Source organism: Bacillus rossius, chromosome 2, assembly GCF_032445375.1.
Source record: "Bacillus rossius redtenbacheri isolate Brsri chromosome 2, Brsri_v3, whole genome shotgun sequence".
Lineage (NCBI taxonomy): Eukaryota > Metazoa > Arthropoda > Insecta > Phasmatodea > Bacillidae > Bacillus > Bacillus rossius.
This window is the reverse complement of record NC_086331.1, coordinates 118,517,297-118,656,024: the sequence shown is the minus strand read 5'-3', so window position 1 is coordinate 118,656,024 and position 138,728 is coordinate 118,517,297. Positions and strand designations below refer to the sequence as shown.

Sequence of the window (138,728 nt, the reverse complement as noted above, 5' to 3'; positions counted from 1 at the left end):
CTTGCACATAAAAGAAATTATGAAATAAGAAAGAATTATTATTGTAGGTTGAAAAAAAAAATTATTTTTATTCAATTTATGATCATAATTCACTACATGACTATTTTTTTTATGTACAGGATCTTCCGACGTACTGAATTAAAACAGCAAGCATCATGTACCACAGGATCCAGGGATGAACTTCAATATATGAAATGGAATAATTACTGTATTTTAAATTTTAAATTGGCTACAGTTGTGCTAAACAAAGAAATGAACGATAGTGGGTAAACAATGACTGATTGCGGCAGTGTGAAAACACAGGTATTGTAATGTAAGCTTTAAACTGTTATTTTTCATTAACCAGTAGGAATTAAGAACCCATGTTTTCAGGGTAAATTTAGGAACTTTTCTAGTACTTGAAAAACATATCTTCAGTTTTTAGGTATTTACTTTCCATTCCACGAAGCCGCAACGTCCGATGATGGTATAGTAATGTAAGCTATAAACTATTATTTTTTTAAAAACTAATAAGAATTAAGAAACTATCCCTTCAGGGTAAATTCAGGGACATTTATTGTGTGTGAAAACCATGTTTTTTGATTTTTTTCTTTTCCATTCTAATAAGCTGCGACGTCCAATAATTACCTGCTGGACTATTATAAGTGTACAAAGTTTGAATAAAATCCATGATCCAAACGTCGTAGCTTCCCCTTGTTAGTAGCAAAAGTGACCTGTTATGAGCCCTGCACTCCAGGTATCAATTTCGCTCAATTATAATTTGTTATGTGAAATAAAGGTTATCATTTTTCCCCCTCATCTTACAAACCTAGTCTCTGTTTGACCTTTTAACTCTTTTAACGCCCTTGTATGTTATGGCAGGTGGCTGCTCTAATTGCAGGTGGTCACTCTAATTGTGGGGGCAAGATGTTCTCAGGTCAAGCAGGTCATGATTTCGATGCTATCCTCTCAAAGAAGAGCATTGAGAGCTGGTCATCTACTGGTTGTTTTGGTGCAATCATCTACTTCTGCGTTGTTTTTAATGTTTAATGCATTGTAATTTTTTATACAATTGATAGCTTATTTATCATGTAGCAATAACCAATGAATATTGTGTATTTATATTTGATAATTGTTGAATAAAGCATTTTCATTTGTATATTTTCTTACAGGTTATGTGAAGAATTTCCTTATTTTTGATCTTTTATTTAAACACATACAACCATATTTTATTAAGATTTCATGTTTTGTGGTATATATTAAGTACCACTGCCAAAGCAGTATCTTAATTCGTAATTGTATTTTTCAAGACGTCTGTTTTTGTGTAGGGTTAAAAAAAAAGGTGCTCTTTAAGCTCAATTGATGGTTACCAACTCTTTCTGATCTACTAGGTTCATTAGACTCTTAAAACTCCTAGAGAGCATAAAAAAAAAAACAGCACGTAAAACAAATCTTATAGTACATCCCTGCGATGCCGGTAGAAAAAAGTGGATAGTACTGAAAACAGCACGCGTCAATAAAAATTACACCAGTATTGTTAAATGAACAATACGACTGAAAAGGAGAGCTGCTGAAAGATTCTTTGATAAATAACATATATTACCGAATAACCCAAATACAAGTTTAAAAAGTTCTCCTTAATTTATAAAGAAACATGCACACCTGACTTATATGCAGGCTGCAAGATAACCATATATGCCTTATAAAAAAATGTCCATTTTATCCTGCATGTAGGAGATTTACACAATTTTACCACTGGGCAAAGTTTTTTTTTTCTTTTCCTGTATTTCGTTTAAATTTGCGTACCATAGATGAACAGTCGTAGAAGACCAAAATAACACGATATATTGATATATATAAATTTTTTTTTCGGAATGAACTAAATGTTGGTCATAAAATGTGAAAACTGCAGGCCATATGCAGAGCTTACCCTTTATTTTTTATGCTCCCTAAAATGAAAACGGAGCCTTAACTACTTGCAAGAAAATTCCATCAAACTCCATTCTTAGAGGCGTTTTTAATTTGTAGTAGCCTTTAGGCATCCAGATCCAAACTTTAAAGCTGAGATTACGATTGATATCCTTAAGAATTATAACTTAACATTGAGCACACGATTAAGTCAAAACTACATTTTCCAGTTGATGATTGACATAGAAGTCGTTAATTCTAACCAATCACAGCACAAAACACATGGTTGGCCATTGTTCGAAATGGAGAAGCAGGTTTGAAATAGGTTATTGACAAATGGAATATCTATTTTTCAAAATGGATGATGATTACAAATGACAAATATACGAATTCTAACCCAAAATACTGCCTCGCTCGGTCCAATAATAAGACATAAACTTCCGGTTGAAAGGTTCCGGTTTGTTGTGATTGGTCGCTTCCCTTAAAGGTGGGTTTACGATTGAAAATTAAGAATTAAGAATTAAGACTTAGTCGTGTACTTACCATAAATGAGACTATGTAAACTAGTGGAATGGTTTATGATTGTCATGTGTGAATTATGACAGGTCGTGTGCGAACTATATGATGACTTAATACTTAACAGAAATGGTTATATTTTACATTTTTCGTTAAGACTTAAGGGAAGTGACCAATCACAACAAACCGGAACCTTTCAGCCGGAAGTTTATGTCTTGGTATTGGACCGAGCGAGGCAGTATTTTTGGTTAGAAATTCGTATATTTGTAATTAACAATTAATTTAGACATGAGTGAACATTCTTATGCAACAGAATTTGATAGTTATCGCATTTGTCAATAACCTATTTCAAACCTGCTTCTCCATATCGAACAATGGCCGATCATGTGTTTTGTGCAGTGATTGGTTGGAATTAACGACTTCTATGTCAATCATAAACTGCAAAATGTAGTTTTGACTTAATCATGTGCTCGATGTTAAGTTATAATACTTAAGGAAATCAATCGTAAACCCACCTTAAGTCTTAACGAAAAATATAAAATATAGCCATTTCTGTTAAGTCTTAAGTCATCGTATGGTTCGCACACGACCCGTCAAAATTCACACACGACAATCATAAACCATTCCACTAGTTTACATAGAGTCATATGGTAAGTACACGACTAAGTCTTAAGTCATAAATTCTTAATTTTCAATCGTAAACCCACCTTAAGGCTTCCTAAATCAAGATGACAGACAATATTTACAAAAATAAAGTTGGTTAATTTAGAGGTATTTGACATGTGTTATCTTTAAAAGATTTGTGCAATGGGAGTGCATGACTTGATGTAAGTTTTTGGACATACGCCATTGCTAAGAACTTTTTCTGTTGAAGAAAAACTAATAAATAAAATAACTAAATAAAAATAAAAATAAAAATACTCAAAAAAAGATACAAAAAACACACAAAATTAAGCAAACAATTGCTGTTGTCAACAAGGATATGAACACCACAAAATATTCCGAAACAGGAATATGGTCAGCAAACAAAGAAAAAACAAAGAAAAATGTACTAAGAGAACGAAAAAATCCCCACAAATGATGACAACACAAAAATATTGAAACCCAAAATAATTCAGCACAACAGTTGAAGCGAGACAAAAAACATGACAAAACGAAAAAACAAACAAATACAATAGTTTTACCTAAACAGAAACAAGCGACGTTTCGGGAACTGCTATCTGCTCCCGTCCTCAGGCAGAGACGCACATGGTACGGAAACACAGGTGCGACTCTTCTGAGTTGGTGGTGCCGGAGGTGGTGCGTTGGATCCGCAGTGGCGCTGCGTGTGATTGGCCACCTGGTGGTCTGTCGGACTGGGTCGCGATGTGGCTGTTTTGAGATGCACAGTCGCGACAGTCCCTCTCTCAGTGGCTGGGGTCGACGTCATCTGTGGTGCCGGGGGTGGTGCATTTGATCCCCAGTGGCGCTGCGTGTGATCCGTGATGTGGTGGCCCGCCAGGCTGCATCTCCCTGTGACTTTCTCTGTTAGATCGATTGCCACCTGTGTGGCAACAGGGGGCGGCGTCGGGGGCGGCGTGTCTGGGTCGGCCCGACTTGTCCACCCGGTCCTTTCGTTACAATTGTACCACAGGGGCTGGACGGGTGTGGCTTCCTCCGTCTGCGGCCATGTCTGTCTGCTTGGCGTCTCCACCCCATAGGGGTCGTCCATTAATCATGTGATGTTTTTTTTTAGCAAATTTTTAAGACCCCCTCCCCCCTAGTGATTTGTGGCGAGGTTTCAGACTAACCCCCCCCCCCCTAATAAATCACGTGTAATTTTTTTGTACAAAATATTTTTAAAAATTTCAGATTGTTATCTTTAAATATGGGTATAATATAATTTAATTCTGAAAAATTAAGCACAGTGATAAAAATGTCCAGACACACATTAAGGTTGCAGGTTTAATCTCACTGGCATAGAAATAATAAAGGAAAGGCTTATATGTGATTTAAGCATGTATTCGGCGCCAAAATCACAGTCTTACTGGCGACTGGCAAGCCGAGCCGGGTGGTTCATGTTGCGGCGGGCGGGGATATTGTTGCCTGGCTACGGCGAGTCAAGGTCACGTGTCGCTTTTCGGTTTAGTAGAAATCGGGCGAAAAAATAAATACACGTGATATCTCTCTACACCCCCTCCCCCCTTGTGATATTTCGTGATTTTTCCCGACCCCCTCCCCCCCTACCGAGCCTCACATGATTAATGGACAATCCCATATGGTGGGGTCGGTGTCGGAGGCAGCATCGGCAGTACTGGTGGTGTTGTAGGTGGCGTGTCGGTGAAGCGTGTCAACTTCGTCCAGTTCACATATCGGCCCACTTTGCTGTGCAATTCTGTGTTGTTGTTGGTCTCTGTTGGCTAGATTGGCACCTGCGCGGCTACTGGGGTCGGCGTCGGAGGCGGCGTTTTTGCGCCGGCCTGATGTGTCCACCCGGTTCCAGTGTGCCAATTGTACCACAGGGGCTGGACGGGCATGGCTTCCTGCGTCTGCGGTGATGTCTCTCAGCCTGGTGTCTCCACTCCATATAGCGGGGGCGGCATCGCGCCGATGGTGGCAGACGAGTGGCTGCCAATGATTGGCGGTGGCGGTGTCTGCGTCCGTGGCGGCGCGCCGGTCCAAGACTGCGTCACTAACTCGTCAGTGATCGTACGCCAAATTCCGTCAGCAGCTTCCTCATCTAATGGGGGCTGCGACTGCGTCGGGGGAGACGACGAGTTGCGGACGGGCATCTCGATTGTTCGTGACGCGAGCGGCATCATGGCAGTGACAGCGGCGTGGTGGTTGGCCGAATGTGGCAGCGGCGATGCGTGCTGTGTCATGTGGTACAGTCGTAGCGGCATCTGGATTACTTCCGTCCCCTCTGTGTACGCTGTCGTGTCGTCATCCTCCCACTCGTCATGTTCTTCGTACTCCCAGTTGTACCCTGGGCATGGGTAGCCCTCGCTTGCCCATGCCTCATAGGCCTCCTGGAAGTCGTTCATCATCAGAGACTCGTGGTGACTTATTACCTTTTTGCTTCACTGTGCTTGGCTCGCGGCTGTCCGACCCGAGCGGCGGGTGGGGTTGTCGATGGCAGGGCGCGAGCAGGTAGGGGGGGTCGCCTCCCCTCACCAACAGAGTTCATTGCCATGCTCGCTCGCTTCCTGCCTCGTGGGAGCCCGTGGTGGCATGGCTGCATGACGTGTCTGTTGACAGCTGACGCGGGGGTGAGAGCGGGGGTGGAGAGCGAGGGTGGTGAGTGGGGGGGGGGAGAGCGGAGGGACGGGGGTTGGATTGGTCTCGGCCCAGCTAATCTTGCCGGCATGGCGCCGCTCCGTCGCGCGGTGTTGCCAAGTTGCAGGGTGTTGCCAAGTTGCGCACTGTTGCACCGTATCTTACTCGAGCCCTTTGTCTGCTAATTTCTACTTTTTTTTTTTCGTGGTTTGTTTGTCGAAATAGTCTGTTGAGTTTTTGGCCACACAAGTTGGGCGACAATCTGACGCTGTCCCCGCTGCCTGTCTTAAAATTATTACATTTAAATTACGTGAACAAGGATTTCGACTCGAGGGCAGGGTACTTTGCCTCGTGGCTGCAGGCAGGGATGCATCGACAAAGGACTTCCTGGGCTGTTTAGGCCTCCCAGAACGCAGTAACTATTAAAAACACACGTAAACAGAACTGGTTTTATTGACACGTCACACGATACAGTACTTCACCTCGTACAGTACATCTTCATGTAACTGACAAACACGGCCCTCGAATGGCGGTACTGAATTATGGTTAGCGGAATTCCTTAGAGATACCCCACCGAGGGTCGCAGGCTAACCTGAGATGGCTAGTGGTGGCGATGAAGGCGCGTGGCGTACCTAGCGACTACGGAAAGTGAAAGTCAGGACGTTGAAACAGAAGAATAATTATTTAATCACTTAATAAATGCCCTAGATGTAACACTGAAATTATATACTAAACATGGCTGATGGCTGGAACTATTACTAACATTGAAACGATAGAAATTACGTAGTACTCCAATGACTCGTAGTCGAGTCACACACATTTTATTAAGAGCCGCGCGACACGTTGTACGGTTGATTTAGGGCCAGCCGGGGAGCGGATGAAAAACGATTTAGAAAGTTATATATTGAAGCTACATGCTGCAATTGGCGCGAAGATTGCAGGCTTCCCGTGCGCGGAGCAGCCGGCCCTGGTGAGTGCTGGATGGTGACTGACGACTCTCCCTGGCAACCCGGCCAGGGATTGCTCGAATTCCCGCGGAAAGTGACAGAGCGCGGGAAGATGATGCCGGCCAGTTTTGTGAACCAAAAGCATTTACATTTACTTTAATTAATTATTAAAGAATATTTGATACATCAAAAATTTAGTTAATTATTTTAATTATAAATGCATGTGCACTATGTCTCAGCTGCGCATTGCCACACCCAGCCGGGCGCTTCGTACAACATAACCGGCCGTGATTTACGTCACACCATTCGATGCACTGCCCTCCCTACTCTACTCTGCACGCGCGGGCGTGTTCGTAGCACCGGCCCTAATTCAGGTGTTGAGGACACATTGTCGTGGTCTGGTCGACTAGTTCCTGACAATGCTGCTGTACTGCCGGCTACTCAGGGTTCGGTAGAGAGGGGGTTCAGGCCGCGTGGCCGAGGAACTTAGTCTCCAGGGATTAAATGAAAATAATTCTAATAAAGTTTGATGGTCTTTTATGCACAAGACTCCGAACACTTTACATGGGGCTGCCACGTTTCCACCTGTGACTAATTCGAGGTGGGTCGAAACCCGGTTCCGCACACTGATCCAGTTAAGAAAATTACGGGACATCCCGCCCGTGATGACTATCACTCCCACGGTAAAGAATATACTCCTGAAGACCCGCGCATGATAGGATGTCTGTCTGACTGTAATCTGCACAGGCCAGAAAGAAATTAAAAGAAAAATAACACAGAACCTAAGACTGCGAATGACCAGGATGAAACAAAGAATCGCGACTCGCCCGAATTGACAACAGAGCACGTGTGTGCGAAAAGTAAAACGAAAACTCGCGACCGTAACTACTCAACGACAAGCTCGACTGCAAAGTATATGAAAACGTCTTCGCACGGCAAAAGTCTAGTGGCTCTGCAAATACCGCGCCCGCTTGCCTCACCGTCCCGGAGCGACGTCCTCAAGACGTCCGTCGCCTCACGTGCCGCGTCCACGACTCTCTCCCGCTAGCACGGAGCGATGACACTCGCGTGACCGCTGTCTGCCGAGTCCTGGCGACGACTGCCCTCCCACTCTCCTGCCGCGCCTGAGCGCCCGCGTCTCCCCCCTTCTCCGCGAGCCCGCGGAACACGCTGATTGGTCACAGGCGGAAGCCGCAGCCTTGGCGCCCGGTGAACAATTAAAACTTATAAAATACAAAACCCTTCAATACAAAATTAATTATAATAAAAATATACAAAAACGTAAAGCAAAATAATATTTATAATAAAATAATAAGTCATATCCTGTATAGGAAACATATGTCGCACGTCACCGACACTTGCGTTGCACAACACACTCAAGAGATGGCGCTGGTGAGGCATAACGGCCTGAAGGAGCCGGGGAGACACTTGGGTCGACGTCAAATGCCCCCCCTCCGACGAGGCCGTTATGTCCGGCAGCGCCACTCATTTATCCGCATGGACGTGATGCATTGGGTCGCTGTACTGGAGCACTGACCTGGTGTGTCCGGCGTCGTCGTGGTGTCCGCGCTGACCATACCTGCTGCCATGGGGGCGGCCGAGGAGGGCGGCGGCGGCGGTGTGGCGGTGCCTTCCGCGTCAGGCGGCGGCATGCCCCAGGTGGTGCGTGTGGCAGGCGGCATCGTGACCCAGGTGGTGCGTGTGGCAGGCGGCGTCGTGGCCCAGGTGGTGCGCGTGCCAGGTGGCGGTGGTGTGTCTGCGCCTTCTGCATAAGGCGGCGGCATGCCCCAGGTGGTGCGTGTGGCAGGCGGCGTCGTGGCCCAGGTGGTGCGCGTGGCAGGTGGCGGTGGTGTGTCGGCGCCTTCTGCATCAGGCGGCGTCATGCCCCAGGTGGTGCGTGTGGCAGGCAGCGTCGTGGCCCAGGTGGTGCGCGTGGCAGGTGGCGGTGGTGTGTCGGCGCCTTCTGCGTCAGGCGGCGGCATGCCCCAGGTGGTGCGTGTGGCAGGCGGCATCGTGGCCCAGGTGGTGCGCGTAGCAGGTGGCGGTGGTGTGTCGGCGCCTTCTGCGTCAGGCGGCAGCATGCCCCAGGTGGTGCGTGTGGCAGGCGGCATCGTGCCCCAGGTGGTGCGCGTGCCAGGTGGCCGTGGTGTGTCGGCGCCTTCTGCATCAGGCGGCGGCATGCCCCAGGTGGTGCGTGTGGCAGGCGGCGTCGTGGCCCATGTGGTGCGCGTGGCAGGTGGCGGTGGTGTGTCGGCGCCTTCTGCGTCAGGCGGCGGCATGCCCCAGGTGGTGCGTGTAGCAGGCGGCATCGTGCCCCAGGTGCTGCGTGTGGCAGGTGGTGGTGGTATGTCGGCGCCTTCTGCATCAGGCAGCGGCATGCCTCAGGTGGTGCGTGTGGCAGGCGGCGTCGTGCCCCAGGTGGTGCACGTGGCAGGCGGCGTCGTGCCCCAGGTGGTGGGCGTGGCAGCTGGCGGTGGTGTGTCGGCGCCTTCTGCGTCAGGCGGCGGCGTGCCCCAGGTGGTGCGCGTGGCGGGCCGCGGCGGTGTGGCAGGGCCTTCAGCGGCACGTGTGGCGGGTGTAGGTGGCGCCGGGTTGACTGTGAATGGCTCGACAGGTGGCTGATTCCCTTGAGATTGTTGCAAAATCGTTTTGCGATGCCGTTCCGTGCCAGCAGCTTTCTCAGCGCCCGTGGGCGGCGCCGTCGGGGTAGTTCCTCCAGGTGATCTTGTGTTGTTTTGTCCTCTGGTGGACGTGGCAGCACGGCCGGTTCGCACCGCGTCAGCCCACTATGAGCCTTCACGGCAGTTGGGGGCGGCGGCGTCGGTGGTGGTGGTGTGATGACCACGGCATGGTATGGCGTTGACTCGGCAGTCTCGCAGTGTGTTGTCTCGCTGACGATGTTGCCCGATGTCGCACCAGCAATCCACTGGTCAGCTGGGGGCGGCGACGTCGGAGGCGGCGTCTGGAGTGGTAGCGTCGGTTGCGGCTGCGTGGGTTGCAGCGGCATCGGGAGTGTTGTTGTCTCAAGCCTTGACATTGTGAGCAACATGTCGGCGTCCGCACAGTAGGTCCACTCGGCTTTCGTGGTCGTCTGGTCCCAAGAAGTTGTGGATGGGTGAACTTCCGGAGGCGGCGTCGGCGGCGGCATCTGGAGTGGCAGCATCTGTTGTGGCGGCTGTTGCGGCGGCGTCTGTTGCGGCGGCGTCTGGTGCGGTTGCGTCGTCTGGCGCGGTTGCGGCGTCTGTTGAACTGTCGTCTCACACAATGGCCACGTGTCGGCGTCCGCACAGTACAGCTTAATTCGGCACGGTTCACATGTAAAGCCAAACATCCACGCCTCTTCACGAGCGGTCGGATGTAAACATTCCTCGTGCCTCAGATTCCCACACTCCTCGCAGAACCACCCATCAGGTGTCCCGCCGGGGCATGAATGCGCACAGCATTTCGTCATGCCGTACATCCGGTATTCGAAACAAAATCCACATTCATAATTGGTAAAGTGCTCGCAACTCTCGTCTGACTCTGGAAAGTCTGCGTCGGCCCACGACTCATATGCCTCCTGGAAGTCGTTCATGATTGTCACGACGTGTAGCCTCTGTGTCGTAGTCGCGATCGCTCAATCTCAGTCACGTCTCGGGGTGTCTCGCTCAGTCGCCAGCAGGTTCCCATTCCACTCTCGACTCGTGCACGTCTTGTCTCGTTATCCACACCACTTGCCCCGCTCGTAGTTATCTCCCCTTATCCGTTACTCATCTTCCCGGCTTATTCAATCTCCACCTTATCTCGTATCTTCCCGCGACTTTATCTCCCCCAGGTCGGCGATCTCTTCCCGTCGGGAGATACCTGATCCACGCGGCCAGCGATAAGCTGCGCTGCTCCGCCGCGCGAAATACGATGCCGGCGTGAGACGCCCCGCGTTATCTCGCTCCCGCGCCGCTGTGTCGCGCCCGTTTCCTGCGCAGCTGCTCCCACGTCTCACGACTGTCTCCGCGTCTCGTCTCGCCCCGCACACAATGTCCGAAAAACTATGTCCAATGTCCCGGGCACTACGACTTTTGCCACTGTTCAATGTTCCGTATGCGTAGTCTTTTAACATAGACAAAATTCGAAAACGTATTTTGGCTAGGCCACACTAGTTAGGGCGCCACATGTCGTGGTCTGGTCGACTAGTTCCTGACAATGCTGCTGTACTGCCGGCTACTCAGGGTTCGGTAGAGAGGGGGTTCAGTCCGCGTGGCCGAGGAACTTAGTCTCCAGAGATTAAATGAAAATAATTCTAATAAAGTTTGATGGTCCTTTATGCACAAGACTCCGAACACTTTACATGGGGCTGCCACGTTTCCGCCTGTGACTAATTCGAGGTGGGTCGAAACCCGGTTCCGCGCACTGATCCAGTTAAGAAAATTACGGGACGTCCCGCCCGTGATGACTATCACTCCCACGGTAAAGAATATACTCCTGAAGACCCGCGCGTGATAGGATGTCTGTCTGACTGTAATCTGCACAGGCCAGAAAGAAATTAAAAGAAAAATAACACAGAACCTAAGACTGCGAATGACCAGGATGAAACAAAGAATCGCGACTCGCCTGAATTGACAACAGAGCACGCGTGTGCGAAAAGTAAAACGAAAACTCGCGACCGTAACTACTCAACGACAAGCTCGACTGCAAAGTATATGAAAACGTCTTCGCACGGTAAAAGTCTAGTGGCTCTGCAAATACCGCGCCCGCTTGCCTCACCGTCCCGGAGCGACGTCCTCAAGACGTCCGTCGCCTCATGTGCCACGTCCACGACTCTCTCCCGCTAGCGCGGAGCGATGACACTCGCGTGACCGCTGTCTGCCGAGTCCTGGCGACGACTGCCCTCCCACTCTCCTGCCGCGCCTGAGCGCCCGCGTCTCCCCCCTTCTCCGCGAGCCCGCGGAACACGCTGATTGGTCACAGGCGGAAGCCGCGGCCTTGGCGCCCGGTGAACAATTAAAACTTATAAAATACAAAACCCTTCAATACAAAATTAATTATAATAAAAATATACAAAAACGTAAAGCAAAAATATATTTATAATAAAATAATAAGTCATATCCTGTATAGGAAACATATGTCGCACGTCACCGACACTTGCGTCGCACAACACACTCAAGAGATGGTGCTGGCGAGGCATAACGGCCTGAAGGAGCCGGGGAGACACTTGGGTCGACGTCAACATAACGGCCTGTGCTCTCAGAGGGAGCACCGACGGCGGCGTCATACCAATGTTGCCAGACGTACGAGAATTCTCGTACTTGTACGAGAATTTAGAACCTGTGTACGTTGTACGAGGTAAAGTTGGATCTCGTACGCTTTTGTACGAGAATTTTAAAGATCACTTTTAATGTTGGGTTTTATTTTACCCGGGTTCTAGTAAGCTATATTAGTTTTATTGTATCGTTTTATCAAAACAAGTGTAAAACATTTATTTTGTAATTTAATACCATTAAGTGAAGTTCCTGCCCGACAGCGTTGACTTGTGCCAACCTCTATTTGTCTAGCACAGGAAATGACCCAGAGCAGCGGCGGATTCATGGGGGGGGGGGGCGCAGGGGGCGCGCGCCCCCCTCCCCCTTGACAAGGGCAGCCCAGTACCAAGCATGGTTCTTGGCAAGGGGAGGGCGTGCACCCTGCCGCCGATGTTATACAATACACATTCATACACTTACCTTTAATATTCGGGCGAGACGTAAATGAAACGAATAGAGCTTGGAAAAAGATCTCTGGCTGCATCCAAGCAACCAAGGTGACGTAACAAGGGAGTGTGTGGAAGAGGTAGACCTGCACCCCCCCCCCTCCCCCGAGATTTTTCTGTATCCGCCACTGACCCAGAGTCAGAATAATGTTAAATGCACAACCCCTAACTCACAATTTAGAGAATTTTTGTATGTTAAATTAACGAAAATTAAAAAAAACCTGGATATTTTTTACGAAAAAAATTATTCAAAAAGATGGAATGGCAGGAATAATTGTATTGTTGTGAAAATTGTTGGTAATAATGTTTTACTTATGTAATCATAGGATTGTGAAAATTGTTTAGTTTAGATTTGTTAGGCTTGTAACTCAAATATAAAAATATTGTAGAAACTAATTTAAACTTTTGCTTTTACAATACCATTGTGTACGAGATTTTTTGTGTGTCGTACGAGAATTTTCGCTCCTTGGTACGAGACATTGACATTTACAATCTGGCAACACTGCGTCATACTTTCATTCCGATAGACAGCTTTATATCTATTCTTAAAACACTAGATGCCGCACCCGTTACTCAGTAACGAATACATACGGTTTGCTACAGCTCTAAAGTGAACAATTAAAAACAAGTGGTATTTTTAAAGTAGGCGTGACCGAACATTTAACCATGGAGGTGGATAATAGTAGTTTAACTAAGAGGAAATTGCTAACTGAGGAAGTTACTGAGGTTGATAGACAAGCTAAAGCTCATAAGATTGCAGATCCACAGCAACACAGTTCTCCTAATAACAGGTATGTTCATCGTTCAGAGTGTCGTTACCCCATTAACCATCCTGGCCCATATATTGTCCTGATAGAATCAATGCAACATAATATAGGTAACTTACACCCTTTGACCATTGGCAAAAAACTTCATCCTAACCCTTATATTGTCCAAATTCAGCGCTCGGGGCCTAACAGGCTGAAGATTACCTTCGCTACCCTACAGGCAGCGAACCAATTTGTTACCTCGGATCAAGTCAAGTCGCTTCAGGTTAAATGTCTTATTCCCCAAGGTCTAATCCAGCGGGAGGGATTGATCTATGGCATCCCTTTGGACGTGGCTATCGACGATCTGCTAGAGGGTATCGAGTCCCCTCAACGCGTCATACATCTTGAGCGGTTGACTAAATATATAGCTCCAGATACCCGGGTGCCCATTAAACTAGTTAAAGTGATGTTTGAGGGACAAACTCTTCCCGAATATATTGCCATCTTTAAAGAGCGTTTCATCGTCAAACCTCGTGTTCAGTCAGTCCTTCAATGCCATCGATGTCATCGTTTTGGTCACTCGATCAAGTTATGTCGATCTAAGGCTCTATCATGTGCAATTTGCTCTCAGGAGCACTCCTTGGATACATGTCCCCATAACGATTCTCCATTATGTGTCAACTGCCGGGGTAACCACCCCTCCACGGACAAGGTTAAGTGCCCTGCTTGGGAATTTGAGAGGGAGATAAAACGGGTCATGGCCTACAATAATCTCTCATATTCGGATGCGAGACAGCAGGTACAGCACGCTACTGGTCGGATATACCCATTACCTAAAGATCGTATGGATCCCCACCACTTGCCGAGACTCACCAGCTTCCCCCCTCTGACGCAGCCTTCACCTATCGGTCCACAACACATTTCCATTTCTGATCACTCTTACGCACAGGCTATTCACTCCGACTCCCCGCATCCACCCCTTCGACCGGATGGGTACAGGGTTTGCTATAAAGCAGTACCACCGATCACGGATGTCACAAGTCAGAATTCTTCCAATCTTCAACATTATTATTCTCAGTTTCGGCCCTACACGCCTGACATCACCAATGGTGTGGCACTGCCGGGGCCTCCCGACGGAGGACTGTCCTCTTCTCCCCCTATGATGCATACGCGTCATCCTTCACAGGATGCCCTACAGGACACTTCCTCTTCTGACATAGCTCCACCTCCACACTCCACACGATTAAGGCTTAACATGGAAAAACTTAAGTCATTGGTCGATACCATTGAAATTATGATAGCTACAGCTAAAAAGGAAACTGATTACGCCTTCGACAAAGAAAGCCTCATCGCGGCTTTTGTCCAGGTGCTCGTTTAACAATGCTTCTCAGACACCCCTTCTTGCTTCTTCAGTGGAATGTGCAATCTCTTTCGGCTAATAGGTTCCCCCTGCTCCATTTTCTCTCTACAGCCTCAGGTAAATATGTATTGTACGGATTAGCGCCAAAAAAAATCTTACAAATATGAATTAACTTTCATTATATGCTATATTACGTCCTCTTTTCAGAACCGCCTGCGGAGATAAAAAATTCCAAATACTTTTGGAGATATGGCCGTTCTTATTTTGCTATACCAGACGTGTGTAATAATTTGACCGTCGCCATTTTATATTTTGCCGTGTGCGCGTGAATGTCTAAATAACATAAATTTTCCATTAGGTAAGGTTAGTTACATTATAAATACTTCAAAATAAACCGAAATTAAAAATAATATCAATTTATTTTACATGTTGTATAGTTTTAAGTATTTATAATGTAACTGACCTGACCTAACAAAATGGGACAAAGGTAGATTAGGTCAGGTCAGCTACATTATAAATACTTTGAAACTGAACAGACATTAAAAATAATAAAATTAATTTTATTGGTTGTTTAGTTTTAAAGTATTTATAATGTAGCTGACCTGACCTAACAAACCGGGAAAAAGGATGAACAGAATAAACTCACTTTTTTTTTCTTTGTACATGATGTATTCGTTTACGTGAGAGTCCTTAAGATCCTCATAAAGTTCTGCCATTCCCGATTACACCCGAATATTCACCTTCGGCCAACCTCGGGATTTATTTATTTTTACGCAGGAAAAATGAATTGAAATATTAAAAGTGGTCGGATAGGTTAGCTACATTAAAACACTTTAAAACCATTTGGATGGTTAGTTAGGTTAGTATAGCTACATTAAAATAAACAGAGAAATATTAATAAATAAACCCGAGGTTGGCCGAAGGTGAATTGTTCGGGTGTAATCGGGAATGGCAGAACTCTATGTGCATCTTAGGTTTCTTCGTTCGGGAACATCGCAAAAAAAAAAAAAATGATACTTGTAAACAAGCAACTGTTCTCGCCGCACGAGTGCACAGGATGAAAATTAAAAAATTCGATATCTCCAAAAGTATTTGGAATTTCTTATCTCAGCCGGGTTTAATGAAAAGAGGAAGTTTAAGAGCACAGAATAAAGGTATTTTCGGATTTTTAAATTTTTTTTAAAAAAAAATCGCCAAAAAATGAAGATTAAAAAATTCGATATCTCCTAAAGTAATTGGAATTTTTTATCTCCGCAGGCGGTTCTGAAGAGAGTACGTAAGATAGCATATAATGAAAGTTATTTCATATTTGTACGATTTTTTTTGGCGCTAATCCGTTTAATACATATTTACCCAGTCTCATGTGATGCAGTTCTTCTTACAGAAACTCTCTTAACTTCAGGACATTATGTTACTTTTCCCGGCTATAACTTATACCTCTCGAAAAAGCTGGATAGGGGTACGGCAATTCTGGACTCTCGAAGACATCCCAGCACGGAAATTAACGTGTCCTACCCTCCCTCTATGCAATGCGTAGATGCTATCGCTATCAGGCTCCTCCTTGATGATGTTCCACTCACCATTGTCTCGATTTATGTCCACCCCCGATCTTCGTATACATCTCAAGATTGGGAAGACTTTTTTCAACAATTCGATGGTGCTGTGTTCATTGGGGGTGATTTTAATGCCCATCATATCTACTGGGGCAACAAATCTAATGATGCAGCTGGGATCAATCTTCTTGACTATTTACATACGTCTCCTTATATTCTATTAAATGGTACACAACACACCTGGATGGGTCCTCCTACTGCGTCATCTACTGCAATCGATCTCTCTTTCATAACGTCTAATCTGGCTGGCAACTTTAAATGGGAGGTTCTTTCGGACAACTGGGGCAGTGACCACTTCCCTATTCTTATCACCACGTCACAGCCCACTACCTCAAGGCACTCAGAAGCACACTGGTATTATACTTTTCTTACATCACGGGCCGATTGGACTTTGTTTTCTTCGTGGCTGGAATCTCGGACCGCAGCTACGTTCTGCTCTTCCAATGATGACCTCCTTCGCTTATACTCTAGCTTCTATAATAACCTCTTCCAAGCAGCTCGTGCATCTATGCCATTCCGGTTAAAGGGTCCTGTACATAATCAAAGTAAGGCTCCCTGGTGGGATGAACACTGTGCCAGTGCCAATCGGCAGCGCTTAAACGCCCTACGAACGTACAAAACACGGTCTACTTTGGATAACTTTATACTTCTTAAGAAATCTCAAGCATTTGCTAAATTAACCTGGAAAAAGCGTAAACAAGCTCACTGGCAATCTTACTGTGAATCTTTTTCACGTTCTACCTCTCTGAAAACGTTATGGCGACAATTCAATACTTTTAGACATAGTCTCACATCCACGGCCTGGGCATCTCTGCCTCCCCATTTACTCCATGACTTCATGTCACTGGTCGCTCCTCCTACAGTTTCCCCTCCGCCTTTCCTCGCTGACGTTCCTCCGGTTCGCCCCGCTTCAAAGGATAAGGTCTGTACCTCGCTCCTACAAGACTTTTCTTTTTCAGAATTCTCTCAATGTGTCCAGACAACACCTGATTCTGCACCCGGACCGGACTTGGTTACTTATAGTATGATCCGTCATCTTCCTGTCAATGCGCAGTCCTTCTTATTGCACATTTTTAACCTCATTCTACGGCTTGGCATTATTCCACCTAGCTGGCACGAATTCTACATCCTTCCGATACTTAAACCAGGCAAGTCTCCTCTTGAGGCCACCTCCTATCGACCTATCGCTCTCCGTTCGTGCTTGGCTAAATTGTTTGAGAAGTTACTCAAAAATAGGTTGGTGTGGTGGTTCGAATATTATAACCTCCTTCGTCCAGAACAATTTGGCTTTCGTTCTGGTATGGGCACTGAAGATGCAATCTGCTCCCTTTACTCCCAAATTCGTTTAGCCTTTCAACGTAAAGAGATATTCTCTGCCATATTTATGGACATATCTGCGGCTTTTGATAATGTCCAACTTCCTATCCTGTATTCGAAACTATACAAATTAGGACTTCCTCGTCAGATTATCAGGATCCTTTCTGCCTTACTCTCTTCTCGTACTTATACACCGCGGATGGTACGGCCTGCACCTTACACCCGACAGGTGTCCCAAGGATTAGTGCAAGGAAGCTCTCTTAGCCCTCTTCTCTTCCTTCTCTATACTCAGGACCTTATGTTTCACATTGGAACTTCGGCTCAATTAACTGCGTACGCCGATGATGTGGTGTTGTGGTATCGTGGTTCTACTATTCTTGACACTAGTACTACTCTTTCAGCTGCCCTCACTCAGGCTCAAAGTTGGTTGGGAACGCATGGATTCAGTCTGTCCTTATCGAAAACGAAGATAATACACTTCACACGAAAACGGGTTACGACGCCTGCTCATGCTATTTCATTGGATGGTGTTCCCTTACCTATAGTCACGTGCATCAAATACCTTGGTGTTTTCTTAGATAAACGGATGCTCGGTATCGCTCACATTAATTATGTCATTGATAAATGCTCTCGTCGGTTACACCTCCTTAAGGCTCTAGCTGGGAAAACTTGGGGGGCTGATGTCCGTAGTCTTCGCTCGTTTTACATTTCTACTATCCGACCGAACCTTCTCTACGGTAGCCAGGTATTAATGTACGCGTCCACTTCTCAGTTGCAAAGGTTGGAAACACTTCAGAATACTGCTATGCGAATCATCCTAGGTGCGTTTAAATCCACACCTATCATGTATATGTACATTGAACTAGGCCTTATTCCATTATCCTTCTATCGCCGTATGCTATATGCCCGCCATTGGGTTCACCTTCGTATCGTAAGGCTGCCAGGTTTACGACGGGCTATGGACGTCCTATATGACATCCCCACTCCAGTTCTTACAGCTGCTCGATCCATTGATCCTGGACCGTATGGCTATAAATACTGCTACTCGTTTGATGTTCTTACTTATGTCCCCTTGGTTCGTATAGAGGGTCGTAAAGACAAACCCCCCGCGGTGCTTCGGCAAATATACTTGGACCTTCTAGCTTCCTACCCCTCTGCCTCTCGCATATATACGGACGGCTCTAAACGTCAGGATGGTGTGGGTGCAGCATGGTTTGACTCCTCGCACGGTCGATCTGGACTTTACAGGCTTCCTGAATACACTTCCATCTACTATGCCGAAGCGTATGCAATACTTATGGCCTTACAATATATTCTGTCGCACGTGGTTCCCATTCCCTTGATTGTTTCCGATTCTGCCAGCGTTCTCACGTCCCTCTGCTCATCTCATCAGACCTCCGACTTGCTTCTCTTACGTATTAAACACCTCTGCCTTCAAATTGAACCACATTCGGGCCCTGTTACATTCCTTTGGGTTCCCAGCCATGTGGGCTTGGGGGGAAATGAAACTGTAGATAAGATGGCTAATTTAGCCATATCCACCGGTCACCTAGTACAACCCGCCTCGTACCAGCCTCTGCTCCCTCTCGTGAAGAGATACTTCAAGGAGATTATGTTCCAGGATTGGATTGCTTATGCCCACACGCATTCATCACTCTACCCTTCTCTCCATCCCTCTACGGTTCCAGTTTACAAAACTCTTCCCCCATATGCTTCTCGCCGTCAGGCGGTCATGTCCTTCCGTCTTCGGTCCGAACATCTTCTGACTCCAGAGCACCTCTGTCGACTGGACATGACACCCCATCCGACCTGCCCTTGTGGGGCTCCTGTTGCGGATGTTCAGCATCTTTTATTGGAATGTCCCCGTTTGAGTGCGAGAACACACCTCCTACGTACTTTTCAAGAACTGGAATTGCCGTCCCCACTTTCATACCCTAATATGGTATACACCTCCACCCACGCTGCATATTTGGCAATCATCGCTTACTTTTTGTCCAATGGTATCCCTTTTTAACCCTGGGGTTGCTCTTGTAACTTCCTTGGTGACCGGCCCTCCCCAACTCCTTGTTCCATGCTCCACGGCCTACTCCACCCTTGGTAGACGGGCCTCTACCAAGAAGATGTAGTTTATTCTCTAGCCTCCTCTTCTGATTAACATGCTCCCGACACTCTGAACTATGGCCGTGGGCTTCATGCTGTAGGCCACTATCCAATTAAAAAAAAAAATTAAAAAAAAAAAAAAACTATTCTTAAAACTGCTATACTGGCTGTCGGAATCAATATTGTCGGGTTGATAAAAAGTCTCTATCGAAAAGTGACAATTACAATGAGGGTAGGACAATTTAAAATGAAAGTATATTAATTTTTTTCATTATGTTAATATTTTTTCTCTAGTTGAAGTATGTGTAAAAATACATAATTAATAACAAAAACTGTGTTGTAAAGTTATGCCCGAAAAATGCAAAATTCTAGTAGTTGGTCAGGGTAATAAAAATATATATAAACAATTGGCAGAAATTAGAATAATAAATGGTGGCCGCCTGAATTCACAGGTATTGTGATGAAAATCTAAAAATTCGATATCTCCTAAAGTATTTGGAATTTCTTATCTCCGCCGGTTTTAATGTAAAGAGGAAGTGAAAGAGCATATAATAAAAGTAATTTCAGATTTTTAGAATTATTTTTCGCAAATACCGCTACTCTACATGTTCAAAATTTAAAAATTCCATATCTCCTAAAGTATTTGGAATTTCTTATCTCCGCCGGTTGATTTGAAAAGAGGAAGTGAAAGAGCATAGAATAAAAGTATTTTCGGATTTTTAGCATTTTTTTTGGCATCTACCGCAATTGTAAATATTTACCGAACGGTTGGATGTTACTGACCTAATCTAACCAACCAATATACATTTTACAGTGATTTTTTAGGTTATTATCTCACGTTGCTGCTTTTTGTATGCAAAATAAACTTTGGACACTTTTTTTTTTAAACTTTAAATATGTACCTGTATTTACTCTGAAAAAGGTTTTTCTAAATTCAGACTGTTTTTTGAGAAATCACTGTTTATAGGTTACAACACATTACCTGTGCAGTAAAGGGCCTGTCACCATGTTGTTCTTTAATTGAGTTGCAGATCCTGTTGTTTTTCATACACAAATTGTATATTTTTTATTTGGATATCGCAATGCAGTAACGTAAATTATAACATTAAAAAAGTTATGTGACTTCTTATTGTGCATTCCAAACCCAAAGCATCAGTCCTTGAGAGCGATATTTTTTAGCAGTTTATAGGTGCAAGATTCTGATTTTTTACGTGAGACAACACATAACCTGACATAAAATAAATTTTCACTTTGTAACAAATGATTCCTTTTATACATCAGGTTACGTGCTATTGCAGGTAACTAATCTGCGCTTTGCGCCTAAATACTGCTATAAAAAATCCCTGTCAAGGGTTGACGTTTTGGTTTGGATACACATTAGGGACTCGTAACTTTTTTAAAACTATTATTTACGTTTCATTGGGTTATAATATGCAAATAAAAAATATATATATTCTTATATATATGGAAAACCACAGGATCTGCAATGATAAGAGGAAAAAATGGCAACAGCTGCTTCACTGCATAGGCTACCTATCTAGTGTGACCTGCAAAATGTGATTTCTTGAAAACCAGTAGGAATTAAGAAAAGCTGTTTACAGTTTTAATAGAGGAAGGTTTTTAGTATCTGAAAAGGTATTTTCAGAATTTTATAATTAAATTAATGGATAAGCAGCAACAAAAGAAAATTACCTTTTTTTAAATTTAGCTAACCAACCATTCACATGATTTTACAAATTTTGTATTGTTTATACTTACCTGCTTGAACATTAAAATACTGTTAAACCATATAATTATTTTTTTTAAAATATCTTTTGGAATTAGCACAGTATAATCGAAGACGTTTACTGTATTGATGATTGATTTACTTTATTGATGCACAACGAAGTTGTATAATTGTTGGATTGGTTAAGCAAATTCAAGCATCAAGGGTACTGATCAGTGGTTTTTAACATTATATTTACTTAATGAGTCCATTGGTAAAATATTAAAAAGGTAACTTCTTCATAACTACTGTAAAATGGTGTAAGCAATTATTTAGGTAAGTTTACCTAGACTTTAAAAATAATTTATTTGGCGAAGTATGTAGTACTAAGAATTACTATTTATCAAATTTGATTTGTGTGGAAAAGTTGTTACTCTAGGAAATTTCTGAATCCATCTTTGTAGGAATATAAACTAATATTATTAGAAACAAAAAATACAATGTGTGGTATATTTTAATTTTCTAACACCCTCTGAACACTGCAGTTATGCGATTACCGATAATAATTGTAAATCATTGCAATATACATCCGACACATTTTGTAGTGATTTCACAACTGTACTATGAAGTAATGCCATCGACTGCTGCAAAATAACATGCTGACATCTATTCTTGTGTAGGCATTTTGTTGATACGACTAAAATATGAGTACATAGGATACATATAGAATCTTACAAATTTTGGTAACCTACCTACCTACTAATACCTACTCTCCCTGAAGATTTTGATTAAATACTTAAAAAAAAAAAAAAGAACTGCTTATGTGACATGCATTACATGAAATGAATTCAACTTGTAAACATTTTGCTTGAATCAAAGCCTAGATTTGCTTAAGCTAATAACAAGCAAATACATCACTTGAGGCCCTGAGAAACATACTTCTAAAATTGTGTAGTTACTTGGATTGTTAAATACCTAGTTTTTCTGCAATAATGGGCACAAGAGCTTAATTTTACAACTCAATCTTGCTGAAGCATCAAATATAATTATGTTTTGCATATCATTTTTTTTCACATACGGTAAATGAGTTTTTGTCAAAAAGTACCTATTTGGAAAAAAATATCTGTTTGAAAGGACAAAGAAAAATGTTAATTGTAGTACATAAATGAGAATTTACCAAAAGTATTTGTGAATGTATCAAAATTCTAACTAAAATGGTTTTGAAAGTACAGTAAGTCCTCGGTTTACGTCGGGGTTACGTTCCTGAAAACCGCGACGTAAATAGAACGACGCAAAATGAGCCATGTTTCATGCCACCGGCCGGCCACGGCCCAAGGTCGGCCGGAAGCGCTGGCATACAGACGTGACAACGGGCAATTTTATCAGCAAATGACAACCGACAGCGTGGGAAACAAGTCCAACTAGTGCTTCTCAGCTTTATAGAATGGTTATTTAACCAGCTTCTTTATTACCTTTATTGATTGAAATATAAAAACAGATATATAGTACATACTGTACGTAAGAGCAGTAAGCGTCCCTCATGATGTATGATAAGATAAGGCGGTGAACGTGTAGCTTACGCTACATAGCATAAATTAACTACCGAAGGAAACAAAGAATTATAAACGAATTATATACAGTGTTTTGGTTAAAATAAAGATTTACGGTCATTGTAAACGACGTTATTGTGAATCGGCGACAACTTAAATTGAAACATGAGTACTCAAACATTAGCGACGTTAATCCGAAACGACGTAAATCGGTACGACGTAAATAGAGGACTTACTGTAATTTATCATTCTGGTACACTTAACTTTTTTCTTTGATACATTTATTTATCAGTTTCATTTCTCTTTAGTACAATATAAATCATTTAACTTGGATTTCTTTTTTGTTTCAGGCTTGTGGAGAACAGCTTTTTTTTATCTACTTTTGGCTGGCCAATGTAAATAAGCAATGATTTCATGAACGCAGCGAGAGAGTTTATTTGATGTATTTTTAAATCACTGATAATATTTATTGATGTATTTTAAAATCACTAATAATATTTATTGATGTATTTTAAAATCACTGATAATATTTGTTTTGTGGCTGGAAGATGTTAACCATGGTGACTTGTGAATTTTTATGAAGGATTAATAAGAAGCAGTAAAAATTATTAATGGTTGTCAGAAGGAATTTTTTTTTTTCCAATAATCAATCAATCATCTACACTCTACAGTAAGAATTTTCCTTAACTCAAATAATATTTCAATACATATCTTATAAAGTATTCATATATGTACAATATAGACCAATTTTGAGCTAGTCTGATATCAGCATATTAGTTATTATGAACATATACTATCAGAACTACCATTTGCATATAGTGCACATACATACATACATAACACTAGCCAACACACATTAAAAAAACACTACTATATACACTTACATAAAAAAAAACAAATCATAGACAAGTACAGATTATTCACTATTATATTCTAAAGCCAATTCCAATTGACGTCCCTCGGCTTCTGGTCCCTATTTCCCTGTTTGCTTGTAATGTCCGTTATGCCCGTGCTGCTCTCGTCGGAGAGGTGTGGGTCCAGGCCGACGTGGCCGGGACCTGGAGGGATGGTGAGGTAGAGTGACAGGTAGATCGAAAGGACCACTCGCTGTTAATCGGTTCACGAGCTCTTTTATTGCGTTCAGAGAGCTTGCCGCGGCCTGGCGGATCCGTCGCGGGTTGCGCGCCTCTCCCACGATGACCCGGACTCCCGGTGACCGTCTCGTACGGCCCACTCGTCCTGACGCGTACCGGCTTTTATCCACGTAACTAAGTTCCTGATAGTCAACTATGTTGTAATGGCACGTGACGTGTGCGCGGCCCCTACGTACTGACTCGTAACGTCGGCGATGGTTCGGCAAAGGTTAATTACGCCCCACACTAAGACACGTGAGGCGTACGCGGTCCTTACGTACTGACTCGTAACGTCTGCGAAAGTTCTGCGACGCGTAACGAAGCTTACGCGTCCCGTAATGCGTGATGCGTGACGTAACTTACGTACTCGCAACTCAGGCACCCACTCGCGTGGGCGGCTCGTCGTGGGCAGCACGGCTGCTGCGAATGATGCTCGTCCTACGGCTGAGTCGCCGGACCGTGAGCTCGACACCCGTCTCGCGATCAGCGCGGAGCGGAGCGCAGCGCACGTCCGCCGCAGCTCGAGTCCTGAGTTCAACTACTGCTCTCCCCCGCTCGTCCGCGGACCGTCGCGCGCGGGCGGCGGGGGAGTGGAGGGGAAATCGGCCGGCGTGGGAGAGCGCCACCCCTCGCGACGCGGATGAGCGCCAGGCCGCGCTTACATACAGACACTGCGATACGTTTACAAGAACTACACAATTACTACACGATAGTTGATACAAGACAATTACATTACTTACGCACTTAAAACAAAGTCACTGTCATTTGGAAAGAAATATATACACATAGAAATATTTACATATTGACCCTGGCTCACTGGCGTGCTAGGGCACACGCGGGTGCGTCCCTAGCCGATGCACACACTGGGGGCACTGGGGGGGAAAAGGGAGGACGTTGACGAGGCATAACGGCCTGAAGGAGCCGAGGAGACACTTGGGTCGACGTCACAATAAGTGTATTATCAACAAAAGAAAATATTTTTTTTTAAATAACAATATTTCGATATGGAGGAAAATCTGTATTCTGAAGTTCTTGTATATGTTTGGTATCAATCGATGTAAATTAATCAATCTTTGATAAAAAAATATCCCGAAAATGATTAATAAATTTAAAAAAAAATTATTGTCAACCAGCTCTGGGTTTTGCATGAGGGTTCAACTTATCTGACTTCTGAGATTACAGACAAGATTTTAATTAATAATACTATTGGCTTCATTACTAGATTATCTTTCAACCTATAATTTATTATTTGAATCAGTTCATTGAACTGAATTATTTGCAGCAATTTCTTTAAATGTTCATGAACTTGGATTATTTAACATACAAATGTAGGTAGGATTACTAGACCTTTAATGCTAGAAGATTGTAATCACATAGGCCTAATTTCACATTTACAACTAAGTCTTGGAGCTGATTTACATTAATATTTGTGCTAGACTTTGTAATTCTTAAAATTTTATTTTCTGCAATGTTCCAAAGAGCATTGCTCTATTTTGGAACAAAACAATTTAATCTGACAGTTTGTTACAACCACAGAAAAGAGAGGGAGGGAGTTACAACACTATTCTTCATAAAACAATGCACATTAGCCTTTATAAAATGAATTAGAGCTAACATAAGAACTACAAACTGCACATTTGCACTTAAAATATTCATCAAACAATTAGGGAAAGAGATTAAACATAACATTTAATTCTTAAATCGTCATACTACATTTTAGTTATCACACTTAATCACTTATGCTTGTATGTGAACGGGATCAGATATTAGCACTGCAAATGCACATTTAACACTAATTATATCAAACACAAATGATATCAGTAACATCATACTTCATTTTTGGTGTTACAGTAAGCTTCCATAAATGTTTCTTTTTCTCAGAACATACATCAGTAAACTTTTCTTGAATTTAAACATTACAATAAATTTTTAAATAATGATTTGTTACATAGCAAACCTTTAATATATGATTTACTTCCAATTTTTGGATAAATGCCATTGAAGTTTTGCATTGTTTGCCATGGAAAACTATGGAAATAAATAAACAAATAAATAATTAAAAATATAAAGACAACAGAATCAGCTGTAGTTGTACATACAGAACCAGCGAGGAGAATAAAAATATAATAAAATATAATATGTTAATATGTTCACTAAAGGTATGCAATGGATGGAGGATGCCCTACATTAATAATAATTAGTAACAGAACAAAGCAAATTTGTAGAGAAGAGACTTAACAGTAGTAGAATAATAAAATTCCGAAAAGGGCTGTTTCAAAAATTGCAAACATTCCTGCACATAAGAAGACCTTAATCTCAAAGACTTCATTCAGTATACTGGTCATTACCTGCTGCTCACGATCTGTAAAGGTAAGGTATGTAATTAAATTAATGGGGGAAAAGGTAAAAACCATTTGGTTTGTGGTCTTATAAATGTGGTAATTAGAGGCAAACATTAGGTCTCTGTGTTTAAGTGCTCACTGTTCTGTCACCAAAGTGATCTGGGTTTGATTCTCAGCAGGGTCATTAATGGATCTTTTGATAGTGGGGAACATAGCAAACATTGCAGTGGTTAGTTGGTTTTCTCAGAGTTCTTACGTTACTCCACCCATCTGTTCTGTCATTAGGTATATCATTAGCATTTTATAGCCCATTTTTTTGTAATGATCCAGAGGTCACCAAGCTGAAAGCTCAATTCATTTCCTTCATTGACAGATATAAGGGTTGAGGATTTGAACCAAGCAAGATAAACATTTTAATGTTGCCTGCTTCGTTTTCTATAGAAAATTAAAAATAAAAAAAATAAAAAAATTGCACTTTTTAAGGCATCAAAGAAATTGTTATAACCGGTTTCACTGTCTACATATCCCGGAATAGTGTTATCTTTATCACTTTTGGTACAATTTTGCAAAATATCTCTTGCTAGATCAAAAAAACGATTTCATTGTTCACGTTCAAAAGCTGTAGCTATAGCATTTAAAGGTTTTTATTTATTTTTTTTTTTCCTAACCTAACTTAAACTAAGTGTATTTTGGAGGGGTCCGGGTTAGGGAGGGACCTAGGTGCGTCTCAGGCCGAAGCCTATACGCCTAGTCATGCTGGGATTAGCCATGTAGCTATAGCCCACACTTTTCTGCTACCGAAGTTACCCGATCGAGCGACGTACTTCGGAAGTGCTCGGGCATGTCGATCTATCGGGGTGAATCTTAGGCTGTCCCTGCTCCCACTCCATGGGAAGCCTACGTTTCACAAAGGGTTGAGGACCAACCCGAACATGCCCGAAGACTTCACCTTCGGCCAACTTCGTGACTTTGTTTTTATTTTCATAACAGCAGACCTCTGGGTTCACTGCCTGTTGTGTTAGGGCTGACTCCCTATGCACGATGGGCATGGCCCGCCTGGCAGGCTTCACCTCCAGTGCCGGTTGTGTTTCTGAAATACATGGGATTTTGAATTACAAGCTTGCAACAAATGCCAGAATGCGAATAGGTCTTGACTTAATTCACCTGTAACTTTATACACCGACAGTTCCTCTATATTTAACTAGTAGTATAGTAGTAGATATTAGAGATTTGTAAATTAGCAATAAGTCCTAGATACTTAGTAATAGTCATCAAAAATATATATTACTAAATTAATAATAAAAAATCTAAAAAAAAAATTAAAAAAAAATTAAAAAAAATATATTTTTAGTTCTTATTTTAGTTTTATCTTAAGCACTGCACGTCCATCCCTGAGTTGGGTGTTTGCATATTTCGTAACGAAATGCCTAGTTTGTAAGTCATTTATCTTTTTTCTGTTTTAGTTTCTTAGTTTTTTAGGTGCTGACTGGCGGCGGAGTGAGTGGTCAGTGCAACCACTCACCACCAGGGGCGCTTGTGTCCCTGGTCACTAAATCCAGTACTGGACAACTGGAAAACTGGAAAAGCGGACCACGAGTCCAAGTGCCCAACCCCCGCATGGTAGACTCTTTTCTACTCTGTCTAACACTTCATCCAGACCATCCTCTGTCTCCTGTAAATTCCTACACGTAATGCATGCCAATTTGCATCCCGCATGAATGTGCCCAGGGTTTTCCCTGTGTCTATGCAGGTTTTACCTGGGCCCAACCTATCTCTAGTTATAGTCTAGATTTAAGAGTGAGGGGAGTTAGTCATGTCGCCAATCGCTGCCATGGCTGGCCAATCCCCTCCTAGCACATGATGCATGCGACTCTCTCCTTGCATGGCTAATCCCAGCATGACTAGGCGTATAGGCTTCGGCCTGAGACGCACCTAGGTCCCTCCCTAACCCGGACCCCTCCAAAATACACTTAGTTTTAGTTAGGTTAGGAAAAAAAAAAAAAAAAAAATCATAACAGCAGGGCCATGTTGGTGGATATCAAAAACACTTATTAATAATAATTGTGAGGTTAAGTGTTTAATTCATAGAAAGAAAGTGCATATTTAGTAATAATCTTAAGATTATTATTCACTGTTATATTACAAGTATTCGTTATGTTCAGGATCTTTCAACGCACTAAATTAAAACAGCAAGCATCATGTACCTCGGGATCAAGTGAAAAACTTGGATATGCGATACTGAACTTTAACTAACTTTCAGATTTGCGTGTAAATTAAGAGATATGTATCATCATTTAGTTCATATTTTCTCTCTACAGGTTTTAAAGTTTAGCCTAGGTTGACGTAATTTTATCGTATCACGTGTCCAAATTGATCCCTTGGTTTTGTGGTACAAGATGCTTGCTGTTTTAATTTGTTACGTCGAAAGAGTATGGACATAACAAATACTAGAACATCACAAGACAAACAAATTATCTCAGGTGTTGTGAAATAATTTCTTTTGTAACTGTTTTACATTCATATATAAATTGTAATAACACAAGTTAGTATGCCCATGTTCTTTCAATGTACCAAATCAAAACATCAAGCAAAATGTACCACAGGAACAATGTATACAAGATCATGCCTTCTGGATCAAGGGATGAATTTGAATATGTTATACGGAACTTTTACCAATTTCACTTTCGGGACAAGTATGTATCACAATATCATTATCACATAAATGATGACATTAACATGGCACATTTATGTCATTACCATATCTGCATTATTATATGACTAGCATGATTATATGGGGGTTTTAGTTGGGGAGTATTCTAATGCTTGTTTTGCACAAAATATGTTTGTGTATTAAACTAGCTTTCTGGTAACGTATTTTATGCTATGGCCATGCTTATTCTAGATTTAGAACATACCTACTACAGTATATATTTTACCTGTGGTATCATATTCTATACTTAAGAACAAGCCCTACCTGTACTAGTATAATAGAACACCATACTGAAGATATATTACATTTCATTATTATTTCTCAAGATATATATCTGATGTAACAGAAGCATATGAATGTCCTCCGTCCAAAAGTTTTTTTTCCAGTGTTTGTACTTTAAGAACGTACAGGTATGTGTGAATGCACAGGTATTATAATGTAAGCTTTAAACTTTGATTACTTGCTAACCTGTAGAAATTTAAAGTCTGTTTTCAGGATAAATTCAGGGCTATGACTAGTGTCAAAAAAAGTTTTTGTCTAATTTTTTTTTAGTTTGTGGAAAAGCCACAACGTAAGATTATTACCCACCTCTCTCCTAACAGCAAATAAAATGCACAGAGTAATTGTATTGTTTTGCGGCTTTTAAATGAATAAAGAAAAAAATTCTGAAAAACTTTTTTTCACATCCTGACATGTATCGAAATATTTGCCAAGAGAATGTTGAGGTACTTTAAGTTGTTTATCGTTTTTAAAACTGCACAAGATTTTATTAAGTTTGTTTTAAGGGGTCGTCCATTATTCACGTGATGTTTTTTTAGCAAATTTTTAACCCCCCCTTCCCCCCTAGTGATTTGTGGTGATGTTTCAGACTACTCCCCCCCCCCCCCCCCCCCCCTTCCGCAATAAATCACGTGTATTTTTTTGGTACAAAATATTTTTAAAAATTTCAGAATATTAACTTTAAATATAGTTATAATCTAATTTAATTCTGGAAAATTAAGCACAGTGATAAAAATGACAAGACACACATTAAGGTTGCAGGTTTATTCTCACTGGCATACAAATAATAAAGGAAAGACTTATAAGTACAAATAGCGCGAAAAAATAAATACACGTGATATCTCTCTACAGCCCCCCTCCCCCCTTGTGATATTTCGTGATTTTTCTCGACCACCCCCCCCCCCCCCTTCCTTTTCAAGCCTCACGTGATTAATGGACGGTCCTTAATCAACAAAAGTAAGAAGAGTAAAAATTATAACTTTTTTTTTTTTTTTTACTTCCTGATATGTTTTTCAGTCATTACCCAAGAGAGCAATACTTGCAGCAAGAAACACATAACTCCATATGTGACAAAATCTGATTATGAGGCCCTTGTTTTTATTGAAGCAAGCTTTTTGCAAGCACAGCAGGGACTCGCACATGGCGGCGCTTGCGATATCGCAATCATGAATGTTAAAACTATAAAACTATTGGTAGACTGCTTGATGTAACACAGTGCTGTCTTACAAAATGATTCCAAAGCATTTCAGGAAGCAAAAGGTATTTTGTAATTTTTATTTTCTTGTTTGCAAAAAATCTGATAAACTATAAAATTACAATGAACACAAAACACTACTACTTAATTACTATAACATTTTATAAAATCATAAAAATAAACCACCTACTTTTCTGGCTGCTTGTCTTAAGTTTACACAAAAAATATTTACTGTTCTGCCATTAATCTCACTTAGTGTTGCAGCATACAGTATCGCAAAATGCAGTCACTACTACAATCACCACACGTTTATATTCTATACATCTACCTGAGAAACATTAAGAGCTAAGTGCTGTTAACTATTGTTACCACTTGTATTTATAAGCAGTAGTAGTTTTTTTTTTTTAATTAATGTGTGTAGGTGCTAATTTTGCCATTGCATTAAATCACCAAACACTCTTTGTGATGTAGTGACGTCGTCCGGGCCTGCGGCCCCTTTGAGCCCGATACGACACCGCCCAACCACCATCTATATTCAAACCTCCCGCTCGTGCGTGCGTGTGTGCGTGTGTGTCTAGCCCGGCAAGAGGGCGCTTAGCTGCAGTGCGCCGCACCCCTAATTTGCTACGTTTTAATATTATTTGTAAACCCTTTTTGTTTTCATTCGTCTTTGCCCCAGTGTTGTGCAATTTACTTGTGTTTTCTGTAATTTAAATAGGTTACCTTAAATAACTATAGACGTTGCCCGGGCGGACCCGAACAGGCACGGACTTGGACGAGAATAGGAATGCTTTTATATGAATTATCATTAAATAAGTAAATAGTAACAAACTTTCCATTGTCAGTAATTTTTATATATTTTTAATGTTTATCTGTAATTTACTCAACTTTCGCCGGGGCACGGAGTCGTAGAATACAGTAACGGTAATTGTGTTGGCGCGAAGGGCGCCATGTTGCCACCTGCGAGCGATGAGCTCAGCCCAGTCCATCTTCATCACTGACCGAGAGCAGACGCGCCAGCACCCCGGGGACCTCAACCTTTGTTCATCACTGACCAAGTAATTTCTGTATCGTTAATTCTTTTTAAATCGCTTTCGTTCGTCATCCTCGGGGCAGCTCTCGGTCAGCGGGCTGTTTAATTGATTAATTGTCTCAGTCGAGTTTTTTTCATCACCGTGTAATAAGTATACTTTGCAGCATGGCCACGTGTGTGGACCATGCCCTCACCTAAACCGATTCGTGCCTCAGGCTTTTTAACCGTGTAATGTGTAACGTGTAACGGGCGTGTAGAGAGACGTGTTAGTGAAATTAAATCTGGAGAATAAATATAAAGTGAGTACTTATTTAATCACGTGGTGAGTGAGTCTAGGAGTGTGGCGTGCCCGACGCCTAGAGCGGGCCAGGTCTGGGTAGCTAGGATAGAAAGGGCTGGTAACTCGTCCCCACTTGGGCTACGTCACGCCCTGAGTGAGAGACTCCGCCGGGTCCACGTGCCCTTCCACGTGGTGGCGCCCATAGTTAACATCTCGAAATCACCGGCAATGCGCGATCAGCCCTCAAATGGCGCCCAAGAGCGTGGGGCGAGTTACATCTTCCGCGAAAACCAGACCTGTACGAGCGTGTGAGATAGGCGGTCGTTACGCGGAGCGCGCGGAACTAAAGTTCGCGCTGGAACTATTGTTCGCGCGGAGCGCATAGCGGGACTCTGGCGCGCCAGCCACGTGATCAGCCAAGCGCACGCTTCCAGGAATCCGCGCACAAACAACGGACTCCGAGCGCAGTAAGTAACACAGTGCTGATGTGTTCGTGAGGACTGTTCGTGTGCAGAGTACCACGTGCGTAGACATGTATCCGTATCCGGACGAGTGTATCGGGTGTTACTTTCCCCGCCCGAGTTGGGACTTGCATGGCAGGACCGCCGCCGGATACGAGTGTGGCTACTGTACGGAGTACCGCATACACGGCGTGACGAAATGTGGAGCTAGGTCGTGTCCCGGAGGTAGTAGCGAGGGATACCGCTGCCAGGAATGTGCCGGCCTGTGGCATCGTGGCTGTATCGGCGAACGTGAATGGACCGTACTGCGCAAGTTTTTTACCTTCACGTGCGCACGGTGCACTGCCTACCTAGCCACCCAGGCGCAGTACGAGGCAGAGACGCTGGAAAATCCTCCACGACACGCCTCGACGCTTCCCGAAACGCCGACGCCGCTCACGCCGACACCGACTCCGATCACGCCGACACCACTCACGCCGAAAAAGACGCCGCTCACGCCGACGCCAACCACGCCGAAAACGACTCCGCTCACGCCGACGCCAACCACGCCGGAAAAGACGCTGCTCGACTCGCCGACGCAGCCCGTGCCAAGGACGCCGCCCGTTGCCGGAACGTCACCGCCGCACCAAGCCGACTCCTCACGCACGACGCCGACCCCAGCACCACGAAGGTACGTCCTGACGTCACCCGCACCGCCACGTGTTACGTTACCGACGCCTACCGCTCTGACAAAGACGCCCGTCGTCCTGACGCCCACGCCCGTCGTCCCGACGCCGATGGCCGCCGTCCCGACGCCCGCCGTGCCGACGCTCATCGACTTGACGTCTCCCGACACAAGTCCGATCCCGCCGCCGCCTGCCACACTGCGTTTCGTCGACCCGACGCCACTTATCCCGACGCCGACGCTCGCCGTCCCGACGCCGACAATTCCGCTTCCGCCACCTCCTGTCCTGGAGCCGCCAACCTCGGCACCTCTCGTCGACCTGACGTCTCCCGACGCTGGTCCTAACGCATCATCGCCAGCAAGACCTCGTTTCGCCGACCTGACGCCACTCATCCCGACTATGATGACGCCTGACTCGCCGAAGCCAACCGAGCGACGCCCGACAACGACCGTCCCGCCGCAGTCTGATACGCCGTCCAGCACCCGCCTCGTGTCGGAGACACCTCCCGACGCCGGAATGACCTCGCCACCGCACCGAACCGCCGTCCCGACGCCACCAAGGTCATTTCCGGCGAAACCCGCATCGTCTCCGCCACACGACTCGCCACGGACGCCACCAGACTCGACGCCGACGCTTCGTGTCACCTTGTCGCCACCACCTGGCTTCGACGTCATCCGGCCGTCGTCACCGCTACCAGAGTGCGCAGTCGCAAACAGGACGCTTTGCGACACGATGTCCAGGGCCATGACGCCGAGACGCCTGAGCGCCACCCCGCCGCCTGGATTTGCTCCTCTGTGCCCGCCTGGCTTCGAGGCACAGACGGATGAACCGGACCGAAAGAGACGGACGCGCGCGACGCCGACGCTGACGCCGCCTACATGCCCACCTGACACGACGCCAGAATCGACCGAGGCGCCACGACGCCCGATTCCGACGCCGATCGCCGCAGTACCGGAACACCGGTCAAGTGCCCTGCCGCACGAGACGCCACCCAAATGTCGCAAGTTGGCAACATTGGGACGCCGCACCGTGAAGAGTCGCCTGAGCTCCCTACATCCGCCTGTCGCGATGCAGGTCGACGCCACGACGCCGGGACGCCCGACCGTCCCACCGCCGAACGTGACCGTCACCCGGACTTCGACACCTGTCACCCGTCTGTCACGACGGGCCGCGAAGCGCCCGCCTGTCGGCGAGGCTGAGCCGGGTCGTGCCGAGCGCCGCCCGCGCTTGCTGCCCGCCTGCCACGAGCCGCCTGACCTTGGCCGCCGCCGCCCCTGCCGGCCGGCGCCCTGGCCACCGCCGCGCTGTCACACGCAGCAGCCGCAGCTGACGCAGATTTGGGGCTCGGGACAACTGGTGGGTCACCACCCACAAGGTTAGTTAGCCAGCGCCCATTCTGTCCGTGTGTATCGTCCCCCATAGTGTAAACATTGCTCAACTGTCATTTTGTAAACATTGCTCGCCGCCGTCATGTAAACATTGCTCGCCCTTCCATCGTGTAAACATTGCTTGTCCGTCCGCCATGTCAACATTGCCACCTGTCCGCACAAATGTAAACATCAACATTGCCACGTGGGAGTGCGCGACGTAAACAGTACAGGCAACGCCCCCCAACCATCTGTCAAACGGCGCTGTCATATCGGCCTACTTTCGGAGGGGGCAATTGACGTCGTCCGGGCCTGCGGCCCCTTTGAGCCCGATACGACACCGCCCAACCACCATCTATATTCAAACCTCCCGCTCGTGCGTGCGTGTGTGCGTGTGTGTCTAGCCCGGCAAGAGGGCGCTTAGCTGCAGTGCGCCGCACCCCTAATTTGCTACGTTTTAATATTATTTGTAAACCCTTTTTGTTTTCATTCGTCTTTGCCCCAGTGTTGTGCAATTTACTTGTGTTTTCTGTAATTTAAATAGGTTACCTTAAATAACTATAGACGTTGCCCGGGCGGACCCGAACAGGCACGGACTTGGACGAGGATAGGAATGCTTTTATATGAATTATCATTAAATAAGTAAATAGTAACAAACTTTCCATTGTCAGTAATTTTTATATATTTTTAATGTTTATCTGTAATTTACTCAACTTTCGCCGGGGCACGGAGTCGTAGAATACAGTAACGGTAATTGTGTTGGCGCGAAGGGCGCCATGTTGCCACCTGCGAGCGATGAGCTCAGCCCAGTCCATCTTCATCACTGACCGAGAGCAGACGCGCCAGCACCCCGGGGACCTCAACCTTTGTTCATCACTGACCAAGTAATTTCTGTATCGTTAATTCTTTTTAAATCGCTTTCGTTCGTCATCCTCGGGGCAGCTCTCGGTCAGCGGGCTGTTTAATTGATTAATTGTCTCAGTCGAGTTTTTTTCATCACCGTGTAATAAGTATACTTTGCAGCATGGCCACGTGTGTGGACCATGCCCTCACCTAAACCGATTCGTGCCTCAGGCTTTTTAACCGTGTAATGTGTAACGTGTAACGGGCGTGTAGAGAGACGTGTTAGTGAAATTAAATCTGGAGAATAAATATAAAGTGAGTACTTATTTAATCACGTGGTGAGTGAGTCTAGGAGTGTGGCGTGCCCGACGCCTAGAGCGGGCCAGGTCTGGGTAGCTAGGATAGAAAGGGCTGGTAACTCGTCCCCACTTGGGCTACGTCACGCCCTGAGTGAGAGACTCCGCCGGGTCCACGTGCCCTTCCACGTGGTGGCGCCCATAGTTAACATCTCGAAATCACCGGCAATGCGCGATCAGCCCTCAGTAGGTATACGATATTTCCAATTTTTTATGTAACTGTTTGACAAATATTAAAAACAAAAAAAAAAAAATATTGAAAGCTGTGAATACATGAAGAACAGTATACATTTAAATAAGATAGGCCTACCAAAACTATTGAGCTTATCAAATTATACATATACTTACCAAATGAAATGTGTTGACCATCTGGTGTGTATCATGTTGCCATGAATATTATTTTTCTGCTATATAGTTTCTGTTAAATACTATGTATTACTTTATTGCTCTACAGTTTCTGTTATGGACTTTGTCTCCAGATTGCCATTTATATGACTTATTCTCTACATTCTCAGTACTTGTAATTGTTTCTGTTTGTTGCAGGTATGTAAGGAAATTAGAAAATGAGCTGAAACATTAAACTCCTTGGACACTCCATAGAAAGGAAGAATTATTTTCTGTTTAATGGTGGCATGTGAAGACATTAGAACATTTTCTTGTAGATTAAATTCTTTGGACATTCAATGAAAATGAATTATTTTGTGAATTTTTGTTATAATAGTGCTTTTTTATTTCACTTAGAATTTTATTTCATTGCCAGTTAATTGATAGTAACTAAGAAAGTGAAATAATTTTTTTTTTTTTGGAGAAATAAAGAGTATTTTTTACAACCTTATATTTCATGATTGTCTATCTTCAAAACTTACCAAACTTGGGTGATTCATATGGAAAAAATAATAATGTCATTTAAAGGAAAGAAAAGTGTAAAGATTTTTGCTGAACGTTCATAATAAATAATTTTACCTTTTGACATGTCAGTTATCTTTAAAACACATTGTAGTTATTAGTATGTACAAGAAAGAAAGTGCAAGATTTTATGCCTTTAAAATATTAGTGTTTAAATATTCAATGTGTCTTCGTTTTTTTCATTCCACAGCACATAAATGAATTTTTTTTATAAAGTGAACATATAAATTTAAATGTAACATGTAACCTTTTATGTGGTATCGCTTTCAAGATACATTCACCCACTGTGTTGGTACATATCAAGTAAACCAACGAATAAGTGTTGGTACATATCAAGTAAACCAACGAATAAGTGTTGGTACATATCAAGTAAACCAACGAACAATTAGGAAAGCTACAATGATAGGATTTTTTATACAGGAATGTTACGGATAAAATAATACAATGGAAAGAGATTACTGTGGACATAAAAAAATTTAATATTTATGTTTTTTTTTTTCATAAAAAAAAAATTCTTTAGTGACAATCTAGGCTGCAAATGTCTCATACATTACTGAATTTCTATACTGAGCATTACCAACACAGAGCTTACACAGTAATATTTTCTCTTTACATTATACCATCAGGTGACACTACAAAGTCTCATAACATGCTATTGTTTTAAACAACCTCAGTATGTACCTTTATGGACAATTACTTTTATGGTGAGAAACATAATGTAGTAATTTGTGCATAAAATAATTGTTTATATAATTTACTTAATAGTCATGCAGTATAGCTGCACAGTATGAACCTCACAAATATAATGAAACCAGTTTTTAGTGAATGACCACAATATTAACTCAGCATTTTCACACACATGTCTTGAAATATTGTGGTAAATGTTTTATAGACTTTCTCACCTCTAAATCTTTTTTCTCTCGTTACCCACACATCCCTGGGTCATCTTTGCGGAGCCGGGCTTATCCCAACCGCCTTAGATTTAACCCTGCCACGTGACCACGCCGCAGGGTCGACAATTATGGAACTCGCTGACTCTAGAGGTAAGCATTTTAATTTAATGTAGCCGTGCATATGTCTGCTGGCCCAAACAAAGACATTAAAGCACTTGTAGATTCACGGCTCGTAGAGCCTGTTCGAGTCGTAATTCAAAAACTTAATGGTATGGCCGACTCCATGCAAATCCCCAATAAGACTGCTGTTAGATGTAACGTAAGCACATAACGAAACAATCAGAAACTTTTGTCAGGGTAAAGTATAAGGTATAACGCATAGTGTAACACCGCAATGCATAGCATGCCAATAAATGTGAGAACAAATTGACAGTGATATCCAGTGCCCCCTTACCTAAGTTAGGCATCAGCCAACCATGCTGCCTGAGGAGTGTGATACGACTTCTCTAGTTAGTAATCCAACCACCGCCACGATCCTAGTGAACAAAGCTGGGGCCGACGACCCACCAAACAGCTGCATAAGTTAGCCTGGCACCCTCCCGGAAAGAAAATAAAATTTTAAGCTGTAAATATATAAAGATGATTTTGAATTTTCCATGAAAAAAAATTTAAACATGCTATAGATACAACACTAAATATAATTATCCTGAAACATGTTGAATTCAGTTAAGTTCTGTTACATAGTTGAACAGTGACGAGATTCTGCAAGATAGGAATAGCCTCTGTCCTTAAGTATGTGCGGTGGGCCTTCACTAATCAAAATTCCCGCGCGTCTTGTTAAAAGAAAAACAAAGTCCCGAAGTTGACCGAAGGTTAAGTCTTCGGGCATGTTCGGGTTGGTCCTCAACCCTTTGTGAAACGTAGGCTTCCCCCACTCCATAGACTATTACCTCCATAGTCGCCAACTTGACGTCAAGTTAGCGATCAACCTACTATATGCTATAACGTTTTACATAATGCAGCACAAATTCTGTTTTCTACGGCACAAATTAGCACAAATTAGCACAAATTGAGCACTAATTTTTGACAAATTTTGACCTTGAAATTCCATTGTGTGGTCGTCAACTTGACATACGTAGTTTTCAGACCGAATTATGTGACTTTACTCTCGTCACTGTGTAGTCTATGTTTCAAATAGCGCCATCTTTTGATATTTGAAACCGGTGAGCTGTCAGCTTTGTTCTGTCATGAACGTCGAGGACATTCTTTGAAGCTGTTGAAGTTTGCTGGTATGTTTTGAAGTGTTTGTGTAATAATTTTGACTCTACAATGTGCATTGAATCTTATAGGTTAAATTTGCAGTTCTTTCGTTTTCAAAATAATTGTAGGGCTGTAGTATTGTGGCCAAATACTTTGTTTTTTTAAATCATTTTAAGTAGTGGTTAGTATTAAGAGTTATATTATTTGGATTTGTATACTTAAATGCAATATTTATATTGTATGTTATTTGTACACTGTGATGAATCTCAAGTTAACTATTATGTAGATAGTTAAAAATTCATTTTGTGACATTGCTCATAAAAAAAAGTACGATAAAAAGCTCGAGGTTTTTCCGAACGACAAAAATATTGAAATGCTTTTGGTAAAGTTTGCATGTCCCAGCTTTTCCGTAAATGAAATAATAAAAAGTTTCGAAAATTGGGTTTTCGAGTACTACAAACTTTCTTCTATTTACCTTTGAAACAGCGTTTGCAAATTGTAACAGTTTACAGAGAAAAACCCTTTATAGGTTTCATTAGATAGCATGTGCAGACACACAGCCACTATCATTTTACTTTAGTGTAGCAACTTTAGAAACCCAGATTCACACCACTCCATTCCGAGGCCTGAACAGTTCTGAAATTCAAGGAAGTTCGCTGCTTGCTCATGCAATGTCAGTATCACATAATATAGGGCTACATTAAAAATACTTCAAGATAAGAGTTGACAGTTGATTCGGTTAGGTTAGCTACAATAAAAATACTGGGAAATCGATTGAATGCTTGATTAGGTTAGCTACATTACAAATACTATAAAATAGTGTATAATACTAACCTAATCAACCATCCACTTTTTTAAAAAAATTTTGAATGTAGCTGACGTAACTAAACCAACTATTCTCACGATATCAATATTTTGTCATATTAATACCAAACCTTGAAATGATAAACTAATATTTTGAAATTTTAATTTTTTTTGTTGTAATTTTTAGACATGTGGCTTTTCTTCAAAATTACCAGTGTTTTAACTAATCAGCATAAGACTTCTAATCAAATACCCTGTAAATAGAATTTAAAATAAAAATCCTCAATGTGTTTATTTGAGGTAAACAGAGAGAAATAACCATAATAAAAAGAACTGAACATGCACGGATATGGCCTCACAAGGAACTGTTGTCAATCTTAGGTTTCCTTTGTGGGTCTGAGTGTATGTGTGGGAATACTTTGTTAATATAAAGTGCTGTTGCAGAAATGTTTACTCCGTACATCCATACTGATAAAAAACATTTCTGTCAAGAGTTGACGCTTGGGTTTGGATGCGCAGTATGGACTAAGGATATTTTAAATTTTTAGCTATCTGCCACTGCGTCATAAAATCCAAATACAAAATATACAAGTTATTATATATGGAGAAAGCAGGATCAGCAATGCAGTTAAAGCAAAAAATTATGGCGACAGCATCAATGCACAGGTATTGTAATGTAACCTATAAATGGAAGTATCCCAGAAAACAGTGGGAATTTATAAATGCTGTTTTCAGGGACAAATAAGGAACATATGTAGTATTCTAAAACACCATTTTCGAAATTTTATTATATTTACGGAAAAACCAGATTCAAGAAAATTACAGTTCTGAGATACTACTACAGTTTATAGGTTACATACAATACTGTGCAGTGACCCGTATGCTGCCATATTTTGCTTTGACTGCATTGCAGATCCTGTGATTCTTCATATATAACATGTATATTTTGTATTTGGATTTTGTGACTCAGTAGAAGGTAAATAAAAGTTAAAAAAAAAAATCATTTATCCGTACTTCACATCCAAACCCAAGCATCAACTCTTAACAGGGATGTTTTTTAGCAGTATGAAGGTAAGATAGCACTTAATACGATTTTCATTATTAATATAATACCTCTATTGACTAAATTACTCCAAATTTTACGCACAAACACACACACACACCTTGCAGGAAACCTAAGATTCACAACAATTCATTTTGAGGCTGTGTTCATGTACCTATGTTTGGTGTTTTCTCTCAATTTTTCTTTTTGTTAAATCTAAAATCAAAATGTTAAGGATTTGAACTTTAAGTTCCATTTACAGGGTATTTTGTTAAAAGTTTTATGTTTATTACTTAATACATTGGTAATTTTGAAGCTAAGCCACATTTCTAAAAATTAAAAATCACAAAATGTTAGTAGTTTTCCATCTTAAGGATAGGTGTAATTATCACAGAATTGTGATACCTTAATAATGGTTTGTTAGGTTAGCTACATTAAAAATACTTAAAATTATAAACTGTTGGTTAGGTTGGGTATATTTAAAAAAGTTAAAAATTTTGTATGATTGCAGGAGCAAATTAGCAGATACACCTATACCTCACTTAGCACGTCTTCAGATTGCGCTGATTCATTTAGCGCAATGTGAATTTTACTGCCCCAGTCTTGAATAGCACGTGTGTAAATTTCAGTTAGCACGAAATTAAGGCAGGTAAAAAAAATGACGAGCACGACGCCACAAAGTCTATTTCAACTTCTGTAAACAACAGATGTGCCATGGGATACAGTTAGCCAAACAAGGGGGGAAGAGATGCATGCGCAGGTCTGACTACGCTATCGGCTGTTGTACAAACATTAGCTATGGCAAGTTAAATTGCGGCTATGGAGTGTAAAGGACCAAATGTTTTTACGTTAGCTCGTATGCTGCCGTGCCGTACCGTTATCGCCTGACCACAAACTGGGCCGTGAAGTCAGTCTAGCCAGTGGCAGGGAATTCGCTCAAACAAAATCAACGTCTGCCCATTCAGCTGCCGGTAACTGTATGTGCTTGATCACTCATAAGGCATAGTGTTCAAGTATTTGAGACGAAACTAGAAGTATTACGGCGCGCAGATTGTTATGAAGGCCACGCTTATGTTGGTCGCACTTTAGTTTTAAGCAAGTCAACTGTGCGCACAATCGTACGAAATAAGGACTTACCAAAAGTTTATATAAGTCTGTTGCTGTTGGTTGTACTAGCGGGAGTATATTTGACATTAGATACCGGAACAGAAATGAACAGATGATTCATGTGGAAAAGGATGTTAAATGAATGTTTCAATGAAAAAAATAATCATTGGTCTGACAGGATTGGTGTGAACCAGGTGGTGATACTTGAATAACACATTAATTTTTGAAAAATTAAAATGTAATTATCCGGACAGTAATATCGGTTTCACTGTCAGTAAAGGATTGTTTGGAAAGGTACGCGACGTGAGTTGAAGATCACGCCCGGGCGGGCAAGTCAGCCAGCCGACTGACGATAAAGTACATAATCACGTATCTTCCTTTACACTGTGTCGTATTTGTGATACAAAGTGCGATGGGAGGCATTTAAAAATAAATGGTGTGACATATTTATAGTTAAGTGTTATTAAACACATTTATATTAGCTACATAAAGTATATTTTCCTACACAATTTTGGAACACAATAAATTTAGCCTTGCTATTTATGGAAACTAACGCTTCAGAATACGTGATTTCGAATAACACGAGCATTTTTAGGAACGAATTAGTCGTGCTAAGTGAGGGATATGGTTGATCATTTAACATCTACAATGAATGATGTTTTAAAATATTATGTACCTACATGTTAACTGTGAAAACTACTAAGTACCCTCACTGGTATTCAAAAGAACTCATCAAATCCCTAAAACTGAAAGAAAAAATTATCAAAAATGATTTAATTGCTACATGAATCTATACTAATAGTCGTTATTTTTTCAATCTCGTAAAGATTCTAAGTTACTTATTTCCAGAGATAAAAAAATATTGGCTTCAATATATTAATAATAAAATCAAATGAATCCCAAAAAAATTAAGGAATTATGCCCAAATTATTAGGAAGGGCTACGAACAACAACTATCTCATAAGGTCAATGATTCTGTTACAAATAACCTTTTACATAACCTTTTGCTGAATATTTCCCTAGTTTCTATTTACCTCCAACCTGTAAAAGTAATCCACCAACTTCTAATTCTAATATTTGTTCTATCCCTATGGCTAATATTACTGAGTCTTGTTCTCTCCAGTAGTAAAACCTTAAAATCCACTTTGTCAACAGGTCCAGATGGCATTCCTAATTTTATTATAAAAGCTGCTCTTCTTCAACATATCTTTACTAATAATAAAACTGTTTGAGGCAAAAAGTCTGTACATTGGATGAAATGAAGTAAAAACTATTGGAAGTTCCTAATTACATTATTGAGAATTCAAATTTTGGTCTATTTGTCTGTGCGAGTGTCAATTGAAAACTACTTAATGGATTATGATGAAAAATTTTTAATTAGAAATTCTTTGGCCAACTTAAAAACTAGGCTGTATATAATTACAGATCCACCCCTAAGGGAGTGAAAAAGGGGTAAATATGATTTTAAGATAGTTAATGATATCTCTGAAACTAATCAAGCTATGAAAAAAATTGCTACCAATAATTAATTTTGTATGAAACAACCCCTAATAGTAGGGGCCGTTAGGGTATTTCGAATGCTCCTTCGTGAAGAAAGCAAGAGACAAATTTTATTGTGTTCCTATATGTCCCAGGATACCGAAATGCCTTGGTGCCACTTTCACAGTGACGTCATTATAAATTGGCAGCCATTTCAAAATGGCCGCCAATCACATTCATAAAACAAGCTGTATCTCGGCTTTCCTTCATCCGATTTTCATTTTGTTTTTTTTATTAGACAGATCTTTTAACGGTGATTAAATTAGTTGCCTACTACATTTTTCATAGGTCTAACCATTTTCAAAACAATTAGGAAAAACTGAATATTTAAGAATTTTTATTTTAAATATTTTGTTACTGTGAAACAAAAAAGCAGTAAACGATAATTAGTGTTTTATGAAAGTTAAAGATAATTTGTTAAGCTTTAATTTGATATATTACACAAGATTCTGTTCTTCAGTATAGCAACATAGTAAACGAATTAATCTGGGAAAGTGTATTTTTTTAATTGACAAATGCTCCTTATTAAACTTTATTTATTTTATATGATGATTTGTTTGATACTCATGTAGTTTGTTTTCAATGTATGCATAATATTTACACTACAAGTGAATATATCTGTATTATTTTATTATTGTGTTAAGGAGAACATGTTGATAACAAAAAAAGAAAACACAAATATGAATAGTCTTATCAAACCAATGAAATTTTTTTATTTTTATATTTCTTGGTGCGAAATTAAACTTTTAAACAAACCATGTACTCATTTTTGGCGTTCTTATGTTTAACATAAAAAAAATTAAAATTAAATTAACTGAAATTATTGCTCAAATAGCATCTCATGTCGCATTGTCTCATAAATAGATTTATAATTAGGTACATAATAATTGCATTATGTAGACATAATAATACAGCTGTCATGAATATTTTTAATAATTTTGATTTCACATGAAATGAACACCATTTTCATCTTCGTCACTTTCGAATGTGAATGTTTCACTGTTCAAATTGTTTCCACACAAGTCAGCATCTCCACCACAATTACACATTTCTGTGCAGGGGAGGTTACTTTTTGAACACTTACAGCGAACAGTTTGACATTTTGTTTTGACACAGTTGCACTTAACAAGCTCAAGTATTGCTTGAGGGGCTGGAATATTGTTGCAAGTAACAGGGACTAAGTGTCTATCTTCATATTTCCAGCCAAACTCTGTGGGATTTGCTGAACTTGGATGTCGTTTGTCGCACTGATGCCATTCCATTGCCTGCAAATGTGCCCTCAATATAGCCAATCTAAGTGAAGACCTCGTTGGAGGGAGATTTTCACCCACCACTTGCTTTTGTGTAAAAAAAACCATCTCAATTCTCCAATTGTAGTAATAGTTGTATTGGGCACACACACACTTTGCATAGGAACCTCTCAATTTCCAGCATTACATCATCAGACACTACTTCAGTTTTACCAAGGTTTGCCAGTGCATGCAGAACATTATTGTCTGCAGTCATGAAGGGCTTCCAGAAACTTAATTTCCCTTTTTTGTGAAACGAGCCAGTGATATCAGCTCCTCATATTAGCTCCTGATATTGAGTGTAAACCCACAAGTGCTTCAGCTTTTAGATTTCCCAATTTACTGTACAGTGGTTGAAGTGGTATAGTTCTGTTCCTGTCTCTACTTCCAGTGATGAAATTTGTGTTTTGTGGGAGTGATGGATACTTGCTCAAAGCAAGAACAAGAACATCAGTGTCAGGAGAGATGATGTCTAAATGTGTTGCTCCAGCCTTTTTTGATTCTATGGCATGCAAAATGATATTTGCATCTGCCGCTTCATGAGAACTGCTCAGAAAAGATGCACATTCATTTGTGCCCTTAGCAATCTGACGCCAAGCAACTACCACATCCCGACCTGTGCGTGCTGCATATTTTAGAAACTGCTCAGCTAAAAGGTTGGACAATTCGTCCTTTGTCTTTTCATGGGAAAGGAGCTTCTGTTTTGAAATTGTATAAATAGTAGTTTCAGATTGAATTCAGTAATGAGTTGGCTCAACATTAACACGGCGCCTTTCCCTAGTGAACTGCTTTAAGGAATCTTCTATGTATGAGTCAAATATCAAGTGGATGCATTTGTATGAAGGATATTTATTAGTAATGCGGTTTATAAAGTGGTCTGCCAAGTCTGAACAAGTCTTAATGTGAGGTGGTTTGTCTAGCGCCTGTACCTCGGCCATGGCATCAATAATAGCAACACTGCCACTTAAGTTGGGTTGCATTGCTTCGACCATGTCTGAGTGGCTATCTTCATGCTGGAAGTTGTCTAGTAATGACTCGAGTAGTTCCATTAGCTTACTCTTCTGAGAGCAGTGCAACATTGTTCCATCAGGAGCAAACATTGAACGTGGTACAACAGTTAGTTCATAATTACTGATGGTATCGCACACATCCACCAGAGGACGGGATCTGGCCACAATGAGCAATCTCGCAAAGAGGTCCCTGTCTTGTTTCAGTTCCAAAACAGTGTCTTTCATTTTTATTTGTACTGTCTTCACTGAATGTTTGCAGGTTCTAAGATTTAATTTTTTTATGGGATCCCATAGGTTTACTTGACCAGTAATTATGCGCTCTGTTGTGAATTTAATAAACTGTTTTTGTCCTATGGTTGACATGTTACACATATCTTCCTTCGTCTTCTGAGGCATAACACACATTGTTCTAATGTTTATCAATTCATCTCTGCAGTATTTGAATGGGTTTCCGACTCTTTCAAGGGTTTTCAAAAGTGCTGAAACATTTTTGCTTTGCCTTCCTGAAGCAACTTTTGACAGTTCATGATGTTTGGTTTTATCGGATCCCTGAAATCCAGCCATATCCTTAGCTTCTTTTACAAGCCACGTAAGCTCAGGAGAGGTAAGAAAGAAACGGGTTCTTGCATTTTCATTAAGAGTAATTCCTACAATTCCTCCCATAACTTTCATAGCCCTGTTTTCATGCTCCAAGGCTTCATCTGCACCCAAACTACAAAATGGTACTTGTGTTTTGTTAACTACCCAGTTTCCCTTTTCAAACTCTTCCCAAATTTCTGGATCTGTAGTTTTAAGTGTTTCCATTTCAGCCAGGTACCAAGCAATCATGCCAGAGTAGTTGAAGAGGTCCATTGCAAAGAAATATTTTGTGAAGTCATGTAAGGAAGAAAGATGCAAATGCCAATCCCCTGTGCGTACTGAGCTTACAAATGCTAGCATGGACTGTACCATCTTCATGTACTGCCTCATTACTTTGAAAGTAGGGTTCATAACTTCATTTGAAGAGTCGAAACATTCAAACTTATTGATGATATCCTCACAGGTTAAAGTATACATAAGATCTTTGTGAGCCATTTAACATCTCCATCAGTAAAGTCTTTAATAAGGACTTTCAACTTAAAACTTAAAATCTGCTTCACTTCTGGATACTGCTCAAAAAATGCTTCTTGGTAAAGTGAAAAAAGAGATATGAGAATGACTTTATGAGCCTCTAGTGCTCTCCGTACATGCCTACCTTCCAAGATTTGTTTCACAGTTGCAGGGCCATATATGTTGGACTCGACCCAGAATTCTGGGATACCTGTGCCATCTATTTATTTGCCTATAGTTCTTAGTTGAGCCATAATAATATGCAACTCTCCAGGTCGAAGGATCCATTTGTTTTGGTTGTCGGTGTGGTTGAATTCAAGGCGCTTAACTGGTCTATAAAGTCCCATATCCAAAGTGACTACCACCTTCTTTTGGCTACATTGCACCATAGTATTGATTTTCTCTAAGGTCTTCATAAACTTAATTTGAGTTTGACTGTCTGTAGGTGACTCAGCAATGAGTGGCAGTACACACACCCGAGTTCTCTGACGGACTGAACCTATGAGAGAGTTGTATGCAGACCAAGTATATGTGTGGTTAGCTTCAGGTAAGCTGATGTTCACTGAGTTGTCTTCAAAAAAAAATTCATTTGATTCTTTATCAGGGTGCTCAGTCAAGGAAGATACAGATGTTGCCTGTAGTATCAACCAAGCAGTGTTATCTAATTCTGCTCCTTCAAATACATTACTGTACATGTGGGTGTTCAATTCTGCATTGAAAACTGGCATAGATGGTTTCAATTGTTTTGACCTCAGATGTACTGCTTCTTGTTTGCTATAGCTAATTTTTCTCCCAGATTCACTATGTGATTTTCCAGTTAACACCAGGGGTATACTTGTGTCATCTTCTTGCATCTTTTGGTAGACTACCATAACAGTTCCATGCAGGGTTTGCTTCCCATCACGTGTATCTTCTTGAAAGTCAATATTATCCGCAGCACAAAATATGAACCTACCTATTGTCAGGTCAGGAGGAATGTAAACACCATAATTTTTTTCCATCCTATGTAAAACTTCACCCACTATCTGATCTTCTAGTTGTAAAATCCTATGGTAGTCAACACAGCAGCCAAACCCATTTAGAATCTTAATAAGTTTCTTTCTTCTGCTTTCTTTGTGAACAGCTATTCCAACAGCTAATGGAACTGGTACATCATGAATGTGGCGTGATAACTGGGAATCCTTCTTTGCTACTTGGAGTGATGACATGCATTCATACATCAAACTTTGCGAAAGTCGTACAGCTCTGTTATTTACTTCTGACGATTTGCTAGCATTCACATGGGACATATCTACTTGGCCAACAAGGCACCACTTGAAGAAATAGTACATTTCCATTGGCACAATATCATCCACATTGTCTTGTAATAGAGATCCTTCAAAGTTCCAATTTTTTGCTCCCAATGCGAGTTTTCTGATACACTTTGCTGCAGAGTACAAATTCCTCAAGTTTTCTCCAAAATTTTTGTCTTCTGCTTGTGCCATTGCGACATCTTTAACTGCTTTCAATGACACCCTTTCCGATTCATTTTTACGCTTTGGAGAACTGAACAGCACGTCAAACTCCAAAAGTTGTTCTTCAATCAACTTCTTTATCTGCCGTCTACTCTTAACTTCACTTTCAGGGACACCATTTGTTAGACAAATATTTTTGTACACATTTTCCAATTCTGCCATACTAACAACATGTCCTTGTTCCAAAAAATCTCTTAGCGAATTAATAAATTCAATGTCTGATGCCTCAACAAATTTATCTTGCTTTTGATATGGAACATTTACTTGCCGCAACTTGTTGTTCACATTTGTATTCCAACAATTTTTATGATACATTACATCAATGGCGCGAGCATCTGCAGGATTTAAACTTTCATTTACTCGCACACGTAACCTATCGTCATTACTGAGTTCTACAGCTTTCAACAGTTTTTCCCTGGCGATATCAGTTTGCACTAAATGTAGTTTATTGTGGTTGGTTGGACCATTGTCACAAAAAATGCAAACAGATTTCACATAAACACTAGTTTTTGCTCTGGTGTATGGTAAATGTAGAGAAGAGCTACATTCTTGTTGACACACTATTGAACTTCGGGACTGTTCAATGAACATTCTGTGGGCACGTTCCATATGCCCTTTATGTGTGGCATTTTGATAGCAAGAACGATGCCACTTTGCTTTGTTTACTTCAAAGTCTGTTGCTGTCAACTCACCTTGGCACATTTTCAACTCCACAAAGTTCAAGTCATTCCATGTTGCTCGCTCTGTGATACAGTTGTATAACTTCTCATAACTTTCTTTACGTTTTGGTTCCAAAACACTTTCTGCAGTCTCTAACTGGCACAATAAACACAGTGTCCATGTTGTTTCCGAAGTTTGCCTTCTCTTAGCAGAAGGTGGCAGGTTGAACTTAGCAACTGATTTTATGTTCTCCATCATAGCTTACTCAACAGTTCACCTGCAACATAAAATTAAATTATGTTACATTAAAATCACAGGTTAGAGAGAATATAGAATGAGCAGAAATATTTGTGACATTTTTTTATCAATTACAAAAGTACACTTTCCCAGATTAATTCACTAACTATGTTGCTATACTGAAGATCAGTATCATTGTGTAATATATCAAATTGAAGCTTAACAAATTATCTTTAAGTTTCATAAAACACTTATTGTGTACAGCTTTGTTTTTTCACAGTAATAAGATATTTAAAATAAAAATTCTTAAATTTCAATTTTTCCAAAATTTTGGGAAAATGGTTATACCTATGAAAAATCTAATAGGCAACAAATGTAATCACCGTTAAAAGATCTGTCTAATAAAAAAAACAAAATGAAAATCGGATGAAGGAAAGCAGAGATACAGTTTGTTTTATGAATGCAATTGGTGGCCATTTTGAAATGGCCGCCAATTTATAATGACGTCACTGTGAAAGTAACACCAAGGCATTTCGGTATCCTGGGACATATAAGAACACAATAAAATTTGTCTCTTGCTTTCTTCACGAAGGAGCATACGGACTTCAATATTCTATCCTAAGGGACTGGACTATAAGGGGGGGAAAGGGTTTTTAAAGATAAATAATAATCTTTCCGAATTCAATTCAGCATAATAAATGATATTGGGTACCAATAATAAGCATACATATTCAAACAACCACTTTTTTATTTTGTGTAATTCTCAAAGTATTACGCAATCATTGAGTCAGTGATGAGTGTAACTATATATAGGATTGTTATGTTATTAGTGTTTGTTAGTTTTGTGTTGTTGTTTTAGTTTGTAAGACTGTTGTTGTTTTATGTTTTATATTCCTTGTTAGTACCTACCACCAAGGTTTTCACAACCGTTCGTAGACATGTATCAAACGTTAAATAATTAAAACATAATATATCTGACAGAGCATAATAAAACTTCTCTCATTCCTTTCCTCCGCACCCATTCCAGCTTTGTTTGATGTTCTTGTTTAGTGCTATAAGTGATGTGTGCTTGGGTAATTTTTTTAAATAGTATGCCAACTCCAGAAGAGGGGTTGTTGTTCAGTGTCATGTCCCCAATTAAAATTGGAAACCATAATTGTCTTATTTCTTAATCCCAGTGCTCTGTTTTGTTTTTACTGGACATTTCCTTCATTAATGTGTGTTTATTTAGTAATTGGTAGATTCACTAGGACAGATTTAGAATGCACCCCTCGTAGTGGTAATATTTTTGAACCACCAATATTTTTTTTTTAATATTGTAAGATATTTGTGTGCTTTAACAAACAGGGTTACTGTTTTCTAACATAATTGTCATTCTCTGTTACATATAAAGTACAATTATATGATTTAATGGTCATTGGTATAGGCGTGAAGGCACTGACCAGTTACCATATTGTGCTTGTTCTGGCCCACTCGGATTCTAGAAACCCCGGGGATAGGATGCATAAACTTGCTATCACCGACTACTTTTTCTGTTTCTTTAAATTTTATAATCCAAAACCTTTCCTCTTTATCCTCAGGGTCTCTCAGGTTGCAGGCTGTTTTAATAATTTATTCCTCCCAGGTTCTGGGACTTGGAAACTTACTAACGCAACTATTTCTGTTTGCCCATGAGGGTGACACAACCTCAAGTAAATTGATTTGTGCATAGGGTGTTTTATCGCTCAACCAAACAATCTTTGTTACAAGAACATGTAAAGATGCTGTGGGACTAAACATATCATGAGTTAGTGTTTGATTCTGACAGCAACAAATTTGGCAGCAACCTTCAGGTATCTCTAAAGTGGGATGGCTTAATAGCCCACAGGGCATACCAGTAAGTATGTGTGTCCGATGCGCAGAGCGAACCTGGTTTTCAGCAACTAAAAATTTTATTAATGGGGGTATTTTTAGTGTCTGGACCCCACATGGACTATATCACGTCCTGAGAGGGAGTGTCGCTGGGGTCCACATGCCCATTTCATGTGGTGGCGCCCACTTGGAATGACTGCGAGTAAAGATCACCCAGAAGGTGTGCCCCGACCACTGTTGTTCAACACCTCCCTAACAACAGATTATTATAAAATAATATTAAACTTTTAAAAGGTTGTATAACAATATGTTCTCATTTCCACTCAATGTATTTATATTTTAAAAACATAATGTGTGTGTTTTTCCTTTTTTCTCTTTCTATAGTGTAACACATTTTGCATTCTTGTAAAAAATACTTTGTTTTTAGAAATTATGTAGAATAAACACAAAAAACATAAAAAAGTACTTTGCATTTGTCTGTTATAGGTATTTGGTAAACTCTGACTGCATGGAAACAACCTCATCAAAATGTATCATGAACATTGTGAACACTGTTATGATATACGCACGTGTGCTTTGCTAAGAAAAGACAATGGGAGATGCAAGATTGTTTCTTGTGGGCTTAATTGTGGAGCCAAGTTTCACCTGTGTAAACTAGAAGAGCATCAATTGCTGTGCCCTAATGAAAAAGTCCCTTGCATCAATAGAGCCAATGGCTGTAATGCAATAGTGTATCGATGCTATAGATTCCGTCATATGCTTACATGTCCAGCCACCCTTTACATTTGTCCTTTTGAATGGAATCGCAGGCCAATGTCAAAAGATACTACTCATGTTGCTCCATCAGTAAGTGGCGACATTTCACCTCCAGCAGGATGGGTCAGATGCCAGCCAGGTGTGTATTTTATTGATGATTTATTAAATGACAAAAATTACATATGTTTATTATTTTAATTTGCAACAAAACAGGCCTTTTACACACACTGATTTTATACTTTGCAGCCTTTAGTGCCAATTTTCCGTGGTGCTATGGAATTCTAATACACCGTACACTTTTCTGCATTTTGTGTTTCCTTTGTTAAATGTAGAGCCCTTTTTTTTAACCGATGAGTATAAGCAAAAATATTTATCAGGCATTTGGGATTTTTCACCAAATGTGTAAAATATAATTTTTTTGAATTGCCTACTACAAATAAAAAAAAATCAAAATAAAATAGTTTTTAAGATTTTACTTTAAAAAAATTTCCCATGCCAGTCAAATATATTTTCATTATTTTTCTGGGAGACACTTAATTTAGAGAGCCACTTTCTTAAACATGTGACTGAATAAGTAGTTTTGAAAAAAATTAAAACTGATTCTATAGATTTGTCATACACATTTTTCAACTATGAAAAACAAATGATGTACTACTAACAAAGGGAGGGTCTCACTTAGGAAAATCAGTTAGATAGAGCTTGGTATATTAGTAGAGGACCCTAAGGGTTTTCACCCGTACAAATAGTAAAGCGCACCAAACAGACAATTCCGGAAAAATACTTAAGATTTAAACGTAGCTAATATTCGAGTCATTTCCTATTTGTGTGCAGCAGAGCAGCATCTAGACTAGTAGAATACTAGCTTGCCAGCCATTTAGTCAGGTTCAATCCTACTGGCAAGCAAATTTTTTATAGTATTTTTAATTAATTAAAAATATATATATATTTAAAATAAAATTTATAACCACATTTTTTAACATTTTTATTTATAAAATAATTTTAAAATGAAACAAAAATGCACAAATATTAGTTAAATAAACATAAGTAAATTGAATAATTTCCATAAGTAATTTTAATGGTAGTGCATTGAGAATTATTATATTAAAAATCTTAATAATTCAGTTTTTTTATAATTTTTACAAATATATACTTAATTTATTTACATACATAAATCAGGGTGTTGATAATTATAAAAAAACAATAAATACTAAATATATTGGTATCTTGCACAGTTAATAAAAGATACTTGTTTTTGTTTTCAAAAGATCAGTAGGAAAACATATTTCATTAAAATTAAAAAGATATAAATATTTCTTAATCAAAAAGTTTGTAGCATTCCAAGCCAATCTGTTCATATTTTATAAAATTGGTGTGACAGTTGAGGGTGGACTATGGATTGTGTTTTAATAGTATTCTCTGCAATTTATTCCTTCATTATTCTCTATCAAAATAAGTGGAATTCTGTATATACGTTATTAGATTTTTACCTATCTATGTGAATAATTATAGCAAGATTAAACAAGAATATGTTTTGGCAAAATCACTAATTGTATATATCTGTGATTTATTGTTGTGAAAAATTTCATTGTATAATTCAGGCCTAGTTTGTCCACCCCATGAGTCGATAAGTAAGTAAAACTGTTCTTTTTTGCTCAAGACTTACGACTTACAAGAAAGTCTTGTCATTGACTTTTCTAATTTTTATGCCATTAAATGACATTATTATATCTTTGCGTATATTATTAACGGTATATTTAACTCGAGGGTCAAAATTGCTAGTTGCTGCTTTTAAATAGACAAATACTAAAGTAATAAATATCTCAGGCTTTCGTGACCATTGTCTTGAGTTCTTGACTTCTGGGTTGTAGCCGCGTTGAAGGCAAAGATATCACAGACGTTTCGGTCGACGTTGCAGTCACCATCATCAGGGTAGCAGTTACCTACTGAAGTTCTTGAAAGGTCTCCTGCCTTCTAATACTCTCGCCTAAGAGGGGAGTGTTTCCCGATTGGCTGCAGCTGTAGGCCAATTAGAGCCTACCTTTCTTCTGGTTGACTGAATTGGCTAATCGGAGCTAGGCTTCTGTGATTGGCTTGGGGGTGCTGACCAATCAGTGGTGTCTTCTCTTCTGGTTGATTGGGCTGTGTGGACTGTCAGATGCAAACTGTCTTTTGTTGAATGCAGAGAGAGTTTTTTTGAGGCATTCTTTCGAGTGGTTCCCATATTCTGCTTAATTTGGATCCATCTTCTCTGTTTGTTTGAAGGGGGTTTTTAATATTTCTACTGATTCTCGAATGTATCATTTCTTGTATTGTAATATGTTGGCTATGGTGTTGAATTGGTCAAATTCAATGCTGTGGCTGGTTTTCAAGGAGTGTTCTGCTATAGCTGATTTAGGTTTCCATGTTTATAGTTGCTGATATGTTCTTTAATACTTGTGATCATTGTTTCACTAGTTGGTTGATGTATACTTTGCCACATAAACATGGAGGATTGTACACACCAGCTAGATTTTTGGCTGGCGTTTTTTTATCTTTCACCGATATCAGGGATCCCTCAATATTTTTTATAGGTTTGAGAATTGTATATATTTCGTGCTTTCTGAGAATTCTGGCCACTTGGTCTGAAATTCCTTTGATGTAAGGAATTAAGGCCTTGTTAGGAAGACATGTGTTCTTTTGTTCTTGGGGTGGCTTCATGGCTTTCCTAATTTCTAAATGGCCTTAGTGTTTATAAGAAGCGAACACATAAAACCAGGTATCTAAGGCAAGTTCACACCACCAACCATCTCGGAATAGAACATTTATTTCCACTTTGGTCAGCAGAACTACAGCCATTTGCAAAGAAGACCAACTTTGGGAGAGGATGAAACACCTACATTTGATCTTCAAGGAAATGGTTATCAAATTTAGAAATTAGGAAAGTCACGAAGAGCAAAAGAACTAGTGTCTTCCTTACAAAACTTTCATTCCTGACATAAAAGGAATTTCAGACCAAATTGTCAGAATTCTCAGAAAGCTCGAAATATTTAAAATTCTCAATCCTTTACATTGGTGAAAGTTAAAACTCCAGCCATAAATCTACCCGGTGTGTACAAGATTCCATGTCATTGTGGCCAAATATTCGTAGGACAAACTGGCAGACAAATAATCATTAGGGTTAAAGATATGAGCGACTATAAACATGGAATCCTACAATCAGTTATAGCAGACACCCCTTGGAAACCAGCCACAGCATTGAATTCGACTTATATATCACCAAAGCCAACATGTCACAATACAAGATGAGATACATTAAAGAATCAGAAGAAATTTTAAAACCCCTATCAAACATTAATAGCGAAGATTGATACAAATTAAGCAGAATATGGAAACCACTTCAGAAATACCCCAAAACACTAGCTCTGCATCTAACAAAAGACAAATAGTATCTGACTGGCGATCACCCCCAGCCAATTGGAAAAGACTTTCCTCTTAGGCAAGAGTATTAAAAAGCAAGAGAACCACCAAGAACCTATGTACATAACTGAAACCTGATGCAAATGGACTGCAATGTGGACTGAAACATCTCTGATATCTTCGCCTTCGTTACGGCTACAACCCAGAAGCCAAGCAACTGCAAATACTAAAGTACTTGTTTTGACAGTGTAAGAACATACGTGTGTGTTACTTTATTCATATTCTGCCTTATAAAAAATATATATTTTTCTATTTTAGCAAGAATTTTGTAAATAGACTGGTAGTACTGGCTTCCTGTAAAGAGAGAACAGCATAAGATTAGGTCTGGTGTGGTTTGGTTTAATTTGATTTGATTTAATTAGATTATGTTAGCAGATTTATTGAACAGTGAAGAGTAAAAATGGAAAACAATAAAAATTTCAAAATAATTTTGTGATTATGATTTGTCAACACTGACTGGTCTGTGTTAACTAAATAATAATAGTTGAGATTGGATATTAATTTCAACATCTGTTTTCAAAAAGTTTCTGCAGAAGCCAAGGTTTCTTGGATAATACCTGTTTCTTTTTTTTCACACAAATTTAGTCACTTTTCGTTTACAAATTCCATGCGTATTGTTAAATGACGTAATCCATTTTTTAGAAGCTTTGAATTTAAAATCTGTAAATTGTCCTTCTGCTGTTAAAGGCCACAAAATAGTCTTTTGTTAATGACTCTCTCTTCAACGAACAATCATAAGTTTAGGAATCAATTGTTGCATATTTACCAAATTTGTTTCCACCTTTTTTTTTCTTCTTTATACATGTATAAATACTCATTTTTTCCAACCTCCTATATTCTTCTTTTTGTAAAGTTCGGAGATCCTATGTGGGGTGTATTTTTGCAATATTGTATGCATTAAAATTTCTCAATAATGGACAGCAATGGAGAAAGGAAAATTGTCCTCTATTGAGAAGTGCCCTCTATTGAGAAGTTTCTTTTATGAGAAGTATCCTTTATTGAGAAATAGATTGTTTTATCTAACTGCACCAAAAAAAATCTTGTATTTGTTAAGAACACATTTGAAAAAATTTGTTGAATATAATTACACTGTTTACCTTTAAACCTATCCATGTTAACATACACCTCTTGTTTGTTCACTTTGTGTAAATACAATATTTCAAGAAAGAGTTTCAATCTTATTGTTCCTTCCATATCCACTGTTAACCCTTCAGTTATCGGAAATGGATCTTTGCTTGAAATTTGCTCAGATTTTGAAAGTTCGTCTTTATTCTTTACAATAATATGATTTTTGTTTTTTCTACATCAAATCATTTATTAGCACACAAACACTAAGTTCTTTGTGCACATTAATCACATAAATTTCTTCTTGAAGAAATGTTTTTGTTTCTGAGACATTTGTTCATTCCTTCCGAGGTTATGGAAAATAAATCGCAAAATTTAAGATATAATTTTCTAATGTTTGCTTGTCAGGTTAGACAAGTACATAGACAGGAAAACACAAAGAGACTACCCACTTTGTCTGAAGGTTTGTTAGCACTAAGTTAGTAAGTAAATAATCTGCATTATAGGACAAGTTAATTTGTGTCTGTCATGGCTGTGCATCACTGTTGCAAAGCCAAACATTCAGATTGTCTTACAGATGAATAAATTGTGTAGGGGTGTGGTTATTGGCTATATTAACTGTGCATATCAAATTGTAATTAACACACTGTACTGTATTAAAAAAATAGTTGCAGAAGTTAGATTTATAAACCTCAATACTTTTTAATTCTGTAGGTTGGCAGATATGTTATTTGTAAGGGTTTGATTTTTTGGCCCATTAAATATTTTACAATTTTACTTAAGTAGATTTATGACAGATTTTTAAAACATTTGGATTCTTCACCTAGGTTGCTCAAGTCATGTTTGCAAGATCGCATACACAAAAAATTAGTTTCTTTTGGTTAAATGAAATATTTTATTTAATACTGTATATTGATATGTTTTTAGTAGAATGATTATCAAATATGCAGATACAACAATTAAGAGTGAATTTTAACATCATTTACTTGCACTTGTTGGGCACTGGTTTAGTGCTATGTTTTTTAGTCCCAGTATATTTACACTGATTGCAGTGGTTTTCATATTACTGGAGCGAATTGCACAAAATGTAATAATTTCCTCACTGTCTCCATAGTTTGTTGGTTCTCAGTGCAATGTGACAGATTATAAATAAAATATGAAAAATTATTTTAAATGATAAAAATTATTTTAGATTATTTTAAATAGTGAAAAGAGCAAATTAAATGTGTTACTAAAGAAAAAAAATTAAATATATAGCTTTCAAATCAAATATGTATTTTGTAACAATAAAAACAAAAACACGTGTTGTGCAAATGAGAAATGTAAATGTTTACCTCATGCCAGTTGAATTTCTAAGAGTATTATCACTATACACTCGAACAATGTTTAAATTAAGTAATTTTCTCTTAACATAAACATTGAAACTCAGGTCATGTTCCAGTTGCTGGTACGATATTAAATTTGTAAAAGTAATGAAATAATAATATTTTTTAAATATATGCTATCTATTGACTGAATGTTTGATAACTAAAAGCCAGAAATTGAGATGTGTGTACATTATTAATGATTTACTTTGAAATTTCAGATGCTGGACTTGCACTTACGGACAAATTTACTTTTGAACATTGGCTAGAAAATCTCAAGCAGATCTCACCACAGTATAATCATATCACTCCAGCTAAATTTATCAAAGATGGTGAAGTGAGTGATATATTTTGTGGGAAGTTTATCCCAGAAACTGTTTTCATAGACAGTTCCAAACAAGAAAACACTTCAGCAATATTCAGTCAAGCATCAGTACCAGATGGTTATGTTGATAAAGTGATTTATCATTTTAAATGTGGTCAAGTTTTTGGCTTATTTGACTTATTTAGACACATTTTTAATGTGCATCAAGACATTTATGCTAATGCAAATGGTTGGATTGAACACAGGTGTCCACTTTCTTATCTGGGTTGCACATTTTCTCTTAGAAGGCTGTATCCTGGTGATAAAGATTCATACATTGTACAAGATTCATTTGGCAACTTTGGAGTTACCTATCGACATGGTCACTGTGAAAGTGAAGCCCATGCCCCAAGTACGTCAACACAAAATGCAATGGAACACAGTGGTGCACTTTCTTCTCTTGAAAGAGGAGATAAAGCAAGAATTGAGTTATATCGTACGTTTGGATACAAAAGGAGACCATTGTATTCCGTAAAATCTAAACAATCCGTTGAGTCAACGTATTGTACAGGACTTCTTGATCTCCCATTAGAATTACTGAGGTATATTTTGATGTTCCTGGACCCATTCAGGTAAAAAAAAAAAAAATACATTTTATCATCTAATTGTTAGTGCATGTTAAGAAAAACATTTAAATTATTGAACATTTTCTTCTTATCATTTGTAACTTTTATTCACTTGCTTAACATAATGGTTGTTGAGAGCAGGGATTCCAAAATTGGACCACAGGCATTTTTCATGTTAGTATGCGATATAACAAAAAAAATTTGTTCTGTAAGAGAAACCTGGTTTCTGTATATCTATGATTTTTATGTGTAGAGATTTATTTCCATTTGCTTTGTCTTAAATTAACCTATCATAACCTAACAGAGATCGTGCTTTGAAAAACAAGAGTATCGATGAAAACAAGAAAACGGACACGGTTATGCAGAATGCAAAGAAAGTTACATGTCAAAGTAGTTATTTTATTTCATTTTATGTAATTCTGTTGCCAGATAAAGTTTACAACTTTTTTTTTTGTTGCAGCCATCATAATAATGTTTCAGAATTCACAATATCACAAAAAAAAATTTCGTTAGCCAACCTTCTAATTACGAATCGTAAAACACCATTCGTTTTTCAACCAGAGGTTAGCTTAACTGTCAGTTGGCTATACTTCAAAATTAACAGGAGGTTGTAAAACCAGCTGTAAGTCTAGAATGTGGCAAGGCATGACATAAGAATGAAAACATGAGTTACATTATTTTCTAGTTTACTTGTTTACATTATACATGTTGAGTTGTCAACCACAGTAAAAATAACAGCCTGCCAAAGTCAATAAATACTAAAATCTATTTCTTTTTACATCTGTCTATAAAAACCAAGAAAGATATAGAATTAATTTTGATAGCACTTTTTTGTTGCCAATATAACATGAAAACAAATACAATATTATCAAGTGAATAGAAAAATGAACATTATCAATAACTTTTTTTTAGACTGTGGTGGAAACATTTACTGAAGAAGAAATTTGTTTGTGTCTTATAAGGGTTTGAATAGTTACACACAGAATGGTGTTTCCTAACAAGTTAAAGGCATGTAACTTCTGCGTCATTGCAGTATATACATCTGCTATATTCTTACTAAAAATTTTATCACTTACATTGTCGTCCTGCCGATGTTGATGCGTGGTTGGGTGGTGTCTGAGGGCGCCAACTAACCTTTAACAGGGGGTGGTTGCTGTGGGCTAGTTCACAGCACGAGACTCCGTCTCTCGGTGGTCGTGACGTCGCCACGTGGCAGGCAGGAGTGGTAGGACCACACACACGACTAACGTCGGCACGCACACGACTGTCCGGTCCGCACACGAACACCGATCGCCGAACTCCGCGAGTCGCACACGACTGCTCGCGCCGAGGGGTGAAGGCCAACTGGCGCGTCCTGGCAGGTCCCGTTAGGGCTCGAGTCGATCTCCGCTCTCCATGACAATCGACCTCCACCCGTTCGAGACACTACCACCAACCACACACGCTGACCGGTGAGGCACCGAGGTGGCATAACGACCTGTGCGAGCCACGGGAGCACCTGGGACGACGTCAAATGCCCCCTCCTCACCGAGGCCGTTATGCCCCCTCGAAGCCTCCATCACACGCATTGCCTCGGGGCATTTCCTCCGTAGGTACACTGTAAGTTCTCTGGAGTGCACTGTGTCTGAGAGGTGTTGGTAGATGTAGTGGAGTTGGGCTGGGCGATATGCGGTAGCAACCTCATCACTGAGCAGTGGTGTGCATCCGGGGAAAGGTCCTGTCTAGGGCTGGTGCGGCCTCCAGCACGGGCCCTTAGGGGTGGTTGGTACCCCTCATTTATCCCGAACCTGACAGGGGGGACATGAGGCCGGGTCGATCGCCGCACCACCTGAGTTTGTGACGTGGCGTCTGGCTCAGCTTGGTTGGGTACAGGCGGTGCTTTCCCTGTGTCGTCGGCCTCAACGAGAGGGACGATGGTCACTCCTCCATCCTCCTGGCTGGGTTGCCCGTCGCCTCGCTGGTCTGCCCCTGTGGACTCAGGCTCGTCAACCCGCACTGAAAATGTTGATCTCTCCAGACTCGCATCCGCTGGCCATTTAGGGGGGGACATGCCCTGGGTAACGGCAGATGCCGTTAACCCCAGATAGTCCCAGTAACCCAAGCGCCTCATCATGTGCTCCAGCTCGGGCATCGTGGCCCTGCTTGCCTGGGGCTCGGGCATCGTGGCCCTGCTTGCCTGGGGCTCGGGCGACGAGCAAGTATATTGCGCATTCGCCGTCTGCATGGCCTGTGACAGGAGGAATTGACCTGTGGCTGGTGTCATTGGGCTTGGTGATACTATGGTTGCATGATCTGTGTCTAATGTCGCCGCGAGAGGTGATGGGGGGAATTGATGTTTGTCTGATGTCCTTCTTGTCCTCTGTGGACCTTTGTGTAGGTGTCCCGGACCAACCTTAGGGTGGACTAACCGGAGATCATCTCGGTGAACCTTGGCGGCTCTTCCACTCCGTGTTGTGACCGCGTAGGTGGTAGGCCCGAGTCGCTTCACTACCTCACGGGGTTCGGACCATTTAGGGGCCAGGCTTGCGCAAAACTTCTTGCCTCTGGAGGAAAGGTGGTGACATCGGACGTACACCTGTTGCCCCGGCTCCAATGGCAGGGGTGGGTGAGTGGTCTGAGGGGTATGAGTGGCTCCAAACTGTGCCTGATTCCGGCGTGCATCCTCCCGTCTTTCGGCGACAGGCATTTGAAGCACTCGTTCAGCAGCGCCCGCTACCCGGAGTTCCCCTGGGAGGGCGAGATCCCGTCCCTGAAGCAACTCCGCAGGGGAGTAGCCGGTTACCACGTTTCGGCGGCGACGGAGGCAGTACAATATCTTGGGGAGGAGCACATCCCACTGGGTGTGGTCATCCCCCAGACGTAGCCGCAACTGGACTTTGATGTCCTGGTTGCGGCGTTCTGTCGGGTTTGCTCTTGGGTGGTACGTGGGTGTCGTGTGGTGCTCCACCTCCCAGCGCTTACAATCGGCCTTCCAGCGCCGGCCTTTGAATTGTGTGCCATTATCTGTGAGTAGCACTCGGGGAAATCCATATCGTGGGAATACTTCGGCATCGAGGAGAGTGGCGATGGTCTCAGCTCGTACATTGGTGACGGCGAACGCTTCTGCCCAGCGTGTGAAAGTATCCGTGATTACAACCAAGAATCGCTTCCCGCGGGATGTGCGGGGGTATGGGCCCATTACGTCGAGAGCCACGGTGTGAAATGGGTCATGGGGCCTCCTGGGGCACTGTTGCTCTACCCCGTCAGGCCGACGGGCCTTGCGCTGTTGGCATGGTTGGCAGTCTCGCACATAATCGCGGATGTCACCTGCAACGCCCGGCCAGTGGAACCATTGCCGCAGTGCCCGCTGGGTCTGGTCGGCCCCCGGGTGTCCCGCTAGGTCGTGATCATGATAAAAATGCAAGGCAGCCTTCCGTCCGGCCGGCGGCACGTGCGTGCGCCACGAGCTCATGTCTCCGGGCACACGGCTCTGGAGTACCCCGTCAAGACTACGTAGGTGGGGAAGCTCCTGTTCTCTGCATTTTGCGAGGTCTGCTTGACTGACCAAGTCCTGGCTCTGTGCGAGACAGACAATCTCCATGAGGTTGGCTAGGGTAGCTGGCGCAGGGTCGCGGGGCCTCTCGGCCGTAGTGGCGTATAGTGCTGCTGGCGGGGGCTCACTTGTAGACCCCGTCTGGGGGTTGCAGGGGGGAAGTAAGTCGTCCCATCCCTGATCGTCCTTGAACACAGTGTTGGCATCCGGGTGACGGGAGAGCTCGTCCGCCAGCTGGTTCTCCCGCCCAGGGACGTGCTCCACGCGAAAAGCGAAGTTCTGGAGCATCAGTGCCCACCGCGTGAACTTGGATTTGCCTCCCTGGGCGGAGTTCAGCCACTGCAGGCACTGGCTGTCAGTGCGGAGCGTGAAGCGTCTCCCCTCGAGGTGGTGTCGGTATCGCCTGAGTGCCCACACCACCGCGAGACACTCCTGCTCGTTGACGTGGTACCGCCGCTCTGCAGGGCCAAACTTGGCACTGGCGTACTCGATCACCCGCCTCTCTTCTCCTGCTCTTTGTTGGTAGATTACTGCCCCCATACCCTCCTGGCTCGCGTCTGTCTGGACGAATAGGGGAATATCGGGCACTAGCCGTGACAGTGTGTGACACTCCCTGAACTGCTGCTTGACACAGGCGAGGGCCTGCTCTGCCGCGTCCGTCCATCGAAACCTACTCTTGGGTGACAAGAGGTCCGTCATTGGTGCGGTGATGGTGGCGAAGTTCGGGATGAATGACCTGAGCCAGTTTAAAAGTCCCATTAGCTTCTGCAATTGTTTTCTGGTACGGGGAGGCTCTTTCCCCTCTATCAGGGCCAGCTGATCTGGCAGGGGTCGACACCCATCCGCGCTCACTAGGTGCCCCAAGAACTCCAGTTCCTTCGCGCCGACATGGCACTTGCGCGGCGCACACGTCAGTCCGTGCGTGGCTAGCCGTTCGAGGACCAATGCGAGGTGATGTGCATGATCCTCCCACGATCGTGACCATATGATCACGTCGTCGAGGTAGGCCGCAGCAAACTTGCCAATGTAGCCGTCCAAGACGCGGACCATCATGGTCTGGAAGGTCGCAGGGGCATCCATCAGCCCGAACGGCATGGCACAAAACTGAAACCTGCGCCCATCGGGTGCAGTGAAGGCTGTCTTGGGGCGGTCCTCAGGCCGAACTGGCACCTGCCAGTAGCCGGACTTCAGGTCTAGTGACGTAAACACCTGGGCATCGCCCATGCTGGTGAGCGCTTCTGTAAGATTTATGAGTGGGGGTGGTGCCGGGATGGTTAGGTCATTAATTGGCTTAAAATTGATGCAGAAACGCAGGGAGCCGTCTTTCTTACTGGCCATGACTATGCGACAGTTGTATGGTGACGTGCTGGGCTCTATTACCCCATCCCCCAGCATTTCTGTGATTTGTTCCTGGATGGCAGTGAGCTCGCGGGGACCGAAACCCCCTGGCTTGGCGAATGGAGGAACATGGGGTACCATGGGTATACAATGTTCTGTAATATTCGTACGGCGCAGCCGGTCAGCTGACGCGAACACCTGTGGTTGCTGCCTGAGGGCTCTGTCTAGAAGGGCACAATAGTCTGGTGGTACGCCGTGGCGTAGGTCTATCAGCTGGGTAGGATCCGTCCAGGTAGGTGGGCGGCGATGTGACAACCCATACACGGTCCAGCGCCCCTGGGTCACGACATGTATTCTACCTGCCCCGACTTCTATGTTAGCATCCTCCTGGACTAGCCAGGGTAACCCTAGGATGAGCTCATCCCTGAGGTCCTGCACTACGAGTGCGCACGTCCTGGTCACATAGTCCCTTATGCCGACACTCACCTCCACACGCCCAGTCGTGACCGTGCTAGATCCCTTTGTTGCGAGCTGAATGGTGTCTGCCTCAGGTGTCACTTCAGCATCAGGGACAAGGTGGGCCGCAACGTAGGTGTGAGTCGCCGCGGTGTCCACCAACGCCTCCACCGGCCTCCCATCTAGCGAGACAGGGATGCGGATGAGGTTTCCAGCCTTCGGTCCCATTCGCCCAAGGCGCGGTGGTGCTTGGCTGGGGTCCCCAGCTGTGGGTCGGGTCACCGGCGATGCCTGGTGAATGGTGTCGCTCGCTGGCGACGTGGGGCTGTCTGTTGTCGGGTGCTGTGGGCCGCCTCCACTGGCGAGTGGTAGGTGAGACGGTGCGTCTCTCGACCCCCCAGCTGTAGGCCGGGTCACCGGCGACGCCTGGTGAATGGTGTCGCTCGCTGGCGACGTGGGGCTGTCCGTCATCGGGTGCGGTGGGCCGCCTCCACTGGCGAGTGGTAGGTGATACGGTAGGTGAGACGGTGCGTCTCTCGACCCCCCAGCTGTGGGTCGGGTCACCGGCGACGCCTGGTGAATGGTGTCGCTCGCTGGCGACGTGGGGCTGTCCGTCATCGGTTGCGGTGGGCCGCCTCCACTGGCGAGTGGTAGGTGAGACGGTGCGTCTCTCACCCGCCTAGCTGTGGGTCGGGTCACCGGCGACGCCTGGTGAATGGTGTCGCTCGCTGGCGACGTGGGGCTGTCCGTCATCGGGTGCGGTGGGCCACCTCCACTGGCGAGTGGTAGGTGAGACAGTGCGTCTCTCACCCCCCTAGCTGTGGGTCGGGTCACCGGCGACGCCTGGTGAATGGTGTCGCTCGCTGGCGACGTGGGGCTGTCCGTCATCGGGTGCGGTGGGCCGCCTCCACTGGCGAGTGGTAGGTGAGGCGGTGTGTCGGCGGAGGCAGGGCGTGAGGTCCGGGGACGGCGGCCAACTGCGTCGTCGCCCCCTAGTTGCAGTTTCCCGACGGCGCGGGTCCTCCCCTTGACGCCATCCACCGCGCCTCTCTGGTCGGGCACACTCTATGCCAGTGGTGTTCGGGCGTCGGGCAGTATTGGCAGCGTGGCGGATGATCGTCACGTTCACTGGAAGGGCCGCCACGTTGGCTGCCTGCCCGTGCTTGTCGCGCCGCCTGGCCGCCCTGATTCGGACGCGATGCCTCTCCTGTAGCAAGTTGGACTGGGGTTGGGATTCCCTTGGTGGGGGGGGTTGCACATATCGCACCACGGCCAGGGTGTCCTCCAGGCGTCTTGTAGGCCTCGCCTGTGGGACTTGGGGCGTCGTGACGCTCCGGGCGTCTCGTGCTGCCTTGAGGTCCTGTTCTACTTCCCTTGCGAGGGCGAGGAAAGCGTCTAGTCCCTTCTCCACTGCAGTACGCACGAAGGGCCGTACCTCGGGCGTCAAGAGCTCGACTATGTTCGGTAGCACATCCTGTATCCTACCGCGGGGTGTTAGACGTCGGTAGAGCCGCAGCTTCCCGTGCACAAATGCTTCTACTCCTTCCCCGCTAGACTGGGCTCGGCAGAACAACTCGTTCATGCAACAGGCCCGTGCGCGCGAGTCATCAAAGCGTGCCTCCAGGCGTCGTGCAAAATCAGTCCACGCGGTGTCGTAATCGCCTGTCTGAGACCACCAGGTTCGGGCGTCGCCGCGCAACTGGCTGCTGGCGCGTTCTGTCCACTCCTCTGGTGCGATGTGATGGCGTGCTAATTTTTCCTTGCATACCCGCAAGAACATGGCTGGGTCCTCATGGGCGTGACCCGCGAACTCCGGCAGTACGATCGGCCCACTCGCGGCGCGCGGCGCGGGGGTCAGCTGTGCGTGGTACGCTTGCATCATTGTGCTCTCGCAGGTGACGCAGAGGAACAACCCATCACGAAAATGCACGAACTCGCGTACTTCAGCGCACGCGCGGTGTTTTGTGACCCCGCACTGTAGGCATCGGGCCGTCTCGCCTGGCTGCGCGCGGCAGCGCGCGGCTGCGCACAGCGTGTTTGTTGTACCCCTTGCGGCGCTTCCCGGCTGCTCCTCTTTGACGCGGACACGGCCGCATGCACACTGACACTGAGCACTCTCGTTATTTACGAGTGACTCCGGAAAGGGTCTAAAACAGCCCTCACACAATCCCTCCATGTCGATGGCTATGTCCGGATCTCTCTGCATCCTCGTGGAACGTGGCTGGCCGCCCCGGGAGACGGGATGTGTCCGTGGACGCGGTCCGCGGTCGAGTGTGCCGATTCGGCTGCCTTCGGTTCCACTCGGTTAGGCTCGGGTGCCGAACGGCCGGAGTTGGCTTCTTTGGTGCACGTGCGCGCTCGGCGGGCGGAGAGGGGAAAGTGGTGGCCGGTGCTCCTTTCTAGCGCGCGCGTTGCTGGGGTGGGGGTGGGGTGATCTCGTTTGCCCTTGGGTCCCGTTAAGGGCGCTGGTCAGACGCGCCCTTTGTCCTGCGCGCGCGTTTTCCTCCCCTTTGTCCTGGCTCGCCTTTCGACTACTTTGCCGTAGTTTTGACGGGAATTTTGACGGTTTTTCTTTGCCTGAATTGTTTGCAATTTTGATGAGCCACCTAGATGGGCGCCATTTGTCGTCCTGCCGATGTTGATGCGTGGTTGGGTGGTGTCTGAGGGCGCCAACTAACCTTTAACAGGGGGTGGTTGCTGTGGGCTAGTTCACAGCACGAGACTCCGTCTCTCGGTGGTCGTGACGTCGCCACGTGGCAGGCAGGAGTGGTAGGACCACACACACGACTAACGTTGTCGGCACGCACACGACTGTCCGGTCCGCACACGAACACCGATCGCCGAACTCCGCGAGTCGCACACGACTGCTCGCGCCGAGGGGTGAAGGCCAACTGGCGCGTCCTGGCAGGTCCCGTTAGGGCTCGAGTCGATCTCCGCTCTCCATGACAATCGACCTCCACCCGTTCGAGACACTACCACCAACCACACACGCTGACCGGTGAGGCACCGAGGTGGCATAACGACCTGTGCGAGCCACGGGAGCACCTGGGACGACGTCAACATTAAGTAATTATATACTGCATAGATCATCACTGTTTCTTTGTCCATGCGTTAGTTTATCTTTAATAGCAGTATTAACAGTAATGTTTACTCCAATAAATGGAAAATAGCCAAGGACATTCTTATTTATAAGAAAGGCATCAAATTAAATGTTATGAATTACAGGCCCGTATCTATTCTAAATGGGTTTGCGTAAGTTTTCGACAAAATATTTAAGGACTTTGATTTAAACCTTAAAGATGGACCTTCTGATTGCCAACATGGTTTCAGAGTTGGCAAAACAGTTACCTTCTGATTGCCAACATGGTTTCAGAGTTGGCAAAACAGTTACTAATAATTTAATTACTTTAGTTAATTCTATATATTGTGAAGTGATAACACGAGGCCAAGGGGATTCTTGCTGTTTTGATTTAGCAAAAACCTTGGACACATTAAATAATCACATATTACTCAAAAATTATCTAATATAGGATTAAGTGACAAATACCTCAAAGGTTCAGTAGTTATTTGAAAGATTGGCATATCTTGTTTCAATTCCATATGCTGCAAGCTCTGGTGCTCCACAAGGTGGTACCCTCTCCCCTTCAATATTTTTGTTGGTGATATAATTAAAGTAATAAATTATTCTTTTGGCCTTTTTTTATAGATGACCCAAAAAAATAAAAAAAATACTTCATTACATGACTGTATGTAATTTACTAGAGAGGGACATTTTTCTGTTGTTGAGTCAGTGTCGTAGCAAGGATTGAAGCACCCTGGAGCAGAAATGGCTCAAGGCCCCCCCCCCCCCCCCCCCCCCCGCCTCCAGAGCTAGGAAAATTCACTCCCATAGTCCCACCCATTTTTTTACAATATTGTAGTCATCATATTGTGTTTTTATATCGTTGATCATTAGTAAATAGTATACAAGGTATTATATAGTATCCGGCACGAATTCTGAAGCTTGGCACTTTCGTAACTGAAGTTAATGCTTATTTATCTTTATAAACTTCTTTTAAAGGAAATATTAAAATTATTGAGATTGAATGATTATGGACAGATTTGACATCCGTTTAGGGAAATGTTTGTAAAATGATTAATAGCTGCTTAGGACCAAGCTTCAGAATTCGTGCCGCCTACTATATTTGATTAAGTGTAACTGTCGTAAATTTTCATAAATAATACAGTGTAACAAAAGGGAATCTGCTTTTATATGAAGGCATAATATTATAAATTAAGCTATTCTTTTTAAATCGTAGTTTCATACGTAAACAAGGTAGTTCACATTGCATTTAATTGCGAAATCAAAGTAAGATAATTAAATTTTCTCAAGTAATGATTAAAAAAAAGCAAAGCATTTTACATTGTAAAAGAGCTAATCCAAAAGTCAATCATTACTAGAAAAAAAATAAAACATACTTTATATGAGGCTCAGGCTTGCTTAACTAGTCAGTTTAAAGGGTTTTAGTGAAGCTTCTTTCGTGATTTGGCTCTTGCAAACTGTGTTATGGCATCATCTAAGTCAATGGTTCTTGCTCTAGCACGTTCAATAGAGATTGTTGATAAGGAGCTTAACTGCTCTTGCGACATTGTGCTTCTGAGATTGATGATTTTCAGTTTTGAAAATGACCTCTCGGCACTTGCAGTTGTAACAGGTATTGTCAAAAAAATTAAGCATGCATTGACCAGATCAGGAAAGCTGGAACTAACTTGTGCACGCACTATTATAGTACCTGCTAAGTCTCTAACACTTTTAATTTCTTCAATGTGACTTAAAAAACAAGTTTTAATCTAACAGCATGTGAGCCTAGGTTGTAAGAGAGATCATCTGGGTAGTTTTGTACTAAAACTTTGCAAGATTCTAATATTTGTTCATCATTTGAGTCCTTTAAAAACGAGGTCCTCAAGCACTTAAAAGTTGAACAGATTTCACTGACCGCGATAAAACGCTCTGTAACCTGGGTACTTATTATGTTCAAGCGTCTGTTGAATACTTTAACTTGAAAACGCTTCTCTTCATCTATAATTGGGTCATCAACCTGAACTTCATCAAACATTCTTTTCTTCCTTCTTATTCTTGAGACGGGAAAGTGGGGCGGAACATTCAATTTTAAGCAAAGTTCAGTTGCATCATTTTTATGGTTTGCCACTCTTTTCTGAGTTTACTGATTTTTGTTTTGATATTTGATAGCATCTTGCTTGCATATTCTATATCTTCTTCAACACTTTGTAGTTTTTAGGAGATAATGTCAATTGATTCTAGTACAACACTTTCTATCGAAATCAAAATTACTGTAGGAAATTATTCAAAATATTTTAAAAGTGACTTCGCTTGGTCCATTTCTTCTTGACCTTTACCATACAAGCTCAATAGAGTTAGTATTTTCATAATATCAAAATAACCACTACGAAGAGCGTCGATGGCTTGATTTCTCGAAGACCATCTAGTTGGGCACACCTTTTTCAGATTTTTTTCTAACATCACTGATTTTCTCAACAATGTCCATCTTGATATGACTTTGAAAAATACATAGAGATTTTGAACATTGTCGAAAAAGTCTGATCTCAGGAATACTTGTTACACAATCATTCATTACCAGGTTAAATGCATGAGCACAAGAGTGCACGTATTTTGCTGACAGATTTTTTTCTTTGATTCTTGCTTGAAGGCCTGATAAACACCGCTCATATTTGCTGCTCCGTCGTATCCTTGACCTCGAACTTTAGAAACATCCGAGAATAATTAAGTTATACTTTGTACAGTTTTTTCCAAATATTCTGATTTTTGGCTTTCTATTTCAGTAAATCCACAAAAAGCTTCTTCTATTACCAACTTTACTGGCTTTTCTTCATCGTCAGTTTTGATTGTCACATAGCGAAACACTATGCTTAACTGGTCCATTTTTGCAATGTCTTGAGTTGTGTCAAAAATTAAATTTACAAAGGTGCTTTCTTGAATTTTGTCCTTAATTTGTTTTCTTATTTCGTTGGCAATGAGACTGATCAATTCATTTTTAATTTGAGGACTGAGGTAGTTGACGCATTGTTTGGGTTGTTTTATTAAGTCTGCTAGGACTTGGTCATATCTTGCCAACAAGTGAATTATTTGAAGGAAATTTCCGTTGGATACAGTATCGTCAACTGACACCCTATGCTCTCTGTGGCAAGTCATTAGTAGCTTATGTTATAATTACGTCTACAACGCATTTTAGCACTTTCCTCCAATAATCAGTAGCTTTTTTAATCTCTTCTAGATTTTCACAGTCAACAGTCAGACCCATTTGCCAGCGAAAAGTATATTTCACTTGGAATTGCGCGACTGTGTGATTGTTCATGGTTTGTTATGTTTCGTCCTAAATGTGCCCAATCGAACGTACCTTTGGTAAACCCTACTTCACTACAAGACATACAAAAAGCCAGCAAGGTTGACAGTAGCAAACATTTGGGACTTTTGAATAGCATAACCAGCTACGTTTTACTTTTAATTGGTTGTGTTTATTTTTCTGAAAATACCATTTCTCATCAAACCCCCTATTTTTATTTCTACCGTCTTGGTCTTTCGGGAATGGACCTTTCGGCTGGTGAGGACCTAACTTTATTATTAACCTATTTTGTTGAGATGTGAGAGTTTCTTCAAAGTTGGCTTTATCACATGAAATAATCTCTTTGACATCCCGTTTTTCACCAATCTGTTCATCTCTACCTTTTCATTTCCAATCTCAACTGTGCCACTGGGCCCTTGAACAACCACAGACTAGCACTCTGAGCTGGTGCTGGGAACAGGGGGAACGTGTGAAGTAGCCGATGTCTCAGTCTGTGTTACTTCTTCATTATCTCCAGAAAACTTTTGTTTATTTAACGCCTCACTTGTTTTCGAAAAATAACACGATAACTTTATTGTTTTTTTTCAGTTCAATTAGTTCTGCACTTTCTTTCTCTTTCCTTCGTTTGCGGCATTCTGCACCACTACACTTTGTGACATTTTAACATGGAAATATAACGAATTATTACCCACTATCACAATATATAGGTAACTTACCCGTGTAACTGCGGTTTAAAACTAAATTGCACGTACTGTATATATTAGACCAAATAAAAGAACAGCAAAGCAATCGCAAAGATCACAAAATTGTGCGACACTGATGACTCACTAGCCACTCACTCACAAGACTGAGCACTAACATGTAGTTCGTTGAACGAGTGAAAACCCAACAGATGAGATGCGCAGTAGCAATAGTCTAGTGCGCATGCGCCGATACGCCGCCAGATAGCAGCGCGGCGACGTGGCTCAGTTTATATCCAGACCTTGACAAACCTTATGGTGGGGATTCAGCTACAAATATTATACTTTATCACAATTATTTAATTTATAATATTTAGTTTATAAAAGAGAAACCTGATTGACGAAGAGCCAACTTTAATTTTATATATATCCGATATTTGTAATAATTACAATTATTTTCTCCAAGAAGTTCTGCCCCCAGAGCCTTCCGCCTTGGAGCGACTGCTCCACTCGCTCCACTGTCGCTACGCCACTGTGTTGAGTGGTGTAATCTTAACCTTATTGACCATAACTATGGTAAAACCACTACCATAACTTTCTGTTGACAAAATTGTTCCATTGACTTAGAGAATAAACTAGAAAGTCAAGCTATTACAAAATCCCATGATGTCAGAGATTTAGGTATCTTACTTGTTTCTGAATTATTCTTTCATAATATTGAACCACTTAGATCAAGTGGTAATAAAATTATATCTCTGATTAAATATATGCAATGCATATAATTTAGACATATTAATAAAGTCCAAAATAAACTAATCAAAATTATTGGCTTAAATAAGAATTTTAATAAATATGTAGATTTTCTCTCTCGAGGGTATGTATCATCAAGAAGAGAAATATTAAATGCAATATTTGTACATAATTGATACAAAATACATTAAACTGTAATTATCATCTTGATACTACAGTATAGCACCCCTCAACCGTAATTCCCACAAACGGAACTCCCGATATCCGGAACTAATTTTCCAAAAAATATTAAAACATTACAAAACATCACCAAAACATTTCCGCACTGGGACGAGGCGTTTTTGCTTTTGCCTGACTACATGTCTTGTAGGCGCGCGCGCGCATGTCTGTCGGAGAGCTAATTATAGCCAGTCTTTCCCGCGCATTGCGTAAATACACCGCTGGTTTTCGCGTTGGACGTGAATTACTATAAAGATGTTTATGCTATAAGTAATTTTATAGTTTCACTATGTCAAGTAAACGGAAAATTCCGGCCGGCCCGAGAGTATGTACACAGACTCCCACTACACACGCTGACACACGTGATAGCGAGTAACATTTACTTCCAACGTGTGTTGCTTTCAGTTTGTAGACAATAATTTAGTGTACAAATATGTATTATGTACATATTTATACGTTAATATATGGTTAAACAGTCTACATTTACCCCGTATTTCTCTATCTCTGTGTTATTAAACAAGATGCTTGAAGTGTTATTCTTGTGTATGTCGAATGTAAACTGTGCGTGGCAGTGACTTTACACTCTCCGGAAGTGTGAATCACTAGCACTTCAAAACAGAAGTAACGCAACACTGCAGCTGTAGTCCTACCTCCCCCGAACCCTCTTCTTGTCCTCTTTCGCTCACGCACGCACCCACCCACAGAGATAAGAAACACGTGCCTGCCAGCTTGCTTGAATGAAGGTCATTCAACCGGCCCGGAGGCCGGCCCTACCGCAACTCCCCTTACCCGGAATTTTCCCATAACCGGAATAGACCTCCCCCCAATGATTCCGGTTGAGGGGTGCTCTACTGTACGGACATTGGAGTACCTTCAGTCAACGGTCGTTGGCAACCTTTAATATGTGCACTAACCAATAGTAATGATGATATATACAAAATCATTACAAACATCAATAAGTATGAAAGTAATTTTCCGTTACATAATAATAATTAATGTAAAAAAAAAAATTCCTATGGCGTACTTAATTTACAATTACACTAGACTCCAGATTATCTGGGGTAATGACTGGAAATTGGTCCACGGATAACCGAAAAACATAGTTAAAGCAATGTAAAAAGAAAAAAAAACTGAACAAATTTTTTTCATCCTGACTATCTAGAGACTGTAACAGATGCCCCTTGTAGTAAGGCCCTAATTCGTTCCAGTAAAACAGAGCGCTAATGAAAACAGCGCTAGTCAAAGACTTTTTTCCATAAGAGAGTATTTTAATCAAAATAATTTCTTTTCCAATCAGGCAAATGTGCTTGCGACTATCATTTTAAACAAGATACTGCTCCCGTTAAAAATAATTTACAGTACTAATGTACCTGTATCTAAATACATGTAAAGTACATTGAAAGAAATATTGAATAACTTTTTGAGATTAAACAACTGAAAATTAAATTTAAAAATTCATAAACTGCATTCTTTACATGATATAGCTTGGGCATAACATTCTTATGTCGGCACTGCCAACATTTCTGAGTTAACAAAATAATATTTTTGATATACGAGATATATTTCAGGTGTAATAAGATTTAAAAATACCATAAACTTAACAGTTTCTATTATTAGAAAAAATATTTAACCTACTAACATAATTCCCAGCTATGTTGTTTAATAAATGTGTTTCTGCCATGATTTGCCACTATCATATCCTGGTAGGTGCTATGTAAACTAGCCCTGAAAGCTTCTGGCTGTTCTCTCAGAGCTGCTGCTGACATCCCGGATGGCAGAATATAAATGTTGGCTGAACATTTGGGCGTCATGGGAAATAAATATGCAATGAAGGAAGCGAATAGCTATTGAGGAAAGAGCAAAATATTGTTTGTTGATTCGTCACATCATTAGTTCATTGTGTTGTATTTAATGCTACACAAGTGCCATTGCCATTGTGCACAGACGAAAATAAAAAGTAAAAAATTGTTTTTGTGATTATGGTTTATAGATTTATGCCACAGTTAACCTGCAGCCAGATAATCAGGAGTCTACTGTAATTAGAGGGTCAAATAAATGTGTTACATTTTGTTTTCTATGTTATCTAGCTGTTTAGTGTCATAGTGTTATTATGATTTCCTTGTCATGGTTTTTGTAAATGTATTTTTTATGTACCTTTTCTTGTTTTTGTTTTATCTTTGTCTTTATATAGTAGTAGTGCATATCATCTAAGGCTGTCAGCCATAGGTAGGAATGTAAGAACTCTTAAATAAATAAATACATAAATAAATATCTTTTGATAAAATGAAAATGTAGGAGTTTTATTGAGATTATAAAAGCAGTTATAATCTGTAAACAAATGAAAAAAATTATATAAATTGATGTTTCAAACAGGATAGTCTGTACTTTAATAAATACCTGAACAGCTTGTACTAATATGCAGAACCCAGGTTAGATTCCTATGTGAAATATAAGTTTTTTTTTTGTTGGCTATTGTTAAGTAAGTCTTTTGATGTGAAATGTGAAATAATTGTAGAATGAAAATTTTTTTCAGTATCCGCAATGTAGCCCAAGCGTGCAAAGCATTGCACAGTGCGAGTCGTACAATTGTACACAAGAAGGGCTTGATAATAGTGGAATGGAAGAAAGTAATGCATGGGGATAAAGTTCGGTGGATCCAGCCAAAATCGGTAATTGTATTTGCCATTTGGCTTCTTCTAATTATGTTACATTTAGTCTTAAAGTATTATGCAGTAAAATTTAGAAAGTAAGTTATTGCATATCAGCTTTATACACCAATCCCTCACTTAGCACGTCTTCAAATTGCGCGAATTAATTTAGCGCAATGTTAATTTTACTGCCCCAGTCTTGAATAGCACGTCTGTAAATTTCATTTAGCATGAAATAGTCGGCAGGGAAAAAAAGTCGGGCATGACGCCACGAAGTCTACTTGAACTCTGTAAACAACATATTTACTGTGGCATACAGTTAGCTTTATGAGGGAAGAATTGATGCATGCGCAGGTCTGACTACGCTATCGGCTGTTGAAAAAACATTAACTATGGCAAGTTCAGTTTGCGGTTATGCGTGTAAATCACCAAATGTTATTACGTTTGCATGTGTTCCACCAGGCCATACAGTTATCACCCGGCCACACACCAGGCCGTGATGAACTTCTATCTAGCCAGTGGCAGGGAACTCGCATGCACAAACACAAAGCAACGTCTGCCCATTAATCTGCATGCAAGCACCTGAAGTTGGAATATTATTGGTATCGTGGCTTTCAAGAGAGAGCATAATGAATCATGTTCAAGTATTTGAGACAAAACTAGAAGTATTATGGCGTGCAGAATGTCTTGAAGGCCACACTTATGTTGGCCGTGCATTAGTTTTAAGCAAGTCAACTGTGTGCACAATCGTACAAAATAAGAACTCTATCAAATATATATGTCTGATGCTGTTGGTTGTACTAGGGGGAATATATTTGATATTACATATCTATACAGAAGATTGTGAGTACGTTACTCTCCACTCACCACTTATCAAGGGGAACAGAGGAGTAAGATAGCTTGAGATGTAAAAAAAAACTAGGTTCATTTATGACTAATTTAAATGCGGTTTAAAGAAGCAAAATATTATACAACAAATATAATATGTGTCCACAATCATGCAAAGGACTAGACGTATCACAAACTTAACTCGATTACAGTTCATGCAAAATAAGTAACAAAGAGAGCACAACAACAGTTAACATTTAGATCTCTCTGAATAGAATTAAACTTACAATATTTTCTTTACTCATCATCCACAATTTGTGCAACATAAACTTAGGGTAAGGGGCTGGAGAGTGGTATCACAGGCAACACCACTGCCATCAAATCACAGAGGTTTGTCAACATCACCTCAAAAACTAAGTCACTACTAGAGTACACACCCTCCAAGATAAGAATTATGCCAGCATAACTCTCAACACCCAGTACCACAGTTGTTACTTTTTCAAATAACTTCCACAGGTTCATAGTGTAAATTTTATATATATATATATATATTTATATATATATATAAAATCATGCATCATTAATGTTCCTTAAATATATCCCAGAGTGCCCATATTATTTATTGTCTCACTTCCATTTGGTATAAGAAATATATTTGTATTTGATCACTGTACTACTCAATATGTAGGCATTAAGCTGCATTAAACCATTATAGCTGCTTATATCATTAGAGTACTCATAACGAAGGGACTACTATTAATGACCTAACTCTCAATATAGACTTAGTCAGGGCATAAGCAATACAAGGTAATGACTATAGTATATAATTGGCTGAACCCTAGTATGCATTAAAGTAACAGTCTTGCTTTATAAACATCACTTGCTCGTATAAGCCATCAATCAATAAAGGCGTACAGTCATTAACCTCATCAAATCATAAACTGTGCAAGTTCATTTGTCAAAGAAGCCAACCTGTGCAATCTCAAAAGTGCACATTTCTCTACATTACTTCTAAAATGTAATAGACATGCACAAAGTCTAAGCATTTTGGTTGAGTACATTAACTTAATAACATTTCATGTCATTTCAGCCGTGCTCAAAAAAAAAATTAATAAAATAGTTACAGTCTTTCCAACAGTAAAATTTCAGCAACACAATTTAACAAAAAATGCTTCGAGGCTGTCTTCAAGGCATTAAACAGCTCATTGAATATGGGCTCACTTAATGCAATCACTTACTTGCTCGCCCAAGTACACAGGTTTTAAGGAAATTGGCAGCGACCACAACCTGTAAATTCTTCTTTAGCTCTATTCCGCCCTCCAGCACAGCAGCAGGAAACCAAACCATGCACCTCCAACATGGCTGCTCATATTTCAGAGCAACGCGAAACCCAGGAACACAGTAGTAGTATAGGCTGCCTCCTGCACGAAAACTTAACAGTAATCCCACCTCAGAATTACTGGCTTTGAAAGACTATGCTTCCCAAACAACGTATCTTTTGGGACTATTTCACGCAACTGAAATTGCTTGTCGACATTGAAAGTACCAACATCCTGATTAAAGCAGAAGGCAATATTTGTTTGCATACACATTACCTAATGCTGAAGGAAATGTTGTTAGTGTCTGCCAAAAACATTCCGCAGTGTGTTTGCGCTAAGTGCAGAGAGATGTCAGGTTCTGAATAACAATAAAAAGAAGAATGAAAGTGCTACTAATGAATCTAGGGGTAATGGAAATATTCAGAAGAAAGTGAAAAAAGTATTGTTGATCACATAAACTTGATTCCTAAGGATATCAGTCACTACTCTCTTAATACAATTTCTAAGAAATACCTGAGCTCTGATTTTAACTACCACAGGTTATTTCTGGCGTATAAGGAACTGCATCCCAACACTAATGTTTCATACAAATACTTAACCCTACTATACTATCTTTGTTTCCATGCACCACGATCAGACACTTGCCCTACTTTTGATCTACTTACTGCAAGACTAAAAGTGGATCTGTAGAACACAGCTCTGAAAACAAAGCTGGAACTGCACCATGGAAAAAGTGAGAAGACACTAAAATGTATGAAAGAAGATCACCAGATTTTAGTTTTACCTAACAGCAATGTTACAACATGTTCAATGGACTTGCAGCACATAATTTTTCTTCCTTTTCTGTAACATTTCCAAATGTTTTATTTAAGACAGTTGTCAAACTTCAATTTTGTGATTCATGTTGGGAATAATGGTGCGGGTTTCATGCACCTTCGGCATTGAGGGGGTTGCCAGCTGTGGAGGAAATGAAATCGCCTCATGTGACCTAAAAACACTGACTTTGGAAATTAGCAAGAAAAATTTGATTATGTGGAGTGACAACTGCTGTGGGCAAAACAAAAACAAAATGATAGTGTTTCTTTGGATTTATCTAGTGGCAAAGGGTTATTTTAAGAACATTAATCACAAGTTCCTTATGTCCGGTCACTCATTATTGTTCTGCGACCATGATTTTGGGTTGATTGAAAAGCGTAAAAAAAGTCAGTAAAAGTATGGTGCAGAGAGATTTGGTTTAGATGATTTGTCATTCCAGGCCTGCACACCCATATCAATTCACGATTATGAACTGTGTGGATTTCTATGACTTTAAAAAGGCAGCTGGAAACTGCATTAATACTACCAAACTTAAGATATCTACAGTGCAATTGATTCAGGTGTCTGCTGACAACCTTGGACTAATAAAAATATAAACCACATTGAACAGTTTGGAATTGTGGCAAATCTGTAATGTCCTGAAGAAGGGAGTAGCTGTCGAAAAAATAAAATCTATGATGTTACCGCAGCTGAACCAACTAGTCATATTTATGAATAACAGAAGAAAGATCTCGAGCAAATGCTTTCATACTTGGATTCAGATGAACAGCACACCTTTTATTCCAACATCATCAGTGTATGAAACACTTATTATCTTCAGACATTATTTTGACACTGGCACATACAGCCTTATTGAAGAAAACTACATGTGGACTTTCATCTGACAAATTTTTCTAATGTTCTAATATATTTTTCTCATTTTTCTGTTTATTTTTTTTATTTTGAAACCATTCTTTGTTTTCCAGGTACATTAACTACCAATTGTAATGTTTAAAATGCTCTTTTGAAATAAATTTTGTATTCTGCAAGTGTTAAATTGATTTTTCTCAGAATGTTCATTTTGGCACTTAACAGCTTTTTTAATTTCCAGTCTTCAATTGAATACAAAACAATTAGTAATTTTTGTAGCTGAAAAGCTACATATAATAAATGGGTAATTGATTAAAGACATGTAAACAAAATTACTTAGTAGTCAGCCTGTGTTTTTTTCATTTGTTGTTAATGATTTGTTGTGCTACAGTAAATATATTGATTTTCAGAAATCAAAGTGGTGTGAACGTTTGTTTCAGCGATGGATATTCCCACCATCGTTCACCCCAATTGATTTGTGGGGTATGGAAGTAACAACTGGTGCAATGGCTGAGCACTTGAAAAATTGTCCCTACTATGAACGGTAAGTTTTTCAAAAGTTTTACATGTCGTATGCACTGTTAATAGTTAACTTAAGATTAATATATTTAAATTCTTCCCATTAGTGAATTGACTTGTGCAAGTAGGGTGACTCTAAAAGCACTGCTCTTTCTAAACCAAATCATGTAAGCATAGTTGACACTCAGAATGCAGTCCCACTGTTTTTTATACATTGCTTTAGAACTTGCCTGTTAATTAGAGCACAAGGATAAATACCCAAGCTGTCTCACTGCACTGACCCAGTACTGGGACGAGGATTTCCCGTTATTCCTACTCCAGTGTACAGAGCCAAGCACTTACACCACATGCACATCTCTTCTCATTGAACACAAAGGAAACTTCAGCAGTTCTCGTTTCCCATGGCTCTTGTGGTTGTGCCTCCCCAGCTGCACAATTCTGTGTTTCCTTCCAACCACAGCGGGCAATGCGAAAGGGAAGGGGTTGGCTTTCCTAGAAGTTGAGACCATCCCCACATAGGACAAGCCTGTTTCACCTATCAGGTGTTTTTAACCCTTGAGAAAACTTACTCAGATGAAAGTTATAATATATATAATGTAATAACCTTACACCCTCCTACTGGTCAACTGCTTATGTGGACTGCCATTTGGTTATCTCAGATTTCATTGCCTTTGCATCCCATCAAGTTTTCATTATAGGGTTTCACTTGAAGTGACCTTCAAGGGCTGGGGAATGCTCACAAATACTTAGTTCAGAAGTTGGCCAACCTGGGTGAGTCCTTGTCCTGGGGTTCACTCCTCTCATTTATATTATATCTTAAAATGTGTGCTTTTTTTATAAGGGTACCATTATCAATGTTTTTAGATTGGTAGTTAAATATTCTTCCATAATTTCTGATAAAAAATATTGGTAAATGCAGGGTCAGATACAGTATTACAACTCAGATCAGCCAGGCTAAAAGACTACCTGACTGACAACATTCATGAAACACTTTAAAAAGAATATTCTCCGAAAAGAGTTTGTTGAAGTTTTTAATTTGTAGGTTAAGTCCAAAATGTTTATGCAGTTATTACTGAAGAAAAAGTAATAGCAGAACTATTACGTAGATTTAATTTTTAGATTTTAATAAAAACGAAACACAGTCCGCCATTACATGATGTTTACAACAGGTCCTCACAGTTTTCATGCATGCACAAATGAAAATTTCCTGCTCGAAAATGTGAATGTTTAGTAATTTTGAGGTTGTACAAAATGTTCTTAATACTCACTTCCCCATTTCACATCTTGCAGATAATTCCCGAAGTCACTTGGCATAGACGGTACAAGCCAAGGACAAAAGTGTCCTTGGGATGGCTGCAACATATCAATTAAGGCCCGTCTACAATAGCAATGTCCTAAACTGTGTCCGAAGGACACTCGTCGCTGATTGGTCCACGTGACCCTCTGACGTCATGCGTCAAGTGGGCGAAGGTCCGAACCTACCTGGTCCGAAGACATTCTCTTTGAAAGATTTGTGCATTGGGAGTGTGTGACTTGATGCAGGCTTTTGGACATACGCCATTGCTTAGCACATGTATGTCTGTAGAAGAAAACTACAAAAAAACACATATGACAAAAAACACAAATTAAGCAAAAAAAATGCTGTTGTCAGGATTTAACGCCACACAATACTCCACAACAGGAATATGGTCAACAAACAATTTGTGTTTTTTTGTAGTTTTCTTCTACAGACATACATGTGCTAAGCAATGGCGTATGTCCAAAAGCCTACATCAAGCCGAAGACATTCGTCAATTTGAACTTTGTGTCCCAACCTGTGTACTTCGGACACAGAAAAAGAACAGAACATTCACAATATTTGAATTTCCGGTTACCGTTTGAAAACGTGGTGTTTTTGTTATTAAAGGAAATGGAAGGTGATGTTAGTCACTTATAACTTACATAACTTTCATAAGTTCAATCTCAAACTATAAAGCATCAAAACAATAAACAAAAACATTTGGTTTGGCACATTTACTGCGCTCTGGTAACAACTTTAGAAATCAATACATTCGGACATCGGACATCGCAATTGTGAACAGGGCAGTTTTCGGTGAGACAATGTGACGTCACTCACATTCGGATAAGGACACCGACCACGCACAGGTTGGGACTATTGTAGACGGGCTCTTAAGCTCCATCTTGGGCTGAGTACCAACGACTGTGGTCATTGAAAATTCAGAATAATTGTCCGAAACAAGTTTGGTTAAAGTGCAGTCTGTACCACAGCCGTAAAGTTCTTTCCTTAGTACATATTATGTAATTTTGGCTTGAGCCACTGCCAAACGTGACTTATTCAGGCGACGTTGAGCAGAAAACTGCGGGATGACACCACTGCCTCCAGCCAGACCGGGAGAAGGGAGTCACGTGACCACCGTCCAATCACGACACATCTGTTATAAAGCAACCAATCACAACACATTTTTCTACAGAAAACTTCCAGTAGTTCATGCCTTTTTCTAGTCAAATAATAATACTGTGGGAACTGCAAATCAAACTTTCCCATCGTAAGAATACCTACAGAAAGCCTTGGCAGCTGATAAGATGTCTGAAAAAACCATGGTGCCTCTGAGAGATGCACCTCTCTCTCATCCTTTCTTTTACTCAAACAATAGTAAATTATTATAAAAGCTTCTAAATAACTTGGATAGGCATTAAAACACTATTGAAAGTAACATACTTGCCGTCACCTGCGGTCTCGAGCACGAGACCCGGTGGATCCTAATGTGGACTGGTGGCTTAGGGTTCCCGTAGGGTGCCAGGCTAGCTCATCGCTGTGGGTCGCGGGTGCTTCGCCCCCCGCGTGTCCCACTAGGGTCGGCGGTGGTGCACATGTACGGTCCACAACTAGCGGTGAATGGGTGGCCCTGCTTATGTCGGCAGAGAACAATACTCACGAAGCACTGGTTCACTGGAGTCACTGTTCACTACTCGCACGCTCACTAATTGCACATTCACTATTTGCACGTTCACTTACTCGTACGCTCACTCCGTCCCATCTGCGGGTGCCTTTACGGCTAACGACGGCGTGGCCGGAGCTCTCGTGAAGCGCGGGTTTTCGCGGCGAAGGGTAGAGGAGAACTCTCTTCCGACCCTCTCCACATCTCCGTGCGTGGGGGTGGGCTAGGGGTGCGTTCCGTTAGCGGGGTTCAGTACTGGCGGGTGGAGGCCGGGCTGTACGGCCTTCGGCGGGACGACGACATACTGAAAAAATACATTTACACACATAATAACTTCGTAAGAAAAATGAGAACCAGTTAAAAAGGCTTTTCCTAAATAAAACATCCAAGCATAAAACCTATTACCAATAATATTAGTAATAATAAAACAAGTTTAAAAACTAGTTTACTATAACCTTGAACCCATATAATCAGTTGATTCCTCTGAATGATAAAGTATAATATTTATTTCTCATAAATTCTTTTCAAAGCTAGGGGAGGCAGTGTCTTGCAATGTCAAGAGGATTGACTTCCGGGTGAGGCACCGGAATTCTGAATACCTCCTCCTCCGCAGTAATATTGTTGGAACGACAGGTAATTAATACTAATAAGTTAGTCTGGGTATTAGCTCCAGAAAAAGTTATTAATAGTTTGTCGCGGTTCGGGTTTCGTGAGGGTCGTTGCGGTGCTGATAGATAGTGGGCGCCACCACGTGGAAGGACACGTGGACCCGGCTGAGATCCGTCTCAGGGCGTGACGTCGCCCGTGTGAGGCAAGACTGGACCCTCGGTTACCTCCCGTAATATGCTCAGACCTGGCCCGCTCTCAGCGTCGGGCACGCTTATGCTACATTAATAAACAGTGGGCGCTCAAGGCTCACACGCCTGCTCATGAGGTATAGGTCGCCAAGTGGTCGGTGAAAATAAAAGGGGGGGGGGGGGGGTTTGTCGGTAAAGTCGGTTTACGGATGATAATTTTACGTGATGTCATAAGAAAACATTGATGAAAAATTGAATTCTTTTTAATTTTCAAATATTATTTACAGTTTTTCAAATTTAATTTAAATAATTTGTTAAAATATAATCACGAACAATTAGTTATAAAGCCCGCCTTAACCTGTTTGATATTGTAGAAGATTTTCTCGCACGGTGGTTGGCCGGTTCTTGCACCCTCGGCTCAGGCGGTACGTGACAATTTTTCATGCGTGCAGCCGGCGTTCATCGATTTATAAGACGTTATCACGTCAATACAGTTATACTTAAGGTGTTTAATGCGTACACGTGCTCCCATACACAGCTTCACGAGGATACGGTTCCAAGACCCAAGGCACTTAATCGGTTTACGGGAGTAAGGCCCACGCAAGTGGCCGCACAAGCAATTACGTAAGAAGTGTTTAAAAGAGTCTCGTTAAGAGTTTAAAATGATTTAAACAAACAGTCCCTCGACCAAGGCAAGTCCCTGGGATAGTGTGAAAGAGATTTGTAATTAATTAAGATAGAACGGAACTACTGAGAGCGTAGGGTCCCCTCGGAACAAGGCGCCTTCCCGCCTTGCCAGATTACCGTTATGCCCTTCCAATTAGTGCCTTGCAATCTTACATAAGGAAATACAAAAACACTTCTAAAATTAGGGCACTCTCTCCCACGGCTCTACTATTATTAAACACACAGTTATTAATTTATTATATTTAAATAAATGCGGACTTCACATTCGGGTCTGCTCGGCAACGTCTTTATATTACACAATCAAAATTACATACTAAACAAAATAAAAGCCCTCCCGCCCGTCAGTGGCGACACAAATAAACGGGGAAAAAATAAAAGGATTTAAAATATAATTATTATGAATTTAGGGGAACGTCACACTGCCGCTACAGCGCCCTCTTGATGCAGTTCGTGGGGCGCTATTTGAACACACGACTGCGTACTTGTTTCGGTGCGACTGCCAGTTCGTGAAGTGCGGCGGGAGGGGGGGGGGGGGGGGGGGGCTGTACAGGCTTCTGGGGCGCAGGCCCGGTTGACGTCAAGTTATACATCCATCTTTGGTAAGTATTATAAAAATATTCCAAAATTTACCTTAACTCTTTTTATCCTTTGAATAGTTTATTTTTTGGTGGAAGGGTGCACATGTCCTTGTGCTCCCTGTTGAATCTGTCTTCGGTGTAAAAGCCTTAAGGGGGGCTGCTAGCATTTTTTTTTCTGTTTTTCTTTATGACATTTATTCATCCTACACAGAGCATCTCGTGTACCAAATTTTAATCAGACTTTAAAAACTCTGTGGTTAAATCTATGTCAAAATGTGAATATGCACAAAGTGCGTCCGGATTTCATTTTATTTGTGTCTCACAATGTCGGATTGTAATAAAATTGCAGCATGTTTGTTGTATCCATGCAGTGCGCCTGGCATTCTGAGTCTATATCGGAAGCAGCCCGCAACACCCTAGGTGCCACAGTGCCTGTTGTTAACTTCTGTCTTGGGAGCACAAAAGTGGTGCATTTTTCGTGCGATTTCGTCTAAACTCGGCAACTGTCGGGATCAGCTTTCTCCCTCTCCCTCTACCACTCTCTCGCTCTCTTTCTAACAAGTTCGCGTAGTGCACGTGGCGCAAGACTTTCAAACCCTTGCTTTCGAACGACGAACGAATAGAGTTAACAATTAAACTCTAACTTTACCCTATAAAAATATAGCTTAGACAAACAGACGTGATAATATTTGCAGAAGAGGCTTTTGAAAATTTGTTGATGGCAATTACAAATTAATTTTAGAACTAGGTTTTTTGAACACACAACAATATCTTCAATAATGCGCATTTATAGAGAGAGTGATTATCCTGGGAAAAAATTACTGTTGGCCTTGCGTATATTTAATTTATGTCGACATAATTTCTTTATTTTTGAAAAGAAAATCGTTTCGCACTTTGATGAACCAACGAGAATTAAGTTGTTATGATACATTATGTTCAGTATTCGACTACAGATAGTTATGAGTGATAAAAATATTTATTTCAGCCATTAGATTGATAAGTTGCATTTTTGAAAACTATTTAGGTTTGATAAACTATCAGGATAAATCACCATCGCTATAAATCAAATTCAATTCAGTTTTTAATCTTTATCATCATACTTACCAATAATTATTCTCATGAATTGTGTGCACACATTGGAAAAACCTCTTCTTGATGTAACTTTTGCCAGTTACACAAACAAATAATCCTTGTTCATTATTTCTTGAATACATTTTCTAGATATAAATATTATTTAAATAAACGAATATAAAATTCTTTTTCATTGCATATTACTTGTCTATTTCTTCTAGATGTAACTATTATCAACAAACTAAAAAAAAAAGCTTGTACATTATTAGGTGCTTGTCTACTTAAGTAGCAAATTTATAGCAATATTTCGTTGTTCACTAGAACTTGGCTTTGTTATTGTTGATGATATTTTCTTGCGAGATTTTTTGATAGAAAATAGCTTCCTTTGAGGTTCTAATTTTGCTGTTTTTGATGCTGGAGCTGACTGGTGTCGTAATGTTGACTTCATTTTACGAGCCTGAATTGTTGGTAGTATCGGATTAAGCTGATTGTCTATTATTTCAAAATCCTCATCAGATTCTACTTTTTCTAGAATGTGCATAAATTTTTTTAGCATTTGAGCTCTTCTCTCCTCTTTATTTAGATGCTTCTCGGTTGATTTTTTCAATTCTCTGATTATAACATCCTGATTATCCATTCGTTGAGGTTCTACAATTACAAGGTCATTGAGATGGTTATCAGTTGCATCATTAAGCGTTTCTTCTACTGCTGTCATCATATTGGATTTTACTTTAATAGCCAGGTGGATGTGCTTGCTCATATTGAATTTTATACTTGAATCAGGACAAGAGCAACAAAATGAATGAATGCATGTGTTACATTCAATGCATTTGAGGTCACAATGACAGTTTAGTTCCACCAGCATCACATCATAGATTTTGCTGCTGTTTTGGGATGGTACCTTCCATACTCCCTGTTCGCATATAACATTATCCGAGGGAAGTGCAGTGTCTTTGCCGAATTACTGAGAGCTTTGACGTAACTTTTCCTTTGTATATAGTAATTAATCTTTCAAAAAGTTTGTCTCTTACGAAGCGCATTATGGTGTGGATTGCAATGTCAAGCCTCTTCGGTTTCTTCCCCTTCAAATACATGTGCTTGATGATCCCATGCATTCTTTCTATGTGCATGTTCGTGTTTAAACCGGCGTGAAGGTGATAGTAGTAGGCCCAGCTTTCAACACGTGACTTATACTCATGTTCAAAGTACACTCCAAAATTTTCCATATCTGGGTCTTCCTTCAGTTGTTTTATTGCTTCTTGCAGCATTTTTAAAAATGCTCTTTCATCCCTCTCTTCCATTAGCGTTCTCAGAATATTTTAGGCTTCTGTCTGCTTTTTCATGTCCTTTAATCTTTGACAGATTTTTCCTCCACGCTCTGTCCACATGCCATGTACAAAATAAGTGAAAATTTGGGGTAGGCATTATTTTTATCCACGCATTGTAAAATGTAGGCGCTATATCTGACATGAACACTTTGCAATGAATTGATTGTCCTAAAGACTCTCGAATTGTAGTAACAAATATTTATATCACATGAACATCTACCCTACTCGAAAACATCAAAGCACAGGGAAAGTCCTCACAAAGATTGTCCAACACAAGCAAAGTAGTAAGTTAAAATTCATAAGGATTTAGGTCGTGTCCCATCCATACATATGCAGTTGGTGCCAAAGTTTTTCAGGATGTCTTTCTGTGCATCATTCATAATAATGAGTATAAAATCTTCAGATTGAAATTGAGGATGTGTTTTCAGTGTTACAGACTGAGGTTTGTAGAACTGTATAACACCACCTGTTTCTTGCATTTCACTGATCCAGGATTCCACACTTACACAATCATTACTGTGTCTTATAGCTTCAGCATTTAAATTATAATCACGTGCTATATTGTGCAGGTCTTTCCGCGTAAGAAGTTCAGCGCGTTGCGCCTCATTACAGACTGAAACATGAATAGAATCCAGAATGTCATCAAATGGGATTTTCAGTGCGACTTTAGCAGCAATATCATCCCTCTCCCCTCTAGACAGTCTTAAATGACCCAGTTCTCCCTGATGACCTACATGAGCCTTGCAGAATGAAACTTTCACACTTCCTGATGTGTTATAAGTTAGATCCATTTTCGCAGGACAGTGCCCATTTATTTTATTTGTTCCTAATATTTTACAGTGCCGCATTGCTTTGCTTCGTGTTTTGAAAAAGCCATCGCAGTGACACCTGTATATCACTCTGGTTTCTTCACTTATTTTTCTATTATATTTGTTCTTACAAACATATTCACACAATTGTTCGTTTTCAATTCCTTTCTTCCACTTGCGAAATTCATTTTCATTGGGAAATTCGATTTCTTCATTACTAATTGCAATGTCATGCTCGGCGACGTAATGTTGTAAAATATCCATAGTTTTTGATTTATTTTCCCCACAGAGAGAACACTGAACCACGAATGCCACCATTGTTTTGTGTCGATCGGTGTTGAGTGTTCATGTGTCTCACTAGCGCAGACTTTGTTGTAGTTTCTGCGCTGCAAACATCACAAGTTACTTTAAAATTGTCGTGTTTTGTTCGTGTGTGGCTTTTTAGGCTTCGATAAAACTTAAAAGTTTTGCTACACAAATTACAGCTGTACTCGTCCATGTTTATAGTGGTATATTTATATCAGAACTCGCTCCTAACTTTATTATAAAGTTTTGTACCACTGTCTAATTAAAACAGAAACACTCTCTGAAATTGTGATAGTCATTGTTTCAAATATAGATCAACTAACATATTATTTTACATGCTTTTGATTCCTTAATTAAAAATGATGCATAACTCTAGAAAATTAACATCCGTGTTGTGACTAGCCAAACAATAAGTTTTTATTAATCACACAAAAAAATAAACCGGTAGGCTAGAAAAGTCTAAAATAAAAATTAAAACCGCTTAAAATAAAATTTAGGATGATCTAACTGAACAGAAGTTAGATAAAACTGAAAACAAACAAAAAAATTAAAAATGCATTTATTTCCGAGGTAGCCTTTTTTGCAGGGCAAGATCGTAAAAAGCACAAACACAGGAGCACAAAAGAATAACATACTTCTTAAAACGTATTTTTTTACCACTCTAACTTTCTTTCGCGCGCGGTAACAACAGGCGAAAACAAGAGACTGAAATGTAAGAGAGGCATGTCTGCCGCACAATATTCTTTTGCCAGTGCGGCACCACAATCGTAGTGGAGTATCTGCCACATTAATACTCTTTGCGCTAGCGCTTGCACCTCTTTTGTGCTCCCGAGACACAAGTCTGGTACTATCGCGTCTGCAGCCAGCGCGGCTCGACACGGCCCGGTCTGCTCGGGCGCGCTGTTGCCGCGCTGTTGCCACGTTGCCGGCCAGCTGTACGAGCCCAGCTTGTTGCCCCCACATTCCAGCCTAGTCCCGCTGACCCACGTATTACACGCGGTTTACAGGTTCGCGGTTTAAAATCGTAGCACAAACGCGAAATCGTGAAAAGAAAGACAATTCAAAATAAGGAAACGGTACGATGCCAAACAAAGATATTTATTTTCCAACAAATATAAGTATTAAGAGGGTGCATCCCATTTCAAGTCATACTTTTAAAGTAACGTTAACAAAACTTTTAAGCGTGTAGATTTTTAATGGCTTAACTTTCACAAACTGAAAAGTAAATATATTGCATAATGTTTACATAGTCAACTGCCAAAGTAACATGGTTTAAGATTTCGGGTAGTGCAAATAAGAATGAAACGTATCACTGAACTGAAACTTTTTATACATAAAGGTAATGCTACTGGTTACTTCAATGGGTATGTATGGTTTTAATTTCTTTCATAACCAGATAATTTATTTCATTTAGTTGTCAAAATCCTCAAAAATTAAAGAATTTTTTAAAGGCTGAAAATAGTAATCTTTAAAAAAATTCTAAACTCAATTAAAACAATATCATGAAGTAGCTAGTATCATTGCATTTAAACGTTAAAAAGTTTAAGTTCAGTAATCAATTTAAATTCTACTTATTTTTACTGATCAAAATCGTTAAAAATGTTATTTTGGAGCTAATTATAAAAAAATTACTTAATACAGTTATTTTTCAATTTGTGAATATAAACACACTAAAAATTCTGAAGTTTGACAAATTTTAATGCAAATCTATTATTATCACCTGAAAAATGACTCATCCACGTAACATTGCTTCACTGTAGTTAAAATGCTTGCCTTTGCATGTAAACAATATTTCTGATCTGCTATGATTTATATATTTAGGCCAAACAAACGAAATTTTATTCATTACGTGAACAGTGTAGCAAAATGTTCTATAAGCATCTGCCAAGTCATTCTATATGTTAATATGTTTTCTTGCAATAACAAGTTTATTGGCAGCCAATACAAAATACGTTTATCATAGAAACTTATTTTTAAGCTCAAAATAATCACTATTTATTATAAATGCCAAATAACAAAATTATGTTTATAAGTATTTTTTATTGTCGGCATTAGTTGTTTACAGGTATTGAATTTTAACAATTTAGTCATCTGCCATTTTGTTGTGAGTTAATGTTTTTTGTTATTATTATTTTAATTGTTAGCTAATACAAAATATTTACGTTACCGGGGTTAATTCGGATACTTCAAATTGTCGCTTCTTTGAAATAATTTTTTTCCTTCGAATTATTTGTGTTGATATTCGGGTTGTTTTGTGTACATTGTATTGAATTTTAACTTCTTAGCAATCAACAATTCGTTATATAGTTTATTGCTTTTGTAATTATTTAGTTTTTTTGTTGGCAATACAAATAATGTCCCAAATGGAATTCAGGAACCTTTTATTTTTCACTTACATTTTTTTATTTTGTTGGAAACATATTTTGTAATACGCCCATTTCCTTAACTTTATTTTATGTTTTGTTATAATTTTATAATACGAGGGTTATTTTTTTTTTCAACCTCCGATCGGCTGTAATAAAAAAGGGAATGAATTGGGAAATTATTTTAATGTCAAAAGAAACGTACATCTTTACTCTATTTTTCCACATAATCACAGTGCAGATTGAGGCATTTGTCGTACCGATGCACCAGCTTTCCAATACCCTCTGCATAAAATGATGCCTCCTGCCTATTCAGCCACGTTTTAACAGTGCTCTGCAGTTCATCATTGGTGTTGAAGCGTCGTCCTCCAAGCCACTTTTTCAACGTGGGGAAAAGGTGATAGTCACTCGGTGCCAAATCCGGACTGTAAGGAGGGTAATCAAACACTTCCCATCGAAATCTTGCAAGGAGTTGTGTTACAGCAGCACTATGCGGTCGGGCGTCCACATGGTTGGTGGAAGGGGGTAAACACTACGAGCGATTAGGGTATCGATTAATGGGCATGCCATGGAGAAATCAAACTGTTATCACACTGCAGGGCACTGTTAAACGTGGCTGAATAGGCAGGAGGCATCATTTTATGCAGAGGGTATTGGAAAGCTGGTGCATCGGTACGACAAATGCCTCAATTTGCACGGTGATTATGTGGAAAAATAGAGTAAAGATGTACGTTTCTTTTGACATTAAAATAATTTCCCAATTCATTCCCGTTTTTTTATTACAGCCGATCGGAGGTTGAAAAATAATAACCCTCGTATATCAATTGACTAATAAAATAATTTTTAAGATGTTAAATGTAACAATTCAAACTATGCACTATGCGTGGCCTAACGGAACTCCTTTGTCGAGGGATTTCCTGCTGGCCTGCGCTCGGAGACAGTGGAGCCACCCCGCCTAACGGTCAGAAGGGTTGACTGACCGTCTCTTTCTTTGGTTCTGGCCAATAGGGAAACAGTATTCAAGGTCAAAGGAATATTAATTTTAAAACTGTTTCTAAATAATTGACAACATTTTAATCGAATCAGATAAAATTATGTTATAGCGCACCAATGTAAATTATACAAAAATTCAAACTCTGACCACAAAAACACGTAGTTTGGCTGCGGGGGCGGGGCCTAGGATAGTCGAGGAGCGCTGGTTGGTGGACCGCGAGAGCTCCGGGGTTCTCCGCGCTGCCCGGGGTCCACAGCAGGTCGACGAAGGCAAACCTGAGGAGCGCCTCCAAGTGCGTGCAGGCAGGCTCGGCGCTCAACAGTGCGACAGCCGCGAGTTCTCACGGGGGCGAGACAGGAACAGCTGGGGTCACGCGACTCTGGCACTGACCACCACGAGTGCAGTGGCTGTGCACCAGAGCACTGGCCGTGCCAACACATGGCCAGCAGTCTCCTGGAGCCTTGCGGGGGGAGCTCCCGGGGACCGTATTCCTGCTCAGTGGGTCATCTATCCCTGGCCGAACACAGAGCAGGCAGTACGACTGAAACAGCTCACACTGGGATTCAAACCCGTTTTTACAAATCTCACTAATTTAGTTCCTCCCACTTCTTTACTCATCGCACTGGCCCCAGCAGCACGTGGGTTCGAGTCCCTCCCGCGATCCCGCCAAAGAAACAAATTTTAACAACACCTTAGAAGTAACCCAGTATCATCCTTTCCACAGACATCCACACATAACCTCTATTTCGCAACAAGAGGCAGTGGGCGGCATTCCGCGGCCGGGAGCTGTTCGCGGGCCCTTGGTTCGATGCTCGGCTCTGGCACACGGACCACGAGGCCCGCAATAGCTGTGATGACGACACAGTTTGTGTCGCAGTGTTGTCTGACTAAGCAAACAGCCTGAGCGAGGCATCCTCGAGGGACAATGCGCGAAGAGAGAAAAACGGCAGTTTTGATCCAGCCTCGAAGGCAGATTAACGCGACCTAAAAGGGTCCCGGCTTAGGTTGATATTTAAGCGTTCTGGAGCCTGAAGCGTAAACGCCTGTCCCAGGAAATTGTATCTTCTAAGGGCACGGTATAGTCGATTAAAATACAAGCAAGCCAGATATTGAGATAGAACAGCAAACGTATGTAAAACCGAGCCATAGCAACCAAGTTACATGAGAAGCCATTTAAAATACAATTGTTTTATTTCATCTGACCTCGCAACCAGTGTCGTGTCTACCCAGTACTAGCCGGAGCAAAGGACACGCGGAGTTCGTTTAAAATTTATACCTAAATGAAAATAAATATCTCCCATTGCTTTATGTGCAGCAGTGGACAAACAGTTTTACAAATTCCTTGTTACATTAATATTTAATTGAGGAAGAGTCTTGCTGTTCGTGATCGTCAGTTGTAATAAATTTTCAATTGAGATGTCAGTGATTTCTGAACAAAATCATCTGGCTAAATATACAGTATACAAAAATTAAAACTCTCTTTGAAGACTTCAATAGACTGTATTATCAATATTAGGGATTCAATACCAAAATTTCAGTTGACATATGTATATTATGAGAATGTATAATGGCCTAATTTAAATAACTCATATTTGCATTTAAATATGTTTGGCTATTTAAAAAAAAGTGTAATATAACTACAAAACTTTGTAGCAATAGGCAAAGTAAGTAGTCACTAAAAAGGTCTGTATTAAAAAATATACAAATGTACGGAAATTCCACAGCAAAACTGGGATTCCAAACAAGTTGTTGATGAACAGTGCGTTTCTTGATGGGTTTTTTTATTCAAAGATATACTTATTTTTTAGATCGGTTTTGAACACCGTATATGATAATCAACTGTGTGTTCCCTTCCACAGAGTATTTTAATGTTAAGATACTTTATCATTAAAAATTATTACGCATTTCTTACTAAATGTGACATACAACGTTCGAGCCATGCACCATTTCTTATGTAGTAAGTGAACTGTTACGAATGCAATTTAGATCACGTACAATCTCAAAGAGAACCGTTTGCGATATCACTTGAAAATCACGTAATCACGTGTTTTGATTTGATTTTACATAACAGTGGTGCTGTTCAGGGGCGTAGGAACCGGTGGGGGGGGGGGGGGACAGGGGGGACGTGTCCCCCTGAACTTTTTGGGTGGAGGGGACTGTCCCCCCCCCAACTTTCTAGACCGTGATATTTTTATTTCGTAATATTATTCTGCCCAACTTTATTTGTAATTTCTTCACTCATCATATTTTACCTTAAGGAAACAATAATAATTTTAACATCGATGTATCCAATGGTTAGATACAAAAACTGCTTGAAAACTGCTATTTTGCACTTTTAAAATCAAAATTTTCCGGTGGAGGACCCCCGGACCCCCCCGTCTTATTAAGAGGGGAATGGGTTTACATAACATCAAAATCATTATTTGTCCCCCCCAACTTTATGAACACAGCTACGCCAATGGTGCTGGTGCTGAAACATTGAGTCAAAACGAGGTTTGGAATAGAATACACGACCCACGTCGCACGAGAGTGACATCTAAGTGACATCATTTGTTTAGAATATAAATTTTGATTGAACACTATGTTTGTATAAGTGTTTATTAAAAAATCCATTACGTAAATCGTTGCTTTCTATATGGTAGTTTTTAGATTTCCAATTTCATGTAAACTAACTGCATACAAAACATTTGAACACAAAATGCATTATCAGTTCTATGTACGTATATATGTTTATGGGTATACGTGATAAAAACAGATTTGTCGATTTTAACTGTGGTAGGCCATCGGCTTAGATACGGTCGCCACAATCGCTGCAGGAAGCCGGGTATTCATTCTTGGCAAGGGACGTGCGGTCCTTCAAGGTCAGGGCTCGCTGACGTCACCCGCGGCTGGCCAGTAGAGTTGACAACACTGGAAAGCTGATCCCTTCCCGGCGCTCGGCACGGCTCGGCTCGGCACGGCACGGCACGGCACGGCAAGGGTGCGACTGCAGATTGTAACTGCGATAAGTAGACTTGCCATACGTCCCGGTTTCGCCGGGACAGTCCCGGATATACTGGGTTGTCCCGGTGTCCCGCCCGGTTGTTGAAATTGTCCCGGTTTAGATTCAGGGCACAGTTTCTTGGAAATAATTGAGCAAAATTATTAGATCAGAGAATGATTAATCTGCTCTTGTGTGATCAGTAACATTTTGGTAAGTAACACAGTAATACAAATTTACAGAAGTCGGCAGCAGAGAAGTCCGTTGGAGGCGAAGCCTGCAGTCGACGTAACCTTGAATCAACCAATACGCATCCCGCCCCCGCGTGATTGTCATTGTCAATATGTTTCCCCACTCTAGCAGCGCCAAAATATACCTACCACTTACGAAACTGCCCAACTTGTACCGAGCACTAACGGAATCTCGCGGTAATCGCCAAGTGAAAAATACGAGTGGTACAACAAGTAGAAAACTGTTTTGTTTTGTAAAAATATCATGTTTGTGTACCATTATGAATAAAATAACAAAGATTATCTATTCTATATTTTAAGTGTTTTTTACATTACTGTTTTCATAACCCCCCCCCCCCCCCCCCCCGAAACCGACATCCCTAAAACCTAAAGTAAAAAAGACAGAACTGTCCCGGTTGGTCCGTGAAAAAATATGGCAACCCTAGCGATAAGACACTCCTACAGTCACCGGCGCCCGTAGAGCGTGATAAAACAAAATTACCAAATAAATTTGTCGATTTTAACTGTGGTAGGCCATAGGCTAAGACACGGTCACCACAATCGCTGCAGGAAGCCGGGTATTCATTCTTGGCAAGGGACGTGCGGTCCTTCAAGGTCAGGGCTCGCTGACGTCACCCGCGGCTGGCCAGTAGAGTTGACAACACTGGAAAGCTGATCCCTTCCCGGCGCCCAGCTCGGCTCGGCACGGCCCGGGTGCGACTGCAGATTGTAACTGCGATAATACACTCTTACAGTCACCGGCTTTAATACGGGGGGGGGGGGGGGGGGGGGGGGGGAATGCTTCTTGACACCCCCATACACAAATCCTGGCTACGCCACTGAATGGGCTAATAAATAAATAAACAATTGGTTGACTGCCCTAGTTCTTTAGTAAACATAATACTTTATTTAATTAAATTAATTAAGTTGTGTGGAATGACAGCTTAATGCATCACATGAATCTGATAGAACAGTTCACACATTCATGGGATGAACAATACAATTTCTAAGATATGTGTTACTTAAAATATGTAGCCTTGGCAGGATTGAAAAATAAAAGGTGGGCTGATCCTTTCATTGTAAAAAAAAAAAAAACCACTACTGTGCAGCTGAGAGTGATGTCAGTCAGCTACACTGATCTGACTGGAGGGCATACATTGGAAGATTCATCAAAGGAAAAAAAACTTTTTAAATACAAATAGTATGTGAGCTTAGAAACTTAGATTCATTCACAAATGTGCTCTAAAAATGTTTTCATGCTGTGTTTCATGTAAATATTTTTACTTCTAAAATAATATCATGTTCAAAGAAAGTACAACTCCATTACTTGCAGTTATGTTTGTGAAGTATTAATTTTTATGAAGTTCACCCTTCTAACCATTGTTTATTATGTATAAATTTAGATTTTTTGTTAAATAATTTTTTTTTTGATGAGGGGTGTGGGGATTGATGTCTTCATAAACTCATTACAAGTGAAACTTTCTGGCTATTAAAACCTTGACTCGTAAGTATGTGTAAGGGAAAAATGGAGAGGGGGGAGAGAGAGAGAGAGAGAGAGAGAGAGAGAGAGAGAGAGAGAGAGAGAGAGAGAGAGAGAGAGAGAGAGAGCAAGAGCAAGAGCAATATAGAGAAAAAAGACAATTTTCTAAATAAATATTACTCACTGTTGAAACACTTATACCATAAAGAAAAAACTGTGCATGTTACTGTTTCTTAAAACTATTCTGCAATTTGGAACATGCCAAATCTCTGAAAGAAATATGAAATTCATAACAGTTAGCATTATATATGCAGGGACTGTCTCAACAGTGCTCTCTACACTGCTGGTTGAACAAGGAGGAATGTGGGTGTACTAGTGGCAAATATAAAATTCAAAGCATTTACAGCTGACTGTATGGGATACCTAAATCTATTTTCTAAAACAAGCTCATGCACTAACACACTATGTATTATTCTTTTGTTCATCTATCTCTACTGTTATATTTTTTGGGGGGTGGGAGATGAATCCTTGCACCAACACTCGAACGAAAAGAGGCCAGTAATGTATAGAGCATTCTCTTTACATCTATTTGGCCAAGTAACTATTCTCTGTCCCTTTCACACCCAAAGAAGTTTCATTTAAAAAAAACCTTGCGTGTGTAGCATTTTGGAAACAGGTCATATTTTGTCCATTTCCTGTGGCAAAGAATAATGAACCAAAGAACTATGTTATAATTCCTTAAAACTGTATTATACTGCAAACTGGTTTTAATGATTTATGTTGAATTATAGTGGCAAACATATCAATGGTGTAATAGGATATATGTATGTGTGTGTGGGGAGGTGTGGTGTTGGGTGGGGGTGTGTGTTGGTGGGTGTGGTTGGATGTGTGTATTGGTGGGTGTGTGTGTTTAGTCGCCCTTAGCCTTGGCTATTGGGCCTACTAAAGGCGACAGCTCCCCCCCTCCCCGGCCTCAGGTCACTTTCAAAACGCACACCATAATGGGAACTTGCGTCAAAAGCCCTAGCTTCATGTAAAACGCAACCCATGCTCAGGGGGACAGGTAAATGCATAATATTAAATTAAAGAACACTGTTAAACCAAAGCAAGATAGTGTCTTGAAGTAGCAGCATGAATTAATCAAAATACCAAAATAAAAATAAAATATAGATCTTAACATTTTATTTACGCATTTCCAAAAAACACAATAATTGCAAAATGGCAAATAATCATACTGGCATTTTGCATGGCCAATAATCTATCCCAAAAAGTTGCATGAGATAGTAGTACCGTCCTTTTTTTTTCTGTCCTTTATCAAATAGTAGGCCAAAAATACACTCGCTTAAAAATATTTTAAAAACTTTCACAAAAAACTATACTCGTGCCTGCTTTATACTAGAAGAGGCTAACACATTTATCGTTAAAAATAATGACTAAATCTGATATACAATCTTAAATACTGCAATATGAAAAAAATATTAACATAAAATTGGCCATTAAGAAAAGTTAAAAGTCCGGGCAATATTCACAGTATACTCATGTTGATAGTCAAATGCCAGGGGTGACATTAGGAACTGTATCCTGGGTCTTTTAACGGTGTAAATAGTCTGGTCTGCTTCCGTATTTTAAATATTAATCAAAGCAAAATTCTTATTGTTACTAACATAGACATTTCACACATCTTCGCACCATGCAAAATATCCAGTCACCCAAAAATAGTTGTAAGTGGCCACTTACTTGTTTTCTGCAGGGCATCCAAACCTGATTATGACTAGCTTAGTCATATAATGCCAAAGTGTCTCTTCTTATGTCACACCTTAATACACACACGCGCAATGACGTACCGACGAACCGCATATGACAGGCAGTTATGAGGAATGTTGCTTCCTCGTTTTCCATTGCACACACACGTAAATTATAAACACCCAGTGTTACTTTTAACGCTTGTAAAACCATATTTGCTTAAACATAAAGTTCTGCTGCGTTTTCAATTAGGGGCGGGAGCTCGCCCATATACACCATCTCGTTGCCCGCATGGAACTACTCACAGACCATCAGCTGGAATGTCTGAAGTGACACCCCCTCTCTCACTGACATGACCACACTCCCATACTTTAGCGGCACAAAAATGTTTTCTGGCTATATATTCAGTCTTGTGTAGTTTATACATTATATTTAGACCTAAATACCTTAAAACTGATCATCTAACATCGTACACTGAAATAATAACACCATAAATCAGAAATGTTAATTTTCATGCAAATTATGGCCTTCAGCCTGCGATAAACTGCCAGTAACTACCATTTGTTCTGAACCTAATTAAAAAATAATTAACAAATGTAATAAAATTATACTAAACAATTAACAGAAGAATAAGTTAACAAAGGAAAATTTAAATAGAAAATTAAATATAATTCAGGCTAGCTGTAAAATGGCGGAGATTTAACACAAATATTACTATCTCCCAGCACAAACCCCCCCCCCCCCCCCCCTTCAAGCCCTTCACCACAAGAAAACAACTTAATCAACTAAACTTAAACATAATAGCTAAAGTCTTTCAAAAAAAATTAAACTGCTGCAAGTCCTCTAGACATAAATTACACCAAAGCTTACCAATAGCTAAGAACAAGAATGAAAAAGATCATGCAGAAAGAAAAGGTAGAAACTCCTAGGACCTAAGTAAACATATGATGGCACCTACATCTAAAGAAACCTAGAGGCACTTAAAAGTTAGAAAAAAAAGCCAGCCAAAAAAGGATAGCAATAAAAAAATTAAATTAAAAAACCAAAACAAATTTAAAAACCCTATTTAACTTTGACTCACATAATTCTTTAACTGACTGATGTGCACCTTCTTTAACCTCAAAGGTTTTTTCCTATCCTCAAGTAAAGCGGTCACTGGTCCCAAAAATTTCCTTATCACATAAGGTCCAGCATAAGCATATTCCAACTGAATCATTTGGTTCTTAGCTTTGTTACTTTGCACATATTGCCGACAAACGACATCCTGTCCTACTGCAAAAGGGTTTGGGTTTCGTTCCTTATTATATTGGGTGCTAACTCTATTCCTACCTAGCCTGGTCCAAATTTTCAGCCACTCTAATCCAAATCTGTTCCAACACCCATGGGCTATGCACCTGCAACTTTTCGGCATCTATACCCCACTCATTCAACAGGGGGTGCGATATCTCCCTCCCGAGAAAAATCTGAGCAGGGGTATACTTAGTGGCACTGTGCACGCTTATATTGAAACCCAAATTTAAAAAATGGGGTACACACATCCCACATACTATGATCTCGCTGACAATAGACAGTTAAGGCTACCTTGCTTTTATTTAATCTTGGGTTCGGGTAGTAAGGACTTGTGAAAATTTGTTTGATTCCCCAGGACATGCACATATTATGAAAACTAGCAATGGAAAAATAGCTGGTGTTATCTGATACCAACTCAGTCGGACTTCCAAATTGACACCAAACCTTTTCCTCCAAAGATCTGATTACCTGTGTGCTTTTCATATCTCTCAGTGGAAGTAACAAGCTAAAATGACTGAATCCATCCACTACCACTAAAAAAAAAATTGTTGTTTTCCTTTTTTTTTGAGTGAAGGAGGCCAAAAATAGCCATATAAGCTCGTTCCCAGGGGTGCGTAATTTTTTCTACGTCATGCAAGCCCAACTTACTATTTGCTGGTTGTTTGGATTACTGACACAAATGACAACTTTTCACGTAAGCTATTACATCTTCTTTCATTGTTTAGCCAAAAGAATTTCTCAGAGATTTTCTCTAACGTCTTCTCAACTCCGTGATAAGTGCCCACCCAAGAATCGTGAAAGTATTTCATTACCATATCTGTGACATCATCACCCACAAATCACTATCTTTGTCTCATCTTTCACAAAATATAAAACACCCTTGTTTATTTCATATTGTTCGCTCCCATCTTATATACTTTCACCTTCATCCTTACCGTGCCATTCTTGGATACTCTTAAAACATTCCGGCATGGTGGTCAGAACTTCGCATGTTTCACATTCTCCAGACTCTTCCCCTTCATCCAAAATCGACCTACTTTCTTCCTCTGTACTAATTCCTTCTTCACCACGTTCTCCTAGCTGGTACATACGGGATAGGGTGTCAGCTACGACATTTCCACAATCTTTCACATGTTTTATGGTGAACTTAAACCTTGTCAGCCGCATAATCCAGCGATTGATCTTCCCGAGCTGGCGGGGGTGGGTGAAAACCAAGTTAAGGCCTGGTTGGCCGTCCAAAGCTCAAAGGCTTCGTGTTCTAAGAAGTTTTCAAAATGTTCTAAAACAAATAATAATTATTAACAAATGTAATAAAATTATACTAAATAATTAACAGAAGTTAACAAAGGAAAATTTAAATAGAAAAATTAAAATTTAATTCAGGCTAGCTGTAAAATGGCAGAGACATAACACAAATGTTATAGTGTGTTTGTTTGTGCGTGGGTTTGTGTTTGTGTATGTAAACAGGAATATGTATTTGATTAAGGACTTTTTCACCAAGCATTTTTTAGTTCTTTAAGTTCAAATAATCACAGTTAGATCTACATAAGTTCTGTTTCGTGTTTCTACAATGCACTTAAAATTAATTTCCTTATGAAAATATGATTGCTTACAGCTATATTTGCCTAGTTTTTGCCCGAACTCATTCAAATTAGATAACAAATTAGCGTAAGCTGTGAATAAGATTTTTTTTTTCCCAAAGGAATGATATTGTTACAAACTGGTGAGGGGGGAGGGGGAGAGTAAACCGGGTTTCAAAAGAGATACCATAATTAATAAACTGTCCATATTTAAACTACAATAAAATTTACTGTTATCTATTAATTTTCAAAGAGTCTAAATATCATTTGTAAAAATTTTTTTATTGTTACTTGCCTACCGACTTTATTTTTGGTGGGCACAACATATATGGACAATTGCAAGAATATCACTGCAAATGTAAAGACTCCCACCCGTATGAGCATCATAGCAGGAAGGACATCCGCGTATAGCCAACACACAAGTGCAAGACTTCCACACATCAGCAGTGATAACAACAAATACAAACAAGCACTAATACAGTAAAAACTGACAAACATAATATGACATGAATTGACACATATAACATATAAAGTGTTAAAATAACAGACAGAATATAAAAACTTACATGATGTACAAAATAAATACAAATGGTTGAAACTGTAAATGTAAAAACTATTAACTAAACAGTCTAGTTAACTAAGCAACTATATAATAATCAATTTAAACAAAGTATTTGAGATCAAGCTTATTGAAGTTGCAGATAATTATACAAATAAAATTGTTGTTTTTTAGAAGAGTACATAAAGTAGATGTAACCGATTGTGGAACTGGGATTTTCTCAAACTGTTGTTTTCAATGTGATCTTGGCAGTTGGTTTTATAATTATTGTAGCAATTAAGAACAAATAGAGCATCAAGGTAGGTATGACAGTCAGAAAGAGGGATCAAGGTAGTATAAAAAAGTTTCTTAATTTTGATCAGTTTGATAATTTTTTTTAATAGTTTCCAATTTATTGCTATCAGATATTGTGATGTTATTCCAAACTATTGAGCCATAATCTAATTTAGATCTGATCAGAGAGAAATAGAAAGAAAGAATAGAATCTGGGTTGGTTGCATAATTAGTGATATATTTGATTAAAGCAAGTGTTCTACAGGAAGTTGAATATAAGTAATCTACATGCTTGTGAAATAATAGTTTGGAATCTAATAAGATAACAAGATCTTTTATGGACATGGTGGTAGAAATTAAGGTGTTATCTAATGTACAGTCATATTTGATAGGATGATATTTTCTTGTGAAGGGCTTTATGAAGGTTATATTTGTGGTGAGTGTAACTAAATAAGTTTTGCACCATTGCTTGATAGCATTAAAATCTACTTGAATTATTAAGCAGTCATTATGAATAAAAATTTCCGGACATATTTTGAGCTCATAATGCCAACTACACCTATCCCTCACTTAGCACGACTAATTCGTTCCTAAAAATGCTAGTGTTATTCGAAATCGCGTATTCTGAAGCATTAGTTTCCATAAATAGCAAGGCTACTTTATTTAATGTGTAATTGTGTAGGAAAATATATTTTACGTAATATAAATGCGTTGAATAACACTCAACTATAAATGTGTCACACAATTATCTTTATATGCCTCCCATCGCACCTTGTATGACAAATACGACACCGCGTAACGGGAGATACGTGATTATGTACTTTATCGTCAGTCGGCTGGCTGACTTGCCCGCCCGGGCGTGATCTTCAACTCACGTCGAGTACCTTTCCAAACAATCCTTTACTGACAGTGAAACCGATATTACTGTCCGGATAATTACATTTTAATTTTTCAAAGATTTAAGTGCTTATTTGCGTATCACCACCTGGTTCACACCAATCCTGTCAGGCCAACGATAATTTTTGTTTCAATGCAACATTCATTTAACAACCTTTTCCATGGGAATCATCGGTTCATTTCTGTTCTGGTATCTAATGTCAAATATATTCCCGCTAGTACAACCAACAGCATCACACTTATATAAACCTTTGGTAAAAGTCCTTATTTCGTATGATTGTGCGCAAAATTGACTTGCTTAAAACTAAAGTGTGACAAACTTAAGCATTGCCTTCATGACAATCTGCGCGCTGTAATACTTTTAGTTTTGTTTCAAGTACTTGAACGCGATGCATTATGAGTGATCAAGCACGTACAGTTACTGGCATCTGAATGAACAGATATCGCTTTTGTTTGAGTGAATTCCTTGCCACTGGCTAGACTGAGTTCACGGCCCGGTTTGTGGTCAGGCGACAACAGTACGGCACGGCGGCACATTTGGTTCTTTACACTCCACGGCCGTAATTTAACTTGCCATAGCTGATGTTTGTACAACATCCGATAGCATATACAGACCTGGACGCGCATCTCATCCCTCCTTGTTTGGCTAACTGTATCCTACAGCACATCTGTTGTTTACAAAAGTTGAAACAGACTTCGTGGTGTTGTGCTTGACTTTTATTTATTTTTCCTGCCGAGATTTCATGCTAACTGAAATTTACAGACGTGCTATTCGAGACTGGGGCAGTAAAATTCACATTGCGCTAAATGAATCCGCGCAATCTGAAGACATGTTAAGTGAGGAATAGGTGTAATCATTTCTGGCCAGTTTGGTGGCATGGCTGAAATTGTGGGGAATATGATTTGCTTCGGAAAAGTCATAAGCAAGCCCATAGAACAAATTAGAAAATGTCAAAATGGAGTTAATCAATTTTTTTTCATGTTGAGAAAATGTAGGTTTGCTTCCGAGCTAAGCAGGTTATGTGCTCCCGGTTTGCAAATGCAAACGAATCATAGATTCATCATTGCTGAATTCCCTGTTAACTTGACAGCGTGAATGGCATTATAAAGTTCTGTAGTAAAACCTCCCTTGGTTGTGGTCTGGACCCATTTCTTTGGCATCTAAAATGAAGCATAGAGAATAGACTGGGCATATAAGAGATTATAGAAATAAGATACAAAGAACTTAAAGAACAAAAATCCTAAATGAGTCAGCAATTAATTATTCAACTTGTGGGTAGAAAGCAACATATAATCTAAAATAATATCTAAGAGTCTAATAAAGTTCACATAACATATATCAAACTGTAGCAACTCATACTTAAAAAACAAGAATAGTATTTTCTTAGAAAACATTATACTCTTTATTTTATCAACTTGTGCTTCTTCTTATTTAAATTACACCAATTATGTTATTCTTCACAGCCATTAATAGAATATATAACTTTGAAAATTTTCTAACCTGCACAAACAACAGGTGTGATATAATTGATAGCTTTGCCAATGTTAATTATAAATACTACCTGGATGACCGAGCTTTGCTCGGTATTTTTTTTTGTAAATTGTGTTTTTTAGAAATTATATTTAAATACGAATTACATACTAATGAAAAATGAATAATATTTTTTGATCTTACTGCCATAATAATAAAATATGAACTGGTTATTTAAATAAAAAACCACGAGTGCAGTTAGTTTAATATTTTATCAGAAACAAATACTTAATTTTTTACAGTTTATCAATCAACTACGTAAGTATATATATATTTTTAACGTAGTTGGTCGCTTAACTCTAGAAAATGCCACATATAACATACCATGCATGAAGACCGGACTTGACTTTGTCAACCCCAACAGATTCGAAAGTTTGCCCTTGGGATTTGTGGACAGTCATGGCAAATGCAGATCTAACGGGAAATTGGTGATGCTGCTTGGTGCATCCCAGCTGTCCTTTTGATGAGTCAAGGGTTATCCATGGTATATGTACTTCTTTGCCGGATTGTTCACCAGTAACAATTTTTGCCTTTATTATGTGATTGCACAGATGATGTTCTTCAAGGTGATGAGACGAGTTGTGGCTTCGTGAAGTTAGATTGTTTATAAGTGTTTTTTTTTAAGTGAACTTATGAGTTAAAAAGACACAAATAATATAAGTAAACAAGTGATTTTCTTGGTCTAACCTCAAACCAAGCACTCATTGGCTTAGTGTTGCTTAACAACGTCATCTACTGGAGTAGCTTTAGTGTTGTTGTGTCGTTAAAGCAGTTAGTTGCTCCCAATAAAAAAAAATGGTATTATTAATCGCCAATAGATGTCAGGAAGAGTCATTTATGTTTAAGTTGATTATTGAAAACATGGATAAAACGACATTTTATAAAAATGAATCCTAGCTAGATCGATTTATCGCCCCCGAAACCCCCTGCATACTAAATTTCATGAAAATCGTTGGAGCCGTTTCCAAGATTGATTATATATATATATATATTTATATATACATATACATACACACACACACACACACACACACACACACACACACACACACACACACACACACAAGAATTACTCGTTTAAAGATACAAGATTATGAATAGTATAAAGTAGAAGAACTCTCTTGGGGTACACTTGAAAAATCTACTAGTTTGAAATTTTTTTTTTTCCACAGAAACCACCATGAAATAGTTTTGTAAATATTTTTTAAATCATAGCATTGATTTCATATAGACCAACAAGTCTTAAGTGATTAATCAGAATTTAATGGTTTTCAATAGTGATGGCAAACTTCAACTTTGAAGGGGTCAGATATGTTGTTTAAAGTAAGTGGAGGGCCTGTCACAACACTCACAAATTGATATGAATTTATTAAGTTTTACCGTTGTTTTAAAATGCCTGGTAATACTGTTTTAATTAATAATTGTATTTTTGTAGAAAGTTAAATCATTAGTTTATTATTTATACATTATAACTAGTATATAATATTTTGGGGAATAATATTTACCACTTAAAACAAAGTATTTATCGTATTTATTGAAAGAAAAAAAACCTGTTGATGAGCTGGAATATTTGTAAAATTGAGAGTTGAGAAAATTCAATTGCAGTGGGACAAATGTACTACTACTGAAGAGTCTATGTGCACAACACTTTAAGAATTTTGTACCCAAATGTATTTTGTTATTATTGGATCACTTCCTTAGTAATAGTAATAACTAATAACAATAATACCATTTAGGCAGTCTATGTACTTAACGTCACATACAATACACCTATCCCTCACTTAGCACGTCTTCAGATTGCACAAATTCATTTAGCGCGATGTTAATTTTACTGCCTCAGTCTTGAATAGCACGTCTGTAAATTTCAGTTAACGCGAAATATCCTCAGGCAAACAAAAAAGTCTGTTTCAACTTCTGTAAACAACAGATGTGCAGTGGCATACAGTTAGCCAAACAAGGGGGGAAGAGATGCGCGCGCAGGTCTGTCTATGCTATCGGCTGTTGTACAAACATCAGCTATGGCAAGTTAAATTGCGGCTGTGGAGTGTAAAGGACCAAATGTTTTTACGTCTGCGCGTATGCCGCCGTGCCGTACCGTTGTCACATGGCCACAGACCGGGCCGTGAACTCAGTCTAGCCAGTGGCAGGGAATTCACACAAACAAAAGCAACATCTGCCCATTCAGCTGCCGGTAACTGTACGTGCTTGATCACCCATAATGCATCGTGTTCCGGTATTTGAGATAAAACTAGAAGTATTACGGAACGCAGATTGAGTTGAAGGCCACGCTTATGTTGGTCGCACTTTAGTTTTAAGCAAGTCTACTGTGCGCACAATTTTCTTTTAAAGTCTTTTGAAACGTTATAACCTTTATCTGTTAGTCTGCGTTGCCGCGGTGTACAATTTATCAAAATGTAGCCAGCACTAGTTGGCATCATCCATGTTTGGCTATGTTGCTTCCCGTATAGAGCGCGCACATGTAGTCTAATATCGATATTGATATTTCGCCAATTGCATGCAACGCACGCTCTCTGTCTTGTGCCAAGTTTACTTACATTTGATAGCCCTTACTCTTTCGTGGTGTGTACTACGACAATAGTTATCGTTAGTTCAGCCTCTCGTTCAGGTCATAGATTTTGTTTTTCTATTTAAAGTTGAAAAATTTTGTTTTTATGAATAACATTACCTAACATATTTTTTTTCGCATACAAATTGTACCCCTACTTTTGAAACTTGATTTTAGTATAAATTTTGCTACGATAATGCGATAAAACACGGTAAGCACTTTATAATTTTTGTAAAATTAAAATGTAATTATCCGGATAGTAATATCGGTTTCACTCTCAGTAAAGGATGGTTTGGAAAGATACGTGACGTGAGTTGAAGGTCACACCCGGGCGGGCATGTCAGCCTGCCATCTGACGATAAAGTACATAACCAACGTATCTCCCGTTACGCGGTGTCGTATTTGTCATACAAAGTGTGATGGGAGGCATATAAAGATTAATGGTGTGACATATTTATCGTTGAGTGTTATTCTACGCATTTATATTACGTAAGTATATTTTCCTACACAATTTTGGAACACATTAAATAAATTAGCCTTGCTATTTATAGAAAGTAATGCTTCAGAATACGCAATTTAGAATAACACATGCATTTTTAGAAACAAATTAGTCGTGCTAAGTTAGGGATAGGTGTATAAGGATGATAGAGAACAGCTTTGAATCAATTAGCATTAAGGCACGTGTGAGGAGTTACAAATGTGAAATATAGTGGTGCGGTGTGAGGAACTACTGCCAAATTTGAATGACCAGGTTAATCTAGTGTTAAAGTTTATCCAGTTTTAGTGTTAAACCATAATTTATTTTGAAATACCATTTTTGGGACCTAGCTAAATTAGGTCATTGGCTAAATAAATATATGATAAATAATTAATTACTCTGCTATAACAAAATATCTAGTTAAAATTCATAATAAACAAAATTTATGTAGTTACAACTGGCCTTTTTTTTGTCTTTTTTTTTTACACCGTTACGTTCCACACCTTTAAAAAAATGAAAAAAATGTACTGCAAGAAGATATCCAGAAAATAATTTAATGCTTACAACAAATAAGTTCTTAGGTTTTCGGGTTTTACTTTCTTCATGCCATCTTTGACAAAGTTTCTTCACCACTATGTAAACAAAGTTGCTTATTTTATTTAAATTGCAAAATTGTTTATGTGTACTTATTTATGAGTGCTTTCTTTGGAAAATAATAATTTTTTCAGTTCAAGCTACATAAAATGATATTAAGGAATAAATGTTTTGCACAGTCTAATTCTGCAGAGTTAATATAATTTTTTGGAAAGCTGACAGATTTAGAAATTTTGTTGAAAATGTGGTATGGAAATAAAGATTCACTTTATAATACAATAACATATTACAACAATATGTAGTGTGATAGTAAAATTTTTATTTATCTAACAATATATGTAGCAGTTTTGCTCTGCTTAGTGCTATGCAAACCTCAAGGGTGACATAAAATTTGCTCATATCAATGCTACTTGGGCATGTGGTGAAGGATACTGATAGTTAATTTTAAGCATGTCTCCCGAATATGATCATTTAAGCATGAACCAGCTATAAAATCTGTGTCAGGTCTTTGAATATGTACCAATGTTTTAAACTGGACTCACAATGATATGTCCATCCATTAATCTTGTGATCTCCAACTAATCAGGTGGCCCTGAAAATTGCAACCGTCCATTCGTCAAAAGCTCCCCGAGCTTTAATTTTTGACGGACGGATGAAACTATAACCTCCAAATTGTTTGCAAGGTATTGCCGGAAATTTGTATATTCTTAAAAAGTTTCGAAGTTTATTTGTTTAGCTGCTTTCATAACGTGTTTTTAATTTCGGTTTGAATATGATTAAAAGTTTGATATTTGAGACAAAAATTGACTGAAACACACAAATGTTAATAATAATGTACGGTTACCTCTGAAAAATATAAATGCATATAATAATGGGGGGGAAAATATGTTTAATGATTTGTAAATGCTAAGTGAACATGATTGTCAAACTAATCTTCCTATACAAGAGAAATTTTATCCAAAATATAGCCTTCTGGTCAGTTGGCAACCTCCAAATGGTAAAATATTGTGACAGACGTACGCTGCAGATTTTTAAGAGTCAACCTTTCCTGTCATGTGCCTTCTCTTAATATCTTCTTTGGGCTGGGATGAAATGCTTCCGTTTGTGGACATTCATACAAATAGGTTGGCCCAATGCATTTTTCATCCTTTAGTTAATTTGGTGGGATTACATCACCAAACAATATTTAAGATATTTTTTACAGATGTATTTCAGATTTACTGAAACATTGTTATATTTTTTTCAGCATTACAGAAATGTGTCACTTTTGTACCAAATGGGTGTACTTAATTATGTCTTACAAAACTCCTCAAATATTTAGATTATAGTATAATTACAATACGTTTACCGTTTACTTGGGTAGTCGTGGATTACTAAAAGCATGAAGGTATTAATCTAAGGAGTAGAAGTGTTATCTAAGGTTGAAGTCACTCTGGTTAGCAATTTGTTAGCAAACCAAATCTTAACTTTATAAAGCCTAATGCTAGATGTTTGTTTGATAGCGTGAAAGAAACTTGCTAGAAAAAAATCATAAAATGCTACCATGAAGTGATTATTGTTAAGCAAATATATTAATATCAGCAAAGAATTAGGCATTAAATTTCATTATAATGAAAAAATGTTGCTTTCCAGATATTTGACTTCAATTATTAACATGACAAAGATCATACACACTTACTCCCAAACATCTTACCTGCATGACTGAAACAGGTAGCAGACAATGTTTTAAAAGTAATTTATTTGGGTGCCTTTCATGTAGACCATAATAGTTGGTGTAGGATTTTCAATAACTTATCCATATTTTCCTGCCGACATTTTTACTCTTAAGAAATTTTTAAATATACTTTTGTTTTTATTTTTTGGAAGTCTAAAAATGATTTTAATATTTTTAACTACATATGTATTTAAGGGAGTTTATACTGCGAGCAAATTGCACCTGCTACATGATGTTATAAAGAATGTATTTTTTAGTATCGTTAAATATAATTTTCAACAAACATAAATTGCTGAACATATACTATTCATTGCAGAGTAAGCATTTAATGAAGAAATGAAAATATTTGGTGGTGTGTTTTAGTATTGAAACAATACCTACTGCACAGTACTGAAAAGTTAGAGTTCACCTTGGCTTGATGGTGATGCTGATGATGTGCACAACATACCAAAATGAATGTGTTTACATGGAAGTTTTGTGTGTGTATGAAATATGCAGCACAAACTAATTTATTATATATTTGTTTTGGAAATAAAAGAATCAATATTAAATTTCAAACAGAAACATTAACAAACCAGATCCACTCAATCGGTATGGAAGCAACGAGAGACTCTTGGATTTGCCGTCGTCCGGGGTCTCGGGCTCGAGTCCCGGTGCGGTTCCTAGCGGGAGTGGCGGTTGCAAATGTAATGATTCAGGGTGGGCGCCAGACTAGTTCTGGTGCTAGTCGGTAGTTGGGTCGTGGGGTCGATTGCCCTGCGTGGCCCACTAGGACCGTCAGCGGTGTTGCGTGGGTTTGAGGACTTCCCTACTCGGCGGGGGTTGGGAATAGCAGGTTGAAAGAAGCGTACGCTGAAGTGAGGTAATAAATGACGTGCGTCATTTATTCGGTCGACAGTGGCTCAGGTGTAACGTTGCTGGTTACACGCCACGTCGTACAAGGGTTGACGTTACAAGATACAAATTACACAATTACACGCAACTGAGTCTGAGAGTTACTGAATTACCGTAGCACAAGTTTACAAAAGGAATGTTACACGAGGTGGCGTTAGACAAGTTTACGAATGTTACGTGGAGAGATGCGTCGAGCAAGTTTACAAAAGAATTGTTACACGAGGTTGCGTTGCACAAGTTTACAAAGGAATTGTTACACGAGGTTACGTGGCACAAGTTTACAAAAGAAAATGTTACACGAGGGTGCGTTGCACAAAGTTACAAAGAAATGTTACAAAGTCACTAAATATTCCGTATTATCGTGTCCCTAGGCGTTTCTGAGCCTGGTTACTCAACGAGGGGTGAGGGCGATTGGAGGCGGCCAATCCCGTAAATCTGCGTATTGAGGCTGTGCTCGCGTCCACGGCAGTGGAGCGCGGACCGCAGCTAAATTCGCTCAAGAGTTCCCTTACGGGGAGTGTCAGCGCCGGAGCGACTGAGAATTAACAAAAGTTCTGTCCTCGGGAGTCGGCCCGTACCGGATAATGCACCTACCCCGCGGACCAAGTGTGGTGCAGGGGGGGGGGTGATATTTATGCGGCCGGATTAGGTCCTGGACCGAAAAGCTGGACCGGGTACACACGGAGAGATTATTAAAAAGGTTTTGAAGAATGACTATAGTTACCAGAAGTGAACTCGGTGTGGACAAAGGATGATGTGTCTCCGTGGGACGTGCGTCCGCCCCGGTCCACGAGTCGCGCTGTACTGGCGTCATGTCATGGCGTCCGGCCGAGGCTCGGTGGCCCTCGCGCCAGGGTTGACCTCATTACGTTAATTTCTGATCTGATAAGTTAATAAGAGAATTTAATGATGTTAAATTCTTATATAAATTATAAAGGCTGAATTAAGGTCATTTGTCCCTTCTAGGAATTGAAAGTTATTATATTTAAGAATTATTGTGTTTGAATTTTTACGTCACAACAGCGACTGTTCGTTTCTTGTCAGATTGTTCTGGTGTGGTTAATGACGCAACACAAGGTTTGAATAATTATGTCATAAGGTCTGATTGATTGATTCAGGCAGAAGGCCGCCAGGGGAACACTCATACGCGTATTTATGTAGTTACACACGTGAGTGCCCGGGCACTCCTACGTCGCACTTTCGTTGACCAACTTCAATTAAATACGTAATATTGTTTAATAATTAGTGTTTGTTTTTTAACGTGGCTGGTTTTAATGACGGTCTGTTTATTTTGGGGGGGGGCCGGATTCTACCTTGATTGCTGGTGGCTCGCCTGACTCGGGTGGGCCATGGCTAGGGGCGCGTTCCGTTAGCGGGGTGAATACTGGCGGTTGCAGGTCGGGCTTTAGGGTGGCCTTCGGTCGGACGACGTAAAACGCCCCCCCCTCGAGAAGCCCGACCTTGCGCCGCTAGTGACCCCGCCACGTGGGGGCGCCCCTAGCTTCGGCAGCAGCTCCAGCCAGGTGGTGCTCGCGGCGGCCGCAGCTGGTAGGGCCTGCGTACTGGGTCCAGGTCGTCCCACGTCGAACAGCCGGGTGTTGGTTCGTCGGCGTGGTCCGGCAGCTGGTAGGGCCCGCGCTCTGGACCTGGTGCGTCCCGCGTCGAGTGTTCGAGGTGGTCCGGCAGCTGGTAGGGCCCGCGCTCTGGACCTGGGCGGTCCCGCGTCGGAGGTCTGGGGTGGGTCGGCAGCTGGTAGGGCCCGCGGTCTGGTCTCAGGTTGTCCCACGTCGATCACCCGGGTGCTGGCCTGTTGGCGTTGTCCCTCGGCGTCTGCTACGGCGTGGCTGGGTACAGCCTCCTCTCCCGTTCCGGTATGCCAGGCGGGTTTGGAGTAGAGGCCTCCTCGTCCTCGTCGTCCAGTACCATCACCATGGGGGTGGTGTCGGCGTGGTCGTCCTTCTGTTGTGCCCTAAGCACCTCCCTGGACTCGTTCTCGGGGGTTGACCGTTGCACCGAGTGTGGCTGCGGTGTCTCGCAGCGTGCGGTGGTGCGGTGGTGGCCAGGGTGCCGGCCGGCAGGGGCGGCGGTGACCAAGGTCAGGTGGCTCTCGGCAGGCGGGCAGCAAGCGCGGGCGGCGCTTGGCAAGGCCCGGCTCAGCCATGTCGACATGCGGGCGTTTCGCGGCCCGTCGTGCCAGACGGATGGTAGGTGTCACCGTCTGTGTGGCGGTCACGCACGGTGGTGGGGCGGTCGGGTGTCCAGGTGCCGTGGCGTCGACCTGCATTGCGTCAGGCAGATGCAGGGAGCTCAGGCGACCTGGTAGCCGCGGTGACGTCACGGTGTGGTGGCGCGGTGGCTTTGAGGGCTTGAGTGCGCGTCGCCTCGGCAGCTGCTGTGGCAGGCTGTCCGAGGGGCGGCGTCGTGGCGCCTCTTGAGGGCAGAGTGCGCGTCGCCTCGGCAGCTGCGGTGGCAGGCTGTCCGAGGGGCGGCGTCGTGGCGCCTCTGGCGGCTTGAGTGCGCGTCGCCTCGGTGGCTGCTGTGGCAGGCCGGTCGAGGGGCCGGCGTCGTGGCGCCTCTTGAGGGCAGAGTGCGCGTCGCCTCGGCAGCGGCTATGGCAGGCTGTCCGAGGGGCGGCGTCGTGGCGCCTCTGGCGGCTTGAGTGTGCGTCGCCTCGGTGGCTGCTGTGGCAGGCCGGCCGAGGGGCGGCGTCGTGGCGCCTCTTGAGGGTAGAGTGCGCGTCGCCTCGGCAGCTGCGGTGGCAGGCTGTCCGAGGGGCGGCGTCGTGGCGCCTCTGGCGGCTTGAGTGCGCGTCGCCTCGGTGGCTGCTGTGGCAGGCCGGCCGAGGGGCGGCGTCGTGGCGCCTCTTGAGGGCAGAGTGCGCGTCGCCTCGGCAGCGGCGGTGGCAGGCTGTCCGAGGGGCGGCGTCGTGGCGCCTCTGGCGGCTTGAGTGCGCGTCGCCTCGGTGGCTGCTGTGGCAGGTCGGCCGAGGGGCGGCGTCGTGGCGCCTCTTGAGGGCAGAGTGCGCGTCGCCTCGGCAGCGGCGGTGGCAGGCTGTCCGACGGGCGGCGTCGTGGCGCCTCTGGCGGCTTGAGTGCGCGTCGCCTCGGTGGCTGCTGTGGCAGACCGGCCGAGGGGCGGCGTCGTGGCGCCTCTTGAGGGCAGAGTGCGCGTCGCCTCGGCAGCTGCGGTGGCAGGCCGTCCGAGGGGCGGCGTCGTGGCGCCTCTGGCGGCTTGAGTGCGCGTCGCCTCGGTGGCTGCTGTGGCAGGCCGGCCGAGGGGCGGCGTCGTGGCGCCTCTTGAGGGCAGAGTGCGCGTCGCCTCGGCAGCTGCAGTGGCAGGCCGTCCGAGGGGCGGCGTCGTGGCGCCTCTGGCGGCTTGAGTGCGCGTCGCCTCGGTGGCTGCTGTGGCAGGCCGGCCGAGGGGCGGCGTCGTGGCGCCTCTTGAGGGCAGAGTGCGCGTCGCCTCGGCAGCTGCGGTGGCAGGCCGTCCGAGGGACGGCGTCGTGGCGCCTCTGGCGGCTTGAGTGCGTGTCGCCTCGGTGGCTGCTGTGGCAGGCCGGCCGAGGGGCGGCGTCGTGGCGCCTCTTGAGGGCAGAGTGCGCGTCGCCTCGGCAGCTGCGGTGGCAGGCTGTCCGAGGGGCGGCGTCGTGGCGCCTCTGGCGGCTTGAGTGCGCGTCGCCTCGGTGGCTGCTGTGGCAGACCGGCCGAGGGGCGGCGTCGTGGCGCCTCTGGCGGCTTGAGTGCGCGTCGCCTCGGCAGCTGCTGTGGCAGGCTGTCCGAGGGGCGGCGTCGTGGCGCCTCTAGCGTCTTTGATGTTGTTTCAGGCGGTGACGAAGACGGCGTCGGCGTCGTGCGCGTCTGTCTCGTTTTGGTGGGCTCCATCCACTGTGCCTCGAAGCCAGGCGGGCACCGCGGGGCGAATCCCGGTGGCGGGGCCTCGCACAGGCGTCTCGGCGTCGTGGCCCTGGGCGTTCCGTTTTCCAGCGTCCCATGTGGCAGTGACGACGGCTGCATGTAGTCGAAGCCAGGCGGTGGCGACGGTGTGGCGCGACGTGTCGGTGCCGAGTCTGGTGGCGTCCCGGATGAGGCGTGTGTCGGAGACGACGCGGGTTGCGTCGGAACGGTCCTTCGCGGCACTGTGACAGTGGTCAGGTGCGGTGGCGAGGCCATCCCGACGTCGTGAGGTGTCTCCGACACGATGCGGGTTCAGGTCGTCGTGTCAGACTGCGGTGGGACGGTCGGCGTCGTGCGTCGTAAGGTCGGCTTCGGCGGGTCCAGCGTTGTCACAGTCGTGTTGAGTAGCGTCCGGTCTGCACGGGTTGCTGAGGCTGGTGGCTTTGGGCCCGGAGGCGGAGGGAGCGGGATTGGCGGCGAGAGGGTGACGAGCGTCGGCGTCGGGACGGAAGGCGTCCTTTGTGAGGCGTAGTGCGTCGGCGTGAGTGGCGTCAGGTCGATGGAGCGTGGTATCGCTCGTGACGGTGTTTCCAGACTTGGGTCGGGAGGCGTCAGGTCTACAAGGGACGCCGAGGTTGGTGGCTCCGGAACAGGAGGCGGTGGGAGCGGGGTTGCTGGCGTCAGGAAGCCTGGCGTCGGCGTCGGGACGGTAGGTGGTGGGCACATTGTACGTGACGGTGCGGATGTTGTCGGGACGTGTGTTTGTGGTACGTCATGCGTCGGCGTGGGTGGTGTCCGGATGTCGTGGATCGTCGCGGCGTATCGTCGGGGAGGAATTATTAGCGTCGCTGCCATGTACTGCACCTGGGTGGCTCGTTTTGCGGTACATCGCGTGCACGTGAACGTGAAGGACTCGCGCCTCAAAGTCCCTTCACGCTCGTTGGTGCAGTCACGATGCCACAGGCGGTCACATTCGTCGCAGTGGTAGCCCCCGCTACTTCCTCCGGGACACGACCGGTTCCCACACATTGTCACTCCATATAGTCGGTACTCTTGGCAATAGCCGCACTCGTACCCCGTGGCGGTCCTGCCGTACAAGTCCCAACTCGGGCAGGGGTGGTAACACCCGATGCATTTGTCCGCATACATCTCACTTGTTGTTCCTGCTATCGTGCGTGTTTAGCGGTGTAGGTCTGTGTGCGCGGGGCAGGCTTGCGCGCGGGGTCGCGCTCGCCGGCTGGGCAGGTGCCCGGACAGCCGCACAAAGCGGAGGCCGAGAATGGCCGCGGCGGAGGTGGTGCGCAGATCGTTCGTGCGCAGCGGCGGCCGAGAGCGCCCGGACAGCCGCACTAAGTGGAGGTCGAAAACTGTCCGCGTTGGGGAGGGGGTACGGATGAGCGTGCGAGGCAACGGGCGAGGGCGCCCGGACACTCGCACAAAGCGGAGGCCGATGATGGCCGCTGCGGAGAGGGGGGTCGGGCTGTGACGTAGGCTTCTGCGTCGCGGTTGGCGCTGGAATGCCGAGTGGGGTGGGGGGTGGTTGAAGCCCCTTTGTCCGCTTGCTTCGTCGCGCCGGCCTGTCTTGACCCTAATTACTTTTGCCTGTGCAAAATGGCCGTCCCGTGTCCGTGCTGTGGCTTGGCGTGGCCGGAAAAAAAAATTATGATTTAATAATGGCTCAAATTTTCCGTTTTTTCGTGAAAGTTCTTGTGATTTTTCGTGGGGAAAATCTTGATTTTTCTATCTTCGCCCCACGCAGCGGGCGCCAAATGCCGTCGTCCGGGGTCTCGGGCTCGAGTCCCGGTGCGGTTCCTAGCGGGAGTGGCGGTTGCAAATGTAATGATTCAGGGTGGGCGCCAGACTAGTTCTGGTGCTAGTCGGTAGTTGGGTCGTGGGGTCGATTGCCCTGCGTGGCCCACTAGGACCGTCGGCGGTGTTGCGTGGGTTTGAGGACTTCCCTACTCGGCGGGGGTTGGGAATAGCAGGTTGAAAGAAGCGTACGCTGAAGTGAGGTAATAAATGACGTGCGTCATTTATTCGGTCGACAGTGGCTCAGGTGTAACGTTGCTGGTTACACGCCACGTCGTACAAGGGTTGACGTTACAAGATACAAATTACACAATTACACGCAACTGAGTCTGAGAGTTACTGAATTACCGTAGCACAAGTTTACAAAAGGAATGTTACACGAGGTGGCGTTAGACAAGTTTACGAATGTTACGTGGAGAGATGCGTCGAGCAAGTTTACAAAAGAATTGTTACACGAGGTTGCGTTGCACAAGTTTACAAAGGAATTGTTACACGAGGTTATGTGGCACAAGTTTACAAAAGAAAATGTTACACGAGGGTGCGTTGCACAAAGTTACAATGAAATGTTACAAAGTCACTAATTATTCCGTATTATCGTGTCCCTAGGCGTTTCTGAGCCTGGTTACTCAACGAGGGGTGAGGGCGATTGGAGGCGGCCAATCCCGTAAATCTGCGTATTGAGGCGGTGCTCGCGTCCACGGCAGTGGAGCGCGGACCGCAGCTAAATTCGCTCAAGAGTTCCCTTACGGGGAGTGTCAGCGCCGGAGCGACTGAGAATTAACAAAAGTTCTGTCCTCGGGAGTCGGCCCGTACCGGATAATGCACCTACCCCGCGGACCAAGTGTGGTGCAGGGGGGGGGGTGATATTTATGCGGCCGGATTAGGTCCTGGACCGAAAAGCTGGACCGGGTACACACGGAGAGATTATTAAAAAGGTTTTGAAGAATGACTATAGTTACCAGAAGTGAACTCGGTGTGGACAAAGGATGATGTCTCAACGTGGGACGTGCGTCCGCCCCGGTCCACGAGTCGCGCTGTACTGGCGTCATGTCATGGCGTCCGGCCGAGGCTCGGTGGCCCTCGCGCCAGGGTTGACCTCATTACGTTAATTTCTGATCTGATAAGTTAATAAGAGAATTTAATGATGTTAAATTCTTATATAAATTATAAAGGCTGAATTAAGGTCATTTGTCCCTTCTAGGAATTGAAAGTTATTATATTTAAGAATTATTGTGTTTGAATTTTTACGTCACACCAGCGACTGTTCGTTTCTTGTCAGATTGTTCTGGTGTGGTTAATGACGCAACACAAGGTTTGAATAATTATGTCATAAGGTCTGATTGATTGATTCAGGCAGAAGGCCGCCAGGGGAACACTCATACGCGTATTTATGTAGTTACACACGTGAGTGCCCGGGCACTCCTACGTCGCACTTTCGTTGACCAACTTCAATTAAATACGTAATATTGTTTAATAATTAGTGTTTGTTTTTTAACGTGGCTGGTTTTAATGACGGTCTGTTTATTTTGGGGGGGGGCCGGATTCTACCTTGATTGCTGGTGGCTCGCCTGACTCGGGTGGGCCATGGCTAGGGGCGCGTTCCGTTAGCGGGGTGAATACTGGCGGTTGCAGGTCGGGCTTTAGGGTGGCCTTCGGTCGGACGACGTCAGATTGTATGTACCTACATATTTCATTGACAAGACAATTGTGATGGAAGGATATATCATTGGGCTCTACTTCCTACAGAACTGTCAAAACTTGATGAAGTTGCATGACACAGTCCTTACAAAAAGAGTTCTTGGGTGTCATTTACAGTGTGGAATGTTATCAAACATGCATAATAATTTCAATTTTAAGACTACTAAAAAAGAGAAAATTTGGTACATAATTTTTAAAAATCTATTATAATGCATTTTGGTAGTGTAGTAATAATGTGTTAAGGGGACAGTACAGGTCCATGAGTTCTTATTTATTGCCTGGACATAAACTGCTTACTTGGATAAAAGTATATTGTTTAAAAATATTACAAAATACATGCTTTTTTTTAGCATTATAATACATTATAAATGGAAATGACAAATGAAATTTAAGTGTATTAAAAATATAAAATTGCATATAGGTTTAAATATGTATACTGTATTATGATCGTCCAACCAATTAAATTAAAATTATTTTTGAAGAAGAAAATGGGTATGTAGTAGTCCCTCAACTTCATTTCATCATATTCCTCATCTCACAAGTGCCATGCTTAGCCAGTTTTCAAACTGCTTACTTTAGTATGCAAAATAATTGACTTTTATTATATGCTTCATCATAATCAATTTACTGAGAGAATTGTTGTCACAATTTTTAAGCGCAGTCAAGTGGTGATGCAATCAGTAAGCATTTTATGGTGACTTATCTAGAAAGTGAATATTTGTTATAATTGCACATATGTTGCATATAATATACTATTATTAAGTGAAATTGTTCTTATGTCTGGTATCTAAAAGATTAATTACTAAATATAAATATAAAATTTATTTCAAGAAAATATTACGTGTTTGAAAAATAATATTTTTCCTTTTTTTTTAATTTCAGGAAAGAAATGACTTCAGAGCCTGTTCGAGTCATGTTCTAACCAGTAAGAACGCGACTCACCAGAAGCTCTTCTGTGATCAGAATATTGCAGTTAGGGCCTAACAAGTTTTGTGTGGTTTGTTAGTTTTTAGGAGGATCTGCTGTATGGAAAATTTAATTAGCAGTACTAAATTTGTTTGCAGAGACTAAGAAAAATTTCAATGCAATATTGTGATATGCCAGCAGTATTTGTAATCATTCAAGGGATATGACTAACATTAATGATTTCATCAATACTACTCACTGTAAAACTTAGCATGTGATTTTGATGGATATTTTCAGAAGCCCTGTTTTAAATACTTGCAACTATGCTTGCTGTTTATTAGGGTAAATACTGAAGCTCAGAAATATAAATAAGTATATGCACCTGTACTTTATACCTAGTTATGAAGTGTTTTTGGTCTCTGTTTTATACTTGGGTGTAATGAAGATCATATACCGAACATTCACCTGAGCTTATTTTTATTGTGACTCATTTAAAGAATACGTCGGGAAGATTTTGTGTGTGTGTATAAATATATTTTTTCTATTCAGTTAGCTATAAGAAGTTCTTTTTATGCTTATTTCATAATGGGCAAACATATTCAAGCCTGAATTATTTTTTTAGAAATTTAAGTGTTAACTCCTTTTTAATGCCATACAGTTGTGTTTAAGGTTGGTTTTTTTCATCATGTCTACCATTGCATTGCTAATATTTGGTTTGTTGATGTTAATATAGCAGATATTACATCACAGTTATGTTTTTAATAATAGTGTTAGTATGGAGATGTAGAAAGCAAGGGGAGAGAACTATTTTGTGTAGATTTTTTTCATTAATAGATGAATGCTCAGGACTATATAACTGGTGAGCAGGGAAGACCTTGTGTAAACTTGAATACATTCTTATAAGGAATTATTTTACACTGCATTTATATTTAAGTAGTTTGTTATAATAGCCAACTATGCATCACCTTTTATGTGTTGACTTTATGGGGGGAAAAAACCATAAGTATGAATAGATGGCAATAAAAGGAGAGCTATTATATATGTATTATTTTGAATACTATGGTTATCTGCATGATATGAGTTAAAACAGTAGAGGAGAGAACCCCCAAAAACCAAGTTGATGACTATTGTATTTTCAATGTGGGTCACTTGAAAGGACAGAAATCCAAATATGTGAAGACAAATATATAAGAAAAGTAAGTAAGATGACTTAGTGTATTTTCAATGTGGGTCACTTGAAAGAACGGAACACCAAATATGTGAAAAGACAAATATATAACAAAAGCAAGTCGGATACTATAGTGTATTTTCAATGTGTGTCACTTGAAAGGACAGAATACCAAATATGTGAAAAGACATATATATAAGAAAAGCAAGTAAGATGACTTTAGTGTATTTTCAATGTGTGCTTAGTGTATTTTCAATGTGTGTCACTTGAAAGGACAGAATACCAAATATGTGAAAAGACAAATATATAAGAAAAGCAAGTAAGATGACTTACTGTATTTTCAATGTGTGTCACTTGAAAGGACAGAATACCAAATATGTGAAAAGACAAATATATAAGAAAAGCAAGTAAGATGATTTACTGTATTTTCAATGTGTGTCACTTGAAAGGACAGAATACCAAATATGTGAAAAGACAAATATATAAGAAAAGCAAGTAAAATGACTTACTGTATTTTCAATGTGGGCCACTTGAAAGGACAGAACACCAAATATGTGAAAAGACAAATATATAAGAAAAGCAAGTAAGATGACTTACTGTATTTTCAATGTGTGTCACTTGAAAGGACAGAATACCAAATATGTGAAAAGACAAATATATAAGAAAAGCAAGTAAGATGACTTACTGTATTTTCAATGTGTGTCACTTGAAAGGACAGAATACCAAATATGTGAAAAGACAAATATATAAGAAAAGCAAGTAAGATGACTTACTGTATTTTCAATGTGTGTCACTTGAAAGGACAGAATACCAAATATGTGAAAGGAAAAATATATAAGAAAAGCAAGTAAGATGACTTACTGTATTTTCAATGTGTGTCACTTGAAAGGACAGAATACCAAATATGTGAAAAGACAAATATATAAGAAAAGCAAGTAAGATGACTTACTGTATTTTCAATGTGTGTCACTTGAAAGGACAGAATACCAAATATGTGAAAAGACAAATATATAAGAGAAGCAAGTAAAATGACTTACTGTATTTTCAATGTGGGCCACTTGAAAGGACAGAACACCAAATATGTGAAAAGACAAATATATAAGAAAAGCAAGTCAGATGACTTAAGTGTATTTTCAATGTGGGTCACTTGAAAGAACAGAACACCAAATATGTAAAAAGACTGTTAGGTAAACAGTTAACTACTAACAGTTCCTAAAACTAAAAAAAAAATCAAAGATTGATTCTAGTGACTGTTAGGATCACTTTTAAAACCAGTGGAAACCTTTTTAACAGCTGGGTTTTATGTGATTAGGAATTATTGGTTTCCTAATTTGTATGTTGATCTCGCTCTGTGTGCATGCATGCATGCATGCATGCGTGTGTGTTTATGTGTATGTTAATGTTTATGTGTATGTTTAGAGAGAGCAGAGAAGGGTTTCGAAATTATTATTTCTATGGGATATTCCTTTCTTTTAGTAATAATGTAACAATTTTGCAATCCCTTTGCATTGTTAGTACTTGACTTGTATGTGTTAACATTGCAAAGAGAGTTTTTGTGTGTCATTTTCATGTTTAGTTTTAAAAAGTCCCTTTTAATTATAGATTTTAGTTCTTTAATAATTCACAGTGAGTACCTCATGGACAGGTCAAGGGATTTTTTGTATTGTTTCTACATAAGAGACTACTTAACATTTTAGATTGTATTATTTAAAAGCACTACCAAATACATTAGACATAAAAAATGTAAAAAAATTATGGGTGGGATACAAACCATTGTTTCATTATTCAGAACCATTGGTCATTCCTTCTAACATAAGAAATAATTGTGTGGTGCTTCATATTAATGTAACAAAAATTAGTTTTATATTTTATGAAATCTCTAGAAACTTTAATGTTATTTTGTTCATATTTAAGGACTGTAACCTACAAGTTTAAAGTCCTTATGCCTAGAATGGAAACCTTGGAAAGTTAACATCTATGAGGTAAAAACCATTCGGTTTTGGGTTTGAATTCTAATAGTTAGTTGTTTTGTAAAGAGAATTTTATTTTGAATATATTGTGAATAGAGAAAAAAATTAGTACTGAGAAATTTGAATTATTATTAAATAGTTTGCTTAGGAACTATTTAACTAAATTGATTTATTGAAATATATATTATATATTTATAAATTTAAGGAGTACTTGACAAACAAGTGTGATATCATTAATATTTATTTTGCAAATTTAATCAGTGGGGTTATTGTGTAATTTATTGAGACAACTGACATTATGTAAAAATTTAATTCACAATATTCATGAAACATATGTAAAATTCTGATTTTGTAACTTGTTGTACAATTTAAACTTTTTTTTTTACATTTTTTTTAAGTGTCCACAGTTGTTACTGCTATTAGAATTTAAAAGAAGGTAATCATTTAGAGGGACTAATTTGCAACTCTAAAATCTAAAATTTTCCGGTCTCTCTTTTTAATACATTTGTTTTTATTCCAAAAGACAATGTAATTCTTCTTCCTTGATACTGCATTTTATTTGTAATATGGTGTAGATTTTTAAAATTTGTATATCAGAACAACTTAGTTATTTGTGTTAAATTTATCTGTTATCATTTAAGTAATTCTGTTTTATTCTCACTATGCAATTTTCTATTTTTGGTGCAGTTTTCAATCCTAGATCGTGGGTAGCTTCAATCATTATCATAACTTGCAATTCACATTCAGTTTAGAAAATTTTTACATTGCATATTGATTTCAGCTAATTAGTCTCTTGTGTTGTGCATTAGTGTTAAATGGTTTTTGTAATGCAATTTATGTTATGTTAAAATTGTATTACAAAATATTTATAATATCACTACAAAAACAATGTGGTATTATGTATTTAAGTATATGTTTTAAAGATGTGTTATGTGTTTTTAAAGTATTGTATGGAATCACTGTTGTTACCATGTCACTCACTATACGTGTTATATTTTGGCTTAAACTAATTGAATTTGAGTTTTTTGGCAAATTTTTTTGAAAGATTAACATCAATATTTTTTAACTTTTCTTGAAAAGTGTTGTTTATTTCAATAATATATAAAGAATGCAGGAGCGTAGGAACCGTGGGGGGGGGGTTTTGCCCGGCCATTGCATCAGATGAACAAGAGGCATTGTCTTCATTGCAATGATAAGTGGTTTTGTGGAATTTTCTTGTCTGTGCACTACTTAATTCTTAAAATAAATTAAGACTTTTCGATAAGTGTACAGGCACAACAAATACGGCAACTGTTCTTGTTTTCTTCTAAATATTCATGTTTCACAGTGCTAATAGCGGAAATATTACTGTGGGATATAACACCAGTAAATTTTCCTGCTCGTTGCAGTAGCTTACGCTCCGTTTTTGTCCACCCTTGTCTACCTGACCTTCAGACCCTTGCATTCACCCCGCCTCGTTTCTACCTAACGGTAACGACCTGATGTGCAGAGCACTTCCCACATGTCATCATTCAACAGCTGTACATCTTGCTTTTAAGTCCAAGAAAATTTGTGAGCCGTACTACAGAACTGTTTAAAATAAACTTATTTATCTGTAGTATCGTGAGTAAGTAGTGCGGAATGGCAATGATGATAAACATTTAGGGTTTAAGGAGAAAATTTATAACAGTATTTTAATTTTTGCGGCTTACAATGACTCAGAAAAGCATCAACTTTTTCTTCAACAACCGTTCTGCACAGTCCTGCAGTTCATCACAACCACCGCCTAAAAAGCAGTGCACATTAAGCTGTAATGCCTGTGAAGACAAAGATCCTAAAGAAGAGTTAGATTCCTTTAACTCAGGTATTACTTTTGAGCAGTTTAGACTGAGACAAATTTTTACATGATCCCGAAAACCATATGTAATATACCTATTTAACATTAAAGTTTAGTATTTCGGTACATTATTTTTTTCCGCTCGTTGCTCGTGGTTATTCCATCGAGTAATAAAAAAATTTCTTGGAATCTACAAATCATTGAACAAGAATTTATCAAGCAGATTTGCAGTTATTTTTGAGCATCTTCACTCGCCTATTCTGTGGGGTTCGCATTTTAAACTTATTCTTAAGGGGAGTCCGACAGTAAAAAATTTAAAATATTGACTTTTTTAATTTGTAATACCAAAATAAAATTTCGAAATTCCTGAATAAAATTATATAAGTGTTATTGCGAAAAGCTTTTTTCCATGTTTAAGTTTAATCTTTGCCTTTTCTACATCTAGATAACTTGATGATATCTGGGGACTAAATTTGAAGGTGCTTGAATTTATGTACTCTGTGCAGTGGGAAAATTCAACAAATTGCCTTTAAAATTAATTCTACCAGGCGAAAACTGAAAAGTGAACACTGCTTTATGATGCCGAGCCTTAAGTCAATTTGTTATTAAAAAAAAGTTAAAATTTCTGCTAGTAGTACCTTCTATTTTTATGTATGAAAGATGCTTAAATAGCTCCATTTTGCTCCTTAGAATACAAACTTTTTCTACCGGGGGAGAAACCCCAGACACCCCCTTTGTTAAATCCACCACTTATAATGATACTCTCCTTTGCCCCCCCATTAAATATTTGCTTCCTACGCGCCTGAAAGAATGACATGGTTAATACATTACCTATCAGTGCATATAGTTACAATTTCAGGGAAAATTCATTATTTTCTTACAATTTATAATATGTAGAGGTAGTTGTGTTGTTTTATTATTAATTATTTTTGTGGTATTAGCGATAATATATGTTTTGTGTTTAATGTGCAGAATCAGATATATGTGATTGTCTAATAATTTAGTTTGCAAAGTCAATGTGGCAACTACAGAGGGTTTAAAGTGCCAAAATTTAGTATTAGAATTTATACTTTGATACCTCTTATAAACTATTGAAGTTTTATTGTCGGTATATATACATGTACTGGTTTAACAAGTTATGATAATGCAATGTGTGAATTTTTTAGCGTATTAAGAGTGTAATGTCTTTACGAAACATTATCTGAGCATTGTATCCAATTTGGAACAAACTTACATCTATTTACATAACTCTAAAATAAATGTTTTTTTTTTTTTTTTTTTAATTAGTCATTTACAAAATTATCATATTTTTTAATGAGGCATGTGCAAATGTTACTTTTTAATGGACAGTCAAATTGAATAGTTACCTATTTATGGAAAGTCCATGTAGGTTTAAATACTGTAGTTACTTTTGCATCAAATTAATGTATAAAAATAGAATTGTTTCTGTCAAATATCACTCTGAGAAGTCTTTAACTGTGGAAATTCTATCTTTTGTTTATTGCTAGCCAGTAAAAACACATGTTTGGACAAACTATAAGACTATATTTCATTAAAAATACATCTTAATATATTGGGCAATTTTTAACGTCCAAGCATGACTCGCCTTATGATAGACTATGTAAACACACATCATGTACACAAAACAAAATTAAAAATTTCATAGAACCATAACCACTGAAGAAGCACTGTTTAATTGAATGGTTCCTGGTCATAAAGGACTGGGTAAGAAATTAAAAAATATTGAAAAAAACTATTGATTTTATAGCATTCAGCATCTGGCTGCTTGTATTCAGTTTTGGTTTTGGGTTTGAATTCTAATAGTTAGGTGTTTTTTTGTAAAGAGAATTTTATTTTTAATATATTGTGAATAGAAAAAAATCAGTACTGCCAAATTTGAATTATTATTAAATAGTTTGCTTAGGAACTATTTAACTAATTGAGATATTTAAATATATATTATATATTTATATATTTAAGGAGTTCTTGAAAAACAAGTGTGATCTAATTAATATTTATTTTTAAATTTAATCAGTGGGGTGATTGTGTAATTTTTTGAGACAACTGGCATTATTTAAAAATTTAATTCACAATATTCTTGAAACATATGTAAAATTCTGATTTTGTAACTTGTTGTACAATTTAAACTTAGTTTTATTTTTTTTTTACGTTTTTTTTTTAATGTCCACAGTTGTTACTGCTATTAGAATTTAAATGAAGGTAATCATTTTGAGGGACTGATTTGCAATTCTAAAATCTAAATTTTTCCTGTCTCTCTTTTTAATAATTTTTTTTTATTTCAAAAGACAATGTAATTTTTCAAATTTGTATATCAGAACAACTTATTTATTTGTGTTAAATTTATCTGTTATCATTTAAGTAATTCTGTTTTATTCTCACTATGCAATTTTCTATTTTTGGTGCAGTTTTCAATCCTAGATCATGGGTAGCTTCACTCATTATCATAACTTGAAATTCACATTCAGTTTTGAAAATTTTTAGAGTGCATATGGATTTTAGCTAATTTGTCTCTTGTGTTGTGCATTAGTGTTAAATGGTTTTTGTAATGCAATTTATGTTATGTTAAAATTGTATTACAAAATATTTATAATATCACTACAAAAACAATGTGGTGTTATGTATTTAAGTACATGTTTTAAAGATGTGTTATGTGTTTTTAAATTATTGTATGGAATCACTGTTGTATGGTTGTTACCATGTCACTCACTATACATGTTATATTTTGGCTTAAACTAATTGAATTTTAGTTTTTTGGCTAACTTTTTTGAAAGATTAACATGCAATATTTTTTAACTAATTCTTGAAATCTGTTGTTTATTTAAATAATATATAAAGATTGACATGGTTAGTACTTTACCTATCAGTGCATATATTTACAATTTCAGGGAAAATTCATTATTTTCTTACAATTTATAATATGTAGAGGTAGATGTGTTCTTTTATTATAAATTATTTTTGTAGTTTTAGCGATAATATAGGTTTTTTGTTTAATGTGCAGAATCAGATATATGTGATTGTCTGATCATTTAGTTTGCAAAGTCAATGTGGCAACTACAGAAGGTTTAAAGTGCCAAAATTTAGTATTAGATTTTATACTTTGATACCTCTTATAAACTATTGAAGTTTTATAGTTGGTATATATACATGTACTAGTTTAACAAGTTATGATAATCCAATGTGTGAATTTTTTTAGCTTATAAAGAGTGTAATGTCTTCACGGAACATTATCTGAGCATTGTATCCAATTTGGAGCAAAGTACTTACATCTATTTACATTACTCTAAAATGAATGTTTTTTTTATAAATGAGTCATTTACAAAATCATCATATTTTTTTATGAGGCATGTGCAAATATTACTTTTTAATGGACAGTCAAATTGAATAGTTACCTATTTATGGGAAGTCCATGTAGGTTTAATTATTGTAGTTACTTTTGCATCAAATTAATGTATAAAAATAGAATTGTTTCTGTCAAATATCACTCTGAGAAGTCTTTAACTGTGGAAATTCTATCTTCTGTTTATTGCTAGCCAGTAAAAACTCCTGTTTGGACAAACTGTAAAGCTATATTTCATTAAAAATAATCTTAATATATTGGACAATTTTTAACGTCCAAGCATGACTCACCTTATGATAGACTATGTAAACACACATCATGTACACAAAACAAAATTAAAAATTTCATAGAACCATAAACACGGAAGAAGCACTGTTCAATTGAATGGTTGCTGGTCATAAAGGACTGGGTAAGAAATTAAAAAATATTTAAAAAAAAACTAATGATTTTATAGCATTCAGCATTTGTTGCGTGTATTCACGTATTTTAGTATTGAAGCATAATATCTTTTGTGATAGTGCCTGTTTTTAAACAACAAATGATATGGATGGATAAACACTAACATTAGGAAAATTGTGTGTGAAAAATTTTTACTTTTTTATTTCAATTTTTGACCTTAAAGATTATATTAATGAATCTTAAGCCCACTTATAAATGTCCATGTTTTCAGTATTTTAGAGTTTTGTCAGTATATCATATAAAGTGAAAAATTCATGACTTCAACAAAATAAAATGTGAAATTTGCATAAAAATTCATGTTACTGAAAATGTGACAAATGCATGTCCCTATTCATTAATATACATTGAATATAAAATTTTAACATATTTTTTTTGCATGCTCTAGTTTAATATCTAAATTTTTTATCCCTGTAAACAAAGTGGTTTTGCATTATTTTCTAGGTGCAGGAAGGCTTTTATTTCTTTGTAACCTTTCGATAAGCATGGTAGGTAACTTGAGGTTTTTTTCTTATCGAGAATGATTACTTAGACACTTATGTTAAATCATTACTTGCATTAAATTTTAATACATACCAGTATTGAAATACATAAGACTAAATATTTTGAAGCCATGAACAGTCTTTTTTTTTTGCCCCCAAACCGCGAAGTTGTAGACATGCATGATGTACACATATTTAAAAAAAAGTTAATTTATTAATATTTTGGAAATTTTTAGTAGGTAACTATCCAAGATGTATCAGAAATTAAAATACATTAAATTTCATGTTATGTTCTGTAAAAATGTAAGAAAACAAAACCACTAAAGTTTTGTTGCATTACTCCATCTTTAATAAGAAAATAACTGTGCCAAATATATTTAGATACAATTAATAATTTTGTTGCACTGGCATCATAGTAGAATGAGAAAAACTTTATCCAGAGATATCAGAAGTATCTTATCTTATTTATGAATCTACAATATTTTGCATATTCAGGAATTATGTGCAGCTTATGTGTTTTAAAACTGTACATTGTGAGACATACATTTATCAGGCTTAATTTTAGAAAGTTTTAAATGTTGCTTTGAATGGACATTTATACTATATCCAAAGAAAAATTTCGCTACTGAAAAGTGATAAGTATGATGATTTGATAATAAACATGCTTGTGTGAAATGAAAATTTAATGGATAAATGCTTAAAAATTAAGATTGTAAATTTTGTAATGAAGCAAATTAAAATATAAAAAAACCTTAGACTTCATTAGTACTATTGAATCTTTGCACATGCCTATTTTTCTTACTTTATTTTCTTAGCCATCATAATAGATTTTGGGACAAGGCAATATGCTTGAATAACCAAGAAGTGATTTGTAATTTGTAAAAATATATCAGTAAATTTAAAAATTATTGCTTTTGGTATCATATGCTACTTTCAAGTGTTTGTATTGTATTTACTTGGTTTAAATTTTAATTTTCTTCTTTTAATTTATTTGCAACTTGTGTAAAGATTTTTGTTGTACTATTCTAAAAATTTAGATTCACAAAAGACTTCCTTGAACAATTTATGGTAAATTATGTTTAATATTTTATTCCTTTATGCCAATTTGACCACTGTTTGAAGAAGTTTAATAAACTCTTGCCAATCTGTGATTTTTCTGGAATGTTAATGGCTAAAATTTTATGTGCACTAATAAATATCTGCCTTTTCATGTTCAATTTTGACAATAGACTTGAATACAAAACTGTTTTTCACCCCATAAGTGATGACTAATAAACAAATTAAATTACCAAAGTTGAATACCGAAATACCCAAATTAATAGTAGTGCTAAAAAAAACTGCCAACATAATTACATTTCTGTGTTTTTAGGGTCAGCTACTCCACCTGCCTTACTGTAAGGCTGCAAGCAATGCTGCTTATTGCTCTTTACAATCCCTAACAGCACCATTACTATTGCAGTTAATACAGGATACACAGCTTGTTAAAATGGAATAAATAGTTGTCAATTGCAATTCCACAAATTGTACTATCATTTGTGTTTAGTAATTACACCAAAAAAAATTATCAGAACAGTAATGAGTTTGGTACCAGCTGTTGGTGGTTCTCCAGACATTTTAAGTTTTTGTATTCCTTACTGGTTTTTGAAATGAGCCTTTATACATACCATGTGACCTCTTTTATTGAAACCATTCATGTAATGCAGAATTTAAACCAAGCAGTTTAATTGTATGTGGAGAGGTTTGAATTATGTACAGCTGTTTTATTATTTGACAGGTACAATTATTTCTCAAATACTGTACTATGTGGTAACTGAAAATTATGTATCTCAATTCAGCTTTATGGATTTAGTTGGTATCACAAGTTTTTTGTTCCAGTGTCCTTGTCACGTAAATTATTTGAATTTTTGTTGTGTTTAACATTTGGCAGCTAAGTGCTGCATATAATTTTGAGATATCCAAATGTATTCCTGACTTGGAACATTCTGTACACCTATGGATTTTATCAGTAACAATAGAAAATAAGTGTTGCACAAATATGTAATGTGGCAACACCACAGTGCAAGCATGGCTGTATACAGTGGCTACTTATTTTGGTGCATTACTGAAGGAATGAAGATGTGTCAACTAGTGAAGTGCAACACTGCAGCATGACTATTTAAAACCTTTTTAATCTTTTTGTGAATTTTCCACCAATTTATTTGTAATGCAGAATGTAACAATTTTTTCAGCGTAAAATTTTGTGAGCAAATAAAGTTGTATTATCCGTGCCAACAATGTGGTGTGTTAAATATCCTGCTATCTACGGTTTTCTTACAGATGATTTAAAGAAAGTAAAAATTATATATTTGTGTAATGAAATTTTTTTTTTTTTACTTAGTCTCCTAATTTTAAATTAAGCATAAATACTTGTTTTTATAATAGATGTGGTTGCTATTAAAATCAGCTTTATCATAGCAGATTTTAACTAAGCATTTACAAATTATCTTTGTAATTTGAACAGTAACTTTCCTACTTCAAAACTGTCATATTTTTTTTAATATTGCAGTGAACATGAAAATGTACTTTTGTTGGCTGACAAGTGGGGAACATACTCCTAAAGTTATTTTCCATTGTTTAGTGAGTCGGTAAACCATGAGAGATCATTTTGGTTGCTGTAAAGAAATAAGTTTTAAAAGTTAAAGCTTAATACATTTGCATATGTTAACAATAAACATTAGAGTACTCTCAAGTTGAATCTTATTTTAATAATGATGATACTGTTTGTAAATCGAAAGCAAATATACATATATAGATAAGCAGGTCACATGTAAAAATTTATTCCATAATTTTATTTGTATGTAAATTAATCAAGCTGACATTTTGATAAAAAGGCTCATGTAGAAAAAACATAAAGAAATTGTTATGTAAATAGGTAAAAGAATTTAGGCTTAGTGACGTACAATTTTATTATAAGTCGTATGTGTTCCATATTTTTTGATAATGTGAATGAAACACATTTTATTAGTCTGTTTTTAATTACATTTTAGTCATTGTTTTCTAGAATGTGCTTTCTTCAAACACCATTTTGGTTCTCTCACTATCCCCTAGAGAGCACTGGTGTCAATCACAAAGTCATCATGCACCATAGCATCCACCATATTTTTGGCCATCTTGACCATCATATTAAAAATCAGTTTATTTTTCCAAAAATTGGGGGGAAAAGATAATTTTTTAATAAATTAAATATCACCTCAATTGATAATTAATTCTTCCAAACATTTATTATTTATAATTCTACTCTAAAAGTATACACAAGCAATTTATTAATGTCCTTTTTCATTTTATCTGTTCCTGCATCTCTGCTAATCATAAATGAAAGCGAGATGGGAAGCCCTTAAATTTGTGTCTGGATACATCATAGGCATAGAAGCCATCACGAACAGGTTTGTGATACAAATCTTCTAGGTAGTAGGTCTGTGACTTCAATTAATGAAAATGGGTCACAGAAAAGTTCAGGACTCCAATTTGCTGTAAAACCATTCTTGGAAACATTTTACTGCTTGGAGATATGCACAATGTCACCCCAAAAGTCTTGCTATAAGCCAATTATTACGTGGACTATTTTGTTAGTAAGCAGAGTCCATCTGTTCTTGGTTGCAGTCTACATATGTGTGAGTTCATCTGCTACCTTTTCTCTTGTATTTACAAACTCCTCTTATCATGTGAACTTTGAGGGGTGGTATTGACAATTTTAAATGCTCTTTTGCAAATGGTTTTTTGAAGTGCTGCAGGATAACTACAAGTACATTTCAGCAACAACTTATACTTTAAAAAGCATAATTTTATAAAATCTCCTAGCTGGTATGTGATGCAGTTCTTAGCTTCTGCAAGAAGGAAGAAATGAATTTTAACTAGAGAGCCATTCCAGTAGTTGTAAAATATTTTTTCATGTGCTCACGGAATGTAGATTCTTATAGAAAATTAAGCATCTACAGTTGTCACATTAAATTTCAGAGGCACACAGCTAGAAAGTGAATGAATTCAAAACACCTAAAAGAGCATATGGATATTACAGAATGGTAAATTATCTTTATTAAAAGGTCTATGAATACAACAGTCAAGGCTTTGTCTTTGGCGAACAAATAAAGCCGTAACTAATTACTAATCATAATTAAATTACACTCATAAAATATGTGGGCCAACAAAAATAACAGTAAGCATGAAAAAAATACTCAGTGAACAATTACGAGGTAACAAAAAATATTTTAAACAATTTTAAAACTTTATTAAATAATATGAATTATTAAATAGGTATCACAAAGAGGTAAAAGAATGAAATTTTACATTCCACAAATTTCAAAGCTGTGCTAAAAATTCAAAACTCACAGCAATAGCACAAAAGAATTGGTTTGTTACAGAGTTCATTTTGAAGGAAAGTTCATGCTTGGTGCGGCCCTAATCTTGATGCATTATAATGCATTATAGTCCTAAAACTTGGAGTTTAATGCTGAAGCAACGGGTCTCTCAAAATGGGGATAATGTTCATTATTGGCGTTCATAGTTCCTTGGGCAACCTTCTTTTTAAAAAGGTCTTTAACCCAACATTTAGTTGGGGAAAATTTTTGTCTGTGGAGCATGCAATCTCCAATTCGCAAGTACTTGAAAGAGTTTTAAAATGATTATGACTGCCCTTTCACATGTGACATACAGAAATAAGACGTAATAGCTGCAGTTTTGATTTCGGGCACATAGTAGTTCATTAAAACTCATACGTGAAACAGCTTGCAGTGAGTTGCAGCTGCTGATGGTTACCCAGCTCATGTCAACACCACACCTGGACAACTATTTTTGGGCAGTCAGAAAATGCTATAATGGCCAGCGTAAACACACATAGTGTTAATTGACAATTAAAGTTAATTTACAATTCCCATAAAAGGAAAAATAAGGGCACAAAATTGTAAAGATTTGGTTAAGGATAGGTGGGTATGGAATTTGCTGCAGTTCCACACACAGTCTATTGCCCTGATGCATGCAAAAGCACAACGTACATAAAATTTGCCACACTGCTCACAGTTAGTCGATAACTGGGCTCATCACTGGTACAGTTCTGGATAATTTCAATAAGAAGTCAGTTATTCAATTACTAAACTCCAAAAAAAGTTATTAGGAGGGCAAAGCAGAACACCACCAATGTTTCTAAAAGGGAAAAAAGCATACCAAAATTTATAAATAAAAAAAAAAAAAAAAAAAAAAAAAAGTGCTCAGACCTGCCTACCTCTGGCAGTTGCTTAAAAGCTTCCACGCCTTACTTGTGTAGACATTGTCGTGCTGTGGTGAAGTCCCAGGGCAGTCAAGATTGTGTGGTTGCTATGTCCTGCAGTGGCCTCTGTGGTATCCACAACCGACGACCTGTCGCCTCCAGCGATGCCTCACTAACTCCCCGAGCGCAGGATCGCTCTTCAACACTTCGGCCCAGGCTTGATGGCAGCGCCACTGTCGCGGTCAGGAAACAAAACGCAAGCATGTGCTGTGCACGCTCACAGCTGTACCAACACAAAAACCAAAATTTAACCAAAACCATTGAGGACTGACTCTAAAATGATTCAACAGCAAAAATGTTATAACTGCAGAGAAATTAATTAGAAATAAATAAACTAAAAAAGAATGCCTATGTAACAAATCAGAGATACAGAAAAATAAAAGGGGAGGCAGTGTCTAGTGCCTAAAAAAAATCCTTTTCATTGTATCAGTGCAACTAGAATATTTGTAGGTTGTGTGGCACATCAAGACACAGACCATACTGCTTGCTGTGTATCTGTCCGGTTTGAGTTATTGTGTGTAGTCTCAAACCTAATTTGGGGTGCAGACTTGTAGGTGTCCGTAACTTACCTTCACAGTTTTAATAGGTATGCCTTTGCGAAGACAACAGCAAAATGCCAAGCGTGATAACTTTATATAAATGTCTTGCCACAGAGGCTACAAGAATGTCTAGTTTCATTGATTTATCCCTCCTTTTTACACTCATGAATGCACCATCACAAATATTTTTCAACTAAGTAGAGAATTTCTGTTCCTTGATGAGAGTTGCACTTGTTTGCAGGTAATGTCTTTTCAAATAATAATTTCTAGCAAACACTTTAGATATATTACAGCGAAATTTCATGCAAGGTGGATTCTTTGTACATTCACACATCTCATGTCACCGGGTATTATCTTTCCACAATAACATCAATGTTTGTAAGCGGGGACAGCTCCAGGATTAATTTTTGGATAGGCCCAGACAGTACCGCAGTGGTGTATGATAGAACCCAAACAAAAGAAAAATTGTGTATGCAGAAATTGTACTATTGTCGTTCAATTTTTCAACTTAAATGATTATATGAATGTAAGTTCACTTATAAACGTCAATTATTTTCAGTATTGTGAGTTTTCTCAGTATATTTAATAAAGTGAAAAATTCATGTTTTCAACCAAAAAACATAGGCCCTACAGAAATTTGCATTAAAATGTGTGTTATTGAAAATGTAATGTACTTGGAATATATTTTAACTTTTTTGTAATGCTTGCTATAGTTTATTATCAATTTTTTCTCCCTGTAAGCAAAGTTGTTTTGCATTATTTTCTAGTTTCAGGAGGACTTTAGTTTCTTTGTTACCTTTCAATACACACGGTAGGTAACTTAACTTTAGAGATTTTTTTTTAAATCAAGAATGATTGCGTAGACACTTAAGTTAAATCATCACTTGCTTGAAATTTTTATACATACCAGTATTAAAATACACAAAACTAAATATTTTGAAGTCATTAACAGTCAATTTTTTTTTGTTTGGCCCAAACCTTAAAGTTGCAGGCATGCATGATGTACACAAATTTTTAACAAAGTTAATTCAGTAATAGTTTGGAAACAAGTATCAGAAATTAAAATTTGTTGACAAGCCCTATATTCAGAGAGCCACTGCTCATCAACTGAGTCTGTTGGGTGCTAAGAAAATAAAATAAAATAAAAAAGCCTACATTAAATGACATTTATGTTTTGCACTGTAAAAATGTAAGGAAACAAAAATACTAAAATTTTGTAGCATTGTGCTCCATCTTCAGTAAGAAAATAACTCTACCAAATATATTAAGATACAATTGATTGTGTTGCACTGGCAAACTTTATCTACAAATATCATAAGTAGCTTATCTTAGTTAATGAATCTACGACATATTGCATTGACGTCGTCCGGACCTGCGGCCCCTTTGAGCCCGATATGACACCGCCCAAACACCATCTCTGTTCAAACCTCGTGCGTGCGTGTGTGCGTGTGTTGCTAGCCTGGCAAGAGGGCACTTAGCTGCAGTGCGCCGCACCCCTAATTGGTATTAATAAATATTGTAATCCTTTTCTTTTCGCCCCAAAATAGTGTCATGACTGCTATGTATGTGTCTTTTGTTTAACTAATTCATGATGTTTTGTTATTTAATAAGTGCAAGCACGAACAAGGACGCTCCCTAGCGGGCGACGGAGGAACTAGCATGCAACTTCATTTAAACCATTTTTATTCATGTAAGTAATTATTACAGACGGTCTGGGCATGGATGTAATGTACTAATTTTTGTAAAGGATTTATGTATTTTTCAATAGTAACCCGGGGCACGCCATAGCTAAGTTGTAACGGTAATTGTGTTCGGCGCGAAGGGCGCCATGTTGCCTCCCGCAAGCCCTGGTCTCTTCCCAGTCTCTTTCTCCAGCCGGCCGAGGGCGGACGTGTCTGCGACTTGAGGCGACCACGTGCGTGGTTCGCCTCCTCACCTAATTCAATACGTGCCTCTGCGTTTTATAGCTGTATCAACGGAGGATTATGTAAGGGCGTGTACCGTGAGTAATAAAAACCAATTAACTGAGTCACGTGTTTCTGTGTTCGGGGGGGCCACGTGGGTCCTTAACCTGTTCAGCGGCGCGTGGGACGCCCTGAGAGCCCACTGCGATAATTAGGAGCGTGCCCGACGCTGAGAGCGGGCTTAGTTAGGGACAGGTGTTGCGTAAAAAACCAGGAGGGCTAATATCTCGCCGCACACGGGCCACATAACGCCCTGAGTTAGAGTTTTCCAGCCGGGTCCACGTGCCCACTCACGTGGTGGCGCCCATTAATCTCCACCGATATTCCAACCTCAATGCCGGTACGCTCTCAGCATATTCAGAAATGATGTACAGCAAAGTGTGTTGAAACAGTAATTGTGAGACACACATTTATCAGGCTTAATTTGAGGAAGTTTTAAACTTTGCTTTGAATGTAAACTTAAATTATATCCAAAAAAAATTTACTCAAACATGTAGATTGTGATGGTTTGATAATAAACAACATACTTGTGCGAAATGAAAATTTAATGGATAAATTATAAAAAAATTCTCATATTAGTAAATAGCCAAAATGACATAAAGAGTGAAATGAAGAATTGAGGCGGTCTACGTAAAAAGGGCACTTTGGCTATATGTGTGTTCTGAGAAAAATGGATTTTAATATTTCACTGTGTATTTAAATATTGTTATGTTTGTTACCAATTGTACAGTATCTCAAGCAATGGATAACACAGGTTTCTTATACTAAATAATCTTATTATATGTTGATAAATATTAAATTTAATATTATATCAAATAGTTTTATATTGCATGTTATGAGCCCTTTTTACGTAGAACATATTACATTAGATATATAAATGCCATTAAGTAGATTTACTATTGTACTAGATCTAAATGATAATTTCCTTACGTTTAAAACAAAAGTGTTTGTGTTATAATCATATTGTCTGTTACATTATTAATTTTAGCTTATAATAAAAATGCAAAAATAAATGCAATTTGTGTGCTAAGCAAGAATAAATACTTTACTGTTGTGATTGTTGTTGCTGACTGTGACAGTTACGACATATTAAAATACAATAAAGTACTTAAAATACACAAAACAATTACTTAAAATAAAACAACCTTGTCGAACATAAGTAATAATAATAACTTAATAACTCAAAAAACAACCCCATCTTGCCACTTCATTATACATGTTTTTTTTTTTTTTTGACATTTTTGAAAAATACAATAGAGTTGTAGAGTCTTTACCACATAAGGTTTCCAGATTTTGAAAGATCCTTATCAGCCCCAGGGTATGGACCTTTAATCCCTAGGAGTTTCTTGGAAAAACCCAGACTTTGCAATCCTGTTTACAGTCCGTTTTCTCAGAAGAGAACTGTCACAATCTGGAAACATTATGTGGTACAAACGATAGGCTTATTTACAAAGGGATCTAACATAAATCTTTAAAGTAAGACTTTTTTAATGTTTGGAAACATTACTGATTATTGCAGTCTTTGGAACTTTTAGCAATGATTTATCATGCCAACAATAAAGTCTTTGTCATCCTCACTCAAAAAATGAAACAGGCTTTTCACATCATCTTCTTTTTGTTTGTTCACCTCTGGCCATGGAGAAAGCTCTGCACAAGCATTGTTGAAGTCTCCAGTAGCAGGTTTCCAGATACGGAAGACATCGAAGAGTTCAGTGTAGGACTGAGAACATAAAATTGCACCATTCCTCTGGTATTTGATAATCACATACTTCATGATGGTGAAAGAAAATTTGTGTGTGGAAATAGGCTTGGTGTAGAAAAACTGTGACAGATATTTGTCCCATTCTTTCAGCAAACCCCTATCCATAATAACCTCAAATGGCGAAGGACTTATTCGGCATGTGACCATAGCTTCAAGATAAGGCTTTGCACTACCAATCACTTCCTTTTTCTTGATTTTCTTCCTGATCAATCCGAAATTGCGGTCACACTGAGAAAAGCTGTGCCCCCGTACAGGAAACATATGTACAATATTCACATTATGCACCTTGGCAAACCAGGCTGAAAATTTTGCCACAGTCATGTTTCTGTTCTGTCCTCCAGCTGCATCTGAGAGGAAAACTATTGTAGATACAAGAGAAAACTTACGTAACTGTTTCTTCAAGCAATCGTACAAAAAAGACACAACAGAATAAGGTTTTTTCTTTCCATCACACTCAGTAAAACAGTAGCAATAACTGGAATCATCATTGAAAACATGTACGTTGAAGCAGTACAGCCAAAACATTCTTTTATAAAACTGAGTATTTACGTTCAATTTTGGAATGGGATAGTTCTGAGCATAATCAAACTCTATTATAAGAAGTGAATGGTCTTCTTTGCATTTATTTATGTAGTTGTCACGCAACTGTATACGTTTTTGAACTTTCCTTTTGTGCAATTCAAAGAGTGGACGACATCGATCACTGGAGTCATTATTCAGCTTGATTTTGCATTCTTCACAATAATCACATACATCCGTCTTTGGTTTACGCACACTGTATGGAAAACGTGTTTTGAAGTACTCATAGTAAGTCTTATACGTCATCCCCAAAGGTTTACTACATTTTTCTTTGTAGTACTTCTTAAACATGTCATATAAATCTTTTATAGTGAGGAGTGTATTGTCAAAATACAACATGTTACTTTTTTCTTTACAATAGTGACTTTCATCATGAGGTAACATACTAATATGTACACCCATCATTTCAATCACATCATCAGATATATTTCTAGGTCGATTATTGTGAGTGCCTCTCTTCTCTTCGAAAGATTCATTCAATAACAGTTTTTTCTGAATAACTCTTAGACGTTTCACAGATACTTGAAACAAACTTAAAAGAAATTTACGGCATACCTGTATCCTGCAACCACTTGCAACAATAACATATATCCAAGTGTGGTCCCGCGGCTTTTTTTGGTGTACAGTCTTCCTCTTAGGTTCTGCTGCAACCTCCATGCATTTTCCCAATAAAGAATCTTGAAGACATTTTGATTGACCATTATAAAACGAATCATACATATTTACCTGTGCTTCAAAATCCATCCTCTCATAACACTTCTTTTGACAACAGTGAGAAACAAATGTGAAGCTTTTGGCAAACACAATTTTCCCTGAAGAGCAAACATAACCTTCTCCTCGAGCACGTTTCTTTTTCACTTCCTCATGATGTTTGTTCTTTTGTTTATTAACAATCTTCCTTTTTCTTACAGATGTGCAATCACCCTCTACAGTATTCTCATTACACCCATTCATCTTAAAAACTACGTGAAATAAATCTAACTTGCAAGACACATTGTTTCACAACAAAAAAATTATAAACACAGACTTTAAATAAAACCATAGAACAGTGTACTCTCATGTTGTTGCACATCTTACTACAAACATGTGTACCTACCAACTTCAGTTTTTAACATATTAAGTTAATTTACTATTATGCTAACCAACATGGAGAGAAAATTAGTTCTGCTTAAAAAGGGCACATAGACTAGTGTGTTTGCATGTCTTACTATAAAAAGGTGTACCAACTTCATTTTTCCTGATATCCAGTTGAAAATTTTACTACATATGCTTAACAACATAGCGGAATAGAAAATGAATTCTGCTTAAAAAGGGCACTTACACCAATGTGCCCCTTTTACGTCGACCGCCTCAATTGTAAAAAAGATATAAAGAATGCCATGATGCGAGGTGAATTGGTAGCTGCTCAAGAGGAATTAAACAAGAAGATCAATGAGACTAGTATTCAGTTGGAAGGGAAAGTGCAGTGGTTGGAACAACATCTAGCAGAACATGAAGAACTAATGGCACAACAGCTAGCTCATTTGAGCAGGTCACCGAACAGCTAGTAGTAGCTGTAACTAAAGAATGTCGACGAATGATGTTGTGTATTGTCTGGAAACTGTTGTGTGTTGTTCTGAACAGTGTGGTTGTGTTAGGTTGGTAGTGTGTGTGTGTTGGTTGTTTGGCGTACCACGCTAGTTGTAAACAGTCTTGTGTGCAATAAACAGGACATGTAATAGTGGCGACGAGGATTAAGTATTCCAGCTAATTGCCGCAGGGAATGGGAAAATGGCATTAATTGACTCAATTGGAGAGTTTGATGTGGGTCGGGAATCGTGGAGATCGTACCGCGAAAGGCTACAGTTTTATTTTGTAGCAAATAAAATTAACGAT

At 40.0% G+C, this 138,728-nt stretch overlaps 1 protein-coding gene and 1 long non-coding RNA gene across 2 annotated transcripts; one reads left to right on the top strand and one right to left on the bottom strand.

The window, feature by feature from the left end:
* Positions 1 to 8,192: 8,192 nt before the first annotated feature.
* LOC134528967 (circumsporozoite protein-like) lies at positions 8,193 to 9,227 on the top strand. Its single transcript, XM_063362635.1, has 2 exons — positions 8,193 to 8,346; positions 8,413 to 9,227. Exons 1-2 carry the CDS (start codon positions 8,193 to 8,195, stop codon positions 9,225 to 9,227), a joined length of 969 nt encoding a protein of 322 aa, XP_063218705.1.
* A 70,393-nt stretch (positions 9,228 to 79,620) lies between these two features.
* On the bottom strand, positions 79,621 to 138,021 carry LOC134529691 (uncharacterized). Its single transcript, XR_010074667.1, has 4 exons — positions 137,950 to 138,021; positions 131,957 to 132,182; positions 81,193 to 81,716; positions 79,621 to 80,905 (listed from the first exon to the last, which is right to left on the bottom strand). It is a non-coding gene; the product is annotated as an uncharacterized LOC134529691 (long non-coding RNA).
* Positions 138,022 to 138,728: the final 707 nt, after the last annotated feature.

Bases quoted from the DNA above. Each gene is read 5' to 3' on its own strand.
- LOC134528967 (XM_063362635.1), top strand. From the start codon at position 8,193: ATGGGGGCGGCCGAGGAGGGCGGCGGCGGCGGTGTGGCGGTGCCTTCC. The intron at 8,347-8,412 runs GTGGCGGTGGTG...TGCGTGTGGCAG, and splicing joins CCAGGTGGTGCGCGTGCCAG to GCGGCGTCGTGGCCCAGGTG.